Source organism: Haemorhous mexicanus, chromosome Z (assembly GCF_027477595.1).
Source record: "Haemorhous mexicanus isolate bHaeMex1 chromosome Z, bHaeMex1.pri, whole genome shotgun sequence".
Classification (NCBI taxonomy): Eukaryota; Metazoa; Chordata; class Aves; order Passeriformes; family Fringillidae; genus Haemorhous; species Haemorhous mexicanus.
In genome coordinates, this window is record NC_082381.1 from 15,575,636 (window position 1) to 15,718,696 (window position 143,061).

Below are 143,061 nucleotides of genomic sequence, written 5' to 3' on the forward strand. Positions count from 1 at the left end.
AAATCCGGACAAGATACCCAGCACCTTTGTAATTCCAGACCTTCAATAATGTCACGCCCAGGATCTCCTCCCTGCCTTTACCTGGCCTCTGCCAGCTGCTCTGAAAGGCCTCGTAGGTCCCGCTCCGTGGCTGCCAGTCGGGCTTCCAGGGCAGCGTTCTCTTGCGCCAGCACCGCCTTCTCTCTGCACACCTGGGACAGCGTGTGCCCTTGGCGAGAGAATTCCTGGAGCAGCTTCTCCAGACCCCTGCGGGCTGGCCGCTGTCGGCGGCAAACCTGGAAGGGGGGAGGCACCATTTTCCAAAAGGAATCACAACAACAGCAGCAGAGTCTTGGTCTTAGCTTGCTGCCAGAAGCAGCATTTGGGGGGGGTCTTGCTAGGACAAATCCCTCTCCCACAAGTGCTGCCTAGGAACAAGGTGAGCATACCTTTGGCACTGCCAGAGGAAGCTCTTCCTTCAGCAGATCCCTCTGAGGCTGCCATACCTCCTCTGTCTGTGCCGCCACTGCAGACGCCCTCTCTAGGGAGGAGTGGTGCTTTCTCTCAAATGCAGCCAACTCCTTCCATCTACGACAAGCAGACACACAAACAAGCCTTTAATGGCAACACGGTCTCCTTGCAAAACCAGGACTATATATACCATGTCCCACATAAGGCAGTCTCAGGGGCTTCCCACAGCCCTCTACTTCCACCTCAAGAGAATTCTGCAATTCCCTCCCTAGGCCAGTATCTCTCTTTGTTGTTCATGCAGGTGAAAGAGTCACCACTGAGAAATTCAAACAAGCCTCCAGAACCCACAGAACGTTTTCAGAAAGCTCAGGGGCTCTCAGCATCAGAGCTTCCTACCTGCTGATTACAGAGCTTCCTGCCTGCTCCTTTCTGATTACAGTGGATACCTGACTTGCAAAAGTTTTCCTTGGTTAAGATGAGCTTGGGAAGTCCAGATGAGTACTCCCATCCTTCTTTCATTCAGTGGTGAAAGAGCCTGCAAGCTATAGCTTGGGGAGGAGGTGGGTAAGATTTTCAAATTCCATTATCAAAGAATGGTTTAGGTTGGCAGAGACTCCAGGAAGCCTCTAGCCCAGTCTTCAGTTCCAAGCACTTGGGGTCAGCATCTGGACAGGCTGCTCAAGGCTCTATCCACCTGGGGCTTCTGAATTTCCAGAGGTGGAAACTGCAGGATATCTCTGAGGCGCTTCTTTCTGCCTGATTGCCTTTGCAGTTCAATGCTTTGCTGTCCTTAAGCCCAGCCTGAACCTCCCTTGCTTTTACTCTGGTCTAGTTTGGAATGCTTTTTGTCAAGGTTGAAGAAGAGAGTCCCAGGAGGCAGCTATGCTCTAGGTGGCTGGGCAGCCAGACCTGCCCTGGGCTGCCTTCCCCTGTCAGTGCTGAGCAAGTCAAAGGATGAGAAAGCCAAATCTGTTCTTTGACACGGGGCCTCCTAAAGCCCAGCAAGGCCCACCCCTGCTCAGAGAAAGTGAGAAAGCATAACACACACCTGAACTCCTGGATGCCGCGCACTCTATCCATGCTCTCCTGCTGCTGAGCCTTTCCATCCTGGGCCAAGGAGTCCTGAGTGGCAAGAACCTCTCCTAGCGGGACCTGCAAGGAATGGGCAGGGAAAAAGCACAAACAAGCAATAAGGACCTGGGAAGTGTCCTCCTGAGAACTGGCAGAAGCAGCAAGCAGAGATACAGCTGACCTGAAGGCAAAAGCTGGTGTGCGGGGCTGTTCATGTGGTATGTATGTGGTGTTTATGTCCTAACTAAGCCTGCAGTTGTTCTTGAAGTGTCTGAGTTAAAGCAGGGAACATTTCTCTGCTCAGCTCTGGTCAAGTGGATTCCCCTCAGGATTTCAGGCCTCAGAGAGCAGCCAACAGGAACTGCATTCCAGCCCTTCACAGACAGACCTTGTCTCTGCCATGCAGAGCTGCTCAGGAGTCTTCTCAACAAACTTGGCTCAGGTCAAAGTGAAGGGTGCAGTCCAAGCAGTGACTGTAGCTACCTAGGTAGGGCGTGGAGGGGGGCAGGTCCCTGCAGGCAACAGTGGCTCCTCCACACCCCACAAGGCTGTGAACTGCGCCATGGGACTTCTCTCTCTGCTGACAGCAGGGAGCCTGCACAGACTCAGTGCACAGAGGGGCTGACTTTCATACCAGTACCACTAAAGGACATCATGCTACCGCTTATCTGACACCAAGGGAAGTTCACAGTCCTGTGAGAATGCCAGGACAATGATGCCTGCATGTGAAAGTTCAGATGCCAGTCCCCACGGGTGTGCAGTGCCTGGGCTGAAGAGCTAGGTCATGGCAGGACTCCAGCCCACGGCATTTTCAGCCACAAAGGGCAAGTGCTGCCTGCTCCGAAACTTGCAGCCCTGCACTGCACCAGAGCTTTGAACTGAACCAACCAAAGCTGCCACTGATTGGTGCAGGATACTCAGGCCCTGGACTGACAACACCTGGAGGTTTGTTGTCCTTTGCCTCCCCTTTAGCCTCTGGAGAAAGAGAGGGAGCCAGAGCAGGTTCTGCTGCTGCTGTTATGCCCTGCAGGCAGGTAGCAGTGTGAGGGACAGGGAGTAACCTGTCATTGGGTACCTGATTTCTCCTGAGCTCTATCCCCAACTGTCCTGAGCAGAAGTCATGAATTTAGATAAAATTTGGATACTCAGTGATTAAAACTCAATTCAAGTGGGCTAATAAGACTAATGTTTAGACAGGACTGCACATGCTTTTGAAGGAGATATTTCAGCCTGGCTACAATCAGCATGCAGCCTCCTGTCTGCAAAGCTTGACCTTCATTAGTTAAAAGCTCTTCAGTGGAAAAGGAAGAAACTGATGGAATCCTTTTGAGGCTGTTTATGCAGATGTTGGCGTGGACTTTGTGTCGGCCTGCCAGGCTGGCACTCTAGTGCAACAGGCCAAGCCCACAGCTTGCTGCACAATCCTCAGACACCAACAATGTCAAGGGTGCCCGTCCCACTCACCGAACCGTGCACTTGATTCCTTCCACGTCTAAGGCGATCTGCCAGGGGCAAGGGAAAATGAACAGGTACTATTAGAAAACTGTTGGTGCTGAGGAATCTCACAGAACAAGCCCAACCAAGCAGAGAGCATTTTCCTTTCACAACATCCCTCCAGGAGCAACACTTCTTTAGCACAACAAGCAGGACTGCAGGCCAATAACCGAGGCTGTGTCTGCCTTTTGCTTGGCTTTGCCACTAAGGAACTAGAAACTAGGTTGTGCCTATGCAAATTGTTTCTCAGAGGTCAGTGCATACATGGGAGCTCATTGTCCAGCTAAAGCAGCTTTTTTCTCCTCTCTTTCCTGGTCTTGCTTTTGCTATTTGTAAGTTGCACGCATCATGTCCTATGGGGTTGCTGTACACAATGCCCCACAAAAGCTTCCAGCAAACCCCTCTTAGCACCTGCAGATTTTTTGGGACACAGCACAGGCCCAGCTCCGGGCTTCAGGAGCACACACAAACTGCTCGGCAGTTTGCCCCTCAGCGCAAAGCCAATGGCTCTTGTAGCACACAGAAGGGGTCCTCTTAGACAGGCACATCCTTTAAGGATGGAATGCAGGAAAAGATGCTTTTCCTCCGTTCTGCAGAGGAGCGCACAGTTTTTTGAAGGACGCCTGCAAAGCTCCCCCAGTCTGCATTTTGGAAGTTCCTACACCATGCTGGGCAAGAGACACCCCCTTTTCAGCTGAAGCTGTTGACAGGATCTTTACCAAACATATGGCACCTTTATGCCATTTTTGTTCCCACACGTTGCCCCAAGGAAAAACCTTCTATTTACCAGTCAAACGACGAAAAGCTTTCCGAGAAGCCGCCAATGAAAAGGCGCTGCTGAATGCTCTACGGACTCGCTCCATCGTTTGAGCAGTGCTGCTCGAGTCCGTAGGCCGGGAAACAAAAATGGAAAAAACCCCCTCTTGCACAAGTCTAGAGACGGTGCAAGGAAAAAGGGAAAAAACAGGACACTTGCACGAGGACACGGACTGTGCAAGAAAAGACAGAAACAGAAGGACACCCGCTGTAAACTGAGAACAGCTCAGTCGAGGGGATCCTCCTGCATCGAGCACGCCAAGAGCTGCTCTGGATGCTGAGGCCTTGCGGGCACCAGGAAAACCTCCTGCTGACAAGGCTGTGACGTGGCAGCCCTCTGCTGACATCACAATAGCAGCTGCTCTGGGTTGGTCTGTGAACTCATGCATAGCAACCAAACCTTCTCCACAGCCAACACAAAAGAAAAGCCCAGAAAGTTCTCCTCTGTCACAAAGCAGAACAAAAGCCCCTTGCAGTCCGTAACCCACAGCTGAAAGGATCCAAGAGTAACACAAAACAGGCACCAAGCCCATGCACCCTGTATGCCAAGCTGAACACTGAGAAAGAGCCAGGACGTGAGGAAAGCAAAGGCAAAGTGCCCTTTTGGCCAGCAGCGCCTCTGACTAAAACCAAGAACACTTGCTTAAATTCTGTGGATGAAATCGTGCTTTGCTAATATCCCAGAAAGTTCCCTCCATTGGAATGCCAGCCATTCCCAGCGATGTGCTGCATGGCTAACATCATCCGGCAAATTGTAGGGCTCTCTGGAGGAAGAATGACACCTAAGTGGGGAGAAAAAGCCAAGTAACCAACCTGCTGCACACACAGCACACTGCTACTGCTCAGTTACCGCACCTCCAAGAAGCCTTTTGGGGGCTGTGCCTCACTTCTGGCAGCTTCCCTGGAGTGTGCATCTGGAAGTCACAGGGATCTGACTCTAATGGACCCACAGAAAGAAGGAAAAGAACGTTAAACCCCAATGTGGGACAACATCGAAGCTGGTGGGGAGAGGAAACCAGTGCACCAAAAGTGGCAAGTCCCACCTAAAAGAGAGTTATGAGGCAGAGACAAAAGAGCTCAGCTGGTGGGCAGAGCTTAGGAAGGCAGGCTCAGGAAAACAGAGTAACCACAAGCCTTTCAAAGTTCAAAAGCTTCCTTCCCCCTACTCTCCTCTGCCCTTAAAACCAGGTTTTTTTCTCTCGTCTAAAAATACTTTCTTGAGCATTCACAGCAAGTGCCTGGAAAACCACCGGTGATCTTCTTTCTCAGTTAAGAACTAAAAAGAATGGAGAAGGATCTGGGCTTTTGCTGTTTGCCTGCTCTTGCAGCCACATTAGCGTTTTGGAAGGGCTCTCCACAAGTCCAGGTGTTTGCCAGCCCCAGGACCACCACTTGCATGAGCCCAGCAAGTGTAGTGGAGAGAGCAGCTGGTCAGACTCCACGTGTGACATGTGGGAGGCTGGGTATTCTCCTGATGCAAATTCCCTCTGTGTGTCAAACTGAAAGTCAGGACAATTCTCAAGAAATGTCTGATTGGATGAGGACCTTGGATCTACAGACAGCACATTTGTGCCTTCCTGGTGTCATAATCCCGAAGCTTTATTGTGTCTGGGTGACCCCAATTTCTTCTAGACTAGAAATCAGAGAGGAGTTTCAAACAGTCACTTCTTACAAATCAGTCCAGTGAAGCATGCATATCTTTTTTTGCCCACGACTCACAAAACACTGCTGTTTTCTCAAAGGAAAGCAACGGAAAGTTCTAGCAGACTGTCCCTACCCTAAGAATTTACAATCATTTCTTTTTTCTCTACTTTCTTCATCCTATATCTTAGTAAAAGTCTTTTCTGCCACCACAGTGGAGACAGACTGTGGTGTTACATTTTAGTTCAATGGTATGCTCTGTCTCACCCCTCGAAAATGTCCAGCTTTTTGCAAGCCTGTGATCCTCCCCTGAAGTATGATGTATCTGTAATGCCCTTGGCCCAAGTCTTATTCCCCTCCCACTTTGAATCACCCTGTTAAACTCTGTGAGGGAAAGGAGACATGCTCTTGGTCCTTTTTCTCCCTCGGCTCTCTGTGTCTCGCCCCCACTTCTCCCTTTGAAACCATGGTGCCCTCGGAGGTGGGACCCCCAACAAACCCTTCTCTAATTAGCACCCTCAGAAGCCGTGTGAGTCTCCTTGCCTGCCTGCTGCTGCTACCAGCGAACATACAGCTTAGGGTGCCCCAGGGACTGTGCAGGGATCCTCAAAGGAACTGCAACAGCCGGCCAAGCTGCCTGCTCTTGTCTTGCTGCTGAAACCCTGAACTGCACTGCTCTTGGGAACAACACTTGGGCCTAAATCCCACTGGAATCAGCATTTCTTAGAGGGATTGGCATTTGCTGAGGAAGGGCTTCCACTGCTCAACCTCTTGGCAGCTAACCCGGGCCATGTGTTAGAAAGGAGGAAGCTAAGTGAGTCTCTGGAGTTTCCTGGCAGGAACAAAGCTCTGTGACAGCAAGCAGCATTCTCAGGCTGTTCTCAAGGGAAAATCCCAACAAGCTGGAGACACCTGGGTGAAGGGGTGAATACGATGGTGACCTACGCTGGCCTGCAACAGCAAGGTCCTGGACATGAAGGTAAAGGGCACAGAGTGTCCTCGTGTCCTGTTTCTGCACCTTTCTGGGAACCAGAGGAATCCTCCTCCGCCTGTGAGGAATTCAGCCTGAGAACTAATAGTTCCTTTCTCCTTTGGCTTTTGTCTTTTTTTTCTTTTACGACAGCAGCGCTTTGTAACATCAGCTGAGCCTGCCCTCTGCCTGCCTGACTGGACCCCGTCAGCAAAGGGAGTGCAGGAAGCCTGGAGAGGAGGCACCTGTGCTTGAGGAGGCTTTGTGCCCTGCCAGCTCAGCGCAGGACTGGCAATCAAAAGACGGAAATGCTGCACTCCATGGGAAGGTTCCCTTGCCGCTCAGCCCGCGCCTAAGCTGTGCTTTGCCCTGGCGCTGTCCATGGCCCTGGCGCTGTGCCTTGCGGCCGCACAGTCCCGTCTGTGGCTTCGCGCGGCTCCGCAGCTGCCCGAGGCTCTCCCCCCTCACAGAGGGGCCCCGCCCCGCCCCGGGCGCCCCCTGGCGGCTGCCCCGCCCCGCCCTTCCCGCGCAGGGGCGCTCCCTTCCCATGGCGCCGCCCAGCGGCAGCCGCCCCTCACTGCAGGCACGGAGGAGGGCTCGGGCCCTGCTGCTCGGCCTGGCCCTTGGCTCCCTTCTTTTCCAAGAGACAAGAAGGCTTGAAAGGAAGCCTTTTCCAGCTGTGTCCCTCTGCTTTACTTTGTGGGCGCCGACATTCTACCCTGAAGGTGGCCGTAGTGCGCCTCCACAGTGCTGGCTCCAGAAAAGGCCCCTTCCTTCTCCCACCAGCTGTCATTACTGCCTCAAAAGCACAGTCCAGCTCTGGAAGGAGAAACAGCCCGCAGCACAGTGGTGCCATCCCTGCCCAGCCGGGGCTCTCTGGCAGAGCAGCAGCAGCAGCAGCAGCAGCAGCAGCAGGGCTTGCCTTGGCATCACCTGGGAAGCAGGAAGCCTCTGTAAATCAGCAGGTTCCCAGGCTGCACCAGCTCCTGATGCTGGGTGAATCCTGCTAGCTCTGACCATTTCCAAAAGGTTATAAAGGCAGCAGTGTAGACATACATGCAGATCAACCAGCATCCAATAAATGGGTATTACTATGAGGGTTTGTGTGGCATTATTAGGGCTGTCATGCTGATAGTGCCTCCTTGAGAGCTTGTGTGCAATGCCATTGCTGGGCCAGCTTCCTCCCCAAGCTGTCATCCCCAGCGTCATTCTCTGGCTGTGGTTACATCTGAAAGCACAGTTGCCCAAGTTCCTGAGTTCCAGCTCTCAGGCTGGAGCAGCAACCTGTGCTGTGTCACACGAATGAATGGTCTGTCTCCACTTCACTCTGCTGGCAGAAAGCACTTTTGCCAAGACACAGGACGTAGAAAGTAGAGGAAAAACTTGGTTGGAAACTCTTGGGGTGGGGGCAGTCTGCTAGAGCTTTCTGTTGCTTTTCTTTGAGGAAACAGCAGTGTTTTGTGAATGGTGGGCAGAAAACGGTATGTGTGGTTCTGGGGACTGATTTGTAAGCCGTGCATGTTTGAAACTCCTCCCTGATCTCTAGCCTAGAGGAAATTGGGGTCACCCAGTGTCAGCGTTAGTCTGGTCGTGACATACACACGTGACCAAGGTCCAGGAAGAAAAAAAAGTTTTTATTCTGCGTGTTCTCCAGTTTATATACTCTTAACAAAGTGTGATCTTAAGTCATTAACTGCATCACAATAACTTATTATACCCATTGGTGCAAAGCAATTAGCGTCAATATGATTGGCAAAAGTTTTACAGAAATTTAATAAGGAACGTATGCACATCTACTTAGGCATGTATTCTAGCTTACAAAAATTCACATGGATCTTTTCTAATCGGTTTTCATGCTGATGGCCTTGTCTTTTTCCTTGCTATGGATGCGCTCAAAAATCATCAATTGTTATTTCTTCTATTAACTCAGCTTTGCTTGCAGGCCAGCTGTCAAGCCCCTCCATACTTCCTCCTTTTTATATTTGAGCGACAAACACAGCTGACAAGGATTTTTGCAGGGCCCGATGGAAAAATCCAAGCAGAGAAGGGAGTCACAGATCAATAATTATAATCACCAACCAATTAACAATCCTGTCTTCAACAAGGCCTTAAGCCACCCAGTGATGCCCCAGCTCTTGAAAAACTGTTCAGCCATCCCCATCCGTCATCCACCTGTAAGTGATTGACTCTCTCCTTCAAGTTTGCAATGCTTTTGTAGATTGATTCACTGTGATCTGAGAAATTCATGCAACACATACCTTCAAAATCCTGGCATCCATGACTATGAGATAACAATAAGAAATCTATAGCTGCTCTGTTGATACATGACGTGAGGTGTAGTTACACCACAAGCTTGCATTCCTGTAAATGTCTGGTGTTGCATTTACATCCTGAGACTGCCCCCCTGTTGTCCTGTCTTTCCCTTTGTAACCAAACATTACACAAGCATCCATTTGCTATGATCCCAGCAATTCTAGCTCCTGTGGCTCAATGGAAACCTGAGGCAAGTATACATAGATATTATCCTAGAAATCTACATTGTGTACAGGATTCAGTGCTTTACAGTTAAAAGCTTGTGAGGGACAAGGCCAGATATCAAGAGGTACACCAACACGACACCTAGAGAATGGATTCTCAGGACTGGAAGCTGACAGGCACAGCATGTCCTGATGTGTAGCCAGGTTCTGGCTCTACTTGAATGGAACAATCGACAATCAGCCCAAAGGTTTTCTGCACCTCTGCGAAGATGGCAAAAGCTGAGGAAGAAGTCCTGCAAAATCCCATGACTGGTCACCCTTGATTCCAGCCTGTTAAGCCCCTGACATTGACTTTGGACTTTACAGTTTAAACAAGTTTAAGAAGATGTTTTGTGTTGTTCTTTACAAACCAGTTGGAGATAGTTATCATATTGCTTGTTCAAATTTGCTATGGTCATGGTGTATTGATCAGTTTCGGTACATTTTAACCAGTTATATATGTTGGCTCTGTTTGTTAGTTGTCGGTTTTAACCTTTACATTTTTCATGTTTTTAACTAATCATAAAGGAGGAGGGGAAATGTGGGAGATTGGTGTGTACAAAATATCACGATGTCACGGGCAGGCAGGGACCCTCCGCCTGAACAGTTACTTTGTACGCTGACCCCTGCTATAAAAGCCCCTCCCCAATGGTTAATGAAGGCCTTTTACCGTCGACCGTATTGGGGAACGCGAGTAACTGGACCGAGTAGCAAAGGGGTCGCTGCAGTGCCGTTCCTGACCCACGACACCACGCCTCAAGCGGGAGGCAACACTCTGTGCCCTTTACCTTCATGTCCAGGACCTTGCTGTTGCAGGCCAGCGTAGCTCACCATCGTATTCACCCCTTTACCCAGGTGTCTTCAGCTTGTTGGGATTTTCCCCTGAGAACAGCCTGAGAATGCTGCTTGCTGTCACAGGGCTTTGTTCCTGCCAGGAAACTCCAGAGACTCACTTAGCTTCCTCCTTTCTAACACATGGCCCGGGTTAGCTACCAAGAGGTTGAGCAGTGTAAGCCCTTCCTCAGCAAATGCCAGTCCCTCTAAGAAATGCTGATTCCAGTGGGATTTAGGCCCAAGTGTTGTTCCCAGGAGCAGTGCAGTTCAGGATTTCAGCAGCAAGACAAGAGCAGGCAGCTTGGCAAGCCTCCACCATCTGCCACACTCAGCTGCCTTGCAAATTCCTCTGCTTCCTATAGCCCCTAGGTGAACTCCTGTTCTTGACCTGCGGCCTTCTCCTGTTACCCGTCAGGCTGGCACCTGAGGCATGTTCTGAGGAGGTCTAGAACGAAATAACAGAGGAAATTCCCGGGAACCTGCACTTTGGATCCTTTCCCCCATTTGGTGCCTGCAACTGTCTGCAGTGGCTGTGGGATTGTGTTTCAGTGAGCTGTGCCGCCCAGAAAAGAAAAGCCTGAGTTAGCTGAGGAAAAGCAGGATCAATTTTCTCCATTTCTGCAGGCCAGAAGTGAGAGTGCAGCAAATGACTGAAAAATGCAGTACTGTGCAGCACATATCTAAAATGGGCATGACAGAGATTTAGAACCCACATCCAAGGAGGAGTCTGAACTTGCAGGTTTCCCAAAAGCTGAAGGGAGTGAGTTTTCGCAAAGGCACCAGGAGCTCAGTGCTGGACTGAGAACTTTTTCAGGAGAAGGGCTGACTTGGGAGCTGGTGGAAGTGGAGAGAACGGGTAAACGCACCCATGGCTGCACCCACACCGTGAGGGCTGCTCCAAGAGCACCCCCTGCCATGCACAGGACATGGGCACTGCCCCGTGCACAGGACGTGTCCCTGCCATATTGACAACACAAACGCTGCTCCAGTGTCATGCAAACACATATGGGTGGTTTGTTAGTTGTCATTTTTTCCTCACTAAAAAATCGTTCTTCTTTCAGTGAATCCTACGATGTGCTGGTTGATGTTAGCCATGTAGGGAATGGGCAGGAATGACAGGCATTGCAATTTAGGGAACTACTTTTAGTCAGAAGCCTTGGTGGCCAAAGTACAGGGTGTGTGGGCTTGGTGCCTGTTCTGTGTTACTCTTGGATCTTCTGAGCTCTTGGTTATGCACTGTAAGAGGGCTTAGCACTGCTTTGAGGAAGTGTGTGCCCTGCCAAAGGAGTCCTTTTTGTCACCTGATGTTGTAAAGTCGTTGGCCAAATGCAGGCATCCATTTTTTTTGCCTCTGCAATTGTAAGGTTTGCAGACATGTGCGGGTGTTTTTTATTTTTGCCTTCTTCCTATACAGTTGGCCAATTACTGCGGGTGTGCCCTTTTCCCCCTTTCCTTGCACAGTCAGGGGACTTGTGCAAGTGGGTTCTTGTTCTGTTTTTGTTTCCTGGCCTGCAGACTCAAGCACCACTGGTAAAATGATAAAGTGAAAGCATCGAGCAGTTGGCAGCGCTTATTTGTTGGTGTCATCCTGCAGAGTTGTTAATGGTTCGATGGGTATATAGAAGTTTTTTTGTTGGGGCAGCATATTGAAACAAAAATGGCATGGAGATGCCAAATGTTTGGTAAAGCTCCTGCCAACAGCTTCAGCTAAGAAGTGGATGTCTCCTGCCCAGCATGGTGTGTGTAGGCATCCTTTCTTTGTTCTCTGCAATTGTAGAGTCTGCAAACACATGCAGGTGTGCCTTTTACTCTTGTAGAGTCTGTAGATTTGTGCAGGTATCCCTTTATCCCCCCTGTTTTGCTGTACAATCTAAGAACTCATGAAAGTGTTTTTTCATTATCATTTTTTTGCATAGTCTGCAAACTCATGCAAGCGTCCTTATTTTTTTCATTTGAGTTTCATCTAAGTCTGGAATTTGTGCAAGGGTCCATTTTTTTCCTCTTTTCACTGCACGCTCTGGGCGTTCTTGCAAGTGGGTGATTTCTCCCTTTTTGTTTCATGATCTGCGGGCTGCTGCAGTATTGCTCAAATGATGAAGTGAGTCCATAGAGGAGTCGGCAGCGCTTTCCCCGGCCCGAGCTCCGCCGCTCCACAGAGCAGCCGCCCGCCCGAGCCGCAGGTGCCCCCTTCCAATGAGGATGCCCTGCCCGGGGCGCTTGGGGGGCTGGAGTGGGGAGGTCGGGGACCGTTCCCAGCCCTGGCCCGAATGTTGACAGCCGCATCTTGCCCGCAGGGAAAGCGCAGGAGGCCCTGCAAGAGCGATTCCTCTGGGTTCACTGCTGCTGCGCCGCGCCTTCGAATGGCAGCGTCTACTCGGGGACGTGGCGGCGGACGGGGCCCCGGTGGGAGGAGGGGTGTTGCGGTTGGTTCGAGGCTCCCTGCGGAGTCCCCGGGGCGCCCCCTAAGCTGTATGTTCGCTGGTAGCAGCAGGCAGGCAAGGAGATTCCACACGGCTTCTGAGCCTGCTTATGAGATGAACGTTTATTGGGGGTGCCACCCTCGGGAGCAGCATGGCTTCTGAGAGAGAAGGGGGGAAGGGGAAGGGAGGGGCGAGAGGGAGAGCCTAGGGAGAAAAAGGGCCAAGGCCGTGTCTCGCCTGCCTCGCAGATCTTAACAGGGAGATTCAAAGGGGGAACGGAATAAGACTTGGGCCAATGGGATTACAGCTGCATGATACTTCAAGGGAGGATCACAGACTTAGAATAAACCGTACATTTTCGAGGGGTGAGACAGAGTGTAACACTGAACTAAACTGTAACAGCACGGAGGGGCTGGCGGGGGAGCAGAGGAGGTGGAGGGCGGCAGAGCGGGAGGACGGGGCTTGGCAGGGTGAGATCTGCGCTCAGCCCTTCTCTCCCCTTGGCTCGCGGCTGGCCATCAAAAGTGTTCCACGGGATTGCATCCGCTATTAGGGGGAGCTGGTGAGTGACCAGGGCCAGTGGCAGAAACCGGCACGTGACGGGCAGGGTAAACTGAGGCCTGACAGAGTGGAAGCCGCCAGGATGCCTGGAGGGAGAGCAGGCGTGAGCAGAGTGGAGGGCTCGGAGCATCCTGGGCTGGGTGAGGGGTTCCAGACCCCTGGCACGGCATTAGCGCCACAGACGGCATTGTGGTCTTCTTGCGGCCCGACGGAACCCATGAACCCAGGGAGATGGAGGTGCTGGACAAGGTGTCCACTGGGTTCCATGGTGTTGTTCAGCTCTCGGATTGGTGGGAGCTCCTTAACAACTTCTTGTTAGTGATGGAGTGCCCTGAGTGGTCGCAGGACCTCTTTGATTTCATTCTGCCTTGGGGGCTCCGTGTCAGAGAAGGTGGTGCAGGGGCTGTTCCTCCAGGTGCTGAGGCCGTGCATCACTGCAGCAGCTGTGGGGTCCTGCACTAGGAGATCAAACCGGAGAACATCCTCCGTGACCTGGCCACCGGAGAGGGAAAACTGATGGATTTGCCTGTGGCACCTACCTCCAAGACACAGCCTGCCCACACTTTGCAGGTGAGCCCATCCAGGGCCAGGCTCCTGCTCGGTCCCTGCATCTCATGGCCCCCACCAGGCTATGGTGCCAAGGATTTCCCTGTTTGCTTCCAGTCAGGAGCACACCTGTGACCCACAGAGATCTGCCTATATGAGACAGAAGGAAAGATCAGAGGAATAATTCCATGTCTCTCACTGCTAAACCAGTTCTTCTCTTCCTCATAAAGACAACATGCAGTTTTTGTGTGGATCAATGGCAGCTTAAAGCACCTGCAGAGTGCAGAGGCTTTTTGCCCTGCTACTGTGCTACAGGCAGATTTACCAAAGAAGCAGCATTACCAAACATGGGGATTCACAGAGGGACCACAAGCAATTGACTTTGTGCCACTTAATCTCAAAGGTCACCGCTCTTAGCAGACACAGATAGAAGAGACTCACTCAGTCCCTGTTTGCTCTCTTGACTCAAACCTGGCAAGCACAGCTTTCCCTGATGGAGAATAACAACAAGGGACAGTTCCCTCACAGCCATGCAGCTCAGAGATCTTCAGGGTACCATCAGCACCCGGCTTCATAAGTGACCAGTTCTGCTGGGATGGAAACCAACCACCAAATCCTCGCTGACTTCAGCTGCAGCAGCAGTGCCAGCATCGGATCCCCAGGTCTGGGGCTGGGATGGACAAAGGACACACACGGCGCATTGCCTCTGAATAATGTGGCTTTGGAAACAAGCACCTGCCACTGTCTCCTCTTGTTTGTGCTGGGGTCACACCAGCCTGAGGCACCGGGCAGCCCTCAGTGCCACCTGGGACAGCACACGACAGGCCCTGGCCTCCGGGACCAAACATGGAGGGAATTTACTCTCCAGACGGAGCTTGCAGATTGAAAAGGCTGCTGTGAGCAGCCACCTCAAAGGGCAGACAAATGAAGCTCTCCTGCACTTTAGCTGTGCCACACAGCTACACAACCCTGGGCAAATACGGCGGAGCACAGGGGCAACACAAGGCACAGGAAGAGGGACAAAGCCACTCAAGCAGAGAGACTTTTCATGACTTATGGGCCCCAGACAACCCCAAGCGTGGTGTCACCCACCAGTCCTTATCTGATGAAAAAGAGCAGGTGCAGCAGGTGCTTTGCCTTGCTGGCCAGGGTCCTGCCAGGCGCTTTCCTCTCTGCTCTCCTGTACTGCCAGCAGACATGCCCACCTTCTTCGTTGCACTTGCAGAGCCTTGAACCTATTAGCCATGGCCCCCTGGGGGGGGGCAGTCACAGGGGAGATGTGCCAGCTACATGGAGCAGGAACCAAAAGCATCGATGTGCTCTGCTGAAAGCCTGCATCTGCACGGGATGTTTTGGCTGTGGCAAGATCCACTCATACAAGAGAGCAGTCATGATGGTTCTTTGTACTGATCTCAGAGTGCAAAACACAACACACTGGGGATTTCAGTATTAATCAAAACAAATGCACCTTTATTGAATGAACACAGCAAATGCGATAGACAGATTTAGGGAGAGGAAAAAGATAAAGGGGGAGAGAGATACAGAGAGGGGGTATAGCTAGCAAACATAGAAAGACAAAGTCCTCGTAGTCCAGCCAAAGGAGTTCGCCTAGTCACTCTGGGGAGTGTCTCTGTCGAGGCAGTCCCCACACAAAGCAGAGACCACAAGCAGTCTCAGATGACAACTCTTCATTAAGCAACATGGCTGACCTTTCATACACGTCCTACCTCTTTAGACTTCTTTTACCCTAACTATTGGCCACAATAAATCAACATAATACTATTCTTGAAAAGTTACAATGACTTCAACGTTCTAAAAATACTTTGTCCAGCTGCAAAGTTCTCTCCTTGTCTTTCTTCCATTCCTCACTTCTCCTGGTCTCCTTGCTTACAGCCTTGGAGAGAGATCCTTGCCAGTTTTTTCTTGCTTCTCAGCTTTCTTCTCCCTCCCTTAGCTAACAGGCCCACTTATAGCCCTTTCCCAAGGGGAGATCTCAAAGGTTCTGGTTATCTCAAGGTTCTAATAAAGTCCATTGCTGAAGGGGGGAAGAGATCGTGAAGTAAGTCTATTGAAATCGTTGAGGGGGAAAAAGAGACAATAAAGAAGAGATGTAACAGGTAGTCCATGTTCTGAGCAGTAGGCAAGGACCATTGTCTTCTTGCTCCAATGGCCACACTTGCAGGCAAATATGTCCCTTTTTTTTGGTCGGCTCCCCCACACACCTCCCCCGTGTTAGGGGTTTCAGTCTCAGTCCTTGGGAGGGGGGAGCTTCTCCGTATAGGGCTCTCATGTCTCAGTCCTTGAGAGAGAGGCTTCTTCCATCTCAGTCGGTCTGCCACGCTGGCTGAAAAGTAGATGCGGGTCTTCTTTGGACCACCAAAGGTGACCCCAGAAAAGTCCAACCAGGCCAAGAGGTGGCAAAATTCCTGGGCTATTGTCACCAAGCAGGTTCAAGCATATGGGGCGCCTCGCCCCCTGGCAGGCCCTGCTAGGAGCAGTCACAGTAGACACAGCTGCGAACAATCTCTTGGCAGGCCAGAGCTCTGCTCAGGGGCCTCAGGATGTTTGGCGTTCATCAACCACCGGCAGGCCAGAATTCCCATCAGGCTCCTCAGGGTCCCGATGCCTGTCCTTGAGACGGTTGAGAGGCAAATGAGAGGAACTTCAGACCGTCTCTCACAGGCTGCCCTGCTCTTCACTGGGTTTTCAATGGAAATGCAATTGCACTTTCTTCCTCATCCCCAAGTCCACGGCTGGGCAAAAACTGGCCAATGGGCAGCATTCCAAAGGCAGTGTATGTCGGAGCTGATAATGGATGGAGATGGTTCCCAATTCCAAACCAAACAAGGATGCCCTTTGGGTGGTGGACTTTCCATCTTTAAGAAAGAATGGCCAGTTCTCAAGGGAGTGTAGAGCCTTATGCCCTGGCTGACAAGGAAGGGAACCTTCCAACAGGCTTGAGCTTGTATAGGATTACTATTGTGAGTCCAGCTCCAAGCTGCCATTGCAAAAAGCAATCCTGAAGTGGTCCTGGTCATTTGTTTCCATTCCTTTGTTTTCATTTGAAAAGTCCTTAGAGTGGGGATTTAGACGGCAAGGGGCCAACGTGGTCTGGAGAAGGAATAAGAGAAGTACAGTCTTAGTAAACAACACCAGGATTAAACCAGCACAACAGCCAAGCAATTTCTCTAAAGTATTTTGTCTCCAATGACTGGTGACAAGTCAGGAGTCTGAAAGGAATCTAGGAAGCCAACTGTTCTCATCAGTTTGGCCAGACAAGCACACACACCATCACATTGGCTAGGTCACAGCCTTCTGCTACTCACAAAACAATCCCTGCTTTTGACTTTACTGCACAGGAAAGCTCAGGCAAAGCCCAGCCACACCCAGCCTTTGCCTCAAAGGCAAAAGGAACGCCCAAGTGCTCCCTGCCTGCATCCAAGCACCACAATGCTTCTGAAGGGACTCCAAAATGTCTCTCCCAACACCAAAGAGAGGAGATACACGTGCTACAGCTCATGCTGAGGCACACACACCATACACTACTCAATCCGACAAAGAACAATACACAGGACGTACTCAGCAGCTTCAGGCACCTCCTCAGCCAGCCCGCTCCCACAGCTCTAGCCTGGCTCTGCAGGGGGGTTCCTGTGGGACCTCCCTCCTTCTGAGACAAAGCTCTGGCTTCCCCATTCCATTTGGGCCTGAAACACCATCCCTGCCTTCCTCAAACCTGCACTCTGGTAGCCTCTCACCTGACCGGTGCTTTCCCGCCTCCTGGCACCAAGGTCTCTCCAGCACTGTTTCCCAAGGGCCAGCTAAGAGACAATGCCACCCTGACAGACAGTGTCCAGAGAAACAGTGCCCATAAGGAGGGCAGAGGAGTCCAAAACAACACACAAGCTCTCTTTTTACACCTTTTGCCTTTTGACTGGCTCTGCTTCATACCTCTTCTTGTACAGCTTGCATGCTGGCAACTTCCTGCTTCATCTCAAGCAGCCTCTTCTCCTGCTCCTTCTGTACCTCTGCAAGGAAGTTTGCCCCTTGTGCCAGCCGCTGCTGTGCCTCCAAACGCTGCCCTTCCGGCTCCTGGTGAGGGGAGGAAGGCACTTCCACATGAAGTCCCAGCCAAGCTGCCCCAAAAAATCAGTGGAAGCTTCATGCCTCACACCACCCACCTGAAAAGTGCACATCAGTAGTGACTTTGTGCTCTCCAGAAATGCTATCCTAAGCAGAAATTCAGATGGAGGATCAGCAGGTGGGAGAAAAGAAGATGCCTGCTTTCCTGCTCTGATGGCTGCCTGTTTCCTGGCCCCTCTCTCCTCAGGATTTCTACCTGCTCTCAGAGGCTCTGGTCTCCAAGTGCTGAAGTGGCCTTGTCATCACCTTTGCTTCCTGCATTACTTTGCTGCAGGGATGACAGCAATCAGCCGGTCAGAAGAGGCTTAAGAGAGGCTCCGCTGATTGGAGAAATGGATGCTGCCCAAAGGGAAAAAGAAACAAAACAACCCAAATTAAAAGAGACAAAGGAAAAAGGAACCATTCTTTTAAAATCTGAGTTCCTAACAGGGTCAAGCTGAATTCATCTAGCCCCCAGAAATACACAGACATCGGACTGAGAGCACCATCAGCCAATCTGCCTTCATGTCCAGGATGCTGCTATTGCAGGAAACACGGCCCAGAAGTGCACTAGTCCATTCCTCAAGGTGTCATCACTTCCTGGGATTTTGGTCCTGATATCACTGAGGGATTGCTGCTTGCTGTCCAAAGGTTTTGTTCCTTTCAGGAAAGTCTACAGACTTATTCTTTTACTCCTCTTTGATATTTGAGACATGGGCTATATGGGTGTCCAAGGGAGATGTGGAGCATAAGGCATTCCTCAAGAGACTCCCAAGAGCTCTGAAAAGTATTGATCCCACATGTTGTTCTCAGGATGCTGGACATGCAGGTTTACAGCAGCAAGCCAGGAGCAAGGACACAGGCAGCAGGGCGCAGATGTGCTCAGCTCGGGCTTGCAGGAAGAGCGGCGTCTGCCTCGGCATGCCCCCCCTCCTGTGCTGGCTGGCATCTTCCTTCACAGCAGGCACAGGCAAGGAAGCGGCCCGGTCACCAGCTCCTTGTTTGCCACAAAACCTGGCAGCAAAGCCACAGCCCTTCTCATCGTCTTGACCTGGCCAGGCAGCACGTGGGGCTGGCACAAATCCTGCACAGCTGTCCCCGTTTGGCTGGCAGAAACCTCTAAGAGCGGGCTGGGAGGGACAAGCTGGGTGCCCTCGGATGCCCCAAGTGAGCCCCCGCAAAGCCCCTGCCTTTTACAGATCAATCTAAAACCACTTGGCAGGGATTGCTTTCATTGTGTTCTTCAAGTTCCCTTTCCCTGGCATTGCAATACTTCAGTTCCTTTACTACCATGTAAACCTGAATGCTCCAGCCGAGAGCAAAAGAGGGCCACAGAAATGACCAGAAGGAGGGAGTTCTCCTCTGGGGAACAGCTGTGAGAGTTGGGCTTGTTTAGCCTGGAGAAGAGCAAACCCCAAAGAGACCTCTCAATAATTGTAGGGGCTTCTAAGAACAATGGGGACATATATCTTGTAGCAGGGCCAATTGCAAGAGGACAAGAGGGAACCCTTTTAAGCTAAAAGACGCTTGATTCAGATTGGCTCTAAGGAAGAAACTGTTCATGAGGAGAGTGCTGGAACACTGACACAAACAGCCCAGAGAGCTGGGAGGAACCCCAAGCCCAGCAACATTCAAGGTCCGCTTGGATGGGACTCTGAGCAACCTGATCTACTTGGAGATGTCCTTGCTGGTTGCTTGGGTGTTGGACTTGATGACCTTCACTGATCCCTTCTAACCTCAAGCACTCTTGGATCCTACTTGGTTCCCATTTGAAAACCAACTGGAGTGGAGGTTACTTCGTGGGGGGCCAATCTCATTCCCTGGAGTTTTGCTGAGGAGCAAACCCTGACAGCAACAGCTGTTTGTCCGGCAGCCCCTTTGCCTTGTACCTGCAGAAGTTCCTTGGCAGAGCCTCGCCTGTCCGCATCCATCTGCAGGCAGCAGCCCAGAAATTCACACAAGCCAGGGGGTAGCCTGAGCTTGTGCAGATTTGGCACCCCTCGCTTGGCTATCAGGTAATTAGCCTGAAGCAAAAGGAAACATGAGACTCTAGGTGATTCTTCCATATCCTTCAGGGCTCACCTAGACCCCATCTTTTCAGCTCTAGTCTGCAGTGGCAAGTTCTTGCCTTTGCAGACGGTTAGAGATGAGCCTTCTCTCCCAAAGGAAGAAAGTCCCAGTGCAGCCCCAGCTATTCCAAGCTGCACCAGGTCTTGCCTTGACAGCTGATGTGAGCCCCAGGAAAATTTTTAGAATTGGGCCCTGGTGGAGGCCACTTCAAGCTGTGGGAATGGGATTTTGTCTAATGGACAGGGACCAGACGGGCACAGCTATCTGAGCCTATTTGCACCTTACCCTGTCACTGGTTTCCCGAATATAAGGAGCCTCTCCTTTGGCCATTTCTATTCCCACGATGCCAAGGGACCAGGTGTCCACTTTGGGGCCGTATGGCTCTCCTCTCACCACCTCGGGTGCCATCCAGCAGGGGGTCCCGACCATCGACTTCCGTTTACTCTGCTCAGGGCTGAGCAGAGCACAGAGGCCAAAATCAGCTGAGGAGAAAAACAAACACTGCTTCAAGTAGGAAACCAAGGAAAAGGGTTCCTCACTCTCAGTCCCAGAATGCAGTGCTGAATGGAACTGGAAACGCAGCTGGGCTCTCTTTCCTCAGGGCTGCGGCCAAGGACATGGGCAATTGTCCATGTAAAAACCCCACCCACAATTTCCACAGTGGCTTCTCCTCATTGCACTGAATTTTTACACTGTAACTCCCTCCCTTTGGAAGGAACACACACAAACCAAAGTTACTCTTGACACCTTGTTGCTCTCTAGACCACTCAGCACCATACAGCTGCACCCTGGCATTGCAGAGTGCTCCCTGCCCTCTCACCAGCACCAACTGCTGCCACCCGGCAGCCACTCCCAAGCAGCCCCACACCACCTCCCTGGAGAGCTGCGCCTGACTGGGAATACCCACCCAACTTGACGGAGCCATCCCAGCCCAGAAGGATGTTGTCACTTTTGATGTCTCTGTGGATCACCTGGTTGGCATGAAGGAAAGCCAGGCCTTGCAGGCACTGCAAGAGAAAAAAGAAACGGGAGGCCAAAAGTTACCCTGATCTGATCACATCACTCGCAAAAGGAGGCTGCTCCTGAAGATTCCCAGATCTCAAAGGAGCAGTGAGTGCTGGCAAGAGGAAGAGCTTGCTGCTGCAACACTAGGAGAGCAGGATCTTTCCAAAGGAGGCACATAAGATTTTGAGGGGGAAACATCAGTCTCTCCTCAAGACTGTCCCCTGCAAAGCCGGTCTGAATGACCACTGCTGTAGTGGATGCGCTCTCCCCTCTAGAGGACGAAGAACGGTTTTCCAAAGGAGAAAAAGTCCCTGCACTGGGTACAAAGGGGATCACTCTTGGGTGGGAGACTGCAGGACAGGGCTTCTATGGCTGCCTTAACAGAAGACTTAGACGTAGCTCATTTGTCAGTGTTCAGCAACAAGCACCATGCCGTCTCTGGAGACCTGTGACAGATGAGTCTCTCTTTGGCTTTGCCACTGGTTTTATACTCACACACCAGCACCTTTGTGCTTACAGGCAAAGCAGGCAATGCAGAAAGGTTCTGGATAAAGGCTTGGAGAGCAACAGGGCAGAACAGAAAATTAAAATGAAAAAGAGACAGGGAGTTCAACAATGGTAGATAAGAGTAAAGAACAGACTACCGTAAGGGCAAGGACACCTAAAGGCAGTTCAGTGCAGATGCTCCTTCTTCTCTGAAGCATAAGAGCAACCCAGAAAGAAAACTCTGAACATGGAATCTCTGCCTTAGCCACGCTTTCCAAGGACGAGCCCGTCCAAGCCATCCCAAGCACAAGCGGGATGCCTTACCTCCCGACACACTGTTGCTATGTGTCCTACAGCCATCCTTCTCATGCAGACCACATCAGCTAAGGAGCCTCCATCCATATATTCCAACACCAGCAGGACAGCCTCATTGACAAGGTAGCTGCAAGATGAAAGCAACAGCATGGAGATGAATGTGCACGGCTAAATTGCCATATGGAAGAAAGACTACAGCTGAGTTTTGTTTCCAGGTCACTGCTAAATGAAGACAGAATCAAATGAATTCACACTCCAGCCAGGCTACCCTGTGCCTGCCAACTGTGCCGCCTCAATGAGCAAGGCAAATCCACGGAAAAGGAGACAGCTTAGGTGGCAAGCAGGGGGAAAAGGCAGTTTTGTGAGGGCAAAGATAAATCTGGAAGTGGACACATCCCAGCAGCTGCTTCCTCATCTTCATACACAAATTGCACCATGAACTCCAGCAGCAAGGAGACACAGATTTCACACCTTTTACTCAGGGCAGGTGGGTGTGCAGCACTGCCATCACCCTTTGGAAAACCTTGCAGGAAGAACAGTCAGAAACAGGAAAAACTATTGGCAACCTTGCAAGTGACTCCCATGCTAGTCTTTTGGCATGCAATGCAATGGAAAATAGTGGGAACAGCACAAGGGAAATCATCTCTGGGATGCTTTCTCAGCACTTCTCCTCTGACACTTGGAAAAAATCACGTCCCAAAAGAGCAAAACAACATGCAGCCAGTGAACATACAGGCTGCTGCCTTAGTAAGAGAGCCAGGTTTCTGAGATCAATCTTCAAGCTGTTTATGCCAGGAACCATTCCTGGCAACAAAATGCAATCTCCTCCCATGTCTAATACAGGAGTGGATTGATGTTCATTGAAAGATCCATTTTCTGCCAGAACTACTTACCTTTCAAAGTAGGTGACAATATTGGGGTTCTTATTTTCGCGCATGACCAGGATTTCCTTTAACACTTCCTCACAGCCCTGGTGCTGGAGATTAAGTTGCTTTACGGCCACCTACGATGACATTAAAGGCTCTTAGGGACAGACATCACCAGAGCCTCTTTCTCTGTGCACTCACAGGCCTGGATGCCTTGTCACCTTGGTCAAAAGGGACTCTAGACCACCAACCACAAAGCGCTAACAGCACTCTCTGCACCCCCAGACTTCTCAAATAGACTTTGTTTAGCACTACTACTATCATTTGCACACGTCTTGCAAGCCAAAAGTAATTTTGGTCCTGTGAAGACAAATTGAAACCACTGAAAATGCGGTAGCATTTCTAGGGGCTTTGAGCAGCGTTTCAGCGACAGCTGCCATTCCTATTGTGTGCCAAATAAACACGCACAAACACGATGGGGAAAATGCTGTCCAAAACAGAACTCCAAAGCGACTCAAAGTAAAGATACAATCTTAGCACATCCTAACTTCTGCAGTTTGGGTTTTATAACTCTGAAGGTCAATCTTGACCATGGCTTAGACTTGAAATTATTTCATGTGTTTAGCAATGAATAACCCTCTTTATGGTACACGATGGATGCATCCCAGCTTTTAAGTACAGGGCTTAGGGCTTTCGGACACCTCGTGGACCTCCCTCCAAGGGAAGTACCTGATCTCAGCACCACTGGTGGAGAAGGAACTACCTTATCTAATTCCTTACTAGTCAGGAAGATGGAATGTATTTCCTGAGAGCCAAAAACCAGAATTCTGAACTCTGAACTTTTAGCCTCAAAGAGCAGCGTGATTCTTTAAAACACCTCCATGTCCTTTCAGTACAAACAGCATTTCCATAGTGAAATGTCACCAACACAGGATCAACACAAGGTTGTATTACTTAAGGCTCTTCATCAACTTCTCATTTATCTGTTCGTGTTTGTGTTTGTGTGGCTGTCTGTGTATGTGAACTAGGTTCCCTAGGAGTAAAAGGCAAAACTGTGCTCGACACAAGATCTCTCCTTCTTTAGGTCTTGCATTATATTTTCAAACGGAACCACGTGATGGAAAACAATGGGAAATACTATCTGTCTCTGAACCTGGCCTTAAGAGGAATTGGGCCAGAATGACAGCTCTTGCCATCAGCTAATCTATGCATATTTATCCAGTAAGTCCAAGCTAGGGTGTCCTTTTACAGAAATACACCACTGCCATCTTCACATCCATTCAGGTAAGTAGAAAGGACAAAGTCTCTCCAAAATGCATTCTGCAGCCAGCCTCTATACAGGATGCTCCTGCGGGACAGCCTTTGCAGCAAAGACAGGCGGCCCAAAACTCTGGCCACAAATCACATGCCAAGGGAAAGCACTCAAGAGCTGCAAAATCTGCACGGGCACTTACCGCTTGTCCTGTGGCAGCGTTGAAGGCCTTATAAACAGTGCCAAAACCCCTAGAAACAGAGCAGTGGCAAGAACAGAGAAGTTGTTCAGTGCTGAGAAGCAAAAGGCAGCCCAGGCAGGAGCTCTCTGCTGCCTGCAGTGCCTCTAAAACACCGGGGTTTGTCTGCTCTTCAGCCAATGGCCCAGCAGCCCAGTAGCCCTCTGCCCTGCAGAGTGTCCAAGAGAAAAGCTGGGTCCAACAGGAAGAAAAAGGGCTGCTACAAATCTCAAATGTACACACTGGATGATGCATGCGGGGCTGTTCTTTGCCTTTTCCTTCCTGTGTCGGTGCCTGTGGTGTGCCTTTCCAGGCAATGAGACACACAGTCCTGCTGGGCCTTCTCATCGCTCTCTTTTGATCCTACCTGCCAAACTCAGGCAATGCCACACAGCCTTTCTTATTTTCCTGGCCACCGAATATGGTTTCCAGCACAATACAGCTAAGAAATTCTACTGAGAGCTGTTATCTGACAGCTCTCAGGTGGGAAGCTGCTCTCTCAGGTTTTTTTCATTCATGAGTCTGGCCATATGGCTTTGAATCATACAAAACCATGTATCCTTGGAAAACAGGCAAACTGGTGTTACATCTTGGAGGGACAGGAGGGCTTCCAGGTCCTGCTCCTTCAGGCAGCCAAGACATTGTCAGCATTCAGTTATCTTTGATGATGCCTTGTACTGCCACAGCACAGAGACAGGGACAATCTGGAGCTAAGGTCTGAAGATGCTTGCAGCTTGCCTAACTTTACATGTGATGTTGCACCACCAAAATTCCTGGCCTGTGGTTCTGCAGAAGTCAGCGTGGCTGCACTCACCCACTGCCAATACGTTTCCACCTGGCGTACTTCTTCTCCGGATCTCCCACACTCACCACATGCCCTGAAAGAAACAAAATGCAAGAAGCAAACTTCAAAACAGAGATCCTGACTTCCAGGAGATCTGAAACCCAGCTCCACTCTCTGGGGCTTTGAGCAATTTATGGTCGCTTGGCTAACAATACCATCAACGAGAACAGCAGCAACAGCAGCCTCAGCAAGACAGGCAGCTCTGGCCTGTACAGAGTCTGATTCTCCCATACTCCTTTGAAGGGCTGCCTTGAGGGGAATGTCCCAACTTTCCCAGCTTTCTCCTCTCCCTGTTTCCTCATTGGTTGTGTGGCCCCTGGTGGATGGCCCTTTCCTCCCTGAGAGCCAATTCCCTTTGCCCTGCCCTTTGGTACCGCCACTGCACCCGGCCTTACTTAAACATTGCGCAGAGGACATGGCTCATCTTTTGTCTCTAGTTCCCCTTTGGCGTGCTCAAATAAACCTTGCTGGAGCTGACCTTCTAAAAGGCCTCTTGGCCTTGGTGCACTGAGCTTGCAGTGGTGAGTGTGGTGTGTGTGGACTTGACTGCCTTCCTGAATGCTTACCCAAGTGGCTTTTCCACAGGAAATGCCTTTTGGGAAATAGGTAGCAGCAACCACCATCCAAACCCCCTCGCTGCTACAGTTGACCCCACTCAAGACAGAACATGATTGTCTTTGAATTCAGACCCACAGAGGAGTCGATCAATCCACCTTTTGTCCCAACAGCTGATGGCAGACACTGAGTCAACTGGGCCCTGTTCTGAATAACCTGACCCCATACTCTCTGACAGCACTGCACTGGCAGCTCTTCCTAGTTGTAAGAAGCAATTCAGTTCTACTGAAGAGTCATTAAGGCCTTGGTGTGATTTCCTGGAGTGCAGGAATCTGTGCAGGGATTGAGGCCAATGCTCAGTATTCCAAGAATGTTTACCAGCTGGGCACAAGCAGTGACAAAGTGCCTGGTACTGGAGGAACATGCAGCAGAGAGGCTGCAGGCTTCCTTCTGAGAATTGCCTCAGAGCACTTTTATCTGACCATGCCACACAGATGTGTGTCTCTGATGCATCTTCCTAAGCACAGAACTAAAATATTAAACAGGGATTGTAACAAATGTGTCCTGGTTTTCCTTTTTTGGGGCTTTTTGAAAACAACTCTTCCTCTCTGATAAATTGGGATTGTTCTAAGAATGTAACTTTTTAACTTGTAGGGTGTACTGAAAAAGATCTCTTCCTCTCTTCTTTGTGCTATTGCCTGATGTTCTCTTCAAAGAGTTCAGGCTAACCAAAATGTCAAATTCTTATCAAACCACAGTGTAGAAAGAATAGTAGAAGTATTGACAGTCATGAAAACAACACCATTATTAAACCAGCCACACAGCCAATCAATTTCTTCAAAGTATTTTGTCTCCAGTGACTGGTGACAAGTCAGGAGTCTAAAGGGAATCTAGGAAGCCAAATGTTCTGATCAGTTTGGCCAGACTAGCACACACACCTTCCCTGAGTCATTGGCTAGGTCACAGCCTACTGCTGTTCTGAACACAATCCCTGCTTTTGTCTTTACTGCACAGGGAAGCTCAGGCAAAGTCCTCCCACTCTCAGCTTTTTCCTCAAAGGCAAGAGAAACGCCCCAAGTGCTCCCTGGCTGCCCCCAAGAACAACCCTGGCTTCTGTAGGGAGTCCAAAATGTCTGTCTGACACCAGAGTGAGGAGGAACTTGTGCTACAGCTCATGCTGAGGCACACACACTATAATACACTGCTCGATTGCACAAGAAATCCCCAGGACGTACTCAGCAGCTTCAGGAACTGCTTCTCTCTCTCCTGGCTCCAGCGGGGCGAACTGCTCATGCTCCGGTTTTCAGGCTGCGGAGAGGAAGCTGCTTCCGAGGATGCAGCTGCAGCGGCAGCTTTGATGGCAGATCCTGCTTCCATCTGGGACAAGAAATTTGGTTGTGTCAGAGAGGTGCCTGGCAGAGATGCCCCAGACACAGCATTTCAAAGGCAAGCCCTTAGGAACAACACCGGTGTTAGGCTGCAAGCTGAGCTGTCAAGTCTTCCTCCTCAAGGACAACCCAAACAGCAGTCCGAGACTAGAGCTTGTCCCAGCCAGCCATAGTAGAGACTGGGAAAGGGAAAGAACAACTGCACATTTCACCCCTTTCTGAGGACTGCATTCACCATGGACAGGGACAAGTGCTTCAGAATCTGTGTGGGTCTCCATGCTCACCTGAACAAACCCCTCAAAACACAAAGCGAGCTCTAAGAGGCCAGCAGAAATACATGCACAGGATTGCTGGCCCAGCGGCCAAAGCACAAGCCCTGCTGCCTAGGGCAGCAGCTGAGATTCAGTGGCCCAGTAAGTGTCCTACTGACCAGCTGCCATGGAGACCTCAGAGCGTGGCAGTCAGACACGTTGCCCCCATCCACCTGCTGCTCTGCAGGGCAAAGGCAACAAGGGCAGAGACCACTCATGGAGTGACTGCAGTGCCTCCTGTTCTTTCACTCACCTGCTTTAGTTCAGCCAGCTTGTACTGCAGCAGGACCTTGCGCATCCTCTCCATGTTTTCTTGGTGGCTCTTCTCCATTGCCTTCATCTTCCTCTGAGCTTCCTGCAGTTCTGCCTGCAGCTTGATCTTGATATTCGGTCAAAAGAAATTTTACAGGCACATGCCATCACGCTCAGATTCCCTCTTTTCCAGGCTCAAAAGCACTTCTATTCCTCTACTCCCTTCTGCTTCTCTACCCAGATCTAACCTTTCCATGCTAGCTGTTCTTCCTGGTGCTCAATGCTGGAGCCTGCCAGGCTCTGTGCTTCCAGTGCCTGCAAGTAGTCCTTACCCCCCGTTGCCCTCTAGCAATGCTGTTCCTACCCAAAAGTTAGCAGGAGTGTCAGCAGGTGGCAGGAAGGAAATGCCACCTCCCTCCCCTGCTCTGATGGCTCCCTGTTCTCTGGCCCCTCTCTCCTCAGGATTTCTGCCTCTTCTCAGAGGCTCTGTTCTCCAAGTGCCCCTGCCATTTGATCATGGAAGAGCTACAGATGGACTGCGGGACGAGGACAAGGCCAGCACACCTCGATGACCCAGTCACAAGGCAGGCCACCAGCTGAAATACCAGAACCATGGGGCCTGTTGCATCGGCTTCAAGCTCTAAGGGAAGGCCTCTGTCCCCCATGGAAGGACAGAAAGCAAGGAGCCCGCTTGCTGGGACTGCTGTTAGAAGCAAGGTCAGCAGCAGTCTGCTGCATGGCACGAGGCTGTGGGGAAGATCCTGCCCCTTCGCTGCCATGCTTTGGGTGGTGACCACCCAGCCTCCTGGGGAACTTGGCTTATGCCCATCCTGAACCTGTGGCTGCATATACTGTCCCAGCATTGGCCTCTGGATCTTCCCAGGCTGTTGAGTATGTGCCCTTGAAGCCCCCTGCTGCCTGGCTCAGGAAGGTGTAGCCCACACCTGATGCTTGAGGCCATGTCACATACTCAGGCCGCTCTTCTGCTAAGCCAGCCTTACAAACTTGCCTGAAATCTTTAGTTGTGTATTGCTTCTTACCAGCTTTTGCACAAGCTGCCTTTTTTCTGCTTCCTGAGCAGATTGCCAGAGTCTCAGAGCCTTCCTGAACTGCTCCTCTGCCCAGCGGAGCTGTTGAGCCATGTCTTCACATTGCTGCTGGCTGAGAGATCTTACAGCTAGCAGCTCACGACGAAGGCCCCTCACATCCTCTGCAAACGTGACACACAGCCAGAATCAGAGACTACACAAGCAGAGGAATCTACTGACCTTAAGCCCTTTCAGTTTCAGGCAAGGAGGGCCCTGCCCTCAGCTGCTTCACTCCACAGAAGCCCTGCGGACAGAGCTGGCTTGGGAGCAACTGCACAGGGCAGGGCCACCAGCAGAAACAAAGCGCACGAGGCTCTCACCGAGTATCGCCTCCTTGGCCTGCGTGGCTGCGCGCACTTGGGCTTGCACACGGCTCCTGGCGATCTCCAGCTCCGATATGTGCTGCTGAGCCTCCAGCAGGCTGCTTTGCAGGCTCTCCTTCTCTGACCTACAAGTTGTGAACATGAAGAGCAATTGTTCCTGGCACACAGGGGCAGTTTCTCCAGAAAGATGTGCCTTAAGATCCCTACGCTTTAGTATGGAAAACACAATGCATGGAAACTCAGATAGAGCAGGACTATTTTACCACTTTACATAGCAAAGCAAGGTCCTCCAGGTGACTGGGCAGCCTTTCCTCATGACCTAGCCCAGCTGAGTTTGATCTCAGCAGCCAGAGCTCAAATTGCTGTTGCCCGACCTATCACACACGCGTACGCCCACCAAGTATCTGCAAAGGAGCAAAAGCCCAGCCTCTGCTCACTGCCCTGAGCTCATCAGCACTCCCAAGTCACTCTGCAGGGGACAGAACAGGGCACTCCTGGCTGACTCGTCCATGTTTCATGCCATTCTTAGTCTACGTATCGTTTCTTTGTTCGCCAGGCACTCTCTGAGTAAAAGGGACTAAGGGAATTCACCAAACGATACAGTGAATCCTCCAGATTCCAACAGCAGGAGTAGGAAAGCAGAAGTAGGTTTTTATCTGAAGAAGAACTGTCTCAGGGTGATGGACCATTTCCTGCCATTTAAATGACTGGAATTTGATGAACAAGACCACTCACTTCCTTTATTTTTGACTAACTAAACAAGCAGTGCCCAAATATCTTGGCACTCTTTAAAAAGGAAGAAGCAACAGCCAAAGGGACCTTGACTGGTTACAGAGGTGGGTGGACAGTGGGCAGGATTCGGTGCTTAGCAAGAGTCCCCAGACACTGTCAAGAAGTCACAAGACCTTTCCCTTCTGCTGCTGCTGCTGTTTCTAAGCAGATCTAGCTCCTGCACCATACTTCACAAGAGTAAGCTCTGAAGGGTCTCAAGATTTTCTGCATGACTCTCCAGCTTCCCCTGAAGCATCAGCACCATACCTACAACATTCACATGGAAGAGCCTTGAATTTTGAAAATCCCATGTCCAACTACTTGGCAAGGAAAGATTGATGGTCAGATGCACCCAAGGAGAAAGCAAAACAGAGGGAAACTTCTGGTTTCAGCAAACATCTGGACGCTTCCCCTGGTACTCAATTCAATGCCAAGTTGGCTTGCTTTGCACTTGTCACAGGAATGTGCAAGGGGTCCCGAGCATGTGACTACAAAAGAGCTTGGAGAGCTGGAGCTGGCAGAAAAAAAATATTCAGGCCAGAGGATCCTTTTCTTTTGACCGGTGTCTCTTTGCTTCTCAGTCCGAGAAACATCTTGGGAGCACAGAGCAGGAAGTAAATACGGACAAAATACCCAGCACCTTTGTAATTCCAGACCTTCAATAATGTCACGCCCAGGATCTCCTCCCTGCCTTTACCTGGCCTCTGCCAGCTGCTCTGAAAGGCCTCGTAGGTCCCGCTCCGTGGCTGCCAGTCGGGCTTCCAGGGCAGCGTTCTCTTGCGCCAGCACCGCCTTCTCTCTGCACACCTGGGACAGTGTGTGCCCTTGGCGAGAGAATTCCTGGAGCAGCTTCTCCAGACCCCTGCGGGCTGGCCGCTGTCGGCGGCAAACCTGGAAGGGGGGAGGCACCATTTTCCAAAAGGAATCACAACAACAGCAGCAGAGTCTCGGTCTTAGCTTGCTGCCAGAAGCAGCATTTGGGGGGGTCTTGCTAGGACAAATCTCTCTCCCACAAGTGCTGCCTAGGAACAAGGTGAGCATACCTTTGGCACTGCCAGAGGAAGCTCTTCCTTCAGCAGATCCCTCTGAGGCTGCCACACCTCCTCTGTCTGTGCCGCCACTGCAGACGCCCTCTCTAGGGAGGAGTGGTGCTTTCTCTCAAATGCAGCCAACTCCTTCCATCTACGACAAGCAGACACACAAACAAGCCTTTAATGGCAACACGGTCTCCTTGCAAAACCAGGACTATATATACCATGTCCCACATAAGGCACTCTCAGGGGCTTCCCACAGCCCTCTACTTCCACCTCAAGAGAATTCTGCAATTCCCTCCCTAGGCCAGTATCTCTCTTTGTTGTTCATGCAGGTGAAAGAGTCACCACTGAGAAATTCAAACAAGCCTCCAGAACCCACGGAACGTTTTCAGAAAGCTCAGGGGCTCTCAGCATCAGAGCTTCCTACCTGCTGATTACAGAGCTTCCTGCCTGCTCCTTTCTGATTACAGTGGATACCTGACTTGCAAAAGTTTTCCTTGGTTAAGATGAGCTTGGGAAGTCCAGATGAGTACTCCCATCCTTCTTTCATTCAGTGGTGAAAGAGCCTGCAAGCTATAGCTTGGGGAGGAGGTGGGTAAGATTTTCAAATTCCATTATCAAAGAATGGTTTAGGTTGGCAGAGACTCCAGGAAGCCTCTAGCCCAGTCTTCAGTTCCAAGCACTTGGGGTCAGCATCTGGACAGGCTGCTCAAGGCTCTATCCACCTGGGGCTTCTGAATTTCCAGAGGTGGAAACTGCAGGATATCTCTGAGGCGCTTCTTTCTGCCTGATTGCCTTTGCAGTTCAATGCTTTGCTGTCCTTAAGCCCAGCCTGAACCTCCCTTGCTTTTACTCTGGTCTAGTTTGGAATGCTTTTTGTCAAGGTTGAAGAAGAGAGTCCCAGGAGGCAGCTATGCTCTAGGTGGGTGGGCAGCCAGACCTGCCCTGGGCTGCCTTCCCCTGTCAGTGCTGAGCAAGTCAAAGGATGAGAAAGCCAAATCTGTTCTTTGACACGGGGCCTCCTAAAGCCCAGCAAGGCCCACCCCTGCTCAGAGAAAGTGAGAAAGCATAACACACACCTGAACTCCTGGATGCCGCGCACTCTATCCATGCTCTCCTGCTGCTGAGCCTTTCCATCCTGGGCCGAGGAGTCCTGAGTGGCAAGAACCTCTCCTAGCGGGACCTGCAAGGAATGGGCAGGGAAAAAGCACAAACAAGCAATAAGGACCTGGGAAGTGTCCTCCTGAGAACTGGCAGAAGCAGCAAGCAGAGATACAGCTGACCTGAAGGCAAAAGCTGTTGTGCGGGGCTGTTCATGTGGTATGTATGTGGTGTTTATGTTCTAACTAAGCCTGCAATTGTTCTTGAAGTGTCTGAGTAGAAGCAGGGAACATTTCTCTGCTCAGCTCTGGTCAAGTGGATTCCCCTCAGGATTTCAGGCCTTAGAGAGCAGCCAACAGGAACTGCATTCCAGCCCTTCACAGACAGACCTTGTCTCTGCCATGCAGAGCTGCTCAGGAGTCTTCTCAACAAACTTGGCTCAGGTCAAAGTGAAGGGTGCAGTCCAAGCAGTGACTGTAGCTACCTAGGTAGGGCGTGGAGGGGGGCAGGTCCCTGCAGGCAACAGTGGCTCCTCCACACCCCACAAGGCTGTGAACTGCGCCATGGGACTTCCCTCTCTGCTGACAGCAGGGAGCCCGCACAGACTCAGTGCACAGAGGGGCTGACTTTCATACCAGTACCACTAAATGACATCATGCTACCGCTTATCTGACACCAAGGGAAGTTCACAGTCCTGTGAGAATGCCAGGACAATGATGCCTGCATGTGAAAGTTCAGATGCCAGTCCCCATGGGTGTTCAGTGCCTGGGCTGAAGAGCTAGGTCATGGCAGGACTCCAGCCCACAGCATTTTCAGCCACAAAGGGCAAGTGCTGCCTGCTCTGAAACTTGCAGCCCTGCACTGCACCAGAGCTTTGAACTGAACCAACCAAAGCTGCCACTGATTGGTGCAGGATACCCAGGCCCTGGACTGACAACACCTGGAGGTTTGTTGTCCTTTGCCTCCCCTTTAGCCTCTGGAGAAAGAGAGGGAGCCAGAGCAGGTTCTGCTGCTGCTGTTATGCCCTGCAGGCAGGTAGCAGTGTGAGGGACAGGGAGTAACCTGTCATTTGGTACCTGATTTCTCCTGAGCTCTATCCCCAGCTGTCCTGAGCAGAAGTCATGAATTTAGATAAAATTTGGATACTCAGTGATTAAAACTCAATTCAAGTGGGCTAATAAGACTAATGTTTAGACAGGACTGCACATGCTTTTGAAGGAGATATTTCAGCCTGGCTACAATCAGCATGCAGCCTCCTGTCTGCAAAGCTTGACCTTCATTAGTTAAAAGCTCTTCAGTGGAAAAGGAGGAAACTGATGGAATCCTTTTGAGGCTGTTTATGCAGATGTTGGCGTGGACTTTGTTTCGGCCTGCCAGGCTGGCACTCTAGTGCAACAGGCCAAGCCCACAGCTTGCTGCACAATCCTCAGACACCAACAATGTCAAGGGTGCCCGTCCCACTCACCGAACCGTGCGCTTGATTCCTTCCACGTCTAAGGCGATCTGCCGGGGGCAAGGGAAAATGAACAGGTACTATTAGAAAACTGTAGGTGCTGAGGAATCTCACAGAACAAGCCCAACCAAGCAGAGAGCATTTTCCTTTCACAACATCCCTCCAGGAGCAACACTTCTTTAGCACAACAAGCAGGACTGCAGGCCAATAACCGAGGCTGTGTCTGCCTTTTGCTTGGCTTTGCCACTAAGGAACTAGAAACTAGGTTGTGCCTATGCAAATTGTTTCTCAGAGGTCAGTGCATACATGGGAGCTCATTGTCCAGCTAAAGCAGCTTTTTTCTCCTCTCTTTCCTGGTCTTGCTTTTGCTTTTTGTAAGTTGCACGCATCATGTCCTATGGGGTTGCTGTACACAATTCCCCACAAAAGCTTCCAGCAAGCCCCTCTTAGCACCTGCAGATTTTTTGGGACACAGCACAGGCCCAGCTCCGGGCTTCAGGAGCACACACAAACTGCTCGGCAGTTTGCCCCTCAGCGCAAAGCCAATGGCTCTTGTAGCACACAGAAGGGGTCCTCTTAGACAGGCACATCCTTTAAGGATGGAATGCAGGAAAAGATGCTTTTCCTCAGTTCTGCAGAGGAGCGCACAGTTTTTTGAAGGACGCCTGCAAAGCTCCCCCAGTCTGCATTTTGGAAGTTCCTACACCATGCTGGGCAAGAGACACCCCCTTTTCAGCTGAAGCTGTTGAGAGGATCTTTACCAAACATATGGCACCTTTATGCCATTTTTGTTCCCACACGTTGCCCCAAGGAAAAACCTTCTATTTACCAGTCAAACGACGAAAAGCTTTCCGAGAAGCCGCCAATGAAAAGGCGCTGCTGAATGCTCTACGGACTCGCTCCATCGTTTGAGCAGTGCTGCTCGAGTCCGTAGGCCGGGAAAAAAAAATGGAAAAAACCCCCTCTTGCACAAGTCTAGAGACGGTGCAAGGAAAAAGGGAAAAAACAGGACACTTGCACGAGGACACGGACTGTGCAAGAAAAGACAGAAACAGAAGGACACCCGCTGTAAACTGAGAACAGCTCAGTCGAGGGGATCCTCCTGCATCGAGCACGCCAAGAGCTGCTCTGGATGCTGAGGCCTTGCGGGCACCAGGAAAACCTCCTGCTGACAAGGCTGTGACGTGGCAGCCCTCTGCTGACATCACAATAGCAGCTGCTCTGGGCTGGTCTGTGAATTCATGCATAGCAACCAAACCTTCTCCACAGCCAACACAAAAGAAAAGCCCAGAAAGTTCTCCTCTGTCACAAAGCAGAACAAAAGCCCCTTGCAGTCCGTAACCCACAGCTGAAAGGATCCAAGAGTAACACAAAACAGGCACCAAGCCCATGCACCCTGTATGCCAAGCTGAACACTGAGAAAGGGCCAGGACGTGAGGAAAGCAAAGGCAACGTGCCCTTTTGGCCAGCAGCGCCTCTGACTAAAACCAAGAACACTTGCTTAAATTCTGTGGATGAAATCGTGCTTTGCTAATATCCCAGAAAGTTCCCTCAGTTGGAATGTCTGCCATTCCCAGCGATGTGCTGCATGGCTAACACCATCCGGCAAATTGTAGGCCTCCCTGGAGGAAGAATGACACCTAAGTGGGGAGAAAAAGCCAAGTAACCAACCTGCTGCACACACAGCACACTGCTACTGCTCAATTACCGCACCTCCAAGAAGCCTTCTGGGGGCTGTGCCTCACTTCTGGCAGCTTCCCTGGAGTGTGCATCTGGAAGTCACAGGGATCTGACTCTAATGGACCCACAGAAAGAAGGAAAAGAACGTTAAACCCCAATGTGGGTCAACGTAGAAGCTGGTGGGGAGAGGAAACCAGTGCACCAAAATGGGCAAGTCCCACCTAAAAGAGAGTTATGAGGCAGAGACAAAAGAGCTCAGCTGGTGGGCAGAGCTTAGGAAGGCAGGCTCAGGAAAACAGAGTAACCACAAGCCTTTCAAAGTTCAAAAGCTTCCTTCCCCCTACTCTCCTCTGCCCTTAAAACCAGGTTTTTTTCTCTCGTCTAAAAATACTTTCTTGAGCATTCACAGCAAGTGCCTGGAAAGCCACCGGTGATCTTCTTTCTCAGTTAAGAACTAAAAAGAATGGAGAAGGATCTGGGCTTTTGCTGTTTGCCTGCTCTTGCAGCCACATTAGCGTTTTGGAAGGGCTCTCCACAAGTCCAGGTGTTTCCCAGCCCCAGGACCACCACTTGCATGAGCCCAGCAAGTGTAGTGGAGAGAGCAGCTGGTCAGACTCCACGTGTGACATGTGGGAGGCTGGGTATTCTCCTGATGCAAATTCCCTCTGTGTGTCAAACTGAAAGTCAGGACAATTCTCAAGAAATGTCTGATTGGATGAGGACCTTGGATCTACAGACAGCACATTTGTGCCTTCCTGGTGTCATAATCCCGAAGCTTTATTGTGTCTGGGTGACCCCAATTTCTTCTAGACTAGAAATCAGAGAGGAGTTTCAAACAGTCACTGCTTACAAATCAGTCCAGTGAAGCATGCATATCTTTTTTTGCCCACAACTCACAAAACACTGCTGTTTTCTCAAAGGAAAGCAACGGAAAGTTCTAGCAGACTGTCCCTACCCTAAGAATTTACAATCATTTCTTTTTTCTCTACTTTCTTCATCCTATATCTTAGTAAAAGTCTTTTCTGCCACCACAGTGGAGACAGACTGTGGTGTTACATTTTAGTTCAATGGTATGCTCTGTCTCACCCCTCGAAAATGTCCAGCTTTTTGCAAGCCTGTGATCCTCCCCTGAAGTATGATGTATCTGTAATGCCCTTGGCCCAAGTCTTATTCCCCTCCCACTTTGAATCTCCCCGTTCAACTCTGTGAGGGAAAGGAGACATGCTCTTGGTCCTTTTTCTCCCTCGGCTCTCTGTGTCTCGCCCCCACTTCTCCCTTTGAAACCATGGTGCCCTCGGAGGTGGGACCCCCAACAAACCCTTCTCTAATTAGCACCCTCAGAAGCCGTGTGAGTCTCCTTGCCTGCCTGCTGCTGCTACCAGCGAACATACAGCTTAGGGTGCCCCAGGGACTGTGCAGGGATCCTCAAAGGAACTGCAACAGCCGGCCAAGCTGCCTGCTCTTGTCTTGCTGCTGAAACCCTGAACTGCACTGCTCTTGGGAACAACACTTGGGCCTAAATCCCACTGGAATCAGCATTTCTTAGAGGGATTGGCATTTGCTGAGGAAGGGCTTACACTGCTCAACCTCTTGGCAGCTAACCCGGGCCATGTGTTAGAAAGGAGGAAGCTAAGTGAGTCTCTGGAGTTTCCTGGCGGGAACAAAGCTCTGTGACAGCAAGCAGCATTCTCAGGCTGTTCTCACGGGAAAATCCCAACAAGCTGAAGACACCTGAGTAAAGGGGTGAATACGATGGTGAGCTACGCTGGCCTGCAAGAGCAAGGTCCTGGACATGAAGGTAAAGGGCACAGAGTGTCCTCGTGTCCTGTTTCTGCACCTTTCTGGGAACCAGAGGAATCCTCCTCCGCCTGTGAGGAATTCAGCCTGAGAACTAATAGTTCCTTTCTCCTTTGGCTTTTGTCTTTTTTTTCTTTTAGGACAGCAGCGCTTTGTAACATCAGCTGAGCCTGCCCTCTGCCTGCCTGACTGGACCCCGTCAGCAAAGGGAGTGCAGGAAGCCTGGAGAGGAGGCACCTGTGCTTGAGGAGGCTTTGTGCCCTGCCAGCTCAGCGCAGGACTGGCAATCAAAAGACGGAAATGCTGCACTCCATGGGAAGGTTCCCTTGCCGGTCAGCCCGCGCCTAAGCTGTGCTTTGCCCTGGCGCTGTCCATGGCCCTGGCGCTGTGCCTTGCGGCCGCACAGTCCCGTCTGTGGCTTCGCGCGGCTCCGCAGCTGCCCGAGGCTCTCCCCCCTCACAGAGGGGCCCCGCCCCGCCCCGGGCGCCCCCTGGCGGCTGCCCCGCCCCGCCCTTCCCGCGCAGGGGCGCTCCCTTCCCATGGCGCCGCCCAGCGGCAGCCGCCCCTCACTGCAGGCACGGAGGAGGGCTCGGGCCCTGCTGCTCGGCCTGGCCCTTGGCTCCCTTCTTTTCCAAGAGACAAGAAGGCTTGAAAGGAAGCCTTTTCCAGCTGTGCCCCTCTGCTTTACTTTGTGGGCGCCGACATTCTACCCTGAAGCAGGCCGTAGTGCGCCTCCACAGTGCTGGCTCCAGAAAAGGCCCCTTCCTTCTCCCACCAGCTGTCATTACTGCCTCAAAAGCACTGTCCAGCTCTGGAAAGAGAAACAGCCCGCAGCACAGTGGTGCCATCCCTGCCCAGCCGGGGCTCTCTGGCAGAGCAGCAGCAGCAGCAGCAGCAGCAGCAGCAGCAGTAGGGCTTGCCTTGGCATCACCTGGGAAGCCGGAATCCTCTGTAAATCAGCAGGTTCCCAGGCTGCACCAGCTCCTGATGCTGGGTGAATCCTGCTAGCTCTGACCATTTCCAAAAGGTTATAAAGGCAGCAGTGTAGACATACATGCAGATCAACCAGCATCCAATAAATGGGTATTACTATGAGGGTTTGTGTGGCATTATTAGGGCTGTCATGCTGATAGTGCCTCCTTGAGAGCTTGTGTGCAATGCCATTGCTGGGCCAGCTTCCTCCCCAAGCTGTCATCCCCAGCGTCATTCTCTGGCTGTGGTTGCATCTGAAAGCACAGTTGCCCAAGTTCCTGAGTTCCAGCTCTCAGGCTGGAGCAGCAACCTGTGCTGTGTCACACGAATGAATGGTCTGTCTCCACTTCACTCTGCTGGCAGAAAGCACTTTTGCCAAGACACAGGACGTAGAAAGTAGAGGAAAAACTTGGTTGGAAACTCTTGGGGTGGGGGCAGTCTGCTAGAGCTTTCTGTTGCTTTTCTTTGAGGAAACAGCAGTGTTTTGTGAATGGTGGGCAGAAAACGGTATGTGTGGTTCTGGGGACTGATTTGTAAGCCGTGCATGTTTGAAACTCCTCCCTGATCTCTAGCCTAGAGGAAATTGGGGTCACCCAGTGTCAGCGTTAGTCTGGTCGTGACATACACACGTGACCAAGGTCCAAGAAGAAAAAAAGTTTTTATTCTGCGTGTTCTCCAGTTGATATACTCTTAACAAAGTGTGATCTTAAGTCATTAACTGCATCACAATAACTTATTATATCCATTGGTGCAAAGCAATTAGCGTCAATATGATTGGCAAAAGTTTTACAGAAATTTAATAAGGAACGTATGCACATCTACTTAGGCATGTATTCTAGCTTACAAAAATTCACATGGATCTTTTCTAATCGCTTTTCATGCTGACGGCCTTGTCTTCTTCCTTGCTATGGATGCGCTCAAAAATCATCAATTGTTATTTCTTCTATTAACTCAGCTTTGCTTGCAGGCCAGCTGTCAAGCCCCTCCATACTTCCTCCTTTTTATATTTGAGCGACAAACACAGCTGACAAGGATTTTTGCAGGGCCCGATGGAAAAATCCAAGCAGAGAAGGGAGTCACAGATCAATAATTACAATCACCAACCAATTAACAATCCTGTCTTCAACAAGGCCTTAAGCCACCCAGTGATGCCCCAGCTCTTGAAAAACTGTTCAGCCATCCCCATCCGTCATCCACCTGTAAGTGATTGACTCTCTCCTTCAAGTTTGCAATGCTTTTGTAGATTGATTCACTGTGATCTGATAAATTCATGCAACACATACCTTCAAAATCCTGGCATCCATGACCATGAGATAACAATAAGAAATCTATAGCTGCTCTGTTGATACATGACGTGAGGTGTAGTTACACCACAAGCTTGCATTCCTGTAAATGTCTGGTGTTGCATTTACATCCTGAGACTGCCCCCCTGTTGTCCTGTCTTTCCCTTTGTAACCAAACATTACACAAGCATCCATTTGCTATGATCCCAGCAATTCTAGCTCCTGTGGCTCAATGGAAACCTGAGGCAAGTATACATAGATATTATCCTAGAAATCTACATTGTGTACAGGATTCAGTGCTTTACAGTTAAAAGCTTGTGAGGGACAAGGCCAGCTATCAAGAGGTACACCAACAAGACACCTAGAGAATGGATTCTCAGGACTGGAAGCTGACAGGCACAGCATGTCCTGATGTGTAGCCAGGTTCTGGCTCTACTTGAATGGAACAATCGACAATCAGCCCAAAGGTTTTCTGCACCTCTGCGAAGATGGCAAAAGCTGAGGAAGAAGTCCTGCAAAATCCCATGACTGGTCACCCTTGATTCCAGCCTGTTAAGCCCCTGACATTGACTTTGGACTTTACAGTTTAAACAAGTTTAAGAAGATGTTTTGTGTTTTTCTTTACAAACCAGTTGGAGATAGTTACCATTTTGCTTGTTCAAATTTGCTATGGTCATGGTGTATTGATCAGTTTCGGTACATTTTAACCAGTTATATATGTTGGCTCTGTTTGTTAGTTGTCGGTTTTAACCTTTACATTTTTCATGCTTTTAACTAATCATAAAGGAGGAGGGGAAATGTGGGAGATTGGTGTGTACAAAATATCACGATGTCACGGGCAGGCAGGGACCCTCCGCCTGAACAGTTACTTTGTACGCTGACCCCTGCTATAAAAGCCCCTCCCCAATGGTTAATGAAGGCCTTTTACCGTCGACCGTATTGGGGAACGCGAGTAACTGGACCGAGTAGCAAAGGGGTCGCTGCAGTGCCGTTCCTGACCCACGACACCGCGCCTCAAGCGGGAGGCAACACTCTGTGCCCTTTACCTTCATGTCCAGGACCTTGCTGTTGCAGGCCAGCGTAGCTCACCATCGTATTCACCCCTTTACCCAGGTGTCTTCAGCTTGTTGGGATTTTCCCCTGAGAACAGCCTGAGAATGCTGCTTGCTGTCACAGGGCTTTGTTCCTGCCAGGAAACTCCAGAGACTCACTTAGCTTCCTCCTTTCTAACACATGGCCCAGGTGAGCTGCCAAGAGGTTGAGCAGTGTAAGCCCTTCCTCAGGGCCAATCTCTCTAAGAAATGCTGATTCCAGTGGGATTTAGGCCCAAGTGTTGTTCCCAAGAGCAGTGCAGTTCAGGATTTCAGCAGCAAGACAAGAGCAGGCAGCTTGGCAAGCCTCCACCATCTGCCACACTCAGCTGCCTTGCAAATTCCTCTGCTTCCTATAGCCCCTAGGTGAACTCCTGTTCTTGACCTGCGGCCTTCTCCTGTTACCCGTCAGGCTGGCACCTGAGGCATGTTCTGAGGAGGTCTAGAACGAAAAAACAGAGGAAATTCCCGGGAACCTGCACTTTGGATCGTTTCCCCCATTTGGTGCCTGCAACTGTCTGCAGTGGCTGTGGGATTGTGTTTCAGTGAGCTGTGCCGCCCAGAAAAGAAAAGCCTGAGTTAGCTGAGGAAAACCAGGATCAATTTTCTCCATTTCTGCAGGCCAGAAGTGAGAGTGCAGCAAATGACTGAAAAATCCTGTACTGTGCAGCACATATCCAAAATGGGCATGACAGAGATTTAGAACCCACATCCAAGGAGGAATCTGAACTTGCAGGTTTCCCAAAAGCTGAAGGGAGTGAGTTTGCGCAAAGGCACCAGGAGCTCAGTGCTGGACTGAGAACTTTTTCAGGAGAAGGGTTGACTTGGGAGCTGGTGGAAGTGGAGAGAATGGGTAAACACACCCATGGCTGCACCCACACCGTGAGGGCTGCTCCAAGGGCACCCCCTGCCATGCACAGGACATGGGCACTGCCCCGTGCACAGGACGTGTCCCTGCCATATTGACAACACAAACGCTGCTCCAGTGTCATGCAAACACATATGGGTGGTTTGTTAGTTGTCATTTTTTCCTCACTAAAAAATCGTTCTTCTTTCGGTGAATCCTACGATGTGCTGGTTGATGTTAGCCATGTAGGGAATGGGCAGGAATGACAGGCATTGCAATTTAGGGAACTACTTTTAGTCAGAAGCCTTGGTGGCCAAAGTACAGGGTGTGTGGGCTTGGTGCCTGTTCTGTGTTACTCTTGGATCTTCTGAGCTATTGATTATGCACTGTAAGAGGGCTTAGCACTGCTTTGAGGAAGTGTGTGCCCTGCCAAAGGAGTCCTTTTTGTCACCTGATGTTGTAAAGTCGTTGGCCAAATGCAGGCATCCATTTTTTTTGCCTCTGCAATTGTAAGGTTTGCAGACATGTGCGGGTGTTTTTTATTTTTGCCTTCTTCCTATACAGTTGGCCAATTACTGCGGGTGTGCCCTTTTCCCCCTTTCCTTGCACAGTCAGGGGACTTGTGCAAGTGGGTTCTTGTTCTGTTTTTGTTTCCTGGCCTGCAGACTCAAGCACCACTGGTAAAATGATAAAGTGAAAGCATCGAGCAGTTGGCAGCGCTTATTTGTTGGTGTCATCCTGCAGAGTTGTTAATGGTTCGATGGGTATATAGAAGTTTTTTTGTTGGGGCAGCATATTGAAAGAAAAATGGCATGGAGATGCCAAATGTTTGGTAAAGCTCCTGCCAACAGCTTCAGCTAAAAAGTGGATGTCTCCTGCCCAGCATGGTGTGTGTAGGCATCCTTTCTTTGTTCTCTGCAATTGTAGAGTCTGCAAACACATGCAGGTGTGCCTTTTACTCTTGTAGAGTCTGTAGATTTTTTCAGGTATCCCTTTATCCCCCCTATTTTGCTGTACAATCTAAGAACTCATGAAAGTGTTTTTTCATTATCATTTTTTTGCATAGTCTGCAAACTCATGCAAGCGTCCTTATTTTTTCATTTGAGTTTCATCTAAGTCTGGAATTTGTGCAAGGGTCCATTTTTTTCCTCTTTTCACTGCACGCTCTGGGCGTTCTTGCAAGTGGGTGATTTCTCCCTTTTTGTTTCATGATCTGCGGGCTGCTGCAGTATTGCTCAAATGATGAAGTGAGTCCATAGAGGAGTCGGCAGCGCTTTCCCCGGCCCGAGCTCCGCCGCTCCACAGAGCAGCCGCCCGCCCGAGCCGCAGGTGCCCCCTTCCAATGAGGATGCCCTGCCCGGGGCGCTTGGGGGGCTGGAGTGGGGAGGTCGGGGACCGTTCCCGGCCCTGGCCCGAATGTTGACAGCCGCATCTTGCCCGCAGGGAAAGCGCAGGAGGCCCTGCAAGAGCGATTCCTCCGGGTTCACTGCTGCTGCGCCGCACCTTCGAATGGCAGCGTCTACTCGGGGACGTGGCGGCGGACGGGGCCCCAGTGGGAGGAGGGGTGTTGCGGTTGGTTCGAGGCTCCCTGCCGAGTCCCCGGGGCGCCCCCTAAGCTGTATGTTCGCTGGTAGCAGCAGGCAGGCAAGGAGATTCCACACGGCTTCTGAGCCTGCTTATGAGATGAGCGTTTATTGGGGGTGCCACCCCCGGGAGCAGCATGGTTTCTGAGAGAGAAGGGGCGAAGGGGAAGGGAGGGGAGAGAGGGAGAGCCTAGGGAGAAAAAGGGCCAAGGCCGTGTCTCGCCTGCCTCGCAGATCTTAACAGGGAGATTCAAAGGGGGAACGGAATAAGACTTGGGCCAATGGGATTACAGCTGCATGATACTTCAAGGGAGGATCACAGACTTAGAATAAACCGTACATTTTCGAGGGGTGAGACAGAGTGTAACACTGAACTAAAATGTAACAGCACGGAGGGGCTGGCAGGGGGGCAGAGGAGGTGGAGGGCGGCAGAGGGGGAGGACTGGGCTTGGCAGGGTGAGATCTGCGCTCAGCCCTTCTCTCCCCTTGGCTCGCGGCTGGCCATCAAAAGTGTTCCACGGGATTGCATCCGCTAGTAGGGGGAGCTGGTGAGTGACCAGGGCCAGTGGCAGAAACCGGCACGTGACGGGCAGGGTAAACTGAGGCCTGACAGAGTGGAAGCCGCCAGGATGCCTGGAGGGAGAGCAGGCGTGAGCAGAGTGGAGGGCTCGGAGCATCCTGGGTTGGGTGAGGGGTTCCAGACCCCTGGCACGGCATTAGCGCCACGGACGGCATTGTGGTCTTCTTGCGGCCCAACGGAACCCATGAACCCAGGGAGATGGAGGTGCTGGACAAGGTGTCCACTGGGTTCCATGGTGTTGTTCAGCTCTCGGATTGGTGTGAGCTCCTTAACAACTTCTTGTTAGTGATGGAGTGCCCTGAGTGGTCGCAGGACCTCTTTGATTTCATTCTGCCTTGGGGGCTCCGTGTCAGAGAAGGTGGTGCAGGGGCTGTTCCTCCAGGTGCTGAGGCCGTGCATCACTGCAGCAGCTGTGGGGTCCTGCACTAGGAGATCAAACCGGAGAACATCCTCCATGACCTGGCCACCGGAGAGGGAAAACTGATGGATTTGCCTGTGGCACCTACCTCCAAGACACAGCCTGCCCACACTTTGCAGGTGAGCCCATCCAGGGCCAGGCTCCTGCTCGGTCCCTGCATCTCATGGCCCCCACCAGGCTATGGTGCCAAGGATTTCCCCGTTTGCTTCCAGTCAGGAGCACACCTGTGACCCACAGAGATCTGCCTATATGAGACAGAAGGAAAGATCAGAGGAATAATTCCATGTCTCGCACTGCTAAACCAGTTCTTCTCTTCCTCATAAAGACAACATGCAGTTTTTGTGTGGATCAATGGCAGCTTATAGCACCTGCAGAGTGCAGAGGCTTTTTGCCCTGCTACTGTGCTACAGGCAGATTTACCAAAGAAGCAGCATTACCAAACATGGGGATTCACAGAGGGACCACAAGCAATTGACTTTGTGCCACTTAACCTCAAAGGTCACCGCTCTTAGCAGACACAGATAGAAGAGACTCACTCAGTCCCTGTTTGCTCTGTTGACTCAAACCTGGCAAGCACAGCTTTCCCTGATGGAGAATAACAACAAGGGACAGTTCCCTCACAGCCATGCAGCTCAGAGATCTTCAGGGTACCATCAGCACCCGGCTTCATAAGTGACCAGTTCTGCTGGGATGGAAACCAACCACCAAATCCTTGCTGACTTCAGCTGCAGCAGCAGTGCCAGCATCGGATCCCCAGGTCTGGGGCTGGCCAGGACAAAGGACACACACGGCGCATTGCCTCTGAATAATGTGGCTTTGGAAACAAGCACCTGCCACTGTCTCCTCTTGTTTGTGCTGGGGTCACACCAGCCTGAGGCACCGGGCAGCCCTCAGTGCCACCTGGGACAGCACACGACAGGCCCTGGCCTCCGCGACCAAAGATGGAGGGAATTTACTCTTCAGACGGAGCTTGCAGATTGAAAAGGCTGCTGTGAGCAGCCACCTCAAAGGGCAGACAAATGAAGCTCTCCTGCACTTTAGCTGTGCCACACAGCTACACAACCCTGGGCAAATACGGCGGAGCACAGGGGCAACACAAGGCACAGGAAGAGGGACAAAGCCACTCAAGCAGAGACACTTTTCATGACTTATGGGCCCCAGACAACCCCAAGCGTGGTGTCACCCACCAGTCCTTATCTGATGAAAAAGAGCAGGTGCAGCAGGTGCTTTGCCTTGCTGGCCAGGGTCCTGCCAGGCGCTTTCCTCTCTGCTCTCCTGTACTGCCAGCAGACATGCCCACCTTCATTGTTGCACTTGCAGAGCCTTGAACTTATTAGCCATGGCCCCCTGGGGGGGGGGGTAGTCACAGGGGAGATGTGCCAGCTACATGGAGCAGGAACCAAAAGCATCGATGTGCTCTGCTGAAAGCCTGCATCTGCACGGGATGTTTTGGCTGTGGCAAGATCCACTCATACAAGAGAGCAGTCATGATGGTTCTTTTTACTGATCTCAGAGTGCAAAACACAACACACTGGGGATTTCAGTATTAATCAAAACAAATGCACCTTTATTGAATGAACACAGCAAATGCGATAGACAGATTTAGGGAGAGGAAAAAGATAAAGGGGGAGAGAGATACAGAGAGGGGGTATAGCTAGCAAACATAGAAAGACAAAGTCCTCGGAGTCCAGCCAAAGGAGTTCGCCTAGTCACTCTGGGGAGTGTCTCTGTCGAGGCAGTCCCCACACAAAGCAGAGACCACAAGCAGTCTCAGATGACAACTCTTCATTAACCAACATGGCTGACCTTTCATACACGTCCTACCTCTTTAGACTTCTTTTACCCTAACTATTGGCCACAATAAATCAACATAATACTATTCTTGAAAAGTTACAATGACTTCAACGTTCTAAAAATACTTTTTCCAGCTGCAAAGTTCTCACCTTGTCTTTCTTCCATTCCTCACTTCTCCTGGTCTCCTTGCTTACAGCCTTGGAGAGAGCTCCTTGCCAGTTTTTTCTTGCTTCTCAGCTTTCTTCTCCCTCCCTTAGCTAACAGGCCCACTTATAGCCCTTTCCCAAGGGGAGATCTCAAAGGTTCTGGTTATCTCAAGGTTCTAATAAAGTCCATTGCTGAAGGGGGGAAGAGATCTTGAAGTAAGTCTATTGAAATCGTTGAGGGGGAAAAAGAGACAATAAAGAAGAGATGTAACAGGTAGTCCATGTTCTGAGCAGTAGGCAAGGACCATTGTCTTCTTGCTCCAATGGCCACACTTGCAGGCAAATATGTCCCTTTTTTTTGGTCGGCTCCCCCACACACCTCCCCCTTGTTAGGGGTTTCAGTCTCAGTCCTTGGGAGGGGGGAGCTTCTCCGTCTAGGGCTCTCATGTCTCAGTCCTTGAGAGAGAGGCTTCTTCCATCTCAGTCGGTCTGCCACGCTGGCTGAAAAGTAGATGCGGGTCTTCTTTGGACCACCAAAGGTGACCCCAGAAAAGTCCAACCAGGCCAAGAGGTGGCAAAATTCCTGGGCTATTGTCACCAAGCAGGTTCAAGCATATGGGGCGCCTCGCCCCCTGGCAGGCCCTGCTAGGAGCAGTCACAGTAGACACAGCTGCGAACAATCTCTTGGCAGGCCAGAGCTCTGCTCAGGGGCCTCAGGATGTTTGGCGTTCATCCACCACCGGCAGGCCAGAATTCCCATCAGGCTCCTCAGGGTCCCGATGCCTGTCCTTGAGACGGTTGTGAGGCAAATGAGAGGAACTTCAGACCGTCTCTCACAGGCTGCCCTGCTCTTCACTGGGTTTTCAATGGAAATGCAATTGCACTTTTTTCCTCATCCCCAAGTCCACGGCTGGGCAAAAACTGGCAATGGGCAGCATCCCAAAGGCAGTGTATGTCGGAGCTGATAATGGATGGAGATCGTTCCCAATTCCAAACCAAACAAGGATGCCCTTTGGGTGGTGGACTTTCCATCTTTAAGAAAGAATGGCCAGTTCTCAAGGGAGTGTAGAACCTTATGCCCTGGCTGACAAGGAAGGGAACCTTCCAACAGGCTTGAGCTTGTATAGGATTACTATTGTGAGTCCAGCTCCAAGCTGCCATTGCAAAAAGCAATCCTGAAGTGGTCCTGGACATTTGTTTCCATTCCTTTGTTTTCATTTGAAAAGTCCATAGAGTGGGGATTTAGACGGCAAGGGGCCAACGTGGTCTGGAGAAGGAATAAGAGAAGTACAGTCTTAGTAAACAACACCAGGATTAAACCAGCACAACAGCCAAGCAATTTCTCTGAAGTATTTTGTCTCCAATGACTGGTGACAAGTCAGGAGTCTGAAGGGAATCTAGGAAGCCAAATGTTCTGATCAGTTTGGCCAGACAAGCACACACACCATCACATTGGCTAGGTCACAGCCTTCTGCTACTCACAAAACAATCCCTGCTTTTGACTTTACTGCACAGGAAAGCTCAGGCAAAGCCCAGCCACACCCAGCCTTTGCCTCAAAGGCAAAAGGAACGCCCAAGTGCTCCCTGCCTGCATCCAAGCACCACAATCCTTCTGAAGGGACTCCAAAATGTCTCTCCCAACACCAAAGAGAGGACATACATGTGCTACAGCTCATGCTGAGGCACACACACCATACACTACTCAATCAGACAAAGAACAATACACAGGACGTACTCAGCAGCTTCAGGCACCTCCTCAGCCAGCCCGCTCCCACAGCTCTAGCCTGGCTCTGCAGGGGGGTTCCTGTGGGACCTCCCTCCTTCTGAGACAAAGCTCTGGCTTCCCCATTCCATTTGGGCCTGAAACACCATCCCTGCCTTCCTCAAACCTGCACTCTGGTAGCCTCTCACCTGACCGGTGCTTTCCCGTCTCCTGGCACCAAGGTCTCTCCAGCACTGTTTCCCAAGGGCCAGCTAAGAGACAATGCCACCCTGACAGACAGTGTCCAGAGAAACAGTGCCCATAAGGAGGGCAGAGGAGTCCAAAACAACACACAAGCTCTCTTTTTACACCTTTTGCCTTTTGACTGGCTCTGCTTCATACCTCTTCTTGTACAGCTTGCATGCTGGCAACTTCCTGCTTCATCTCAAGCAGCCTCTTCTCCTGCTCCTTCTGTACCTCTGCAAGGAAGTTTGCCCCTTGTGCCAGCCGCTGCTGTGCCTCCAAACGCTGCCCTTCCGGCTCCTGGTGAGGGGAGGAAGGCACTTCCACATGAAGTCCCAGCCAAGCTGCCCCAAAAAATCAGTGGAAGCTTCATGCCTCACACCACCCACCTGAAAAGTGCACATCAGTAGTGACTTTGTGCTCTCCAGAAATGCTATCCTAAGCAGAAATTCAGATGGAGGATCAGCAGGTGGGAGAAAAGAAGATGCCTGCTTTCCTGCTCTGATGGCTGCCTGTTTCCTGGCCCCTCTCTCCTCAGGATTTCTACCTGCTCTCAGAGGCTCTGGTCTCCAAGTGCTGAAGTGGCCTTGTCATCACCTTTGCTTCCTGCATTACTTTGCTGCAGGGATGACAGCAATCAGCCGGTCAGAAGAGGCTTAAGAGAGGCTCCGCTGATTGGAGAAATGGATGCTGCCCAAAGGGAAAAAGAAACAAAACAACCCAAATTAAAAGAGACAAAGGAAAAAGGAACCATTCTTTTAAAATCTGAGTTCCTAACAGGGTCAAGCTGAATTCATCTAGCCCCCAGAAATACACAGACATCGGACTGAGAGCACCATCAGCCAATCTGCCTTCATGTCCAGGATGCTGCTATTGCAGGAAACATGGCCCAGAAGTGCACTAGTCCATTCCTCAAGGTGTCATCACTTCCTGGGATTTTGGTCCTGATATCACTGAGGGATTGCTGCTTGCTGTCCAAAGGTTTTGTTCCTTTCAGGAAAGTCTACAGACTTATTCTTTTACTCCTCTTTGATATTTGAGACATGGGCTATATGGGTGTCCAAGGGAGATGTGGAGCATAAGGCATTCCTCAAGAGACTCCCAAGAGCTCTGAAAAGTATTGATCCCACATGTTGTTCTCAGGATGCTGGACATGCAGGTTTACAGCAGCAAGCCAGGAGCAAGGACACAAGCAGCAGGGCGCAGATGTGCTCAGCTCTGGCTTGCAGGAAGAGCGGTGTCTGCCTCGGCATGCCCCCCCTCCTGTGCTGGCTGGCATCTTCCTTCACAGCAGGCACAGGCAAGGAAGCGGCCCGGTCACCAGCTCCTTGTTTGCCACAAAACCTGGCAGCAAAGCCACAGCCCTTCTCATCGTCTTGACCTGGCCAGGCAGCACATGGGGCTGGCACAAATCCTGCACAGCTGTCCCCGTTTGGCTGGCAGAAACCTCTAAGAGTGGGCTGGGAGGGACAAGCTGGGTGCCCTTGGATGCCCCCAGTGAGCCCCCGCAAAGCCCCTGCCTTTTACAGATCAATCTAAAACCAGTTGGCAGGGATTGCTTTCATTGTGTTCTTCAAGTTCCCTTTCCCTGGCATTGCAATACTTCAGTTCCTTTACTACCCTGTAAACCTGAATGCACCAGCTGAGAGCAAAAGAGGGCCACAGAAATGACCAGAAGGAGGGAGTTCTCCTCTGGGGAACAGCTGTGAGAGTTGGGCTTGTTTAGCCTGGAGAAGAGCAAACCCCAAAGAGACCTCTCAATAATTGTAGGGGCTTCTAAGAACAATGGGGACATATCTTGGAGCAGGGCCAATTGCAAGAGGACAAGAGGGAACCCTTTTAAGCTAAAAGACGCTCGATTCAGATTGGCTCTAAGGAAGAAACTGTTCATGAGGAGAGTGCTGGAACACTGACACAAACAGCCCAGAGAGCTGGGAGGAGCCCCAAGCCCAGCAACATTCAAGGTCCGCTTGGATGGGACTCTGAGCAACCTGATCTACTTGGAGATGTCCTTGCTGGTTGCTTGGGTGTTGGACTTGATGACCTTCACTGATCCCTTCTAACCTCAAGCACTCTTGGCTCCTACTTGGTTCCCATTTGAAAACCAACTGGAGTGGAGGTTACTTCGTGGGGGGCCCATCTCATTCCCTGGAGTTTTGCTGAGGAGCAAACCCTGACAGCAACAGCTGTTTGTCCGGCAGCCCCTTTGCCTTGTACCTGCAGAAGTTCCTTGGCAGAGCCTCGCCTGTCCGCATCCATCTGCAGGCAGCAGCCCAGAAATTCACACAAGCCAGGGGGTAGCCTGAGCTTGTGCAGATTTGGCACCCCTCGCTTGGCTATCAGGTAATTAGCCTGAAGCAAAAGGAAACATGAGACTCTAGGTGATTCTTCCATATCCTTCAGGGCTCACCTAGACCCCATCTTTTCAGCTCTAGTCTGCAGTGGCAAGGTCTTGCCTTTGCAGACGGTTAGAGATGAGCCTTCTCTCCCAAAGGAAGAAAGTCCCAGTGCAGCCCCAGCTATTCCAAGCTGCACCAGGTCTTGCCTTGACAGCTGATGTGAGCCCCAGGAAAATTTTTAGAATTGGGCCCTGGTGGAAGCCACTTCAAGCTGTGGGAATGGGATTTTGTCTAATGGACAGGGACCAGACGGGCACAGCTATCTGAGCCTATTTGCACCTTACCCTGTCACTGGTTTCCCGAATATAAGGAGCCTCTCCTTTGGCCATTTCTATTCCCACAATGCCAAGGGACCAGGTGTCCACTTTGGGGCCATATGGCTCTCCTCTCACCACCTCGGGTGCCATCCAGCAGGGGGTCCCGACCATCGACTTCCGTTTACTCTGCTCAGGGCTGAGCAGAGCACAGAGGCCAAAATCAGCTGAGGAGAAAAACAAACACTGCTTCAAGTAGGAAACCAAGGAAAAGGGTTCCTCACTCTCAGTCCCAGAATGCAGTGCTGAATGGAACTGGAAACGCAGCTGGGCTCTCTTTCCTCAGGGCTGCGGCCAAGGACATGGGCAATTGTCCATGTAAAAACCCCACCCACCATTTCCACAGTGGCTTATCCTCATTGCACTGAATTTTTACACTGTAACTCCCTCCCTTTGGAAGGAACACACACAAACCAAAGTTACTCTTGACACCTTGTTGCTCTCTAGACCACTCAGCACCATACAGCTGCACCCTGGCATTGCAGAGTGCTCCCTGCCCTCTCACCAGCACCAACTGCTGGCACCCGGCAGCCACTCCCAAGCAGCCCCACACCACCTCCCTGGAGAGCTGCGCCTGACTGGGAATACCCACCCAACTTGACGGAGCCATCCCGGCCCAGAAGGATGTTGTCACTTTTGATGTCTCTGTGGATCACCTGGTTGGCATGAAGGAAAGCCAGGCCTTGCAGGCACTGCAAGAGAAAAAAGAAAAGGGAGGCCAAAAGTTACCCTGATCTGATCACATCACTCGCAAAAGGAGGCTGCTCCTGAAGATTCCCAGATCTTAAAGGAGCAGTGAGTGCTGGCAAGAGGAAGAGCTTGCTGCTGCAACACTAGGAGAGCAGGATCTTTCCAAAGGAGGCACATAAGATTTTGAGGGGGAAACATCAGTCTCTCCTCGAGACTGTCCCCTGCAAAGCCAGTCAGAATGACCACTGCTGTAGTGGATGCGCTCTCCCCTCTAGAGGACGAAGAACGGTTTTCCAAAGGAGAAAAAGTCCCTGCACTGGGTACAAAGGGGATCACTCTTGGGTGGGAGACTGCAGGACAGGGCTTCTATGGCTGCCTTAACAGAAGACTTAGACGTAGCTCATTTGTCAGTGTTCAGCAACAAGCACCATGCCGTCTCTGGAGACCTGTGACAGATGAGTCTCTCTTTGGCTTTGCCACTGGTTTTATACTCACACACCAGCACCTTTGTGCTTACAGGCAAAGCAGGCAATGCAGAAAGGTTCTGGATAAAGGCTTGGAGAGCAACAGGGCAGAACAGAAAATTAAAATGAAAAAGAGACAGGGAGTTCAACAATGGTAGATAAGAGTAAAGAACAGACTACCGTAAGGGCAAGGACACCTAAAGGCAGTTCAGTGCAGATGCTCCTTCTTCTCTGAAGCATAAGAGCAACCCAGAAAGAAAACTCTGAACATGGAATCTCTGCCTTAGCCACGCTTTCCAAGGACGAGCCCGTCCAAGCCATCCCAAGCACAAGCGGGATGCCTTACCTCCCGACACACTGTTGCTATGTGTCCTACAGCCATCCTTCTCATGCAGACCACATCAGCTAAGGAGCCTCCATCCATATATTCCAACACCAGCAGGACAGCCTCATTGACAAGGAAGCTGCAAGATGAAAGCAACAGCATGGAGATGAATGTGCACAGCTAAATTGCCGTATGGAAGAAAGACTACAGCTGACTTTTGTTTCCAGGTCACTGCTAAATGAAGACAGAATCAAATGAATTCACACTCCAGCCAGGCTACCCAGTGCCTGCCAACTGTGCCGCCTCAATGAGCAAGGCAAATCCACGGAAAAGGAGACGGCTTAGGTGGCAAGCAGGGGGAAAAGGCAGTTTTGTGAGGGCAAAGATAAATCTGGAAGTGGACACATCCCAGCAGCTGCTTCCTCATCTTCATACACAAATTGCACCATGAACTCCAGCAGCAAGGAGACACAGATTTCACACCTTTTACTCAGGGCAGGTGGGTGTGCAGCACTGCCATCACCCTTTGGAAAACCTTGCAGGAAGAACAGTCAGAAACAGGAAAAACTATTGGCAACCTTGCATGTGACTCCCATGCTAGTCTTTTGGCATGCAAGGCAATGGAAAATAGTGGGAACAGCGCAAGGGAAATAATTTCGCGGATGCTTTCTCAGCACTTCTCCTCTGACACTTGGAAAAAATCACGTCCCAAAAGAGCAAAACAACATGCAGCCAGTGAACATACAGGCTGCTGCCTTAGTAAGAGAGCCAGGTTTCTGAGATCAATCTTCAAGCTGTTTATGCCAGGAACCATTCCTGGCAACAAAATGCAATCTCCTCCCATGTCTAATACAGGAGTGGATTGATGTTCATTGAAAGATCCATTTTCTGCCAGAACTACTTACCTTTCAAAGTAGGTGACAATATTGGGGTTCTTATTTTCTCGCATGACCAGGATTTCCTTTAACACTTCCTCACAGCCCTGGTGCTGGAGATTAAGTTGCTTTACGGCCACCTACGATGACATTAAAGGCTCTTAGGGACAGACATCACCAGAGCCTCTTTCTCTGTGCACTCACAGGCCTGGATGCCTTGTCACCTTGGTCAAAAGGGACTCTAGACCACCAACCACAAAGCGCTAACAGCACTCTCTGCACCCCCAGACTTCTCAAATAGACTTTGTTTAGCACTACTACTATCATTTGCACACGTCTTGCAAGCCAAAAGTAATTTTGGTCCTGTGAAGACAAATTGAAACCACTGAAAATGCGGTAGCATTTCTAGGGGCTTTGAGCAGCGTTTCAGCGACAGCTGCCATTCCTATTGTGTGCCAAATAAACACGCACAAACACGATGGGGAAAATGCTGTCCAAAACAGAACTCCAAAGCGACTCAAAGTAAAGATACAATCTTAGCACATCCTAACTTCTGCAGTTTGGGTTTTATAACTCTGAAGGTCAATCTTGACCATGGCTTAGACTTGAAATTATTTCATGTGTTTAGCAATGAATAACCCTCTTTATGGTACACGATGGATGCATCCCAGCTTTTAAGTACAGGGCTTAGGGCTTTCGGACACCTCGTGGACCTCCCTCCAAGGGAAGTACCTGATCTCAGCACCACTGGTGGAGAAGGAACTACCTTATCTAATTCCTTACTAGTCAGGAAGATGGAATGTATTTCCTGAGAGCCAGAAACCGGAATTCTGAACTCTGAACTTTTAGCCTCAAAGAGCAGCGTGATTCTTTAAAACACCTCCATGTCCTTTCAGTACAAACAGCATTTCCATAGTGAAATGTCACCAACACAGGATCAACACAAGGTTGTATTACTTAAGGCTCTTCATCAACTTCTCATTTATCTGTTCGTGTTTGTGTTTGTGTGGCTGTCTGTGTATGTGAACTAGGTTCCCTAGGAGTAAATGGCAAAACTGTGCTCGACACAAGATCTCTCCTTCTTTAGGTCTTGCATTATATTTTCAAATGGAACCACGTGATGGAAAACAATGGGAAATACTATCTGTCTCTGAACCTGGCCTTAAGAGGAATTGGGCCAGAATGACAGCTCTTGCCATCAGCTAATCTATGCATATTTATCCAGTAAGTCCAAGCTAGGGTGTCCTTTTACGGAAATACACCACTGCCATCTTCACATCCATTCAGGTAAGTAGAAAGGACAAAGTCTCTCCAAAATGCATTCTGCAGCCAGCCTCTATACAGGATGCTCCTGCGGGACAGCCTTTGCAGCAAAGACAGGCGGCCCAAAACTCTGGCCACAAATCACATGCCAAGGGAAAGCACTCAAGAGCTGCAAAATCTGCACGGGCACTTACCGCTTGTCCTGTGGCAGCGTTGAAGGCCTTATAAACAGTGCCAAAACCCCTAGAAACAGAGCAGTGGCAAGAACAGAGAAGTTGTTCAGTGCTGAGAAGCAAAAGGCAGCCCAGGCAGGAGCTCTCTGCTGCCTGCAGTGCCTCTAAAACACCGGGGTTTGTCTGCTCTTCAGCCAATGGCCCAGCAGCCCAGTAGCCCTCTGCCCTGCAGAGTGTCCAAGAGAAAAGCTGGGTCCAACAGGAAGAAAAAGGGCTGCTACAAATCTCAAATGTACACACTAGATGATGCATGCGGGGCTCTTCTTTGCCTTTTCCTTCCTGTGTCTGTGCCTCTGGTGTGCCTTTCCAGGCAATGAGACACACAGTCCTGCTGGGCCTTCTCACCGCTCTCTTTTGATCCTACCTGCCAAACTCAGGCAATGCCACACAGCCTTTCTTATTTTCCTGGCCACCGAATATGGTTTCCAGCACAATACAGCTAAGAAATTCTACTGAGAGCTGTTATCTGACAGCTCTCAGGTGGGAAGCTGCTCTCTCAGGTTTTTTTCATTCATGAGTCTGGCCATATGGCTTTGAATCATACAAAACCATGTATCCTTGGAAAACAGGCAAACTGGTGTTACATCTTGGAGGGACAGGAGGGCTTCCAGGTCCTGCTCCTTCAGGCAGCCAAGACATTGTCAGCATTCAGTTATCTTTGATGATGCCTTGTACTGCCACAGCACAGAGACAGGGACAATCTGGAGCTAAGGTCTGAAGATGCTTGCAGCTTGCCTAACTTTACATGTGATGTTGCACCACCAAAATTCCTGGCCTGTGGTTCTGCAGAAGTCAGCGTGGCTGCACTCACCCACTGCCAATACGTTTCCACCTGGCGTACTTCTTCTCCGGATCTCCCACACTCACCACATGCCCTGAAAGAAACAAAATGCAAGAAGCAAACTTCAAAACAGAGATCCTGACTTCCAGGAGATCTGAAACCCAGCTCCACTCTCTGGGGCTTTGAGCAATTTATGGTCGCTTGGCTAACAATACCATCAACGAGAACAGCAGCAACAGCAGCCTCAGCAAGACAGGCAGCTCTGGCCTGTACAGAGTCTGATTCTCCCATACTCCTTTGAAGGGCTGCCTTGAGGGGAATGTCCCAACTTTCCCAGCTTTCTCCTTTCCCTGTTTCCTCATTGGTTGTGTGGCCCCTGGTGGATGGCCCTTTCCTCCCTGAGAGCCAATTCCCTTTGCCCTGCCCTTTGGTACCGCCACTGCACCAGGCCTTACTTAAACATTGTGCAGAGGACATGGCTCATCTTTTGTCTCTAGTTCCCCTTTGGCGTGCTCAAATAAACCTTGCTGGAGCTGACCTTCTAAAAGGCCTCTTGGCCTTGGTGCACTGAGCTTGCAGTGGTGAGTGTGGTGTGTGTGGACTTGACTGCCTTCCTGAATGCTTACCCAAGTGGCTTTTCCACAGGAAATGCCTTTTGGGAAATAGGTAGCAGCAACCACCATCTAAACCCCCTCACTGCTACAGTTGACCCCACTCCAGACAGAACATGATTGTCTTTGAATTCAGACCCACAGAGGAGTCGATCCATCCACCTTTTGTCCCAACAGCTGATGGCAGACACTGAGTCAACTGGGCCCTGTTCTGAATAACCTGACCCCATATTCTCTGACAGCACTGCACTGGCAGCTCTTCCTAGTTGTAAGAAGCAATTCAGTTCTACTGAAGATCATTAAGGCCTTGGTGTGATTTCCTGGAGTGCAGGAATCTGTGCAGGGATTGAGGCCAATGCTCAGTATTCCAAGAATATTTACCAGGTGGGCACAAGCAGTGACAAAGTGCCTGGTACTGGAGGAACATGCAGCAGAGAGGCTGCAGGCTCCCTTCTGAGAATTGCCTCAGAGCACTTTTATCTGACCATGCCACACAGATGTGTGTCTCGGATGTATCTTCCTAAGCACAGAACTAAAATATTAAACAGGGATTGTAACAAATGTGTCCTGGTTTTCCTTTTTTGGGGCTTTTTGAAAACAACTCTTCCTCTCTGATAAATTGGGATTGTTCTAAGAATGTAACTTTTTAACTTGTAGGGTGTACTGGAAAAGATCTCTTCCTCTCTTCTTTGTGCTATTGCCTGATGTTCTCTTCAAAGAGTTCAGGCTAACCAAAATGTCAAATTCTTATCAAACCACAGTGTAGAAAGAATAGTAGAAGTATTGACAGTCATGAAAACAACACCATTATTAAACCAGCCACACAGCCAATCAATTTCTTCAAAGTATTTTGTCTCCAGTGACTGGTGACAAGTCAGGAGTCTAAAGGGAATCTAGGAAGCCAAATGTTCTGATCAGTTTGGCCAGACTAGCACACACACCTTCCCTGAGTCATTGGCTAGGTCACAGCCTACTGCTGTTCTGGACACAATCCCTGCTTTTGTCTTTACTGCACAGGGAAGCTCAGGCAAAGTCCTCCCACTCTCAGCTTTTTCCTCAAAGGCAAGAGAAACGCCCCAAGTGCTCCCTGGCTGCCCCCAAGAACAACCCTGGCTTTTGTAGGGAGTCCAAAATGTCTGTCTGACACCAGAGTGAGGAGGAACATGTGCTACAGCTCATGCTGAGGCACACACACTATAATACACTGCTCGATTGCACAAGAAATCCCCAGGACGTACTCAGCAGCTTCAGGAACTGCTTCTCTCTCTCCTGGCTCCAGCGGGGCGAACTGCTCATGCTCCGGTTTTCAGGCTGCGGAGAGGAGGCTGCTTCCGAGGATGCAGCTGCAGCGGCAGCTTTGATGGCAGATCCTGCTTCCATCTGGGACAAGAAATTTGCTTGTGTCAGAGAGGTGCCTGGCAGAGATGCCCCAGACACAGCATTTCAAAGGCAAGCCCTTAGGAACAACACTGGTGTTAGGCTGCAAGCTGAGCTGTCAAGTCTTCCTCCTCAAGGACAACCCAAACAGCAGTCCGAGACTAGAGCTTGTCACAGCCAGCCATAGTAGAGACTGGGAAAGGGAAAGAACAACTGCACATTTCACCCCTTTCTGAGGACTGCATTCACCATGGACAGGGACAAGTGCTTCAGAATCTGTGTGGGTCTCCATGCTCACCTGAACAAACCCCTCAAAACACAAAGCGAGCTCTAAGAGGCCAGCAGAAATACATTCACAGGATTGCTGGCCCAGCGGCCAAAGCACAAGCCCTGCTGCCTAGGGCAGCAGCTGAGATTCAGTGGCCCAGTAAGTGTCCTTCTGACCAGCTGCCATGGAGACCTCAGAGCGTGGCAGTCAGACACGTTGCCCCCATCCACCTGCTGCTCTGCAGGGCAAAGGCAACAAGGGCAGAGACCACTCATGGAGTGACTGCAGTGCCTCCTGTTCTTTCACTCACCTGCTTTAGTTCAGCCAGCTTGTACTGCAGCAGGACCTTGCGCATCCTCTCCATGTTTTCTTGGTGGCTCTTCTCCATTGCCTTCATGTTCCTCTGAGCTTCCTGCAGTTCTGCCTGCAGCTTGTCCTTGATATTTGGTCAAAAGAAATTTTACAGGCACATGCCATCACGCTCAGATTCCCTCTTTTCCAGGCTCAAAAGCACTTCTATTCCTCTACTCCCTTCTGCTTCTCTACCCAGATCTAACCTTTCCATGCTAGCTGTTCTTCCTGGTGCTCAATGCTGGAGCCTGCCAGGCTCTGTGCTTCCAGTGCCTGCAAGTAGTCCTTACCCCCCGTTGCCCTCTAGCAATGCTGTTCCTCCCCAAAAGTTAGCAGGAGTGTCAGCAGGTGGCAGGAAGGAAATGCCACCTCCCTCCCCTGCTCCGATGGCTCCCTGTTCTCTGGCCCCTCTCTCCTCAGGATTTCTGCCTCTTCTCAGAGGCTCTGTTCTCCAAGTGCCCCTGCCATCTGATCATGGAAGAGCTACAGATGGACTGCGGGACGAGGACAAGGCCAGCACACCTCGATGACCCAGTCACAAGGCAGGCCACCAGCTGAAATACCAGAACCATGGGGCCTGTTGCATCGGCTTCAAGCTCTAAGGGAAGGCCTCTGTCCCCCATGGAAGGACAGAAAGCAAGGAGCCCACTTGCTGGGACTGCTGTTAGAAGCAAGGTCAGCAGCAGTCTGCTGCATGGCACGAGGCTGTGGGGAAGATCCTGCCCCTTCGCTGCCATGCTTTGGGTGGTGACCACCCAGCCTCCTGGGGAACTTGGCTTATGCCCATCCTGAACCTGTGGCTGCATATACTGTCCCAGCATTGGCCTCTGGATCTTCCCAGGCTGTTGAGTATGTGCCCTTGAAGCCCCCTGCTGCCTGGCTCAGGAAGGTGTAGCCCACACCTGATGCTTGAGGCCATGTCACATACTCAGGCCGCTCTTCTGCTAAGCCAGCCTTACAAACTTGCCTGAAATCTTTAGTTGTGTATTGCTTCTTACCAGGTTTTGCACAAGCTGCCTTTTTTCTGCTTCCTGAGCAGATTGCCAGAGTCTCAGAGCCTTCCTGCACTGCTCCTCTGCCCAGCGGAGCTGTTGAGCCATGTCTTCACATTGCTGCTGGCTGAGAGATCTTACAGCTAGCAGCTCACGACGAAGGCCCCTCACATCCTCTGCAAACATGACACACAGCCAGAATCAGAGACTACACAAGCAGAGGAATCTACTGACCTTAAGCCCTTTCAGTTTCAGGCAAGGAGGGCCCTGCCCTCAGCTGCTTCACTCCACAGAAGCCCTGCAGACAGAGCTGGCTTGGGAGCAACTGCACAGGGCAGGGCCACCAGCAGAAACAAAGCGCACGAGGCTCTCACCGAGTATCGCCTCCTTGGCCTGCGTGGCTGCGCGCACTTGGGCTTGCACACGGCTCCTGGCGATCTCCAGCTCCGATATGTGCTGCTGAGCCTCCAGCAGGCTGCTCTGCAGGCTCTCCTTCTCTGACCTACAAGTTGTGAACATGAAGAGCAATTGCTCCTGGCACACAGGGGCAGTTTCTCCAGAAAGATGTGCCTTAAGATCCCTACGCTTTAGTATGGAAAATGGCATGCATGGAAACTCAGATAGAGCAGGACTATTTTACCACTTTACATAGCGAAGCAAGGTCCTCCAGGTGACTGGGCAGCCTTTCCTCATGACCTAGCCCAGCTGAGTTTGATCTCAGCAGCCAGAGCTCAAATTGCTGTTGCCCGACCTATCACACACGCGTACGCCCACCAAGTATCTGCAAAGGAGCAAAAGCCCAGCCTCTGCTCACTGCCCTGAGCTCATCAGCACTCCCAAGTCACTCTGCAGGGGACAGAACAGGGCACTCCGGGCTGACTCGTCCATGTTTCATGCCATTCTTAGTGTACGTATCGTTTCTTTGTTCGCCAGGCACTCTCTGAGTAAAAGGGACTAAGGGAATTCACCAAACGATACAGTGAATCCTCCAGATTCCAACAGCAGGAGTAGGAAAGCAGAAGTAGGTTTTTCTCTGAAGAAGAACTGTCTCAGGGTGATGGACCATTTCCTGCCATTTAAATGACTGGAATTTGATGAACAAGACCACTCACTTCCTTTATTTTTGACTAACTAAACAAGCAGTGCCCAAATATCTTGGCACTCTTTAAAAAGGAAGAAGCAACAGCCAAAGGGACCTTGACTGGTTACAGAGGTGGGTGGACAGTGGGCAGGATTCAGTGCTTAGCAAGAGTCCCCAGACACTGTCAAGAAGTCACAAGACCTTTCCCTTCTGCTGCTGCTGCTGTTTCTAAGCAGATCTAGCTCCTGCACCATACTTCACAAGAGTAAGCTCTGAAGGGTCTCAAGATTTTCAGCATGACTCTCCAGCTTCCCCTGAAGCATCAGCACCATACCTACAACATTCACATGGAAGAGCCTTGAATTTTGAAAATCCCATGTCCAACTACTTGGCAAGGAAAGATTGATGGTCAGATGCACCCAAGGAGAAAGCAAAACAGAGGGAAACTTCTGGTTTCAGCAAACATCTGTACGCTTTCCCTGGTACTCAATTCAATGCCAAGTTGGCTTGCTTTGCACTTGTCACAGGAATGTGCAAGGGGTCCCGAGCATGTGACTACAAAAGAGCTTGGAGAGCTTGAGCTGGCAGAAAAAAAATATTCAGGCCAGAGGATCCTTTTCTTTTGACCGGTGTCTCTTTGCTTCTCAGTCCGAGAAACATCTTGGGAGCACAGAGCAGGAAGTAAATCCGGACAAGATACCCAGCACCTTTGTAATTCCAGACCTTCAATAATGTCACGCCCAGGATCTCCTCCCTGCCTTTACCTGGCATCTGCCAGCTGCTCTGAAAGGCCTCGTAGGTCCCGCTCCGTGGCTGCCAGTCGGGCTTCCAGGGCAGCGTTCTCTTGCGCCAGCACCGCCTTCTCTCTGCACACCTGGGACAGTGTGTGCCCTTGGCGAGAGAATTCCTGGAGCAGCTTCTCCAGACCCCTGCGGGCTGGCCGCTGTCGGCGGCAAACCTGGAAGGGGGGAGGCACCATTTTCCAAAAGGAATCACAACAACAGCAGCAGAGTCTCGGTCTTAGCTTGCTGCCAGAAGCAGCATTTGGGGGGGTCTTGCTAGGACAAATCCCTCTCCCACAAGTGCTGCCTAGGAACAAGGTGAGCATACCTTTGGCACTGCCAGAGGAAGCTCTTTCTTCAGCAGATCCTTCTGAGGCTGCCATACCTCCTCTGTCTGTGCCGCCACTGCAGACGCCCTCTCTAGGGAGGAGTGGTGCTTTCTCTCAAATGCAGCCAACTCCTTCCATCTACGACAAGCAGACACACAAACAAGCCTTTAATGGCAACACGGTCTCCTTGCAAAACCAGGACTATATATACCATGTCCCACATAAGGCAGTCTCAGGGGCTTCCCACAGCCCTCTACTTCCACCTCAAGAGAATTCTGCAATTCCCTCCCTAGGCCAGTATCTCTCTTTGTTGTTCATGCAGGTGAAAGAGTCACCACTGAGAAATTCAAACAAGCCTCCAGAACCCACGGAACGTTTTCAGAAAGCTCAGGGGCTCTCAGCATCAGAGCTTCCTACCTGCTGATTACAGAGCTTCCTGCCTGCTCCTTTCTGATTACAGTGGATACCTGACTTGCAAAAGTTTTCCTTGGTTAAGATGAGCTTGGGAAGTCCAGATGAGTACTCCCATCCTTCTTTCATTCAGTGGTGAAAGAGCCTGCAAGCTATAGCTTGGGGAGGAGGTGGGTAAGATTTTCAAATTCCATTATCAAAGAATGGTTTAGGTTGGCAGAGACTCCAGGAAGCCTCTAGCCCAGTCTTCAGTTCCAAGCACTTGGGGTCAGCATCTGGACAGGCTGCTCAAGGCTCTATCCACCTGGGGCTTCTGAATTTCCAGAGGTGGAAACTGCAGGATATCTCTGAGGTGCTTCTTTCTGCCTGATTGCCTTTGCAGTTCAATGCTTTGCTGTCCTTAAGCCCAGCCTGAACCTCCCTTGCTTTTACTCTGGTCTAGTTTGGAATGCTTTTTGTCAAGGTTGAAGAAGAGAGTCCCAGGAGGCAGCTATGCTCTAGGTGGGTGGGCAGCCAGACCTGCCCTGGGCTGCCTTCCCCTGTCAGTGCTGAGCAAGTCAAAGGATGAGAAAGCCAAATCTGTTCTTTGACACGGGGCCTCCTAAAGCCCAGCAAGGCCCACCCCTGCTCAGAGAAAGTGAGAAAGCATAACACACACCTGAACTCCGGGATGCCGCGCACTCTATCCATGCTCTCCTGCTGCTGAGCCTTTCCATCCTGGGCCGAGGAGTCCTGAGTGGCAAGAACCTCTCCTAGCGGGACCTGCAAGGAATGGGCAGGGAAAAAGCACAAACAAGCAATAAGGACCTGGGAAGTGTCCTCCTGAGAACTGGCAGAAGCAGCAAGCAGAGATACAGCTGACCTGAAGGCAAAAGCTGTTGTGCGGGGCTGTTCATGTGGTATCTATGTGGTGTTTATGTCCTAACTAAGCCTGCAGTTGTTCTTGAAGTGTCTGAGTAGAAGCAGGGAACATTTCTCTGCTCAGCTCTGGTCAAGTGGATTCCCCTCAGGATTTCAGGCCTCAGAGAGCAGCCAACAGGAACTGCATTCCAGCCCTTCACAGACAGACCTTGTCTCTGCCATGCAGAGCTGCTCAGGAGTCTTCTCAACAAACTTGGCTCAGGTCAAAGTGAAGGGTGCAGTCCAAGCAGTGACTGTAGCTACCTAGGTAGGGCGTGGAGGGGGGCAGGTCCCTGCAGGCAACAGTGGCTCCTCCACACCCCACAAGTCTGTGAACTGCGCCATGGGACTTCTCTCTCTGCTGACAGCAGGGAGCCTGCACAGACTCAGTGCACAGAGGGGCTGACTTTCATACCAGTACCACTAAAGGACATCATGCTACCGCTTATCTGACACCAAGGGAAGTTCACAGTCCTGTGAGAATGCCAGGACAATGATGCCTGCATGTGAAAGTTCAGATGCCAGTCCCCACGGGTGTGCAGTGCCTGGGCTGACGAGCTAGGTCATGGCAGGACTCCAGCCCATGGCATTTTCAGCCACAAAGGGCAAGTGCTGCCTGCTCCGAAACTTGCAGCCCTGCACTGCACCAGAGCTTTGAACTGAACCAACCAAAGCTGCCACTGATTGGTGCAGGATACTCAGGCCCTGGACTGACAACACCTGGAGGTTTGTTGTCCTTTGCCTCCCCTTTAGCCTCTGGAGAAAGAGAGGGAGCCAGAGCAGGTTCTGCTGCTGCTGTTATGCCCTGCAGGCAGGTAGCAGTGTGAGGGACAGGGAGTAACCTGTCATTGGGTACCTGATTTCTCCTGAGCTCTATCCCCAACTGTCCTGAGCAGAAGTCATGAATTTAGATAAAATTTGGATACTCAGTGATTAAAACTCAATTCAAGTGGGCTAATAAGACTAATGTTTAGACAGGACTGCACATGCTTTTGAAGGAGATATTTCAGCCTGGCTACAATCAGCATGCAGCCTCCTGTCTGCAAAGCTTGACCTTCATTAGTTAAAAGCTCTTCAGTGGAAAAGGAGGAAACTGATGGAATCCTTTTGAGGCTGTTTATGCAGATGTTGGCGTGGACTTTGTGTCGGCCTGCCAGGCCGGCACTCTAGTGCAACAGGCCAAGCCCACAGCTTGCTGCACAATCCTCAGACACCAACAATGTCAAGGGTGCCCGTCCCACTCACCGAACCGTGCACTTGATTCCTTCCGCGTCTAAGGCGATCTGCCAGGGGCAAGGGAAAATGAACAGGTACTATTAGAAAACTGTTGGTGCTGAGGAATCTCACAGAACAAGCCCAACCAAGCAGAGAGCATTTTCCTTTCACAACATCCCTCCAGGAGCAACACTTCTTTAGCACAACAAGCAGGACTGCAGGCCAATAACCGAGGCTGTGTCTGCCTTTTGCTTGGCTTTGCCACTAAGGAACTAGAAACTAGGTTGTGCCTATGCAAATTGTTTCTCAGAGGTCAGTGCATACATGGGAGCTCATTGTCCAGCTAAAGCAGCTTTTTTCTCCTCTCTTTCCTGGTCTTGCTTTTGCTTTTTGTAAGTTGCACGCATCATGTCCTATGGGGTTGCTGTACACAATGCCCCACAAAAGCTTCCAGCAAACCCCTCTTAGCACCTGCAGATTTTTTGGGACACAGCACAGGCCCAGCTCCGGGCTTCAGGAGCACACACAAACTGCTCGGCAGTTTGCCCCTCAGCGCAAAGCCAATGGCTCTTGTAGCACACAGAAGGGGTCCTCTTAGACAGGCACATCCTTTAAGGACGGAATGCAGGAAAAGATGATTTTCCTCAGTTCTGCAGAGGAGCGCACAGTTTTTTGAAGGACGCCTGCAAAGCTCCCCCAGTCTGCATTTTGCAAGTTCCTACACCATGCTGGGCAAGAGACACCCCCTTTTCAGCTGAAGCTGTTGACAGGATCTTTACCAAACATATGGCACCTTTATGCCATTTTTGTTCCCACACGTTGCCCCAAGGAAAAACCTTCTATTTACCAGTCAAACGACGAAAAGCTTTCCGAGAAGCCGCCAATGAAAAGGCGCTGCTGAATGCTCTACGGACTCGCTCCATCCTTTGAGCAGTGCTGCTCGAGTCCGTAGGCCGGGAAACAAAAATGGAAAAAACCCCCTCTTGCACAAGTCTAGAGACGGTGCAAGGAAAAAGGGAAAAAACAGGACACTTGCACGAGGACACGGACTGTGCAAGAAAAGACAGAAACAGAAGGACACCCGCTGTAAACTGAGAACAGCTCAGTCGAGGGGATCCTCCTGCATCGAGCACGCCAAGAGCTGCTCTGGATGCTGAGGCCTTGCGGGCACCAGGAAAACCTCCTGCTGACAAGGCTGTGACGTGGCAGCCCTCTGCTGACATCACAATAGCAGCTGCTCTGGGTTGGTCTGTGAATTCATGCATAGCAACCAAACCTTCTCCACAGCCAACACAAAAGAAAAGCCCAGAAAGTTCTCCTCTGTCACAAAGCAGAACAAAAGCCCCTTGCAGTCCGTAACCCACAGCTGAAAGGATCCAAGAGTAACACAAAACAGGCACCAAGCCCATGCACCCTGTATGCCAAGCTGAACACTGAGAAAGAGCCAGGACGTGAGGAAAGCAAAGGCAACGTGCCCTTTTGGCCAGCAGCGCCTCTGACTAAAACCAAGAACACTTGCTTAAATTCTGTGGATGAAATCGTGCTTTGCTAATATCCCAGAAAGTTCCCTCCATTGGAATGCCAGCCATTCCCAGCGATGTGCAGCATGGCTAACATCATCCGGCAAATTGTAGGGCTCTCTGGAGGAAGAATGACACCTAAGTGGGGAGAAAAAGCCAAGTAACCAACCTGCTGCACACACAGCACACTGCTACTGCTCAATTACCGCACCTCCAAGAAGCCTTCTGGGGGCTGTGCCTCACTTCTGGCAGCTTCCCTGGAGTGTGCATCTGGAAGTCACAGGGATCTGACTCTAATGGACCCACAGAAAGAAGGAAAAGAACGTTAAACCCCAGTGTGGGACAACGTCGAAGCTGGTGGGGAGAGGAAACCAGTGCACCAAAAGTGGCAAGTCCCACCTAAAAGAGAGTTATGAGGCAGAGACAAAAGAGCTCAGCTGGTGGGCAGAGCTTAGGAAGGCAGGCTCAGGAAAACAGAGTAACCACAAGCCTTTCAAAGTTCAAAAGCTTCCTTCCCCCTACTCTCCTCTGCCCTTAAAACCAGGTTTTTTTCTCTCGTCTAAAAATACTTTCTTGAGCATTCACAGCAAGTGCCTGGAAAACCACCGGTGATCTTCTTTCTCAGTTAAGAACTAAAAAGAATGGAGAAGGACCTGGGCTTTTGCTGTTTGCCTGCTCTTGCAGCCACATTAGCGTTTTGGAAGGGCTCTACACAAGTCCAGGTGTTTCCCAGCCCCAGGACCACCACTTGCATGAGCCCAGCAAGTGTAGTGGAGAGAGCAGCTGGTCAGACTCCACGTGTGACATGTGGGAGGCTGGGTATTCTCCTGATGCAAATTCCCTCTGTGTGTCAAACTGAAAGTCAGGACAATTCTCAAGAAATGTCTGATTGGATGAGGACCTTGGATCTACAGACAGCACATTTGTGCCTTCCTGGTGTCATAATCCCGAAGCTTTATTGTGTCTGGGTGACCCCAATTTCTTCTAGACTAGAAATCAGAGAGGAGTTTCAAACTGCTTACAAATCAGTCCAGTGAAGCATGCATATCTTTTTTTGCCCACGACTCACAAAACACTGCTGTTTTCTCAAAGGAAAGCAACGGAAAGTTCTAGCAGACTGTCCCTACCCTAAGAATTTACAATCATTTCTTTTTTCTCTACTTTCTTCATCCTATATCTTAGTAAAAGTCGTTTCTGCCACCACAGTGGAGACAGACTGTGGTGTTACATTTTAGTTCAATGGTATGCTCTGTCTCACCCCTCGAAAATGTCCAGCTTTTTGCAAGCCTGTGATCCTCCCCTGAAGTATGATGTATCTGTAATGCCCTTGGCCCAAGTCTTATTCCCCTCCCACTTTGAATCTCCCCGTTCAACTCTGTGAGGGAAAGGAGACATGCTCTTGGTCCTTTTTCTCCCTCGGCTCTCTGTGTCTCGCCCCCACTTCTCCCTTTGAAACCATGGTGCCCTCGGAGGTGGGACCCCCAACAAACCCTTCTCTAATTAGCACCCTCAGAAGCCGTGTGAGTCTCCTTGCCTGCCTGCTGCTGCTACCAGCGAACATACAGCTTAGGGTGCCCCAGGGACTGTGCAGGGATCCTCAAAGGAACTGCAACAGCCGGCCAAGCTGCCTGCTCTTGTCTTGCTGCTGAAACCCTGAACTGCACTGCTCTTGGGAACAACACTTGGGCCTAAATCCCACTGGAATCAGCATTTCTTAGAGGGATTGGCATTTGCTGAGGAAGGGCTTACACTGCTCAACCTCTTGGCAGCTAACCCGGGCCATGTGTTAGAAAGGAGGAAGCTAAGTGAGTCTCTGGAGTTTCCTGGCAGGAACAAAGCTCTGTGACAGCAAGCAGCATTCTCAGGCTGTTCTCAAGGGAAAATCCCAACAAGCTGAAGACACCTGGGTAAAGGGGTGAATACGATGGTGAGCTACGCTGGCCTGCAACAGCAAGGTCCTGGACATGAAGGTAAAGGGCACAGAGTGTCCTCGTGTCCTGTTTCTGCACCTTTCTGGGAACCAGAGGAATCCTCCTCCACCTGTGAGGAATTCAGCCTGAGAACTAATAGTTCCTTTCTCCTTTGGCTTTTGTCTTTTTTTTCTTTTAGGACAGCAGCGCTTTGTAACATCAGCTGAGCCTGCCCTCTGCCTGCCTGACTGGACCCCGTCAGCAAAGGCAGTGCAGGAAGCCTGGAGAGGAGGCACCTGTGCTTGAGGAGGCTTTGTGCCCTGCCAGCTCAGCGCAGGACTGGCAATCAAAAGACGGAAATGCTGCACTCCATGGGAAGGTTCCCTTGCCGGTCAGCCCGCGCCTAAGCTGTGCTTTGCCCTGGCGCTGTCCATGGCCCTGGCGCTGTGCCTTGCGGCCGCACAGTCCCGTCTGTGGCTTCGCGCGGCTCCGCAGCTGCCCGAGGCTCTCCCCCCTCACAGAGGGGCCCCGCCCCGCCCCGGGCGCCCCCTGGCGGCTGCCCCGCCCCGCCCTTCCCGCGCAGGGGCGCTCCCTTCCCATGGCGCCGCCCAGCGGCAGCCGCCCCTCACTGCAGGCACGGAGGAGGGCTCGGGCCCTGCTGCTCGGCCTGGCCCTTGGCTCCCTTCTTTTCCAAGAGACAAGAAGGCTTGAAAGGAAGCCTTTTCCAGCTGTGTCCCTCTGCTTTACTTTGTGGGCGCCAACATTCTACCCTGAAGGTGGCCATAGTGCGCCTCCACAGTGCTGGCTCCAGAAAAGGCCCCTTCCTTCTCCCACCAGCTGTCATTACTGCCTCAAAAGCACAGTCCAGCTCTGGAAGGAGAAACAGCCCGCAGCACAGTGGTGCCATCCCTGCCCAGCCGGGGCTCTCTGGCAGAGCAGCAGCAGCAGCAGCAGCAGCAGCAGCAGGGCTTGCCTTGGCATCACCTGGGAAGCAGGAAGCCTCTGTAAATCAGCAGGTTCCCAGGCTGCACCAGCTCCTGATGCTGGGTGAATCCTGCTAGCTCTGACCATTTCCAAAAGGTTATAAAGGCAGCAGTGTAGACATACATGCAGATCAACCAGCATCCAATAAATGGGTATTACTATGAGGGTTTGTGTGGCATTATTAGGGCTGTCATGCTGATAGTGCCTCCTTGAGAGCTTGTGTGCAATGCCATTGCTGGGCCAGCTTCCTCCCCAAGCTGTCATCCCCAGCGTCATTCTCTGGCTGTGGTTACATCTGAAAGCACAGTTGCCCAAGTTCCTGAGTTCCAGCTCTCAGGCTGGAGCAGCAACCTGTGCTGTGTCACACGAATGAATGGTCTGTCTCCACTTCACTCTGCTGGCAGAAAGCACTTTTGCCAAGACACAGGACGTAGAAAGTAGAGGAAAAACTTGGTTGGAAACTCTTGGGGTGGGGGCAGTCGGCTAGAGCTTTCTGTTGCTTTTCTTTGAGGAAACAGCAGTGTTTTGTGAATGGTGGGCAGAAAACGGTATGTGTGGTTCTGGGGACTGATTTGTAAGCCGTGCATGTTTGAAACTCCTCCCTGATCTCTAGCCTAGAGGAAATTGGGGTCACCCAGTGTCAGCGTTAGTCTGGTCGTGACATACACACGTGACCAAGGTCCAAGAAGAAAAAAAGTTTTTATTCTGCGTGTTCTCCAGTTGATATACTCTTAACAAAGTGTGATCTTAAGTCATTAACTGCATCACAATAACTTATTATAGCCATTGGTGCAAAGCAATTAGCGTCAATATGATTGGCAAAAGTTTTACAGAAATTTAATAAGGAACGTATGCACATCTACTTAGGCATGTATTCTAGCTTACAAAAATTCACATGGATCTTTTCTAATCGGTTTTCATGCTGACGGCCTTGTCTTCTTCCTTGCTATGGATGCGCTCAAAAATCATCAATTGTTATTTCTTCTATTAACTCAGCTTTGCTTGCAGGCCAGCTGTCAAGCCCCTCCATACTTCCTCCTTTTTATATTTGAGCGACAAACACAGCTGACAAGGATTTTTGCAGGGCCCGATGGAAAAATCCAAGCAGAGAAGGGAGTCACAGATCAATAATTACAATCACCAACCAATTAACAATCCTGTCTTCAACAAGGCCTTAAGCCACCCAGTGATGCCCCAGCTCTTGAAAAACTGCTCAGCCATCCCCATCTGTCATCCACCTGTAAGTGATTGATACTCTCCTTCAAGTTTGCAATGCTTTTGTAGATTGATTCACTGTGATCTGATAAATTCATGCAACACATACCTTCAAAATCCTGGCATCCATGACCATGAGATAACAATAAGAAATCTATAGCTGCTCTGTTGATACATGACATGAGGTGTAGTTACATCACAAGCTTGCATTCCTGTAAATGTCTGGTGTTGCATTTACATCCTGAGACTGCCCCCTGTTGTCCTGTCTTTCCCTTTGTAACCGAACATTACACAAGCATCCATTTGCTACGATCCCAGCAATTCTAGCTCCTGTGGCTCAATGGAAACCTGAGGCAAGTATACATAGATATTATCCTAGAAATCTACATTGTGTACAGGATTCAGTGCTTTACAGTTAAAAGCTTGTGAGGGACAAGGCCAGATATCAAGAGGTACACCAACAAGACACCTAGAGAATGGATTCTCAGGACTGGAAGCTGACAGGCACAGCATGTCCTGATGTGTAGCCAGGTTCTGGCTCTATTTGAATGGAACAATCGACGATCAGCCCAAAGGTTTTCTGCACCTCTGCGAAGATGGCAAAAGCTGAGGAAGAAGTCCTGCAAAATCCCATGACTGGTCACCCTTGATTCCAGCCTGTTAAGCCCCTGACATTGACTTTGGACTTTACAGTTTAAACAAGTTTAAGAAGATGTTTTGTGTTGTTCTTTACAAACCAGTTGGAGATAGTTACCATTTTGCTTGTTCAAATTTGCTATGGTCATGGTGTATTGATCAGTTTCGGTACATTTTAACCAGTTATATATGTTGGCTATGTTTGTTACTTGTCGGTTTTAACCTTTACATTTTTCATGTTTCTAACTAATCATAAAGGAGGAGGGGAAATGTGGGAGATTGGTGTGTACAAAATATCACGATGTCACGGGCAGGCAGGGACCCTCCGCCTGAACAGTTACTTTGTACCTTGACCCCTGCTATAAAAGCCCCTCCCCAATGGTTAATGAAGGCCTTTTACCGTCGACCGTATTGGTGAACGCGAGTAACTGGACCGAGTAGCAAAGGGGTCGCTGCAGTGCCGTTCCTGACCCACGACACCACGCCTCAAGCGGGAGGCAACACTCTGTGCCCTTTACCTTCATGTCCAGGACCTTGCTGTTGCAGGCCAGCGTAGCTCACCATCGTATTCACCCCTTTACCCAGGTGTCTTCAGCTTGTTGGGATTTTCCCCTGAGAACAGCCTGAGAATGCTGCTTGCTGTCACAGGGCTTTGTTCCTGCCAGGAAACTCCAGAGACTCACTTAGCTTCCTCCTTTCTAACACATGGCCCGGGTTAGCTACCAAGAGGTTGAGCAGTGTAAGCCCTTCCTCAGCAAATGCCAGTCCCTCTAAGAAATGCTGATTCCAGTGGGATTTAGGCCCAAGTGTTGTTCCCAGGAGCAGTGCAGTTCAGGATTTCAGCAGCAAGACAAGAGCAGGCAGCTTGGCAAGCCTCCACCATCTGCCACACTCAGCTGCCTTGCAAATTCCTCTGCTTCCTATAGCCCCTAGGTGAACTCCTGTTCTTGACCTGCGGCCTTCTCCTGTTACCCGTCAGGCTGGCACCTGAGGCATGTTCTGAGGAGGTCTAGAACGAAATAACAGAGGAAATTCCCGGGAACCTGCACTTTGGATCGTTTCCCCCATTTGGTGCCTGCAACTGTCTGCAGTGGCTGTGGGATTGTGTTTCAGTGAGCTGTGCCGCCCAGAAAAGAAAAGCCTGAGTTAGCTGAGGAAAACCAGGATCAATTTTCTCCATTTCTGCAGGCCAGAAGTGAGAGTGCAGCAAATGACTGAAAAATGCAGTACTGTGCAGCACATATCCAAAATGGGCATGACAGAGATTTAGAACCCACATCCAAGGAGGAATCTGAACTTGCAGGTTTCCCAAAAGCTGAAGGGAGTGAGTTTTCGCAAAGGCACCAGGAGCTCAGTGCTGGACTGAGAACTTTTTCAGGAGAAGGGCTGACTTGGGAGCTGGTGGAAGTGGAGAGAATGGGTAAACGCACCCATGGCTGCACCCACACCGTGAGGGCTGCTCCAAGAGCACCCCCTGCCATGCACAGGACATGGGCACTGCCCCGTGCACAGGACGTGTCCCTGCCATCTTGACAACACAAACGCTGCTCCAGTGTCATGCAAACACATATGGGTGGTTTGTTAGTTGTCATTTTTTCCTCACTGAAAAATCGTTCTTCTTTCGGTGAATCCTACGATGTGCTGGTTGATGTTAGCCATGTAGGGAATGGGCAGGAATGACAGGCATTGCAATTTAGGGAACTAGTTTTAGTCAGAAGCCTTGGTGGCCAAAGTACAGGGTGTGTGGGCTTGGTGCCTGTTCTGTGTTACTCTTGGATCTTCTGAGATGTTGGTTATGCACTTTAAGAGGGCTTAGCACTGCTTTGAGGAAGTGTGTGCCCTGCCAAAGGAGTCCTTTTTGTCACCTGATGTTGTAAAGTCGTTGGCCAAATGCAGGCATCCATTTTTTTTGCCTCTGCAATTGTAAGGTTTGCAGACATGTGCGGGTGTTTTTTATTTTTGCCTTCTTCCTATACAGTTGGCCAATTACTGCGGGTGTACCCTTTTCCCCCTTTCCTTGCACAGTCAGGGGACTTGTGCAAGTGGGTTCTTGTTCTGTTTTTGTTTCCTGGCCTGCAGACTCAAGCACCACTGGTAAAATGATAAAGTGAAAGCATCGAGCAGTTGGCAGCGCTTATTTGTTGGTGTCATCCTGCAGAGTTGTTAATGGTTCGATGGGTATATAGAAGTTTTTTTGTTGGGGCAGCATATTGAAACAAAAATGGCATGGAGATGCCAAATGTTTGGTAAAGCTCCTGCCAACAGCTTCAGCTAAAAAGTGGATGTCTCCTGCCCAGCATGGTGTGTGTAGGCATCCTTTCTTTGTTCTCTGCAATTGTAGAGTCTGTAAACACATGCAGGTGTGCCTTTTACTCTTGTAGAGTCTGTAGATTTGTGCAGGTATCCCTTTATCCCCCCTATTTTGCTGTACAATCTAAGAACTCATGAAAGTGTTTTTTCATTATCATTTTTTTGCATAGTCTGCAAACTCATGCAAGCGTCCTTATTTTTTCATTTGAGTTTCATCTAAGTCTGGAATTTGTGCAAGGGTCCATTTTTTTCCTCTTTTCACTGCACGCTCTGGGCGTTCTTGCAAGTGGGTGATTTCTCCCTTTTTGTTTCATGATTTGCGGGCTGCTGCAGTATTGCTCAAATGATGAAGTGAGTCCATAGAGGAGTCGGCAGCGCTTTCCCCGGCCCGAGCTCCGCCGCTCCACAGAGCAGCCGCCCGCCCGAGCCGCAGGTGCCCCCTTCCAATGGGGATGCCCTGCCCGGGGCGCTTGGGGGGCTGGAGTGGGGAGGTCGGGGACCGTTCCCGGCCCTGGCCCGAATGTTGACAGCCGCATCTTGCCCGCAGGGAAAGCGCAGGAGGCCCTGCAAGAGCGATTCCTCTGGGTTCACTGCTGCTGCGCCGCGCCTTCGAATGGCAGCGTCTACTCGGGGACGTGGCGGCCGACGGGGCCCCGGTGGGAGGAGGGGTGTTGCGGTTGGTTCGAGGCTCCCTGCGGAGTCCCCGGGGCGCCCCCTAAGCTGTATGTTCGCTGGTAGCAGCAGGCAGGCAGGGAGATTCCACACGGCTTCTGAGCCTGCTTATGAGATGAGCGTTTTTTGGGGGTGCCACCCCCGGGAGCAGCATGGTTTCTGAGAGAGAAGGGGGGAAGGGGAAGGGAGGGGAGAGAGGGAGAGCCTAGGGAGAAAAAGGGCCAAGGCCGTGTCTCGCCTGCCTCGCAGATCTTCACAGGGAGATTCAAAGGGGGAACGGAATAAGACTTGGGCCAATGGGATTACAGATGCATGATACTTCAAGGGAGGATCACAGACTTAGAATAAACCGTACATTTTCGAGGGGTGAGACAGAGTGTAACACTGAACTAAACTGTAACAGCACGGAGGGGCTGGCAGGGGGGCAGAGGAGGTGGAGGGCGGCAGAGGGGGAGGACGGGGCTTGGCAGGGTGAGATCTGCGTTCAGCCCTTCTCTCCCCTTGGCTCGCGGCTGGCCATCAAAAGTGTTCCACGGGATTGCATCCGCTATTAGGGGGAGCTGGTGCGTGACCAGGGCCAGTGGCAGAAACCGGCACGTGACGGGCAGGGTAAACTGAGGCCTGACAGAGTGGAAGCCGCCAGGATGCCTGGAGGGAGTGCAGGCGTGAGCAGAGTGGAGGGCTCGGAGCATCCTGGGCTGGGTGAGGGGTTCCAGACCCCTGGCACGGCATTAGCGCCACGGACGGCATTGTGGTCTTCTTGCGGCCCGACGGAACCCATGAACCCAGGGAGATGGAGGTGCTGGACAAGGTGTCCACTGGGTTCCATGGTGTTGTTCAGCTCTCGGATTGGTGTGAGCTCCTTAACAACTTCTTGTTAGTGATGGAGTGCCCTGAGTGGTCGCAGGACCTCTTTGATTTCATTCTGCCTTGGGGGCTCCGTGTCAGAGAAGGTGGTGCAGGGGCTGTTCCTCCAGGTGCTGAGGCCGTGCATCACTGCAGCAGCTGTGGGGTCCTGCACTAGGAGATCAAACCGGAGAACATCCTCCGTGACCTGGCCACCGGAGAGGGAAAACTGATGGATTTGCCTGTGGCACCTACCTCCAAGACACAGCCTGCCCACACTTTGCAGGTGAGCCCATCCAGGGCCAGGCTCCTGCTCGGTCCCTGCATCTCATGGCCCCCACCAGGCTATGGTGCCAAGGATTTCCCCGTTTGCTTCCAGTCAGGAGCACACCTGTGACCCACAGAGATCTGCCTATATGAGACAGAAGGAAAGATCAGAGGAATAATTCCATGTCTCTCACTGCTAAACCAGTTCTTCTCTTCCTCATAAAGACAACATGCAGTTTTTGTGTGGATCAATGGCAGCTTATAGCACCTGCAGAGTGCAGAGCCTTTTTGCCCTGCTACTGTGCTACAGGCAGATTTACCAAAGAAGCAGCATTACTAAACATGGGGATTCACAGAGGGACCACAAGCAATTGACTTTGTGCCACTTAATCTCAAAGGTCACCGCTCTTAGCAGACACAGATAGAAGAGACTCACTCAGTCCCTGTTTGCTCTGTTGACTCAAACCTGGCAAGGACAGCTTTCCCTGATGGAGAATAACAACAAGGGACAGTTCCCTCACAGCCATGCAGCTCAGAGATCTTCAGGGTACCATCAGCACCCGGCTTCATAAGTGACCAGTTCTGCTGGGATGGAAACCAACCACCAAATCCTCGCTGACTTCAGCTGCAGCAGCAGTGCCAGCATCGGATCCCCAGGTCTGGGGCTGGGATGGACAAAGGACACACACGGCGCATTGCCTCTGAATAATGTGGCTTTGGAAACAAGCACCTGCCACTGTCTCCTCTTGTTTGTGCTGGGGTCTCACCAGCCTGAGGCACCGGGCAGCCCTCAGTGCCACCTGGGACAGCACATGACAGGCCCTGGCCTCTGGGACCAAACATGGAGGGAATTTACTCTCCAGACGGAGCTTGCAGATTGAAAAGGCTGCTGTGAGCAGCCACCTCAAAGGGCAGACAAATGAAGCTCTCCTGCACTTTAGCTGTGCCACACAGCTACACAACCCTGGGCAAATACGGCGGAGCACAGGGGCAACACAAGGCACAGGAAGAGGGACAAAGCCACTCAAGCAGAGACACTTTTCATGACTTATGGGCCCCAGACAACCCCAAGCGTGGTGTAACCCACCAGTCCTTATCTGATGAAAAAGAGCAGGTGCAGCAGGTGCTTTGCCTTGCTGGCCAGGGTCCTGCCAGGCGCTTTCCTCTCTGCTCTCCTGTACTGCCAGCAGACATGCCCACCTTCTTCGTTGCACTTGCAGAGCCTTGAACCTATTAGCCATGGCCCCCTGGGGGGGGGGCAGTCACAGGGGAGATGTGCCAGCTACATGGAGCAGGAACCAAAAGCATCGATGTGCTCTGCTGAAAGCCTGCATCTGCACGGGATGTTTTGGCTGTGGCAAGATCCACTCATACAAGAGAGCAGTCATGATGGTTCTTTTTACTGATCTCAGAGTGCAAAACACAACACACTGGGGATTTCAGTATTAATCAAAACAAATGCACCTTTATTGAATGAACGCAGCAAATGTGATAGACAGATTTAGGGAAAGGAAAAAGATAAAGGGGGAGAGAGATACAGAGAGGGGGTATAGCTAGCAAACATAGAAAGACAAAGTCCTCGGAGTCCAGCCAAAGGAGTTCGCCTAGTCGCTCTGGGCAGTGTCTCTGTCGAGGCAGTCCCCACACAAAGCAGAGACCACAAGCAGTCTCAGATGACAACTCTTCATTAACCAACATGGCTGACCTTTCATACACGTCCTACCTCTTTAGACTTCTTTTACCCTAACTATTGGCCACAATAAATCAACATAATACTATTCTTGAAAAGTTACAATGACTTCAACTTTCTAAAAATACTTTGTCCAGCTGCAAAGTTCTCTCCTTGTCTTTCTTCCATTCCTCACTTCTCCTGGTCTCCTTGCTTACAGCTTTGGAGAGAGATCCTTGCCAGTTTTTTCTTGCTTCTCAGCTTTCTTCTCCCTCCCTTAGCTAACAGGCCCACTTATAGCCCTTTCCCAAGGGGAGATCTCAAAGGTTCTGGTTATCTCAAGGTTCTAATAAAGTCCATTGCTGAAGGGGGGAAGAGATCTTGAAGTAAGTCTATTGAAATCGTTGAGGGGGAAAAAGAGACAATAAAGAAGAGATGTAACAGGTAGTCCATGTTCTGAGCAGTAGGCAAGGACCATTGTCTTCTTGCTCCAATGGCCACACTTGCAGGCAAATATGTCCCTTTTTTTTGGTCGGCTCCCCCACACACCTCCCCCGTGTTAGGGGTTTCAGTCTCAGTCCTTGGGAGGGGGGAGCTTCTCCGTCTAGGGCTCTCATGTCTCAGTCCTTGAGAGAGAGGCTTCTTCCATCTCAGTCGGTTTGCCACGCTGGCTGAAAAGTAGATGCGGGTCTTCTTTGGGACCACGAAAGGTGACCCCAGAAAAGTCCAACCAGGCCAAGAGGTGGCAAAATTCCTGGGCTATTGTCACCAAGCAGGTTCAAGCATATGGGGCGCCTCGCCCCCTGGCAGGCCCTGCTAGGAGCAGTCACAGTGGACACAGCTGCGAACAATCTCTTGGCAGGCCAGAGCTCTGCTCAGGGGCCTCAGGATGTTTGGCGTTCATCCACCACCGGCAGGCCAGAATTCCCATCAGGCTCCTCAGGGTCCCGATGCCTGTCCTTGAGACGGTTGTGAGGCAAATGAGAGGAACTTCAGACCGTCTCTCACAGGCTGCCCTGCTCTTCACTGGGTTTTCAATGGAAATGCAATTGCACTTTTTCCTCATCCCCAAGTCCACGGCTGGGCAAAAACTGGCCAATGGGCAGCATTCCAAAGGCAGTGTATGTCGGAGCTGATAATGGATGGAGATCGTTCCCAATTCCAAACCAAACAAGGATGCCCTTTGGGTGGTGGACTTTCCATCTTTAAGAAAGAATGGCCAGTTCTCAAGGGAGTGTAGAGCCTTATGCCCTGGCTGACAAGGAAGGGAACCTTGCAACAGGCTTGAGCTTGTATAGGATTACTATTGTGAGTCCAGCTCCAAGCTGCCATTGCAAAAAGCAATCCTGAAGTGGTCCTGGTCATTTGTTTCCATTCCTTTGTTTTCATTTGAAAAGTCCTTAGAGTGGGGATTTAGACGGCAAGGGGCCAACGTGGTCTGGAGAAGGAATAAGAGAAGTACAGTCTTAGTAAACAACACCAGGATTAAACCAGCACAACAGCCAAGCAATTTCTCTCAAGTATTTTGTCTCCAATGACTGGTGACAAGTCAGGAGTCTGAAGGGAATCTAGGAAGCCAACTGTTCTCATCAGTTTGGCCAGACAAGCACACACACCATCACATTGGCTAGGTCACAGCCTTCTGCTACTCACAAAACAATCCCTGCTTTTGACTTTACTGCACAGGAAAGCTCAGGCAAAGCCCAGCCACACCCAGCCTTTGCCTCAAAGGCAAAAGGAACGCCCAAGTGCTCCCTGCCTGCATCCAAGCACCACAATGCTTCTGAAGGGACTCTCTCCCAACACCAAAGAGAGGAGATACATGTGCTACAGCTCATGCTGAGGCACACACACCATACACTACTCAATCAGACAAAGAACAATACACAGGACGTACTCAGCAGCTTCAGGCACCTCCTCAGCCAGCCCGCTCCCACAGCTCTAGCCTGGCTCTGCAGGGGGGTTCCTGTGGGACCTCCCTCCTTCTGAGACAAAGCTCTGGCTTCCCCATTCCATTTGGGCCTGAAACACCATCCCTGCCTTCCTCAAACCTGCACTCTGGTAGCCTCTCACCTGACCGGTGCTTTCCCGCCTCCTGGCACCAAGGTCTCTCCAGCACTGTTTCCCAAGGGCCAGCTAAGAGACAATGCCACCCTGACAGACAGTGTCCAGAGAAACAGTGCCCATAAGGAGGGCAGAGGAGTCCAAAACAACACACACGCTCTCTTTTTACACCTTTTGCCTTTTGACTGGCTCTGCTTCATACCTCCTCTTGTACAGCTTGCATGCTGGCAACTTCCTGCTTCATCTCAAGCAGCCTCTTCTCCTGCTCCTTCTGTACCTCTGCAAGGAAGTTTGCCCCTTGTGCCAGCCGCTGCTGTGCCTCCAAACGCTGCCCTTCCGGCTCCTGGTGAGGGGAGGAAGGCACTTCCACATGAAGTCCCAGCCAAGCTGCCCCAAAAAATCAGTGGAAGCTTCATGCCTCACCCCACCCACCTGAAAAGTGCACATCAGTAGTGACTTTGTGCTCTCCAGAAATGCTATCCTAAGCAGAAATTCAGATGGAGGATCAGCAGGTGGGAGAAAAGAAGATGCCTGCTTTCCTGCTCTGATGGCTGCCTGTTTCCTGGCCCCTCTCTCCTCAGGATTTCTACCTGCTCTCAGAGGCTCTGGTCTCCAAGTGCTGAAGTGGCCTTGTCATCACCTTTGCTTCCTGCATTACTTTGCTGCAGGGATGACAGCAATCAGCCTGTCAGAAGAGGCTTAAGAGAGGCTCCGCTGATTGGAGAAATGGATGCTGCCCAAAGGGAAAAAGAAACAAAACAACCCAAATTAAAAGAGACAAAGGAAAAAGGAACCATTCTTTTAAAATCTGAGTTCCTAACAGGGTCAAGCTGAATTCATCTAGCCCCCAGAAATACACAGACATCGGACTGAGAGCACCATCAGCCAATCTGCCTTCATGTCCAGGATGCTGCTATTGCAGGAAACATGGCCCAGAAGTGCACTAGTCCATTCCTCAAGGTGTCATCACTTCCTGGGATTTTGGTCCTGATATCACTGAGGGATTGCTGCTTGCTGTCCAAAGGTTTTGTTCCTTTCAGGAAAGTCTACAGACTTATTCTTTTACACCTCTTTGATATTTGAGACATGGGCTATATGGGTGTCCAAGGGAGATGTGGAGCATAAGGCATTCCTCAAAAGACTCCCAAGAGCTCTGAAAACTATTGATCCCACATGTTGTTCTCAGGATGCTGGACATGCAGGTTTACAGCAGCAAGCCAGGAGCAAGGACACAAGCAGCAGGGCGCAGATGTGCTCAGCTCGGGCTTGCAGGAAGAGCGGCGTCTGCCTCGGCATGCCCCCACTCCTGTGCTGGCTGGCATCTTCCTTCACGGCAGGCACAGGCAAGGAAGCGGCCCGGTCACCAGCTCCTTGTTTGCCACAAAACCTGGCAGCAAAGCCACAGCCCTTCTCATCGTCTTGACCTGGCCAGGCAGCACATGGGGCTGGCACAAATCCTGCACAGCTGTCCCCGTTTGGCTGGCAGAAACCTCTAAGAGTGGGCTGGGAGGGACAAGCTGGGTGCCCTCGGATGCCCCCAGTGAGCCCCCGCAAAGCCCCTGCCTTTTACAGATCAATCTAAAACCACTTGGCAGGGATTGCTTTCATTGTGTTCTTCAAGTTCCCTTTCCCTGGCATTGCAATACTTCAGTCCCTTTACTACCATGTAAACCTGAATGCACCAGCCGAGAGCAAAAGAGGGCCACAGAAATGACCAGAAGGTGGGAGTTCTCCTCTGAGGAACAGCTGTGAGAGTTGGGCTTGTTTAGCCTGGAGAAGAGCAAACCCCAAAGAGACCTCTCAATAACTGTAGGGGCTTCTAAGAACAATGGGGACATATCTTGGAGCAGGGCCAATTGCAAGAGGACAAGAGGGAACCCTTTTAAGCTAAAAGACGCTCGATTCAGATTGGCTCTAAGGAAGAAACTGTTCATGAGGAGAGTGCTGGAACACTGACACAAACAGCCCAGAGAGCTGGGAGGAGCCCCAAGCCCAGCAACATTCAAGGTCCGCTTGGATGGGACTCTGAGCAACCTGATCTACTTGGAGATGTCCTTGCTGGTTGCTTGGGTGTTGGACTTGATGACCTTCACTGATCCCTTCTAACCTCAAGCACTCTTGGATCCTACTTGGTTCCCATTTGAAAACCAACTGGAGTGGAGGTTACTTCGTGGGGGGCCCATCTCATTCCCTGGTGTTTTGCTGAGGAGCAAACCCTGACAGCAACAGCTGTTTGTCCGGCAGCCCCTTTGCCTTGTACCTGCAGAAGTTCCTTGGCAGAGCCTCGCCTGTCCGCATCCATCTGCAGGCAGCAGCCCAGAAATTCACACAAGCCAGGGGGTAGCCTGAGCTTGTGCAGATTTGGCACCCCTCGCTTGGCTATCAGGTAATTAGCCTGAAGCAAAAGGAAACATGAAACTCTACGTGACTCTTCCATATCCTTCAGGGCTCACCTAGACCCCATCTTTTCAGCTCTAGTCTGCAGTGGCAAGTTCTTGCCTTTGCAGACGGTTAGAGATGAGCCTTCTCTCCCAAAGGAAGAAAGTCCCAGTGCAGCCCCAGCTATTCCAAGCTGCACCAGGTCTTGCCTTGACAGCTGATGTGAGCCCCAGGAAAATTTTTAGAATTGGGCCCTGGTGGAAGCCACTTCAAGCTGTGGGAATGGGATTTTGTCTAATGGACAGGGACCAGACGGGCACAGCTATCTGAGCCTATTTGCACCTTACCCTGTCACTGGTTTCCCGAATATAAGGAGCCTCTCCTTTGACCATTTCTATTCCCACAATGCCAAGGGACCAGGTGTCCACTTTGGGGCCGTATGGCTCTCCTCTCACCACCTCGGGTGCCATCCAGCAGGGGGTCCCGACCATCGACTTCCGTTTACTCTGCTCAGGGCTGAGCAGAGCACAGAGGCCAAAATCAGCTGAGGAGAAAAACAAACACTGCTTCAAGTAGGAAACCAAGGAAAAGGGTTCCTCACTCTCAGTCCCAGAATGCAGTGCTGAATGGAACTGCAAACGCAGCTGGGCTCTCTTTCCTCAGGGCTGCGGCCAAGGACATGGGCAATTGTCCATGTAAAAACCTCATCCACAATTTCCACAGTGGCTTATCCTCATTGCACTGAATTTTTACACTGTAACTCCCTCCCTTTGGAAGGAACACACACAAACCAAAGTTACTCTTGACACCTTGTTGCTCTCTAGACCACTCAGCACCATACAGCTGCACCCTGGCATTGCAGAGTGCTCCCTGCCCTCTCACCAGCACCAACTGCTGGCACCCGGCAGCCACTCCCAAGCAGCCCCACACCACCTCCCTGGAGAGCTGCGCCTGACTGGGAATACCCACCCAACTTGACGGAGCCATCCCGGCCCAGAAGGATGTTGTCACTTTTGATGTCTCTGTGGATCACCTGGTTGGCATGAAGGAAAGCCAGGCCTTGCAGGCACTGCAAGAGAAAAAAGAAAAGGGAGGCCAAAAGTTACCCTGATCTGATCACATCACTCGCAAAAGGAGGCTGCTCCTGAAGATTCCCAGATCTCAAAGGAGCAGTGAGTGCTGGCAAGAGGAAGAGCTTGCTGCTGCAACACTAGGAGAGCAGGATCTTTCCAAAGGAGGCACATAAGATTTTGAGGGGGAAACATCAGTCTCTCCTCGAGACTGTCCCCTGCAAAGCCAGTCAGAATGACCACTGCTGTAGTGGATGCGCTCTCCCCTCTAGAGGACGAAGAACGGTTTTCCAAAGGAGAAAAAGTCCCTGCACTGGGTACAAAGGGGATCACTCTTGGGTGGGAGACTGCAGGACAGGGCTTCTATAGCTGCCTTAACAGAAGACTTAGACGTAGCTCATTTGTCAGTGTTCAGCAACAAGCACCATGCCGTCTCTGGAGACCTGTGACAGATGAGTCTCTCTTTGGCTTTGCCACTGGTTTTATACTCACACACCAGTACCTTTGTGCTTACAGGCAAAGCAGGCAATGCAGAAAGGTTCTGGATAAAGGCTTGGAGAGCAACAGGGCAGAACAGAAAATTAAAATGAAAAAGAGACAGGGAGTTCAACAATGGTAGATAAGAGTAAAGAACAGACTACCGTAAGGGCAAGGACACCTAAAGGCACTTCAGTGCAGATGCTCCTTCTTCTCTGAAGCATAAGAGCAACCCAGAAAGAAAACTCTGAACATGGAATCTCTGCCTTAGCCACGCTTTCCAAGGACGAGCCCGTCCAAGGCATCCCAAGCACAAGCGGGATCCCTTACCTCCCGACACACTGTTGCTATGTGTCCTACAGCCATCCTCCTCATGCAGACCACATCAGCTAAGGAGCCTCCATCCATATATTCCAACACCAGCAGGACAGCCTCATTGACAAGGTAGCTGCAAGATGAAAGCAACAGCATGGAGATGAATGTGCACAGCTAAATTGCCGTATGGAAGAAAGACTACAGCTGAGTTTTGTTTCCAGGTCACTGCTAAATGAAGACAGAATCAAATGAATTCACACTCCAGCCAGGCTACCCAGTGCCTGCCAACTGTGCCGCCTCAATGAGCAAGGCAAATCCACGGAAAAGGAGACGGTTTAGGTGGCAAGCAGGGGGAAAAGGCAGTTTTGTGAGGGCAAAGATAAATCTGGAAGTGGACACATCCCAGCAGCTGCTTCCTCATCTTCATACACAAATTGCACCATGAACTCCAGCAGCAAGGAGACACAGATTTCACACCTTTTACTCAGGGCAGGTGGGTGTGCAGCACTGCCATCACCCTTTGGAAAACCTTGCAGGAAGAACAGTCAGAAACAGGAAAAACTATTGGCAACCTTGCAAGTGACTCCCACGCTAGTCTTTTGGCATGCAAGGCAATGGAAAATAGTGGGAACAGCGCAAGGGAAATAATTTTGCGGATGCTTTCTCAGCACTTCTCCTCTGACACTTGGAAAAAATCACGTCCCAAAAGAGCAAAACAACATGCAGCCAGTGAACATACAGGCTGCTGCCTTAGTAAGAGAGCCAGGTTTCTGAGATCAATCTTCAAGCTGTTTATGCCAGGAACCATTCCTGGCAACAAAATGCAACCTCCTCCCATGTCTAATACAGGAGTGGATTGATGTTCATTGAAAGATCCATTTTCTGCCAGAACTACTTACCTTTCAAAGTAGGTGACAATATTGGGGTTCTTATTTTTTCGCATGACCAGGATTTCCTTTAACACTTCCTCACAGCCCTGGTGCTGGAGATTAAGTTGCTTTACGGCCACCTACGATGACATTAAAGGCTCTTAGGGACAGACATCACCAGAGCCTCTTTCTCTGTGCACTCACAGGCCTGGATGCCTTGTCACCTTGGTCAAAAGGGACTCTAGACCACCAACCACAAAGCGCTAACAGCACTCTCTGCACCCCCAGACTTCTCAAATAGACTTTGTTTAGCACTACTACTATCATTTGCACACGTCTTGCAAGCCAAAAGTAATTTTGGTCCTGTGAAGACAAATTGAAACCACTGAAAATGCGGTAGCATTTCTAGGGGCTTTGAGCAGCGTTTCAGCGACAGCTGCCATTCCTATGGTGTGCCAAATAAACACGCACAAACATGATGGGGAAAATGCTGTCCAAAACAGAACTCCAAAGCGACTCAAAGTAAAGATATAATCTTAGCACATCCTAACTTCTGCAGTATGGGTTTTATAACTCTGAAGGTCAATCTTGACCATGGCTTAGACTTGAAATTATTTCATGTGTTTAGCAATGAATAACCCTCTTTATGGTACACGATGGATGCATCCCAGCTTTTAAGTACAGGGCTTAGGGCTTTTGGACACCTCGTGGACCTCCCTCCAAGGGAAGTACCTGATCTCAGCACCACTGGTGGAGAAGGAGCTACCTTATCTAATTCCTTACTAGTCAGGAAGATGGAATGTATTTCCTGAGAGTCAAAAACCAGAATTCTGAACTCTGAACTTTTAGCCTCAAAGAGCAGCGTGATTCTTTAAAACACCTCCATGTCCTTTCAGTACAAACAGCATTTCCATAGTGAAATGTCACCAACACAGGATCAACACAAGGTTGTATTACTTAAGGCTCTTCATCAACTTCTCATTTATCTGTTTCTGTTTGTGTTTGTGTGGGTGTCTGTGTATGTGAACTAGGTTCCCTAGGAGTAAAAGGCAAAACTGTGCTCGACACAAGATCTCTCCTTCTTTAGGTCTTGCATTATATTTTCAAACGGAACCATGTGATGGAAAACAATGGGAAATACTATCTGTCTCTGAACCTGGCCTTAAGAGGAATTGGGCCAGAATGACAGCTCTTGCCATCAGCTAATCTATGCATAATTATCCAGTAAGTCCAAACTAGGGTGTCCTTTTACGGAAATACACCACTGCCATCTTCACATCCATTCAGGTAAGTAGAAAGGACAAAGTCTCTCCAAAATGCATTCTGCAGCCAGCCTCTATACAGGATGCTCCTGCGGGACAGCCTTTGCAGCAAAGACAGGCGGCCCAAAACTCTGGCCACAAATCACATGCCAAGGGAAAGCACTCAAGAGCTGCAAAATCTGCATGGGCACTTACCGCTTGTCCTGTGGCAGCGTTGAAGGCCTTATAAACAGTGCCAAAACCCCTAGAAACAGAGCAGTGGCAAGAACAGAGAAGTTGTTCAGTGCTGAGAAGCAAAAGGCAGCCCAGGCAGGAGCTCTCTGCTGCCTGCAGTGCCTCTAAAACACCGGGGTTTGTCTGCTCTTCAGCCAATGGCCCAGCAGCCCAGTAGCCCTCTGCCCTGCAGAGTGTCCAAGAGAAAAGCTGGGTCCAACAGGAAGAAAAAGGGCTGCTACAAATCTCAAATGTACACACTAGATGATGCATGCGGGGCTGCTCTTTGCCTTTTCCTTCCTGTGTCGGTGCCTGTGGTGTGCCTTTCCAGGCAATGAGACACACAGTCCTGCTGGGCCTTCTCACCGCTCTCTTTTGATCCTACCTGCCAAACTCAGGCAATGCCACACAGCCTTTCTTATTTTCCTGGCCACCGAATATGGTTTCCAGCACAATACAGCTAAGAAATTCTACTGAGAGCTGTTATCTGACAGCTCTCAGGTGGGAAGCTGCTCTCTCAGGTTTTTTTCATTCATGAGTCTGGCCATATGGCTTTGAATCATCCAAAACCATGTATCCTTGGAAAACAGGCAAACTGGTGTTACATCTTGGAGGGACAGGAGGGCTTCCAGGTCCTGCTCCTTCAGGCAGCCAAGACATTGTCAGCATTCAGTTATCTTTGATGATGCCTTGTACTGCCACAGCACAGAGACAGGGACAATCTGGAGCTAAGGTCTGAAGATGCTTGCAGCTTGCCTAACTTTACATGTGATGTTGCACCACCAAAATTCCTGGCCTGTGGTTCTGCAGAAGTCAGCGTGGCTGCACTCACCCACTGCCAATACGTTTCCACCTGGCGTACTTCTTCTCCGGATCTCCCACACTCACCACATGCCCTGAAAGAAACAAAATGCAAGAAGCAAACTTCAAAACATAGATCCTGACTTCCAGGAGATCTGAAACCCACCTCCACTCTCTGGGGCTTTGAGCAATTTATGGTCGCTTGGCTAACAATACCATCAACGAGAACAGCAGCAACAGCAGCCTCAGCAAGACAGGCAGCTCTGGCCTGTACAGAGTCTGATTCTCCCATACTCCTTTGAAGGGCTGCCTTGAGGGGAATGTCCCAACTTTCCCAGCTTTCTCCTTTCCCTGTTTCCTCATTGGTTGTGTGGCCCCTGGTGGATGGCCCTTTCCTCCCTGAGAGCCAATTCCCTTTGCCCTGCCCTTTGGTACCGCCACTGCACCCGGCCTTACTTAAACATTGTGCAGAGGACATGGCTCATCTTTTGTCTCTAGTTCCCCTTTGGCGTGCTCAAATAAACCTTGCTGGAGCTGACCTTCTAAAAGGCCTCTTGGCCTTGGTGCACTGAGCTTGCAGTGGTGAGTGTGGTGTGTGTGGACTTGACTGCCTTCCTGAATGCTTACCCAAGTGGCTTTTCCACAGGAAATGCCTTTTGGGAAATAGGTAGCAGCAACCACCATCCAAACCCCCTCGCTGCTACAGCTGACCCCACTCAAGACAGAACATGGTTGTCTTTGAATTCAGACCCACAGAGGAGTCGATCAATCCACCTTTTGTCCCAACAGCTGATGGCAGACACTGAGTCAACTGGGCCCTGTTCTGAATAACCTGACCCCATATTCTCTGACAGCACTGCACTGGCAGCTCTTCCTAGTTGTAAGAAGCAATTCAGTTCTACTGAAGAGTCATTAAGGCCTTGGTGTGATTTCCTGGAGTGCAGGAATCTGTGCAGGGATTGAGGCCAATGCTCAGTATTCCAAGAATATTTACCAGGTGGGCACAAGCAGTGACAAAGTGCCTGGTACTGGAGGAACATGCAGCAGAGAGGCTGCAGGCTTCCTTCTGAGAATTGCCTCAGAGCACTTTTATCTGACCATGCCACACAGATGTGTGTCTCTGATGCATCTTCCTAAGCACAGAACTAAAATAGTAAACAGGGATTGTAACAAATGTTTCCTGGTTTTCCTTTTTTGGGGCTTTTTGAAAACAACTCTTCCTCTCTGATAAATTGGGATTGTTCTAAGAATGTAACTTTTTAACTTGTAGAGTGTACTGGAAAAGATCTCTTCCTCTCTTCTTTGTGCTATTGCCTGATGTTCTCTTCAAAGAGTTCAGGCTAACCAAAATGTCAAATTCTTATCAAACCACAGTGTAGAAAGAATAGTAGAAGTACTGACAGTCATGAAAACAACACCATTATTAAACCAGCCACACAGCCAATCAATTTCTTCAAAGTATTTTGTCTCCAGTGACTGGTGACAAGTCAGGAGTCGAAAGGGAATCTAGGAAGCCAAATGTTCTGATCAGTTTGGCCAGACTAGCACACACACCTTCCCTGAGTCATTGGCTAGGTCACAGCCTACTGCTGTTCTGGACACAATCCCTGCTTTTGTCTTTACTGCACAGGGAAGCTCAGGCAAAGTCCTCCCACTCTCAGCTTTTTCCTCAAAGGCAAGAGAAACGCCCCAAGTGCTCCCTGGCTGCCCCCAAGAACAACCCTGGCTTTTGTAGGGAGTCCAAAATGTCTGTCTGACACCAGAGTGAGGAGGAACATGTGCTACAGCTCATGCTGAGGCACACACACTATAATATACTGCTCGATTGCACAAGAAATCCCCAGGACGTACTCAGCAGCTTCAGGAACTGCTTCTCTCTCTCCTGGCTCGAGCGGGGCGAACTGCTCATGCTCCGGTTTTCAGGCTGCGGAGAGGAGGCTGCTTCCGAGGATGCAGCTGCAGCGGCAGCTTTGATGGCAGATCCTGCTTCCATCTGGGACAAGAAATTTGGTTGTGTCAGAGAGGTGCCTGGCAGAGATGCCCCAGACACAGCATTTCAAAGGCAAGCCCTTAGGAACAACACTGGTGTTAGGCTGCAAGCTGAGCTGTCAAGTTTTCCTCCTCAAGGACAACCCAAACAGCAGTCCGAGACTAGAGCTTGTCACAGCCAGCCATAGTAGAGACTGGGAAAGGGAAAGAACAACTGCACATTTCACCCCTTTCTGAGGACTGCATTCACCATGGACAGGGACAAGTGCTTCAGAATCTGTGTGGGTCTCCATGCTCACCTGAACAAACCCCTCAAAACACAAAGCGAGCTCTAAGAGGCCAGCAGAAATACATTCACAGGATTGCTGGCCCAGCGGCCAAAGCACAAGCCCTGCTGCCTAGGGCAGCAGCTGAGATTCAGTGGCCCAGTAAGTGTCCTACTGACCAGCTGCCATGGAGACCTCAGAGCGTGGCAGTCGGACACGTTGCCCCCATCCACCTGCTGCTCTGCAGGGCAAAGGCAACAAGGGCAGAGACCACTCATGGAGTGACTGCAGTGCCTCCTGTTCTTTCACTCACCTGCTTTAGTTCAGCCAGCTTGTACTGCAGCAGGACCTTGCGCATCCTCTCCATGTTTTCTTGGTGGCTCTTCTCCATTGCCTTCATCTTCCTCTGAGCTTCCTGCAGTTCTGCCTGCAGCTTGTCCTTGATATTTGGTCAAAAGAAATTTTACAGGCACATGCCATCACGCTCAGATTCCCTCTTTTCCAGGCTCAAAAGCACTTCTATTCCTCTACTCCCTTCTGCTTCTCTACCCAGATCTAACCTTTCCATGCTAGCTGTTCTTCCTGGTGCTCAATGCTGGAGCCTGCCAGGCTCTGTGCTTCCAGTGCCTGCAAGTAGTCCTTACCCCCCGTTGCCCTCTAGCAATGCTGTTCCTCCCCAAAAGTTAGCAGGAGTGTCAGCAGGTGGCAGGAAGGAAATGCCACCTCCCTCCCCTGCTCCGATGGCTCCCTGTTCTCTGGCCCCTCTCTCCTCAGGATTTCTGCCTCTTCTCAGAGGCTCTGTTCTCCAAGTGCCCCTGCCATCTGATCATGGAAGAGCTACAGATGGACTGCGGGACGAGGACAAGGCCAGCACACCTCGATGACCCAGTCACAAGGCAGGCCACCAGCTGAAATACCAGAACCATGGGGCCTGTTGCATCGGCTTCAAGCTCAAAGGGAAGGCCTCTGTCCCCCATGGAAGGACAGAAAGCAAGGAGCCCACTTGCTGGGACTGCTGTTAGAAGCAAGGTCAGCAGCAGTCTGCTGCATGGCACGAGGCTGTGGGGAAGATCCTGCCCCTTCGCTGCCATGCTTTGGGTGGTGACCACCCAGCCTCCTGGGGAACTTGGCTTATGCCCATCCTGAACCTGTGGCTGCATATACTGTCCCAGCATTGGCCTCTGGATCTTCCCAGGCTGTTGAGTATGTGCCCTTGAAGCCCCCTGCTGCCTGGCTCAGGAAGGTGTAGCCCACACCTGATGCTTGAGGCCATGTCACATACTCAGGCCGCTCTTCTGCTAAGCCAGCCTTACAAACTTGCCTGAAATCTTATTTGTGTATTGCTTCTTACCAGGTTTTGCACAAGCTGCCTTTTTTCTGCTTCCTGAGCAGATTGCCAGAGTCTCAGAGCCTTCCTGCACTGCTCCTCTGCCCAGCGGAGCTGTTGAGCCGTGTCTTCACATTGCTGCTGGCTGAGAGATCTTACAGCTAGCAGCTCACGACGAAGGCCCCTCACATCCTCTGCAAACATGACACACAGCCAGAATCAGAGACTACACAAGCAGAGGAATCTACTGACTTTAAGCCCTTTCAGTTTCAGGCAAGGAGGACCCTGCCCTCAGCTGCTTCACTCCACAGAAGCCCTGCGGACAGAGCTGGCTTGGGAGCAACTGCACAGGGCAGGGCCACCAGCAGAAACAAAGCGCACGAGGCTCTCACCGAGTATCGCCTCCTTGGCCTGCGTGGCTGCGCGCACTTGGGCTTGCACACGGCTCCTGGCGATCTCCAGCTCCGATATGTGCTGCTGAGCCTCCAGCAGGCTGCTCTGCAGGCTCTCCTTCTCTGACCTACAAGTTGTGAACATGAAGAGCAATTGTTCCTGGCACACAGGGGCAGTTTCTCCAGAAAGATGTGCCTTAAGATCCCTACGCTTTAGTATGGAAAATGGCATGCGTGGAAACTCAGATAGAGCAGGACTATTTTACCACTTTACATAGCAAAGCAAGGTCCTCCAGGTGACTGGGCAGCCTTTCCTCATGACCTAGCCCAGCTGAGTTTGATCTCAGCAGCCAGAGCTCAAATTGCTGTTGCCCGACCTATCACACACGCGTACGCCCACCAAGTATCTGCAAAGGAGCAAAAGCCCAGCCTCTGCTCACTGCCCTGAGCTCATCAGCACTCCCAAGTCACTCTGCATGGGACAGAACAGGGCACTCCTGGCTGACTCGTCCATGTTTCATGCCATTCTTAGTGTACCTATCGTTTCTTTGTTCGCCAGGCACTCTCTGAGTAAAAGGGACTAAGGGAATTCACCAAACGATACAGTGAATCCTCCAGATTCCAACAGCAGGAGTAGGAAAGCAGAAGTAGGTTTTTATCTGAAGAAGAACTGTCTCAGGGTGATGGACCATTTCCTGCCATTTAAATGACTGGAATTTGATGAACAAGACCACTCACTTCCTTTATTTTTGACTAACTAAACAAGCAGTGCTCAAATATCTTGGCACTCTTTAAAAAGGAAGAAGCAACAGCCAAAGGGACCTTGACTGGTTACAGAGGTGGGTGGACAGTGGGCAGGATTCAGTGCTTAGCAAGAGTCCCCAGACACTGTCAAGAAGTCACAAGACCTTTCCCTTCTGCTGCTGCTGCTGTTTCTAAGCAGATCTAGCTCCTGCACCATACTTCACAAGAGTAAGCTCTGAAGGGTCTCAAGATTTTCTGCATGACTCTCCAGCTTCCCCTGAAGCATCAGCACCATACCTACAACATTCACATGGAAGAGCCTAGAATTTTGAAAATCCCATGTCCAACTACTTGGCAAGGAAAGATTGATGGTCAGATGCACCCAAGGAGAAAGCAAAACAGAGGGAAACTTCTGGTTTCAGCAAACATCTGGACGCTTTCCCTGGTACTCAATTCAATGCCAAGTTGGCTTGCTTTGCACTTGTCACAGGAATGTGCAAGGGGTCCCGAGCATGTGACTACAAAAGAGCTTGGAGAGCTTGAGCTGGCAGAAAAAAAATATTCAGGCCAGAGGATCCTTTTCTTTTGACCGGTGTCTCTTTGCTTCTCAGTCCAAGAAACATCTTGGGAGCACAGAGCAGGAAGTAAATCTGGACAAGATACCCAGCACCTTTGTAATTCCAGACCTTCAATAATGTCACGCCCAGGATCTCCTCCCTGCCTTTACCTGGCCTCTGCCAGCTGCTCTGAAAGGCCTCGTAGGTCCCGCTCCGTGGCTGCCAGTCGGGCTTCCAGGGCAGCGTTCTCTTGCGCCAGCACCGCCTTCTCTCTGCACACCTGGGACAGTGTGTGCCCTTGGCGAGAGAATTCCTGGAGCAGCTTCTCCAGACCCCTGCGGGCTGGCCGCTGTCGGCGGCAAACCTGGAAGGGGGGAGGCACCATTTTCCAAAAGGAATCACAACAACAGCGGCAGAGTCTTGGTCTTAGCTTGCTGCCAGAAGCAGCATTTGGGGGGGGTCTTGCTAGGACAAATCCCTCTCCCACAAGTGCTGCCTAGGAACAAGGTGAGCATACCTTTGGCACTGCCAGAGGAAGCTCTTCCTTCAGCAGATCCCTCTGAGGCTGCCATACCTCCTCTGTCTGTGCCGCCACTGCAGACGCCCTCTCTAGGGAGGAGTGGTGCTTTCTCTCAAATGCAGCCAACTCCTTCCATCTACGACAAGCAGACACACAAACAAGCCTTTAATGGCAACACGGTCTCCTTGCAAAACCAGGACTATATATACCATGTCCCACAGAAGGCACTCTCAGGGGCTTCCCACAGCCCTCTACTTCCACCTCAAGAGAATTCTGCAATTCCCTCCCTAGGCCAGTATCTCTCATTGTTGTTCATGCAGGTGAAAGAGTCACCACTGAGAAATTCAAACAAGCCTCCAGAACCCACAGAATGTTTTCAGAAAGCTCAGGTACTCTCAGCATCAGAGCTTCCTAGCTGCTGATTACAGAGCTTCCTGCCTGCTCCTTTCTGATTACAGTGGATACCTGACTTGCAAAAGTTTTCCTTGGTTAAGATGAGCTTGGGAAGTCCAGATGAGTACTCCCATCCTTCTTTCATTCAGTGGTGAAAGAGCCTGCAAGCTATAGCTTGGGGAGGAGGTGGGTAAGATTTTCAAATTCCATTATCAAAGAATGCTTTAGGTTGGCAGAGACTCCAGGAAGCCTCTAGCCCAGTCTTCAGTTCCAAGCACTTGGGGTCAGCATCTGGACAGGCTGCTCAAGGCTCTATCCACCTGGGGCTTCTGAATTTCTAGAGGTGGAAACTGCAGGAAATTCTCTGAGGCGCTTCTTTCTGCCTGATTGCCTTTGCAGTTCAATGCTTTGCTGTCCTTAAGCCCAGCCTGAACCTCCCTTGCTTTTACTCTGGTCTAGTTTGGAATGCTTTTTGTCAAGGTTGAAGAAGAGAGTCCCAGGAGGCAGCTATGCTCTAGGTGGCTGGGCAGCCAGACCTGCCCTGGGCTGCCTTCCCCTGTCAGTGCTGAGCAAGTCAAAGGATGAGAAAGCCAAATCTGTTCTTTGACACGGGGCCTCCTAAAGCCCAGCAAGGCCCACCCCTGCTCAGAGAAAGTGAGAAAGCATAACACACACCGGAACTCCTGGATGCTGCGCACTCTATCCATGCTCTCCTGCTGCTGAGCCTTTCCATCCTGGGCCAAGGAGTCCTGAGTGGCAAGAACCTCTCCTAGCGGGACCTGCAAGGAATGGGCAGGGAAAAAGCACAAACAAGCAATAAGGACCTGGGAAGTGTCCTCCTGAGAACTGGCAGAAGCAGCAAGCAGAGATACAGCTGACCTGAAGGCAAAAGCTGTTGTGCGGGGCTGTTCATGTGGTATGTATGTGGTGTTTATGTTCTAACTAAGCCTGCAATTGTTCTTGAAGTGTCTGAGTAGAAGCAGGGAACATTTCTCTGCTCAGCTCTGGTCAAGTGGATTCCCCTCAGGATTTCAGGCCTTAGAGAGCAGCCAACAGGAACTGCATTCCAGCCCTTCACAGACAGACCTTGTCTCTGCCATGCAGAGCTGCTCAGGAGTCTTCTCAACAAACTTGGCTCAGGTCAAAGTGAAGGGTGCAGTCCAAGCAGTGACTGTAGCTACCTAGGTAGGGCGTGGAGGGGGGCAGGTCCCTGCAGGCAACAGTGGCTCCTCCACACCCCACAAGGCTGTGAACTGCGCCATGGGACTTCTCTCTCTGCTGACAGCAGGGAGCCTGCACAGACTCAGTGCACAGAGGGGCTGACTTTCATACCAGTACCACTAAAGGACATCATGCTACCGCTTATCTGACACCAAGGGAAGTTCACAGTCCTGTGAGAATGCCAGGACAATGATGCCTGCATGTGAAAGTTCAGATGCCAGTCCCCACGGGTGTTCAGTGCCTGGGCTGAAGAGCTAGGTCATGGCAGGACTCCAGCCCACGGCATTTTCAGCCACAAAGGGCAAGTGCTGCCTGCTCTGAAACTTGCAGCCCTGCACTGCACCAGAGCTTTGAACTGAACCAACCAAAGCTGCCACTGATTGGTGCAGGATACTCAGGCCCTGGACTGACAACACCTGGAGGTTTGTTGTCCTTTGCCTCCCCTTTAGCCTCTGGAGAAAGAGAGGGAGCCAGAGCAGGTTCTGCTGCTGCTGTTATGCCCTGCAGGCAGGTAGCAGTGTGAGGGACAGGGAGTAACCTGTCATTTGGTACCTGATTTCTCCTGAGCTCTATCCCCAGCTGTCCTGAGCAGAAGTCATGAATTTAGACAAAATTTGGATACTCAGTGATTAAAACTCAATTCAAGTGGGCTAATAAGACTAATGTTTAGACAGGACTGCACATGCTTTTGAAGGAGATATTTCAGCCTGGCTACAATCAGCATGCAGCCTCCTGTCTGCAAAGCTTGACCTTCATTAGTTAAAAGCTCTTCAGTGGAAAAGGAGGAAACTGATGGAATCCTTTTGAGGCTGTTTATGCAGATGTTGGCGTGGACTTTGTTTCGGCCTGCCAGGCTGGCACTCTAGTGCAACAGGCCAAGCCCACAGCTTGCTGCACAATCCTCAGACACCAACAATGTCAAGGGTGCCCGTCCCACTCACCGAACCGTGCACTTGATTCCTTCCACGTCTAAGGCGATCTGCCGGGGGCAAGGGAAAATGAACAGGTACTATTAGAAAACTGTTGGTGCTGAGGAATCTCACAGAACAAGCCCAACCAAGCAGAGAGCATTTTCCTTTCACAACATCCCTCCAGGAGCAACACTTCTTTAGCACAACAAGCAGGACTGCAGGCCAATAACCGAGGCTGTGTCTGCCTTTTGCTTGGCTTTGCCACTAAGGAACTAGAAACTAGGTTGTGCCTATGCAAATTGTTTCTCAGAGGTCAGTGCATACATGGGAGCTCATTGTCCAGCTAAAGCAGCTTTTTTCTCCTCTCTTTCCTGGTCTTGCTTTTGCTTTTTGTAAGTTGCACGCATCATGTCCTATGGGGTTGCTGTACACAATTCCCCACAAAAGCTTCCAGCAAACCCCTCTTAGCACCTGCAGATTTTTTGGGACACAGCACAGGCCCAGCTCCGGGCTTCAGGAGCACACACAAACTGCTCGGCAGTTTGCCCCTCAGCGCAAAGCCAATGGCTCTTGTAGCACACAGAAGGGGTCCTCTTAGACAGGCACATCCTTTAAGGATGGAATGCAGGAAAAGATGCTTTTCCTCAGTTCTGCAGAGGAGCGCACAGTTTTTTGAAGGACGCCTGCAAAGCTCCCCCAGTCTGCATTTTGCAAGTTCCTACACCATGCTGGGCAAGAGACACCCCCTTTTCAGCTGAAGCTGTTGACAGGATCTTTACCAAACATATGGCACCTTTATGCCATTTTTGTTCCCACACGTTGCCCCAAGGAAAAACCTTCTATTTACCAGTCAAACGACGAAAAGCTTTCCGAGAAGCCGCCAATGAAAAGGCGCTGCTGAATGCTCTACGGACTCGCTCCATCGTTTGAGCAGTGCTGCTCGAGTCCGTAGGCCGGGAAAAAAAAATGGAAAAAACCCCCTCTTGCACAAGTCTAGAGACGGTGCAAGGAAAAAGGGAAAAAACAGGACACTTGCACGAGGACACGGACTGTGCAAGAAAAGACAGAAACAGAAGGACACCCGCTGTAAACTGAGAACAGCTCAGTCGAGGGGATCCTCCTGCATCGAGCACGCCAAGAGCTGCTCTGGATGCTGAGGCCTTGCGGGCACCAGGAAAACCTCCTGCTGACAAGGCTGTGACGTGGCAGCCCTCTGCTGACATCACAATAGCAGCTGCTCTGGGTTGGTCTGTGAATTCATACATAGCAACCAAACCTTCTCCACAGCCAACACAAAAGAAAAGCCCAGAAAGTTCTCCTCTGTCCCAAAGCAGAACAAAAGCCCCTTGCAGTCCGTAACCCACAGCTGAAAGGATCCAAGAGTAACACAAAACAGGCACCAAGCCCATGCACCCTGTATGCCAAGCTGAACACTGAGAAAGGGCCAGGACGTGAGGAAAGCAAAGGCAACGTGCCCTTTTGGCCAGCAGCGCCTCTGACTAAAACCAAGAACACTTGCTTAAATTCTGTGGATGAAATCGTGCTTTGCTAATATCCCAGGAAGTTCCCTCCATTGGAATGCCAGCCATTCCCAGCGATGTGCTGCATGGCTAACATCATCCGGCAAATTGTAGGGCTCTCTGGAGGAAGAATGACACCTAAGTGGGGAGAAAAAGCCAAGTAACCAACCTGCTGCACACACAGCACACTGCTACTGCTCAATTACCGCACCTCCAAGAAGCCTTTTGGGGGCTGGGCCTCACTTCTGGCAGCTTCCCTGGAGTGTGCATCTGGAAGTCACAGGGATCTGACTCTAATGGACCCACAGAAAGAAGGAAAAGAACGTTAAACCCCAATGTGGGACAATGTAGAAGCTGGTGGGGAGAGGAAACCAGTGCACCAAAATGGGCAAGTCCCACCTAAAAGAGAGTTAGGAGGCAGAGACAAAAGAGCTCAGCTGGTGGGCAGAGCTTAGGAAGGCAGGCTCAGGAAAACAGAGTAACCACAAGCCTTTCAAAGTTCAAAAGCTTCCTTCCCCCTACTCTCCTCTGCCCTTAAAACCAGGTTTTTTTCTCTCGTCTAAAAATACTTTCTTGAGCATTCACAGCAAGTGCCTGGAAAACCACCGGTGATCTTCTTTCTCAGTTAAGAACTAAAAAGAATGGAGAAGGATCTGGGCTTTTGCCATTTGCCTGCTCTTGCAGCCACATTAGCGTTTTGGAAGGGCTCTACACAAGTCCAGGTGTTTGCCAGCCCCAGGACCACCACTTGCATGAGCCCAGCAAGTGTAGTGGAGAGAGCAGCTGGTCAGACTCCACGTGTGACCTGTGGGAGGCTGGGTATTCTCCTGATGCAAATTCCCTCTGTGTGTCAAACTGAAAGTCAGGACAATTCTCAAGAAATGTCTGATTGGATGAGGACCTTGGATCTACAGACAGCACATTTGTGCCTTCCTGGTGTCATAATCCCAAAGCTTTATTGTGTCTGGGTGACCCCAATTTCTTCTAGACTAGAAATCAGAGAGGACTTTCAAACTGCTTACAAATCAGTCCAGTGAACCATGCATATCTTTTTTTGCCCACGACTCACAAAACACTGCTGTTTTCTCAAAGGAAAGCAACGGAAAGTTCTAGCAGACTGTCCCTACCCTAAGAATTTACAATCATTTCTTTTTTCTCTACTTTCTTCATCCTATATCTTAGTAAAAGTCGTTTCTGCTACCACAGTGGAGACAGACTGTGGTGTTACATTTTAGTTCAATGGTATGCTCTGTCTCACCCCTCGAAAATGTCCAGCTTTTTGCAAGCCTGTGATCCTCCCCTGAAGTATGATGTATCTGTAATGCCCTTGGCCCAAGTCTTATTCCCCTCCCACTTTGAATCTCCCCGTTCAACTCTGTGAGGGAAAGGAGACATGCTCTTGGTCCTTTTTCTCCCTCGGCTCTCTGTGTCTCGCCCCCACTTCTCACTTTGAAACCATGGTGCCCTCGGAGGTGGGACCCCCAATAAACCCTTCTCTAATTAGCACCCTCAGAAGCCGTGTGAGTCTCCTTGCCTGCCTGCTGCTGCTACCAGCGAACATACAGCTTAGGGTGCCCCAGGGACTGTGCAGGGATCCTCAAAGGAACTGCAACAGCCGGCCAAGCTGCCTGCTCTTGTCTTGCTGCTGAAACCCTGAACTGCACTGCTCTTGGGAGCAACGCTTGGGCCTAAATCCCACTGGAATCAGCATTTCTTAGAGGGATTGGCATTTGCTGAGGAAGGGCTTACACTGCTCAACCTCTTGGCAGCTAACCCGGGCCATGTGTTAGAAAGGAGGAAGCTAAGTGAGTCTCTGGAGTTTCCTGGCAGGAACAAAGCTCTGTGACAGCAAGCAGCATTCTCAGGCTGTTCTCAAAGGAAAATCCCAACAAGCTGAAGACACCTGGGTAAAGGGGTGAATACGATGGTGAGCTATGCTGGCCTGCAACAGCAAGGTCCTGGACATGAAGGTAAAGGGCACAGAGTGTCCTCGTGTCCTGTTTCTGCACCTTTCTGGGAACCAGAGGAATCCTTCTCCGCCTGTGAGGAATTCAGCCTGAGAACTAATAGTTCCTTTCTCCTTTGGCTTTTGTCTTTTTTTTCTTTTAGGACAGCAGCGCTTTGTAACACCAGCTGAGCCTGCCCTCTGCCTGCCTGACTGGACCCCGTCAGCAAAGGCAGTGCAGGAAGCATGGAGAGGAGGCACCTGTGCTTGAGGAGGCTTTGTGCCCTGCCAGCTCAGCGCAGGACTGGCAATCAAAACACGGAAATGCTGCACTCCATGGGAAGGCTCCCTTACCGGTCAGCCCGCGCCTAAGCTGTGCTTTGCCCTGGCGCTGTCCATGGCCCTGGCGCTGTGCCTTGCGGCCGCACAGTCCCGTCTGTGGCTTCGCGCGGCTCCGCAGCTGCCCGAGGCTCTCCCCCCTCACAGAGGGGCCCCGCCCCGCCCCGGGCGCCCCCTGGCGGCTGCCCCGCCCCGCCCTTCCCGCGCAGGGGCGCTCCCTTCCCATGGCGCCGCCCAGCGGCAGCCGCCCCTCACTGCAGGCACGGAGGAGGGCTCGGGCCCTGCTGCTCGGCCTGGCCCTTGGCTCCCTTCTTTTCCAAGAGACAAGAAGGCTTGAAAGGAAGCCTTTTCCAGCTGTGTCCCTCTGCTTTACTTTGTGGGCGCCGACATTCTACCCTGAAGGTGGCCATAGTGCGCCTCCACAGTGCTGGCTCCAGAAAAGGCCCCTTCCTTCTCCCACCAGCTGTCATTACTGCCTCAAAAGCACTGTCCAGCTCTGGAAGGAGAAACAGCCCGCAGCACAGTGGTGCCATCCCTGCCCAGCCGGGGCTCTCTGGCAGAGCAGCAGCAGCAGCAGCAGCAGCAGCAGCAGCAGCAGCAGCAGCAGCAGCAGCAGCAGTAGGGCTTGCCTTGGCATCACCTGGGAAGCAGGAAGCCTCTGTAAATCAGCAGGTTCCCAGGCTGCACCAGCTCCTGATGCTGGGTGAATCCTGCTAGCTCTGACCATTTCCAAAATGTTATAAAGGCAGCAGTGTAGACATACATGCAGATCAACCAGCATCCAATAAATGGGTATTACTATGAGGGTTTGTGTGGCATTATTAGGGCTGTCATGCTGATAGTGCCTCCTTGAGAGCTTGTGTGCAATGCCATTGCTGGGCCAGCTTCCTCCCCAACCTGTCATCCCCAGCGTCATTCTCTGGCTGTGGTTGCATCTGAAAGCACAGTTGCCCAAGTTCCTGAGTTCCAGCTCTCAGGCTGGAGCAGCAACCTGTGCTGTGTCACACGAATGAATGGTCTGTCTCCACTTCACTCTGCTGGCAGAAAGCACTTTTGCCCAGACACAGGAAGTAGAAAGTAGAGGAAAAACTTGGTTGGAAACTCTTGGGGTGGGGGCAGTCGGCTAGAGCTTTCTGTTGCTTTTCTTTGAGGAAACAGCAGTGTTTTGTGAATGGTGGGCAGAAAACGGTATGTGTGGTTCTGGGGACTGATTTGTAAGCCGTGCATGTTTGAAACTCCTCCCTGATCTCTAGCCTAGAGGAAATTGGGGTCACCCAGTGTCAGCGTTAGTCTGGTCGTGACATACACACGGGACCAAGGTCCAAGAAGAAAAAAAGTTTTTATTCTGCGTGTTCTCCAGTTTATATACTCTTAACAAAGTGTGATCTTAAGTCATTAACTGCATCACAATAACTTATTATATCCATTGGTGCAAAGCAATTAGCGTCAATATGATTGGCAAAAGTTTTACAGAAATTTAATAAGGAACGTATGCACATCTACTTAGGCATGTATTCTAGCTTACAAAAATTCACATGGATCTTTTCTAATCGGTTTTCATGCTGACGGCCTTGTCTTCTTCCTTGCTATGGATGCACTCAAAAATCATCAATTGTTATTTCTTCTATTAACTCAGCTTTGCTTGCAGGCCAGCTGTCAAGCCCCTCCATACTTACTCTTTTTTATATCTGAGCGACAAACACAGCTGACAAGGATTTTTGCAGGGCCCAATGGAAAAATCCAAGCAGAGAAGGGAGTCATAGAGCAATAATTACAATCACCAACCAATTAACAATCCTGTCTTCAACAAGGCCTTAAGCCACCCAGTGATGCCCCAGCTCTTGAAAAACTGTTCAGCCATCCCCATCTGTCATCCACCTGTAAGTGATTGACTCTCTCCTTCAAGTTTGCAATGCTTTTGTAGATTGATTCACTGTGATCTGATAAATTCATGCAACACATACCTTCAAAATCCTGGCATCCATGACCATGAGATAACAATAAGAAATCTATAGCTGCTCTGTTGATACATGACATGAGGTGTAGTTACACCACAAGCTTGCATTCCTGTAAATGTCTGGTGTTGCATTTACATCCTGAGACTGCCCCCCTGTTGTCCTGTCTTTCCCTTTGTAACCGAACATTACACAAGCATCCATTTGCTATGATCCCAGCAATTCTAGCTCCTGTGGCTCAATGGAAACCTGAGGCAAGTATACATAGACACTATCCCAGAAATCTACGTTGTGTACAGGATTCAGTGCTTTACAGTTAAAAGCTTGTGAGGGACAAGGCCAGCTATCAAGAGGTACACCAACAAGACACGTAGAGAATGGATTCTCAGGACTGGAAGCTGACAGGCACAGCATGTCCTGATGTGTAGCCAGGTTCTGGCTCTACTTGAATGGAACAATCGACAATCAGCCCAAAGGTTTTCTGCACCTCTGCGAAGATGGCAAAAGCTGAGGAAGAAGTCCTGCAAAATCCCATGACTGGTCACCCTTGATTCCAGCCTGTTAAGCCCCTGACATTGACTTTGGACTTTACAGTTTAAACAAGTTTAAGAAGATGTTTTGTGTTGTTCTTTACAAACCAGTTGGAGATAGTTATCTTTTTGCTTGTTCAAATTTGCTATGGTCATGGTGTATTGATCAGTTTCGGTACATTTTAACCAGTTCTATATGTTGGCTATGTTTGTTAGTTGTCGGTTTTAACCTTTACATTTTTCATGTTTTTAACTAATCATAAAGGAGGAGGGGAAATGTGGGAGATTGGTGTGTACAAAATATCACGATGTCACGGGCAGGCAGGGACCCTCCGCCTGAACAGTTACTTTGTACGCTGACCCCTGCTATAAAAGCCCCTACCCAATGGTTAATGAAGGCCTTTTACCGTCGACCGTATTGGTGAACGCGAGTAACTGGACAGAGTAGCAAAGGGGTCGCTGCAGTGCCGTTCCTGACCCACGACACCACGCCTCAAGCGGGAGGCAACACTCTGTGCCCTTTACCTTCATGTCCAGGACCTTGCTGTTGCAGGCCAGCGTAGCTCACCATCGTATTCACCCCTTTACTCAGGTGTCTTCAGCTTGTTGGGATTTTCCCTTGAGAACAGCCTGAGAATGCTGCTTGCTGTCACAGAGCTTTGTTCCTGCCAGGAAACTCCAGAGATCACTTAGCTTCCTCCTTTCTAACACATGGCCCAGGTGAGCTGCCAAAAGGTTGAGCAGTGTAAGCCCTTCCTCAGGGCCAATCTCTCTAAGAAATGCTGATTCCAGTGGGATTTAGGCCCAAGTGTTGTTCCCAAGAGCAGTGCAGTTCAGGATTTCAGCAGCAAGACAAGAGCAGGCAGCTTGGCAAGCCTCCACCATCCGCCACACTCAGCTGCCTTGCAAATTCCTCTGCTTCCTATAGCCCCTAGGTGAACTCCTGTTCTTGACCTGCGGCCTTCTCCTGTTACCCGTCAGGCTGGCACCTGAGGCATGTTCTGAGGAGGTCTAGAACGAAATAACAGAGGAAATTCCCGGGAACCTGCACTTTGGATCGTTTCCCCCATTTGGTGCCTGCAACTGTCTGCAGTGGCTGTGGGATTGTGTTTCAGTGAGCTGTGCCGCCCAGAAAAGAAAAGCCTGAGTTAGCTGAGGAAAACCAGGATCAATTTTCTCCATTTCTGCAGGCCAGAAGTGAGAGTGCAGCAAATGACTGAAAAATGCAGTACTGTGCAGCACATATCCAAAATGGGCATGACAGAGATTTAGAACCCACATCCAAGGAGGAATCTGAACTTGCAGGTTTCCCAAAAGCTGAAGGGAGTGAGTTTTCGCAAAGGCACCAGGAGCTCAGTGCTGGACTGAGAACTTTTTCAGGAGAAGGGCTGACTTGGGAGCTGGTGGAAGTGGAGAGAACGGGTAAACGCACCCATGGCTGCACCCACACCGTGAGGGCTGCTCCAAGGGCACCCCCTGCCATGCACAGGACATGGGCACTGCCCCGTGCACAGGACGTGTCCCTGCCATCTTGACAACACAAACGCTGCTCCAGTGTCATGCAAACACATATGGGTGGTTTGTTAGTTGTCATTTTTTCCTCACTAAAAAATCGTTCTTCTTTCGGTGAATCCTACGATGTGCTGGTTGATGTTAGCCATGTAGGGAATGGGCAGGAATGACAGGCATTGCAATTTAGGGAACTAGTTTTAGTCAGAAGCCTTGGTGGCCAAAGTACAGGGTGTGTGGGCTTGGTGCCTGTTCTGTGTTACTCTTGGATCTTCTGAGCTATTGGTTATGCACTGTAAGAGGGCTTAGCACTGCTTTGAGGAAGTGTGTGCCCTGCCAAAGGAGTCCTTTTTGTCACCTGATGTTGTAAAGTCGTTGGCCAAATGCAGGCATCCATTTTTTTTGCCTCTGCAATTGTAAGGTTTGCAGACATGTGCGGGTGTTTTTTATTTTTGCCTTCTTCCTATACAGTTGGCCAATTACTGTGGGTGTGCCCTTTTCCCCCTTTCCTTGCACAGTCAGGGGACTTGTGCAAGTGGGTTCTTGTTCTGTTTTTGTTTCCTGGCCTGCAGACTCAAGCACTCTGGGGTCGGCTGTCTGTCTCTTCCCCCAGACACGCTCAGGATGGTTTTTACACGCTGGGCTTCAAAGGATGAGACTGGACGCCAGGTTTTTTCGGTCTTCAGTATTGTTTATTATCTCTTATCTAAAAAGTCCTTTTCCCTGCCTGAAGGATCTGACCAGCACGGCAGCCAAAGGCACTCTGTCCACCCCTATGGCGGCCGCATCTTTTATAACAAAAACTACGTATATCATATTTACATTTTGTTCCCAATACCTATCATCTTCGTCACTAAGTACACCCTCATCCCAGACCAATCCGCAACTGCCAACACCACCCCAGAAGATGGAAGACAGGAAGAAGAAGGAAAAGCCTGGTGGCACACCCTGATTCCTCCATCTTGTCTCTACCACTCCCCTGTACCGAAACCCCAAAATTTGTGATTCACCCTATAATAATATCTTCCCTTCACCATTTACACCCGAGTGATTCTCGCAGGTTCCATTTCCTCATACATCGGTGGCACATCTCTAGATGGATCAAAATCAAGCCACCAAGTGCTTTTGGCAACATTCCAGGACTCCCGAGCCCCCCAAGGGTTCTCTCGGTAGCTCTGGACATCAGGAGTGATGTGCTGAGCTCCCACAAAGCACCACTGGTAAAATGATAAAGTGAAAGCATCGAGCAGTTGGCAGCGCTTATTTGTTGGTGTCATCCTGCAGAGTTGTTAATGGTTCGATGGGTATATAGAAGTTTTTTTGTTGGGGCAGCATATTGAAAGAAAAATGGCATGGAGATGCCAAATGTTTGGTAAAGCTCCTGCCAACAGCTTCAGCTAAAAAGTGGATGTCTCCTGCCCAGCATGGTGTGTGTAGGCATCCTTTCTTTGTTCTCTGCAATTGTAGAGTCTGCAAACACATGCAGGTGTGCCTTTTACTCTTGTAGAGTCTGTAGATTTGTGCAGGTATCCCTTTTATCCCCTCTATTTTGCTGTACAATCTAAGAACTCATGAAAGTGTTTTTTCATTATCATTTTTTTGCATAGTCTGCAAACTCATGCAAGCGTCCTTATTTTTTCATTTGAGTTTCATCTAAGTCTGGAATTTGTGCAAGGGTCCATTTTTTTCCTCTTTTCACTGCAGGCTCTGGGCGTTCTTGCAAGTGGGTGATTTCTCCCTTTTTGTTTCATGATCTGCGGGCTGCTGCAGTATTGCTCAAATGATGAAGTGAGTCCATAGAGGAGTCGGCAGCGCTTTCCCCGGCCCGAGCTCCGCCGCTCCACAGAGCAGCCGCCCGCCCGAGCCGCAGGTGCCCCCTTCCAATGGGGATGCCCTGCCCGGGGCGCTTGGGGGGCTGGAGTGGGGAGGTCGGGGACCGTTCCCGGCCCTGGCCCGAATGTTGACAGCCGCATCTTGCCCGCAGGGAAAGCGCAGGAGGCCCTGCAAGAGCGATTCCTCTGGGTTCACTGCTGCTGCGCCGCGCCTTCGAATGGCAGCGTCTACTCGGGGACGTGGCGGCGGACGGGGCCCCGGTGGGAGGAGGGGTGTTGCGGTTGGTTCGAGGCTCCCTGCGGAGTCCCCGGGGCGCCCCCTAAGCTGTATGTTCGCTGGTAGCAGCAGGCAGGCAAGGAGATTCCACACGGCTTCTGAGCCTGCTTATGAGATGAGCGTTTATTGGGGGTGCCACCCCCGGGAGCAGCATGGTTTCTGAGAGAGAAGGGGGGAAGGGGAAGGGAGGGGAGAGAGGGAGAGCCTAGGGAGAAAAAAGGGCCAAGGCCGTGTCTCGCCTGCCTCGCAGATCTTAACAGGGAGATTCAAAGGGGGAACGGAATAGGACTTGGGCCAATGGGATTACAGATGCATGATACTTCAAGGGAGGATCACAGACTTAGAATAAACCGTACATTTTCGAGGGGTGAGACAGAGTGTAACACTGAACTAAAATGTAACAGCACGGAGGGGCTGGCAGGGGGGCAGAGGAGGTGGAGGGCGGCAGAGGGGGAGGACGGGGCTTGGCAGGGTGAGATCTGTGTTCAGCCCTTCTCTCCCCTCGGCTCGCAGCTGGCCATCAAAAGTGTTCCACGGGATTGCATCCGCTATTAGGGGGAGCTGGTGAGTGACCAGGGCCAGTGGCAGAAACCGGCACGTGACGGACAGGGTAAACTGAGGCCTGACAGAGTGGAAGCCGCCAGGATGCCTGGAGGGAGAGCAGGCGTGAGCAGAGTGGAGGGCTCGGAGCATCCTGGGCTGGGTGAGGGGTTCCAGACCCCTGGCACGGCATTAGCGCCACGGACGGCATTGTGGTCTTCTTGCGGCCCGACGGAACCCATGAACCCAGGGAGATGGAGGGGCTGGACAAGGTGTCCACTGGGTTCCATGGTGTTGTTCAGCTCTCGGATTGGTGTGAGCTCCTTAACAACTTCTTGTTAGTGATGGAGTGCCCTGAGTGGTTGCAGGACCTCTTTGATTTCATTCTGCCTTGGGGGCTCCGTGTCAGAGAAGGTGGTGCAGGGGCTGTTCCTCCAGGTGCTGAGGCCGTGCATCGCTGCATCAGCTGTGGGGTCCTGCACTAGGAGATCAAACCGGAGAACATCCTCCGTGACCTGGCCACCGGAGAGGGAAACCTGATGGATTTGCCTGTGGCACCTACCTCCAAGACACAGCCTGCCCACACTTTGCAGGTGAGCCCATCCAGGGCCAGGCTCCTGCTCGGTCCCTGCATCTCATGGCCCCCACCAGGCTATGGTGCCAAGGATTTTCCCGTTTGCTTCCAGTCAGGAGCACACCTGTGACCCACAGAGATCTGCCTATATGAGACAGAAGGAAAGATCAGAGGAATAATTCCATGTCTCTCGCTGCTAAACCAGTTCTTCTCTTCCTCATAAAGACAACATGCAGTTTTTTTGTGGATCAATGGCAGCTTAAAGCACCTGCAGAGTGCAGAGGCTTTTTGCCCTGCTACTGTGCTACAGGCAGATTTACCAAAGAAGCAGCATTACCAAACATGGGGATTCACAGAGGGACCACAAGCAATTGACTTTGTGCCACTTAATCTCAAAGGTCACCGCTCTTAGCAGACACAGATAGAAGAGACTCACTCAGTCCCTGTTTGCTCTCTTGACTCAAACCTGGCAAGCACAGCTTTCCCTGATGGAGAATAACAACAAGGGACAGTTCCCTCACAGCCATGCAGCTCAGAGATCTTCAGGGTACCATCAGCACCCGGCTTCATAAGTGACCAGTTCTGCTGGGATGGAAACCAACCACCAAATCCTCGCTGACTTCAGCTGCAGCAGCAGTGCCAGCATCGGATCCCCAGGTCTGGGGCTGGGATGGACAAAGGACACACACGGCGCATTGCCTCTGAATAATGTGGCTTTGGAAACAAGCACCTGACACTGTCTCCTCTTGTTTGTGCTGGGGTCACACCAGCCTGAGGCACCGGGCAGCCCTCAGTGCCACCTGGGACAGCACACGACAGGCCCTGGCCTCCGGGACCAAACATGGAGGGAATTTACTCTCCAGACGGAGCTTGCAGATTGAAAAGGCTGCTGTGAGCAGCCACCTCAAAGGGCAGACAAATGAAGCTCTCCTGCACTTTAGCTGTGCCACACAGCTACACAACCCTGGGCAAATACGGCGGAGCACAGGGGCAACACAAGGCACAGGAAGAGGGACAAAGCCACGCAAGCAGAGAGACTTTTCATGACTTATGGGCCCCAGACAACCCCAAGCGTGGTGTCACCCACCAGTCCTTATCTGATGAAAAAGAGCAGGTGCAGCAGGTGCTTTGCCTTGCTGGCCAGGGTCCTGCCAGGCGCTTTCCTCTCTGCTCTCCTGTACTGCCAGCAGACATGCCCACCTTCTTCGTTGCACTTGCAGAGCCTTGAACCTATTAGCCATGGCCCCCTGGGGGGGGGGCAGTCACAGGGGAGATGTGCCAGCTACATGGAGCAGGAACCAAAAGCATCGATGTGCTCTGCTGAAAGCCTGCATCTGCACGGGATGTTTTGGCTGTGGCAAGATCCACTCATACAAGAGAGCAGTCATGATGGTTCTTTTTACTGATCTCAGAGTGCAAAACACAACACACTGGGGATTTCAGTATTAATCAAAACAAATGCACCTTTATTGAATGAACGCAGCAAATGCGATAGACAGATTTAGGGAGAGGAAAAAGATAAAGGGGGAGAGAGATACAGAGAGGGGGTATAGCTAGCAAACATAGAAAGACAAAGTCATCGTAGTCCAGCCAAAGGAGTTCGCCTAGTCACGCTGGGGAGTGTCTCTGTCGAGGCAGTCCCCACACAAAGCAGAGACCACAAGCAGTCTCAGATGACAACTCTTCATTAACCAACATGGCTGACCTTTCATACACGTCCTACCTCTTTAGACTTCTTTTCCCCTAACTATTGGCCACAATAAATCAACATAACACTATTCTTGAAAAGTTACAATGACTTCAACTTTCTAAAAATACTTTGTCCAGCTGCAAAGTTCTCTCCTTGTCTTTCTTCCATTCCTCACTTCTCCTGGTCTCCTTGCTTACAGCCTTGGAGAGAGCTCCTTGCCAGTTTTTTCTTGCTTCTCAGCTTTCTTCTCCCTCCCTTAGCTAACAGGCCCACTTATAGCCCTTTCCCAAGGGGAGATCTCAAAGGTTCTGGTTATCTCAAGGTTCTAATAAAGTCCATTGCTGAAGGGGGGAAGAGATCTTGAAGTAAGTCTATTGAAATCGTTGAGGGGGAAAAAGAGACAATAAAGAAGAGATGTAACAGGTAGTCCATGTTCTGAGCAGTAGGCAAGGACCATTGTCTTCTTGCTCCAATGGCCACACTTGCAGGCAAATATGTCCCTTTTTTTTGGTCGGCTCCCCCACACACCTCCCCCTTGTTAGGCGTTCCAGTCTCAGTCCTTGGGAGGGGGGAGCTTCTCCGTATAGGGCTCTCATGTCTCAGTCCTTGAGAGAGAGGCTTCTTCCATCTCAGTCGGTCTGCCACGCTGGCTGAAAAGTAGATGCGGGTCTTCTTTGGACCACCAAAGGTGACCCCAGAAAAGTCCAACCAGGCCAAGAGGTGGCAAAATTCCTGGGCTATTGTCACCAAGCAGCTTCAAGCATATGGGGCGCCTCGCCCCCTGGCAGGCCCTGCTAGGAGCAGTCACAGTAGACACAGCTGCGAACAATCTCTTGGCAGGCCAGAGCTCTGCTCAGGGGCCTCAGGATGTTTGGCGTTCATCCAACACCGGCAGGCCAGAATTCCCATCAGGCTCCTCAGGGTCCCGATGCCTGTCCTTGAGATGGTTGTGAGGCAAATGAGAGGAACTTCAGACCGTCTCTCACAGGCTGCCCTGCTCTTCACTGGGTTTTCAATGGAAATGCAATTGCACTTTTTTCCTCATCCCCAAGTCCACGGCTGGGCAAAAACTGGCCAATGGGCAGCATTCCAAAGGCAGTGTATGTCGGAGCTGATAATGGATGGAGATGGTTCCCAATTCCAAACCAAACAAGGATGCCCTTTGGGTGGTGGACTTTCCATCTTTAAGAAAGAATGGCCAGTTCTCAAGGGAGTGTAGAGCCTTATGCCCTGGCTGACAAGGAAGGGAACCTTCCAACAGGCTTGAGCTTGTATAGGATTACTATTGTGAGTCCAGCTCCAAGCTGCCATTGCAAAAAGCAATCCTGAAGTGGTCCTGGTCATTTGTTTCCATTCCTTTGTTTTCATTTGAAAAGTCCTTAGAGTGGGGATTTAGACGGCAAGGGGCCAACGTGGTCTGGAGAAGGAATAAGAGAAGTAGAGTCTTAGTAAACAACACCAGGATCAAACCAGCACAACAGCCAAGCAATTTCTCTGAAGTATTTTGTCTCCAATGACTGGTGACAAGTCAGGAGTCTGAAGGGAATCTAGGAAGTCTAGATTCCCTTCAGGAGTCTGAAGGGAATCTAGGAAGCCAAATGTTCTGATCAGTTTGGCCAGACTAGCACACACACCATCACATTGGCTAGGTCACAGCCTTCTGCTACTCACAAAACAATCCCTGCTTTTGACTTTACTGCACAGGAAAGCTCAGGCAAAGCCCAGCCACACCCAGCCTTTGCCTCAAAGGCAAAAGGAACGCCCAAGTGCTCCCTGCCTGCATCCAAGCACCACAATGCTTCTGAAGGGACTCCAAAATGTCTCTCCCAACACCAAAGAGAGGAGATACATGTGCTACAGCTCATGCTGAGGCACACACACCATACACTACTCAGTCAGACAAAGAACAATACACAGGACGTACTCAGCAGCTTCAGGCACCTCCTCAGCCAGCCCGCTCCCACAGCTCTAGCCTGGCTCTGCAGGGGGGTTCCTGTGGGACCTCCCTCCTTCTGAGACAAAGCTCTGGCTTCCCCATTCCATTTGGGCCTGAAACACCATCCCTGCCTTCCTCAAACCTGCACTCTGGTAGCCTCTCACCTGACCGGTGCTTTCCCGCCTCCTGGCACCAAGGTCTCTCCAGCACTGTTTCCCAAGGGCCAGCTAAGAGACAATGCCACCCTGACAGACAGTGTCCAGAGAAACAGTGCCCATAAGGAGGGCAGAGGAGTCCAAAACAACACACAAGCTCTCTTTTTACACCTTTTGCCTTTTGAATGGCTCTGCTTCATACCTCTTCCTGTACAGCTTGCATGCTGGCAACTTCCTGCTTCATCTCAAGCAGCCTCTTCTCCTGCTCCTTATGTACCTCTGCAAGGAAGTTTGCCCCTTGTGCCAGCCGCTGCTGTGCCTCCAAACGCTGCCCTTCCGGCTCCTGGTGAGGGGAGGAAGGCACTTCCACATGAAGTCCCAGCCAAGCTGCCCCAAAAAATCAGTGGAAGCTTCATGCCTCACCCCACCCACCTGAAAAGTGCACATCAGTAGTGACTTTGTGCTCTCCAGAAATGCTATCCTAAGCAGAAATTCAGATGGAGGATCAGCAGGTGGGAGAAAAGAAGATGCCTGCTTTCCTGCTCTGATGGCTGCCTGTTTCCTGGCCCCTCTCTCCTCAGGATTTCTACCTGCTCTCAGAGGCTCTGGTCTCCAAGTGCTGAAGTGGCCTTGTCATCACCTTTGCTTCCTGCATTACTTTGCTGCTGGGATGACAGCAATCAGCCTGTCAGAAGAGGCTTAAGAGAGGCTCCGCTGATTGGAGAAATGGATGCTGCCCAAAGGGAAAAAGAAACAAAACAACCCAAATTAAAAGAGACAAAGGAAAAAGGAACCATTCTTTTAAAATCTGAGTTCCTAACAGGGTCAAGCTGAATTCATCTAGCCCCCAGAAATACACAGACATCGGACTGAGAGCACCATCAGCCAATCTGCCTTCATGTCCAGGATGCTGCTATTGCAGGAAACATGGCCCAGAAGTGCACTAGTCCATTCCTCAAGGTGTCATCACTTCCTGGGATTTTGGTCCTGATATCACTGAGGGATTGCTGCTTGCTGTCCAAAGGTTTTGTTCCTTTCAGGAAAGTCTACAGACTTATTCTTTTACTCCTCTTTGATATTTGAGACATGGGTTATATGGGTGTCCAAGGGAGATGTGGAGCCTAAGGCATTCCTCAAGAGACTCCCAAGAGCTCGGAAAAGTATTGATCCCACATGTTGTTCTCAGGATGCTGGACATGCAGGTTTACAGCAGCAAGCCAGGAGCAAGGACACAAGCAGCAGGGCGCAGATGTGCTCAGCTCTGGCTTGTGCTGGCTGGCATCTTCCTTCACAGCAGGCACAGGCAAGGAAGCGGCCCGGTCACCAGCTCCTTGTTTGCCACAAAACCTGGCAGCAAAGCCACAGCCCTTCTCATCGTCTTGACCTGGCCAGGCAGCACGTGGGGCTGGCACAAATCCTGCACAGCTGTCCCCGTTTGGCTGGCAGAAACCTCCAAGAGTGGGCTGGGAGGGACAAGCTGGGTGCCCTCGGATGCCCCCAGTGAGCCCCCGCAAAGCCCCTGCCTTTTACAGATCAATCTAAAACCACTTGGCAGGGATTGCTTTCATTGTGTTCTTCAAGTTCCCTTTCCCTGGCATTGCAATACTTCAGTTCCTTTACTACCATGTAAACCTGAATGCTCCAGCCGAGAGCAAAAGAGGGCCACAGAAATGACCAGAAGGTGGGAGTTCTCCTCTGAGGAACAGCTGTGAGAGTTGGGCTTGTTTAGCCTGGAGAAGAGCAAACCCCAAAGAGACCTCTCAATAATTGTAGGGGCTTCTAAGAACAATGGGGGCATATCTTGGAGCAGGGCCAATTGCAAGAGGACAAGAGGGAACCCTTTTAAGCTAAAAGACGCTCGATTCAGATTGGCTCTAAGGAAGAAACTGTTCATGAGGAGAGTGCTGGAACACTGACACAAACAGCCCAGAGAGCTGGGAGGAGCCCCAAGCCCAGCAACATTCAAGGTCCGCTTGGATGGGACTCTGAGCAACCTGATCTACTTGGAGATGTCCTTGCTGGTTGCTTGGGTGTTGGACTTGATGACCTTCACTGATCCCTTCTAACCTCAAGCACTCTTGGATCCTACTTGGTTCCCATTTGAAAACCAACTGGAGTGGAGGTTACTTCGTGGGGGGCCCATCTCATTCCCTGGAGTTTTGCTGAGGAGCAAACCCTGACAGCAACAGCTGTTTGTCCGGCAGCCCCTTTGCCTTGTACCTGCAGAAGTTCCTTGGCAGAGCCTCGCCTGTCCGCATCCATCTGCAGGCAGCAGCCCAGAAATTCACACAAGCCAGGGGGTAGCCTGAGCTTGTGCAGATTTGGCACCCCTCGCTTGGCTATCAGGTAATTAGCCTGAAGCAAAAGGAAACATGAGACTCTAGGTGATTCTTCCATATCCTTCAGGGCTCACCTAGACCCCATCTTTTCAGCTCTAGTCTGCAATGGCAAGTCCTTGCCTTTGCAGACGGTTAGAGATGAGCCTTCTCTCCCAAAGGAAGAAAGTCCCAGTGCAGCCCCAGCTATTCCAAGCTGCACCAGGTCTTGCCTTGACAGCTGATGTGAGCCCCAGGAAAATTTTTAGAATTGGGCCCTGGTGGAAGCCACTTCAAGCTGTGGGAATGGGATTTTGTCTAATGGACAGGGACCAGACGGGCACAGCTATCTGAGCCTATTTGCACCTTACCCTGTCACTGGTTTCCCGAATATAAGGAGCCTCTCCTTTGACCATTTCTATTCCCACAATGCCAAGGGACCAGGTGTCCACTTTGGGGCCGTATGGCTCTCCTCTCACCACCTCGGGTGCCATCCAGCAGGGGGTCCCGACCATCGACTTCCGTTTACTCTGCTCAGGGCTGAGCAGAGCACAGAGGCCAAAATCAGCTGAGGAGAAAAACAAACACTGCTTCAAGTAGGAAACCAAGGAAAAGGGTTCCTCACTCTCAGTCCCAGAATGCAGTGCTGAATGGAACTGGAAACGCAGCTGGGCTCTCTTTCCTCAGGGCTGCGGCCAAGGACATGGGCAATTGTCCATGTAAAAACCTCACCCACCATTTCCACAGTGGCTTATCCTCATTGCACTGAATTTTTACACTGTAACTCCCTCCCTTTGGAAGGAACACACACAAACCAAAGTTACTCTTGACACCTTGTTGCTCTCTAGACCACTCAGCACCATACAGCTGCACCCTGGCATTGCAGAGTGCTCCCTGCCCTCTCACCAGCACCAACTGCTGGCACCCAGCAGCCACTCCCAAGCAGCCCCACACCACCTCCCTGGAGAGCTGCGCCTGACTGGGAATACCCACCCAACTTGACGGAGCCATCCCGGCCCAGAAGGATGTTGTCACTCTTGATGTCTCTGTGGATCACCTGGTTGGCATGAAGGAAAGCCAGGCCTTGCAGGCACTGCAAGAGAAAAAAGAAACGGGAGGCCAAAAGTTACCCTGATCTGATCACATCACTCGCAAAAGGAGGCTGCTCCTGAAGATTCCCAGATCTCAAAGGAGCAGTGAGTGCTGGCAAGAGGAAGAGCTTGCTGCTGCAACACTAGGAGAGCAGGATCTTTCCAAAGGAGGCACATAAGATTTGGAGGGGGAAACATCAGTCTCTCCTCGAGACTGTCCCCTGCAAAGCCAGTCAGAATGACCACTGCTGTAGTGGATGCGCTCTCCTCTCTAGAGGACGAAGAACGGTTTTCCAAAGGAGAAAAAGTCCCTGCACTGGGTACAAAGGGGATCACTCTTGGGTGGGAGACTGCAGGACAGGGCTTCTATGGCTGCCTTAACAGAAGACTTAGACGTAGCTCATTTGTCAGTGTTCAGCAACAAGCACCATGCCGTCTCTGGAGACCTGTGACAGATGAGTCTCTCTTTGGCTTTGCCACTGGTTTTATACTCACACACCAGCACCTTTGTGCTTACAGGCAAAGCAGGCAATGCAGAAAGGTTCTGGATAAAGGCTTGGAGAGCAACAGGGCAGAACAGAAAATTAAAATGAAAAAGAGACAGGGAGTTCAACAATGGTAGATAAGAGTAAAGAACAGACTACCGTTAGGGCAAGGACACCTAAAGGCAGTTCAGTGCAGATGCTCCTTCTTCTCTGAAGCATAAGAGCAACCCAGAAAGAAAACTCTGAACATGGAATCTCTGCCTTAGCCACGCTTTCCAAGGACGAGCCCGTGCAAGCCATCCCAAGCACAAGCGGGATCCCTTACCTCCCGACACACTGTTGCTATGTGTCCTACAGCCATCCTCCTCATGCAGACCACATCAGCTAAGGAGCCTCCATCCATATATTCCAACACCAGCAGGACAGCCTCATTGACAAGGTAGCTGCAAGATGAAAGCAACAGCATGGAGATGAATGTGCACAGCTAAATTGCCGTATGGAAGAAAGACTACAGCTGAGTTTTGTTTCCAGGTCACTGCTAAATGAAGACAGAATCAAATGAATTCACACTCCAGCCAGGCTACCCAGTGCCTGCCAACTGTGCCGCCTCAATGAGCAAGGCAAATCCACGGAAAAGGAGACGGCTTAGGTGGCAAGCAGGGGGAAAAGGCAGTTTTGTGAGGGCAAAGATAAATCTGGAAGTGGACACATCCCAGCAGCTGCTTCCTCATCTTCATACACAAATTGCACCATGAACTCCAGCAGCAAGGAGACACAGATTTCACACCTTTTACTCAGGGCAGGTGGGTGTGCAGCACTGCCATCACCCTTTGGAAAACCTTGCAGGAAGAACAGTCAGAAACAGGAAAAACTATTGGCAACCTTGCAAGGGACTCCCATGCTAGTCTTTTGGCATGCAAGGCAATGGAAAATAGTGGGAACCGCGCAAGGGAAATAATTTTGCGGATGCTTTCTCAGCACTTCTCCTCTGACACTTGGAAAAAATCACGTCCCAAAAGAGCAAAACAACATGCAGCCAGTGAACATACAGGCTGCTGCCTTAGTAAGAGAGCCAGGTTTCTGAGATCAGTCTTCAAGCTGTTTATGCCAGGAACCATTCCTGGCAACAAAATGCAATCTCCTCCCATGTCTAATACAGGAGTGGATTGATGTTCATTGAAAGATCCATTTTCTGCCAGAACTACTTACCTTTCAAAGTAGGTGACAATATTGGGGTTCTTATTTTTTCGCATGACCAGGATTTCCTTTAACACTTCCTCACAGCCCTGGTGCTGGAGATTAAGTTGCTTTACGGCCACCTACGATGACATTAAAGGCTCTTAGGGACAGACATCACCAGAGCCTCTTTCTCTGTGCACTCACAGGCCTGGATGCCTTGTCACCTTGGTCAAAAGGGACTCTAGACCACCAACCACAAAGCGCTAACAGCACTCTCTGCACCCCCAGACTTCTCAAATAGACTTTGTTTAGCACTACTACTATCATTTGCACACGTCTTGCAAGCCAAAAGTAATTTTGGTCCTGTGAAGACAAATTGAAACCACTGAAAATGCGGTAGCATTTCTAGGGGCTTTGAGCAGCGTTTCAGCGACAGCTGCCATTCCTATTGTGTGCCAAATAAACACGCACAAACATGATGGGGAAAATGCTGTCCAAAACAGAACTCCAAAGCGACTCAAAGTAAAGATACAATCTTAGCACATCCTAACTTCTGCAGTTTGGGTTTTATAACTCTGAAGGTCAATCTTGACCATGGCTTAGACTTGAAATTATTTCATGTGTTTAGCAATGAATAACCCTCTTTATGGTACACGATGGATGCATCCCAGCTTTTAAGTACAGGGCTTTGGGCTTTTGGACGCCTCGTGGACCTCCCTCCAAGGGAAGTACCTGATCTCAGCACCACTGGTGGAGAAGGAACTACCTTATCTAATTCCTTACTAGTCAGGAAGATGGAATGTATTTCCTGAGAGCCAAAAACCAGAATTCTGAACTCTGAACTTTTAGCCTCAAAGAGCTGCGTGATTCTTTAAAACACCTCCATGTCCTTTCAGTACAAACAGCATTTCCATAGTGAAATGTCACCAACACAGGATCAACACAAGGTTGTATTACTTAAGGCTCTTCATCAACTTCTCATTTATCTGTTCGTGTTTGTGTTTGTGTGGGTGTCTGTGTACGTGAACTAGGTTCCCTAGGAGTAAAAGGCAAAACTGTGCTCGACACAAGATCTCTCCTTCTTTAGGTCTTGCATTATATTTTCAAACAGAACCATGTGATGGAAAACAATGGGAAATACTATCTGTCTCTGAACCTGGCCTTAAGAGGAATTGGGCCAGAATGACAGCTCTTGCCATCAGCTAATCTATGCATATTTATCCAGTAAGTCCAAGCTAGGGTGTCCTTTTACGGAAATATACCACTGCCATCTTCACATCCTTTCAGGTAAGTAGAAAGGACAAAGTCTCTCCAAAATGCATTCTGCAGCCAGCCTCTATACAGGATGCTCCTGTGGGACAGCCTTTGCAGCAAAGACAGGCGGCCCAAAACTCTGGCCACAAATCACATGCCAAGGGAAAGCACTCAAGAGCTGCAAAATCTGCACGGGCACTTACCGCCTGTCCTGTGGCAGCGTTGAAGGCCTTATAAACAGTGCCAAAACCCCTAGAAACAGAGCAGTGGCAAGAACAGAGAAGTTGTTCAGTGCTGAGAAGCAAAAGGCAGCCCAGGCAGGAGCTCTCTGCTGCCTGCAGTGCCTCTAAAACACCGGGGTTTGTCTGCTCTTCAGCCAATGGCCCAGCAGCCCAGTAGCCCTCTGCCCTGCAGAGTGTCCAAGAGAAAAGCTGGGTCCAACAGGAAGAAAAAGGGCTGCTACAAATCTCAAATGTACACACTAGATGATGCATGCGGGGCTGTTCTTTGCCTTTTCCTTCCTGTGTCGGTGCCTGTGGTGTGCCTTTCCAGGCAATGAGACACACAGTCCTGCTGGGCCTTCTCACCGCTCTCTTTTGATCCTACCTGCCAAACTCAGGCAATGCCACACAGCCTTTCTTATTTTCCTGGCCACCGAATATGGTTTCCAGCACAATACAGCTGAGAAATTCTACTGAGAGCTGTTATCTGACAGCTCTCAGGTGGGAAGCTGCTCTCTCAGGTTTTTTTCATTCATGAGTCTGGCCATATGGCTTTGAATCATACAAAACCATGTATCCTTGGAAAACAGGCAAACTGGTGTTACATCTTGGAGGGACAGGAGGGCTTCCAGGTCCTGCTCCTTCAGGCAGCCAAGACATTGTCAGCATTCAGTTATCTTTGATGATGCCTTGTACTGCCACAGTACAGAGACAGGGACAATCTGGAGCCAAGGTCTGAAGATGCTTGAAGCTTGCCTAACTTTACATGTGATGTTGCCCCACCAAAATTCCTGGCCTGTGGTTCTGCAGAAGTCAGCATGGCTGCACTCACCCACTGCCAATACGTTTCCACCTGGCGTACTTCTTCTCCGGATCTCCCACACTCACCACATGCCCTGAAAGAAACAAAATGCAAGAAGCAAACTTCAAAACATAGATCCTGACTTCCAGGAGATCTGAATCCCAGCTCCACTCTCTGGGGCTTTGAGCAATTTATGGTCGCTTGGCTAACAATACCATCAACGAGAACAGCAGCAACAGCAGCCTCAGCAAGACAGGCAGCTCTGGCCTGTACAGAGTCTGATTCTCCCATACTCCTTTGAAGGGCTGCCTTGAGGGGAATGTCCCAACTTTCCCAGCTTTCTCCTTTCCCTGTTTCCTCATTGGTTGTGTGGCCCCTGGTGGATGGCCCTTTCCTCCCTGAGAGCCAATTCCCTTTGCCCTGCCTTTTGGTACCGCCACTGCACCAGGCCTTACTTAAACATTGTGCAGAGGACATGGCTCATCTTTTGTCTCTAGTTCCCCTTTGGCGTGCTCAAATAAACCTTGCTGGAGCTGACCTTCTAAAAGGCCTCTTGGCCTTGGTGCACTGAGCTTGCAGTGGTGAGTGTGGTGTGTGTGGACTTGACTGCCTTCCTGAATGCTTACCCAAGTGGCTTTTCCACAGGAAATGCCTTTTGGGAAATAGGTAGCAGCAACCACCATCCAAACCCCCTCGCTGCTACAGTTGACCCCACTCAAGACAGAACATGATTGTCTTTGAATTCAGACCCACGGAGGAGTCGATCAATCCACCTTTTGTCCCAACAGCTGATGGCAGACACTGAGTCAACTGGGCCCTGTTCTGAATAACCTGACCCCATATTCTCTGACAGCACTGCACTGGCAGCTCTTCCTAGTTGTAAGAAGCAATTCAGTTCTACTGAAGAGTCATTAAGGCCTTGGTGTGATTTCCTTGAGTGCAGGAATCTGTGCAGGGATTGAGGCCAATGCTCAGTATTCCAAGAATATTTACCAGGTGGGCACAAGCAGTGACAAAGTGCCTGGTACTGGAGGAACATGCAGCAGAGAGGCTGCAGGCTTCCTTCTGAGAATTGCCTCAGAGCACTTTTATCTGACCATGCCACACAGATGTGTGTCTCTGATGCATCTTCCTAAGCACAGAACTAAAATATTAAACAGGGATTGTAACAAATGTGTCCTGGTTTTCCTTTTTTGGGGCTTTTTGAAAACAACTCTTCCTCTCTGATAAATTGGGATTGTTCTAAGAACGTAACTTTTTAACTTGTAGGGTGTACTGGAAAAGATCTCTTCCTCTCTTCTTTGTGCTATTGCCTGATGTTCTCTTCAAAGAGTTCAGGCTAACCAAAATGTCAAATTCTTATCAAACCACAGTGTAGAAAGAATAGTAGAAGTATTGACAGTCATGAAAACAACACCATTATTAAACCAGCCACACAGCCAATCAATTTCTTCAAAGTATTTTGTCTCCAGTGACTGGTGACAAGTCAGGAGTCTAAAGGGAATCTAGGAAGCCAAATGTTCTGATCAGTTTGGCCAGACTAGCACACACACCTTCCCTGAGTCATTGGCTAGGTCACAGCTTACTGCTGTTCTGGACACAATCCCTGCTTTTGTCTTTACTGCACAGGGAAGCTCAGGCAAAGTCCTCCCACTCTCAGCTTTTTCCTCAAAGGCAAGAGAAAGGCCCCAAGTGCTCCCTGGCTGCCCCCAAGAACAACCCTGGCTTCTGTAGGGAGTCCAAAATGTCTGTCTGACACCGGAGTGAGGAGGAACATGTGCTACAGCTCATGCTGAGGCACACACACTATAATACACTGCTCGATTGCACAAGAAATCCCCAGGACGTACTCAGCAGCTTCAGGAACTGCTTCTCTCTCTCCTGGCTCCAGCGGGGCGAACTGCTCATGCTCCGGTTTTCAGGCTGCGGAGAGGAGGCTGCTTCCGAGGATGCAGCTGCAGCGGCAGCTTTGATGGCAGATCCTGCTTCCATCTGGGACAAGAAATTTGGTTGTGTCAGAGAGGTGCCTGGCAGAGATGCCCCAGACACAGCATTTCAAAGGCCAGCCCTTAGGAACAACACTGGTGTTAGGCTGCAAGCTGAGCTGTCAAGTCTTCCTCCTCAAGGACAACCCAAACAGCAGTCCGAGACTAGAGCTTGTCACAGCCAGCCATAGTAGAGACTGGGAAAGGGAAAGAACAACTGCACATTTCACCCCTTTCTGAGGACTGCATTCACCATGGACAGGGACAAGTGCTTCAGAATCTGTGTGGATCTCCATGCTCACCTGAACAAACCCCTCAAAACACAAAGCGAGCTCTAAGAGGCCAGCAGAAATACATTCACAGGATTGCTGGCCCAGCGGCCAAAGCACAAGCCCTGCTGCCTAGGGCAGCAGCTGAGATTCAGTGGCCCAGTAAGTGTCCTTCTGACCAGCTGCCATGGAGACCTCAGAGCGTGGCAGTCAGACACGTTGCCCCCATCCACCTGCTGCTCTGCAGGGCAAAGGCAACAAGGGCAGAGACCACTCATGGAGTGACTGCAGTGCCTCCTGTTCTTTCACTCACCTGCTTCAGTTCAGCCAGCTTGTACTGCAGCAGGACCTTGCGCATCCTCTCCATGTTTTCTTGGTGGCTCTTCTCCATTGCCTTCATCTTCCTCTGAGCTTCCTGCAGTTCTGCCTGCAGCTTGTCCTTGATATTTGGTCAAAAGAAATTTTACAGGCACATGCCATCACGCTCAGATTCCCTCTTTTCCAGGCTCAAAAGCACTTCTATTCCTCTACTCCCTTCTGCTTCTCTACCCAGATCTAACCTTTCCATGCTAGCTGTTCTTCCTGGTGCTCAATGCTGGAGCCTGCCAGGCTCTGTGCTTCCAGTGCCTGCAAGTAGTCCTTACCCCCCATTGCCCTCTAGCAATGCTGCTCCTACCCAGAAGTTAGCAGGAGTGTCAGCAGGTGGCAGGAAGGAAATGCCACCTCCCTCCCCTGCTCTGATGGCTCCCTGTTCTCTGGCCCCTCTCTCCTCAGGATTTCTGCCTCTTCTCAGAGGCTCTGCTCTCCAAGTGCCCCTGCCATTTGATCGTGGAAGAGCTACAGATGGACTGCGGGACGAGGACAAGGCCAGCACACCTCAATGACCCAGTCACAAGGCAGGCCACCAGCTGAAATACCAGAACCATGGGGCCTGTTGCATCGGCTTCAAGCTCTAAGGGAAGGCCTCTGTCCCCCATGGAAGGACAGAAAGCAAGGAGCCCACTTGCTGGGACTGCTGTTAGAAGCAAGGTCAGCAGCTGTCTGCTGCATGGCACGAGGCTGTGGGGAAGATCCTGCCCCTTTCGCTGCCATGCTTTGGGTGGTGACCACCCAGCCTCCTGGGGAACTTGGCTTATGCCCATCCTGAACCTGTGGCTGCATATATTGTCCCAGCATTGGCCTCTGGATCTTCCCAGGCTGTTGAGTATGTGCCCTTGAAGCCCCCTGCTGCCTGGCTCAGGAAGGTGTAGCCCACACCTGATGCTTGAGGCCATGTCACATACTCAGGCCACTCTTCTGCTAAGCCAGCCTTACAAACTTGCCTGAAATCTTTAGCTGTGTATTGCTTCTTACCAGGTTTTGCACAAGCTGCCTTTTTTCTGCTTCCTGAGCAGATTGCCAGAGTCTCAGAGCCTTCCTGCACTGCTCCTCTGCCCAGCGGAGCTGTTGAGCCATGTCTTCCCATTGCTGCTGGCTGAGAGATCTTACAGCTAGCAGCTCACGACGAAGGCCCCTCACATCCTCTGCAAACATGACACACAGCCAGAATCAGAGACTACACAAGCAGAGGAATCTACTGACCTTAAGCCCTTTCAGTTTCAGGCAAGGAGGGCCCTGCCCTCAGCTGCTTCACTCCACAGAAGCCCTGCGGACAGAGCTGGCTTGGGAGCAACTGCACAGGGCAGGGCCACCAGCAGAAACCAAGCGCACGAGGCTCTCACCGAGTATCGCCTCCTTGGCCTGCGTGGCTGCGCGCACTTGGGCTTGCACACGGCTCCTGGCGATCTCCAGCTCCGATATGTGCTGCTGAGCCTCCAGCAGGCTGCTTTGCAGGCTCTCCTTCTCTGACCTACAAGTTGTGAACATGAAGAGCAATTGTTCCTGGCACACAGGGGCAGTTTCTCCAGAAAGATGTGCCTTAAGATCCCTACGCTTTAGTATGGAAAATGGCATGCATGGAAACTCAGATAGAGCAGGACTATTTTACCACTTTACATAGCAAAGCAAGGTCCTCCAGGTGACTGGGCAGCCTTTCCTCATGACCTAGCCCAGCTGAGTTTGATCTCAGCAGCCAGAGCTCAAATTGCTGTTGCCCGACCTATCACACACGCGTACGCCCACCAAGTATCTGCAAAGGAGCAAAAGCCCAGCCTCTGCTCACTGCCCTGAGCTCATCAGCACTCCCAAGTCACTCTGCAGGGGACAGAACAGGGCACTCCTGGCTGACTCGTCCATGTTTCATGCCATTCTTAGTGTACGTATCGTTTCTTTGTTCGCCAGGCACTCTCTGAGTAAAAGGGACTAAGGGAATTCACCAAACGATACAGTGAATCCTCCAGATTCCAACAGCAGGAGTAGGAAAGCAGAAGTAGGTTTTTATCTGAAGAAGAACTGTCTCAGGGTGATGGACCATTTCCTGCCATTTAAATGACTGGAATTTGATGAACAAGACCACTCACTTCCTTTATTTTTGACTAACTAAACAAGCAGTGCCCTTGACTGGTTACAGAGGCAGGTGGACAATGGGCAGGATTCGGTGCTTAGCAAGAGTCCCCAGACACTGTCAAGAAGTCACAAGACCTTTCCCTTCTGCTGCTGCTGCTGTTTCTAAGCAGATCTAGGTCCTGCACCATACTTCACAAGAGTGAGCTCTGAAGGGTCTCAAGATTTTCAGCATGACTCTCCAGCTTCCCCTGAAGCATCAGCACCATACCTACAGCATTCACATGGAAGAGCCTTGAATTTTGAAAATCCCATGTCCAACTACTTGGCAAGGAAAGATTGATGGTCAGATGCACCCAAGGAGAAAGCAAAACAGAGGGAAACTTCTGGTTTCAGCAAACATCTGTACGCTTTCCCTGGTACTCAATTCAATGCCAAGTTGGCTTGCTTTGCACTTGTCACAGGAATGTGCAAGGGGTCCCGAGCATGTGACTACAAAAGAGCTTGGAGAGCTTGAGCTGGCAGAAAAAAAATATTCAGGCCAGAGGATCCTTTTCTTTTGACCGGTGTCTCTTTGCTTCTCAGTCCGAGAAACATCTTGGGAGCACAGAGCAGGAAGTAAATCCGGACCAGATACCCAGCACCTTTGTAATTCCAGACCTTCAATAATGTCACGCCCAGGATCTCCTCCCTGCCTTTACCTGGCCTCTGCCAGCTGCTCTGAAAGGCCTCGTAGGTCCCGCTCCGTGGCTGCCAGTCGGGCTTCCAGGGCAGCGTTCTCTTGCGCCAGCACCGCCTTCTCTCTGCACACCTGGGACAGTGTGTGCCCTTGGCGAGAGAATTCCTGGAGCAGCTTCTCCAGACCCCTGCGGGCTGGCCGCTGTCGGCGGCAAACCTGGAAGGGGGGAGGCACCATTTTCCAAAAGGAATCACAACAACAGCAGCAGAGTCTTGGTCTTAGCTTGCTGCCAGAAGCAGCATTTGGGCGGGTCTTGCTAGGACAAATCCCTCTCCCACAAGTGCTGCCTAGGAACAAGGTGAGCATACCTTTGGCACTGCCAGAGGAAGCTCTTCCTTCAGCAGATCCCTCTGAGGCTGCCATACCTCCTCTGTCTGTGCCGCCACTGCAGACGCCCTCTCTAGGGAGGAGTGGTGCTTTCTCTCAAATGCAGCCAACTCCTTCCATCTACGACAAGCAGACACACAAACAAGCCTTTAATGGCAACACGGTCTCCTTGCAAAACCAGGACTATATATACCATGTCCCACATAAGGCACTCTCAGGGGCTTCCCACAGCCCTCTACTTCCACCTCAAGAGAATTCTGCAATTCCCTCCCTAGGCCAGTATCTCTCTTTGTTGTTCATGCAGGTGAAAGAGTCACCACTGAGAAATTCAAACAAGCCTCCAGAACCCACAGAATGTTTTCAGAAAGCTCAGGTACTCTCAGCATCAGAGCTTCCTGCCTGCTGATTACAGAGCTTCCTGCCTGCTCCTTTCTGATTACAGTGGATACCTGACTTGCAAAAGTTTTCCTTGGTTAAGATGAGCTTGGGAAGTCCAGATGAGTACTCCCATCCTTCTTTCACTCAGTGGTGAAAGAGCCTGCAAGCTATAGCTTGGGGAGGAGGTGGGTAAGATTTTCAAATTCCATTCTCAAAGAATGGTTTAGGTTGGCAGAGACTCCAGGAAGCCTCTAGCCCAGTCTTCAGTTCCAAGCACTTGAGGTCAGCATCTGGACGGGCTGCTCAAGGCTCTATCCACCTGGGGCTTCTGAATTTCCAGAGGTGGAAACTGCAGGAAATTCTCTGAGGCGCTTCTTTCTGCCTGATTGCCTTTGCAGTTCAATGCTTTGCTGTCCTTAAGCCCAGCCTGAACCTCCCTTGCTTTTACTCTGGTCTAGTTTGGAATGCTTTTTGTCAAGGTTGAAGAAGAGAGTCCCAGGAGGCAGCTATGCTCTAGGTGGCTGGGCAGCCAGACCTGCCCTGGGCTGCCTTCCCCTGTCAGTGCTGAGCAAGTCAAAGGATGAGAAAGCCAAATCTGTTCTTTGACACGGGGCCTCCTAAAGCCCAGCAAGGCCCACCCCTGCTCAGAGAAAGTGAGAAAGCATAACACACACCTGAACTCCTGGATGCCGCGCACTCTATCCATGCTCTCCTGCTGCTGAGCCTTTCCATCCTGGGCCAAGGAGTCCTGAGTGGCAAGAACCTCTCCTAGCGGGACCTGCAAGGAATGGGCAGGGAAAAAGCACAAACAAGCAATAAGGACCTGGGAAGTGTCCTCCTGAGAACTGGCAGAAGCAGCAAGCAGAGATACAGCTGACCTGAAGGCAAAAGCTGTTGTGCGGGGCTGTTCATGTGGTATGTATGTGGTGTTTATGTCCTAACTAAGCCTGCAATTGTTCTTGAAGTGTCTGAGTAGAAGCAGGGAACATTTCTCTGCTCAGCTCTGGTCAAGTGGATTCCCCTCAGGATTTCAGGCCTTAGAGAGCAGCCAACAGGAACTGCATTCCAGCCCTTCACAGACAGACCTTGTCTCTGCAGAGCTGCTCAGCAGTCTTCTCAACAAACTTGGCTCAGGTCAAAGTGAAGGGTGCAGTCCAAGCAGTGACTGTAGCTACCTAGGTAGGGCGTGGAGGGTGGCAGGTCCCTGCAGGCAACAGTGGCTCCTCCACACCCCACAAGGCTGTGAACTGCGCCATGGGACTTCTCTCTCTGCTGACAGCAGGGAGCCTGCACAGACTCAGTGCACAGAGGGGCTGACTTTCATACCAGTACCACTAAAGGACACCATGCTACCGCTTATCTGACACCAAGGGAAGTTCACAGTCCTGTGAGAATGCCAGGACAATGATGCCTGCATGTGAAAGTTCAGATGCCAGTCCCCACGGGTGTTCGGTGCCTGGGCTGAAGAGCTAGGTCATGGCAGAACTCCAGCCCACGGCATTTTCAGCCACAAAGGGCAAGTGCTGCCTGCTCTGAAACTTGCAGCCCTGCACTGCACCAAAGCTTTGAACTGAACCAACCAAAGCTGCCACTGATTGGTGCAGGATACTCAGGCCCTGGACTGACAATGCCTGGAGGTTTGTTGTCCTTTGCCTCCCCTTTAGCCTCTGGAGAAAGAGAGGGAGCCAGAGCAGGTTCTGCTGCTGCTGTTATGCCCTGCAGGCAGGTAGCAGTGTGAGGGACAGGGAGTAACCTGTCATTTGGTACCTGATTTCTCCTGAGCTCTATCCCCAGCTGTCCTGAGCAGAAGTCATGAATTTAGATAAAATTTGGATACTCAGTGATTAAAACTCAATTCAAGTGGGCTAATAGGACTAATGTTTAGACAGGACTGCACATGCTTTTGAAGGAGATATTTCAGCCTGGCTACAATCAGCATGCAGCCTCCTGTCTGCAAAGCTTGACCTTCATTAGTTAAAAGCTCTTCAGTGGAAAAGGAGGAAACTGATGGAATCCTTTTGAGGCTGTTTATGCAGATGTTGGCGTGGACTTTGTTTCGGCCTGCCAGGCTGGCACTCTAGTGCAACAGGCCAAGCCCACAGCTTGCTGCACAATCCTCAGACACCAACAATGTCAAAGGTGCCCGTCCCACTCACCGAACCGTGCACTTGATTCCTTCCACGTCTAAGGCGATCTGCCGGGGGCAAGGGAAAATGAACAGGTACTATTAGAAAACTGTTGGTGCTGAGGAATCTCACAGAACAAGCCCAACCAAGCAGAGAGCATTTTCCTTTCACAACATCCCTCCAGGAGCCACACTTCTTTAGCACAACAAGCAGGACTGCAGGCCAAGAACCAAGGCTGTGTCTGCCTTTTGCTTGGCTTTGCCACTAAGGAACTAGAAACTAGGTTGTGCCTATGCAAATTGTTTCTCAGAGGTCAGTGCATACATGGGAGCTCATTGTCCAGCTAAAGCAGCTTTTTTCTCCTCTCTTTCCTGGTCTTGCTTTTGCTTTTTGTAAGTTGCACGCATCATGTCCTATGGGGTTGCTGTACACAATTCCCCACAAAAGCTTCCAGCAAACCCCTCTTAGCACCTGCAGATTTTTTGGGACACAGCACAGGCCCAGCTCCGGGCTTCAGGAGCACACACAAACTGCTCGGCAGTTTACCCCTCAGCGCAAAGCCAATGGCTCTTGTAGCACACAGAAGGGGTCCTCTTAGACAGGCACATCCTTTAAGGACGGAATGCAGGAAAAGATGCTTTTCCTCAGTTCTACAGAGGAGCGCACAGTTTTTTGAAGGACTTCTGCAAAGCACCCCCAGTCTGCATTTTGGAAGCTCCTACACCATGCTGGGCAAGAGACACCCCCTTTTCAGCTGAAGCTGTTGACAGGATCTTTACCAAACACATGGCACCTTTATGCCATTTTTGTTCCCACACGTTGCCCCAAGGAAAAACCTTCTATTTACCAGTCAAACGACGAAAAGCTTTCCGAGAAGCCGCCAATGAAAAGGCGCTGCTGAATGCTCTACGGACTCGCTCCATCGTTTGAGCAGTGCTGCTCGAGTCCGTAGGCCGGGAAACAAAAATGGAAAAAACCCCCTCTTGCACAAGTCTAGAGACGGTGCAAGGAAAACAGGACACTTGCACGAGGACACGGACTGTGCAAGAAAAGACAGAAACAGAAGGACACCCGCTGTAAACTGAGAACAGCTCAGTCGAGGGGATCCTCCTGCATCGAGCACGCCAAGAGCTGCTCTGGATGCTGAGGCCTTGCGGGCACCAGGAAAACCTCCTGCTGACAAGGCTGTGACGTGGCAGCCCTCTGCTGACATCACAATAGCAGCTGCTCTGGGTTGGTCTGTGAATTCATGCATAGCAACCAAACCTTCTCCATAGCCAACACAAAAGAAAAGCCCAGAAAGTTCTCCTCTGTCACAAAGCAGAACAAAAGCCCCTTGCAGTCCGTAACCCACAGCTGAAAGGATCCAAGAGTAACACAAAACAGGCACCAAGCCCATGCACCCTGTATGCCAAGCTGAACACTGAGAAAGGGCCAGGACGTGAGGAAAGCAAAGGCAACGTGCCCTTTTGGCCAGCAGCGCCTCTGACTAAAACCAAGAACACTTGCTTAAATTCTGTGGATGAAATCGTGCTTTGCTAATATCCCAGAAAGTTCCCTCCATTGGAACGCCAGCCATTCCCAGCGATGTGCTGCATGGCTAACATCATCCGGCAAATTGTAGGCCTCCCTGGAGGAAGAATGTCACCTAAGTGGGGAGAAAAAGCCAAGTAACCAACCTGCTGCACACACAGCACACTGCTGCTGCTCAATTACCGCACCTCCAAGAAGCCTTCTGGGGGCTGTGCCTCACTTCTGGCAGCTTCCCTGGAGTGTGCATCTGGAAGTCACAGGGATCTGACTCTAATGGACCCACAGAAAGAAGGAAAAGAACGTTTAACCCTCAACGTGGGACAACGTAGAAGCTGGTGGGGAGAGGAAACCAGTGCACCAAAATGGGCAAGTCCCACCTAAAAGAGAGTTATGAGGCAGAGACAAAAGAGCTCAGCTGGTGGGCAGAGCTTAGGAAGGCAGGCTCAGGAAAACAGAGTAACCACAAGCCTTTCAAAGTTCAAAAGCTTCCTTCCCCCTACTCTCCTCTGCCCTTAAAACCAGGTTTTTTTCTCTCGTCTAAAAATACTTTCTTGAGCATTCACAGCAAGTGCCTGGAAAACCACCGGTGATCTTCTTTCTCAGTTAAGAACTAAAAAGAATGGAGAAGGATCTGGGCTTTTGCCATTTGCCTGCTCTTGCAGCCACATTAGCGTTTTGGAAGGGCTCTACACAAGTCCAGGTGTTTGCCAGCCCCAGGACCACCACTTGCATGAGCCCAGCAAGTGTAGTGGAGAGAGCAGCTGGTCAGACTCCACGTGTGACATGTGGGAGGCTGGGTATTCTCCTGATGCAAATACCCTCTGTGTGTCAAACTGAAAGTCAGGACAATTCTCAAGAAATGTCTGATGGGATGAGGACCTTGGATCTACAGACAGCACATTTGTGCCTTCCTGGTGTCATAATCCCGAAGCTTTATTGTGTCTGGGTGACCCCAATTTCTTCTAGACTAGAAATCAGAGAGGAGTTTCAAACAGTCACTGCTTACAAATCAGTCCAGTGAACCATGCATATCTTTTTTTGCCCACGACTCACAAAACACTGCTGTTTTCTCAAAGGAAAGCAACGGAAAGTTCTAGCAGACTGTCCCTACCCTAAGAATTTACAATCATTTCTTTTTTCTCTACTTTCTTCATCCTATATCTTAGTAAAAGTCGTTTCTGCCACCACAGTGGAGACAGACTGTGGTGTTACATTTTAGTTCAATGGTATGCTCTGTCTCACCCCTCGAAAATGTCCAGCTTTTTGCAAGCCTGTGATCCTCCCCTGAAGTATGATGTATCTGTAATGCCCTTGGCCCAAGTCTTATTCCCCTCCCACTTTGAATCTCCCCGTTCAACTCTGTGAGGGAAAGGAGACATGCTCTTGGTCCTTTTTCTCCCTCGGCTCTCTGTGTCTCGCCCCCACTTCTCCCTTTGAAACCATGGTGCCCTCGGAGGTGGGACCCCCAACAAAGCCTTCTCTAATTAGCACCCTCAGAAGCCGTGTGAGTCTCCTTGCCTGCCTGCTGCTGCTACCAGCGAACATACAGCTTAGGGTGCCCCAGGGACTGTGCAGGGATCCTCAAAGGAACTGCAACAGCCGGCCAAGCTGCCTGCTCTTGTCTTGCTGCTGAAACCCTGAACTGCACTGCTCTTGGGAACAACACTTGGGCCTAAATCCCACTGGAATCAGCATTTCTTAGAGGGATTGGCATTTGCTGAGGAAGGGCTTCCACTGCTCAACCTCTTGGCAGCTAACCCGGGCCATGTGTTAGAAAGGAGGAAGCTAAGTGAGTCTCTGGAGTTTCCTGGCAGGAACAAAGCTCTGTGACAGCAAGCAGCATTCTCAGGCTGTTCTCAAGGGAAAATCCCAACAAGCTGAAGACACCTGGGTAAAGGGGTGAATACGATGGTGAGCTACGCTGGCCTGCAACAGCAAGGTCCTGGACATGAAGGTAAAGGGCACAGAGTGTCCTCGTGTCCTGTTTCTCCACCTTTCTGGGAACCAGAGGAATCCTCCTCCGCCTGTGAGGAATTCAGCCTGAGAACTAATAGTTCCTTTCTCCTTTGGCTTTTGTCTTTTTTTTCTTTTAGGACAGCAGCGCTTTGTAACATCAGCTGAGCCTGCCCTCTGCCTGCCTGACTGGACCCCGTCAGCAAAGGGAGTGCAGGAAGCCTGGAGAGGAGGCCCCTGTGCTTGAGGAGGCTTTGTGCCCTGCCAGCTCAGCGCAGGACTGGCAATCAAAACACGGAAATGCTGCACTCCATGGGAAGGTTCCCTTGCCGGTCAGCCCGCGCCTAAGCTGTGCTTTGCCCTGGCGCTGTCCATGGCCCTGGCGCTGTGCCTTGCGGCCGCACAGTCCCGTCTGTGGCTTCGCGCGGCTCCGCAGCTGCCCGAGGCTCTCCCCCCTCACAGAGGGGCCCCGCCCCGCCCCGGGCGCCCCCTGGCGGCTGCCCCGCCCCGCCCTTCCCGCGCAGGGGCGCTCCCTTCCCATGGCGCCGCCCAGCGGCAGCCGCCCCTCACTGCAGGCACGGAGCAGGGCTCGGGCCCTGCTGCTCGGCCTGGCCCTTGGCTCCCTTCTTTTCCAAGAGACAAGAAGGCTTGAAAGGAAGCCTTTTCCAGCTGAGTCCCTCTGCTTTACTTTGTGGGCGCCGACATTCTACCCTGAAGCAGGCCGTAGTGCGCCTCCACAGTGCTGGCTCCAGAAAAGGCCCCTTCCTTCTCCCACCAGCTGTCATTACTGCCTCAAAAGCACTGTCCAGCTCTGGAAGGAGAAACAGCCCGCAGCACAGTGGTGCCATCCCTGCCCAGCCGGGGCTCTCTGGCAGAGCAGCAGCAGCAGCAGCAGCAGCAGCAGCAGCAGCAGTAGGGCTTGCCTTGGCATCACCTGGGAAGCAGAAAGCCTCTGTAAATCAGCAGGTTCCCAGGCTGCACCAGCTCCTGATGCTGGGTGAATCCTGCTAGCTCTGACCATTTCCAAAAGGTTATAAAGGCAGCAGTGTAGGCATACATGCAGATCAACCAGCATCCAATAAATGGGTATTACTATGAGGGTTTGTGTGGCATTATTAGAGCTGTCATGCTGATAGTGCCTCCTTGAGAGCTTGTGTGCAATGCCATTGCTGGGCCAGCTTCCTCCCCAAGCTGTCATCCCCAGCGTCATTCTCTGGCTGTGGTTGCATCTGAAAGCACAGTTGCCCAAGTTCCTGAGTTCCAGCTCTCAGGCTGGAGCAGCAACCTGTGCTGTGTCACACGAATGAATGGTCCGTCTCCACTTCACTCTGCTGGCAGAAAGCACTTTTGCCAAGACATAGGACGTAGAAAGTAGAGGAAAAACTTGGTTGGAAACTCTTGGGGTGGGGGCAGTCTGCTAGAGCTTTCTGTTGCTTTTCTTTGAGGAAACAGCAGTGTTTTGTGAATGGTGGGCAGAAAACGGTATGTGTGGTTCTGGGGACTGATTTGTAAGCCGTGCATGTTTGAAACTCCTCCCTGATCTCTAGCCTAGAGGAAATTGGGGTCACCCAGTGTCAGCGTTAGTCTGGTCGTGACATACACACGTGACCAAGGTCCAAGAAGAAAAAAAGTTTTTATTCTGCGTGTTCTCCAGTTTATATACTCTTAACAAAGTGTGATCTTAAGTCATTAACTGCACCACAATAACTTATTATATCCATTGGTGCAAAGCAATTAGCGTCAATATGATTGGCAAAAGTTTTACAGAAATTTAATAAGGAACATATGCACATCTACTTAGGCATGTAGTCTAGCTTACAAAAATTCATATGGATCTTTTCTAATCGGTTTTCATGCTGAAGGCCTTGTCTTTTTCCTTGCTATGGATGCACTCAAAAATCATCAATTGTTATTTCTTCTATTAACTCAGTTTTGCTTGCAGGCCAGCTGTCAAGCCCCTCCATACTTCCTCCTTTTTATATTTGAGCGACAAACACAGCTGACAAGGATTTTTGCAGGGCCCGATGGAAAAATCCAAGCAGAGAAGGGAGTCACAGATCAATAATTACAATCACCAACCAATTAACAATCCTGTCTTCAACAAGGCCTTAAGCCACCCAGTGATGCCCCAGCTCTTGAAAAACTGTTCAGCCATCCCCATGTGTCATCCACCTGTAAGTGATTGACTCTCTCCTTCAAGTTTGCAATGCTTTTGTAGATTGATTCACTGTGATCTGATAAATTCATGCAACACATACCTTCAAAATCCTGGCATCCATGACCATGAGATAACAATAAGAAATCTATAGCTGCTCTGTTGATACATGACGTGAGGTGTAGTTACACCACAAGCTTGCATTCCTGTAAATGTCTGGTGTTGCATTTACATCCTGAGACTGCCCCCCTGTTGCCCTGTCTTTCCCTTTGTAACCAAACATTACACAAGCATCCATTTGCTATGATCCCAGCAATTCTAGCTCCTGTGGCTCAATGGAAACCTGAGGCAAGTATACATAGACACTATCCCAGAAATCTACGTTGTGTACAGGATTCAGTGCTTTACAGTTAAAAGCTTGTGAGGGACAAGGCCAGATATCAAGAGGTACACCAACAAGACACGTAGAGAATGGATTCTCAGGACTGGAAGCTGACAGGCACAGCATGTCCTGATGTGTAGCCAGGTTCTGGCTCTACTTGAATGGAACAATCGACGATCAGCCCAAAGGTTTTCTGCACCTCTGCGAAGATGGCAAAAGCTGAGGAAGAAGTCCTGCAAAATCCCATGACTGGTCACCCTTGATTCCAGCCTGTTAAGCCCCTGACATTGACTTTGGACTTTACAGTTTAAACAAGTTTAAGAAGATGTTTTGTGTTGTTCTATACAAACCAGTTGGAGATAGTTACCATTTTGCTTGTTCAAATTTGCTATGGTCATGGTGTATTGATCAGTTTCGGTACATTTTAACCAGTTATATATGTTGGCTCTGTTTGTTAGTTGTCGGTTTGAACCTTTACATTTTTCATGTTTTTAACTAATCATAAAGGAGGAGGGGAAATGTGGGAGATTGGTGTGTACAAAATATCACGATGTCACGGGCAGGCAGGGACCCTCCGCCTGAACCGTTACTTTGTACGCTGACCCCTGCTATAAAAGCCCCTACCCAATGGTTAATGAAGGCCTTTTACCGTCGACCGTATTGGTGAACGCGAGTAACTGGACCAAGTAGCAAAGGGGTCGCTGCAGTGCCGTTCCTGACCCACGACACCACGCCTCAAGCGGGAGGCAACACTCTGTGCCCTTTACCTTCATATCCAGGACCTTGCTGTTGCAGGCCAGCGTAGCTCACCATCGTATTCACCCCTTTACCCAGGTGCCTTCAGCTTGTTGGGATTTTCCCCTGAGAACAGCCTGAGAATGCTGCTTGCTGTCACAGGGCTTTGCTCCTGCCAGGAAACTCCAGAGACTCACTTAGCTTCCTCCTTTCTAACACATGGCCCAGGTGAGCTGCCAAAAGGTTGAGCAGTGTAAGCCCTTCCTCAGGGCCAATCTCTCTAAGAAATGCTGATTCCAGTGGGATTTAGGCCCAAGTGTTGTTCCCAAGAGCAGTGCAGTTCAGGGTTTCAGCAGCAAGACAAGAGCAGGCAGCTTGGCAAGCCTCCACCATCTGCCACACTCAGCTGCCTTGCAAATTCCTCTGCTTCCTATAGCCCCTAGGTGAACTCCTGTTCTTGACCTGCGGCCTTCTCCTGTTACCCGTCAGGCTGGCACCTGAGGCATGTTCTGAGGAGGTCTAGAACGAAATAACAGAGGAAATTCCCGGGAACCTGCACTTTGGATCGTTTCCCCCATTTGGTGCCTGCAACTGTCTGCAGTGGCTGTGGGATTGTGTTTCAGTGAGCTGTGCCGCCCAGAAAAGAAAAGCCTGAGTTAGCTGAGGAAAACCAGGATCAATTTTCTCCATTTCTGCAGGCCAGAAGTGAGAGTGCAGCAAATGACTGAAAAATGCAGTACTGTGCAGCACATATCCAAAATGGGCATGACAGAGATTTAGAACCCACATCCAAGGAGGAGTCTGAACTTGCAGGTTTCCCAAAAGCTGAAGGGAGTGAGTTTTCGCAAAGGCACCAGGAGCTCAGTGCTGGACTGAGAACTTTTTCAGGAGAAGGGCTGACTTGGGAGCTGGTGGAAGTGGAGAGAACGGGTAAACGCACCCATGGCTGCACCCACACCGTCAGGGCTGCTCCAAGGGCACCCCCTGCCATGCACAGGACATGGGCACTGCCCCGTGCACAGGACGTGTTCCTGCCATATTGACAACACAAACGCTGCTCCAGTGTCATGCAAACACATATGGGTGCTTTGTTAGTTGTCATTTTTTCCTCACTGAAAAATCGTTCTTCTTTCGGTGAATCCTACGATGTGCTGGTTGATGTTAGCCATGTAGGGAATGGGCAGGAATGACAGGCATTGCAATTTAGGGAACTAGTTTTAGTCAGAAGCCTTGGTGGCCAAAGTACAGGGTGTGTGGGCTTGGTGCCTGTTCTGTGTTACTCTTGGATCTTCTGAGATGTTGGTTATGCACTTTAAGAGGGCTTAGCACTGCTTTGAGGAAGTGTGTGCCCTGCCAAAGGAGTCCTTTTTGTCACCTGATGTTGTAAAGTCGTTGGCCAAATGCAGGCATCCATTTTTTTTGCCTCTGCAATTGTAAGGTTTGCAGACATGTGCGGGTGTTTTTTATTTTTGCCTTCTTCCTATACAGTTGGCCAATTACTGCGGGTGTAGCCTTTTCCCCCTTTCCTTGCACAGTCAGGGGACTTGTGCAAGTGGGTTCTTGTTCTGTTTTTGTTTCCTGGCCTGCAGACTCAAGCACCACTGGTAAAATGATAAAGTGAAAGCATCGAGCAGTTGGCAGCGCTTATTTGTTGGTGTCATCCTGCAGAGTTGTTAATGGTTCGATGGGTATATAGAAGTTTTTTTGTTGGGGCAGCATATTGAAACAAAAATGGCATGGAGATGCCAAATGTTTGGTAAAGCTCCTGCCAACAGCTTCAGCTAAAAAGTGGATGTCTCCTGCCCAGCATGGTGTGTGTAGGCATCCTTTCTTTGTTCTCTGCAATTGTAGAGTCTGCAAACACATGCAGGTGTGCCTTTTACTCTTGTAGAGTCTGTAGATTTGTGCAGGTACCCCTTTATCCCCCCTATTTTGCTGTACAATCTAAGAACTCATGAAAGTGTTTTTTCATTGTCATTTTTTGCATAGTCTGCAAACTCATGCAAGCCTCCTTATTTTTTCATTTGAGTTTCATCTAAGTCTGGAATTTGTGCAAGGGTCCATTTTTTTCCTCTTTTCACTGCACGCTCTGGGCGTTCTTGCAAGTGGGTGATTTCTCCCTTTTTGTTTCATGATCTGCGGGCTGCTGCAGTATTGCTCAAATGATGAAGTGAGTCCATAGAGGAGTCGGCAGCGCTTTCCCCGGCCCGAGCTCCGCCGCTCCACAGAGCAGCCGCCCGCCCGAGCCGCAGGTGCCCCCTTCCAATGGGGATGCCCTGCCCGGGGCGCTTGGGGGGCTGGAGTGGGGAGGTCGGGGACCGTTCCCCGCCCTGGCCCGAATGTTGACAGCCGCATCTTGCCCGCAGGGAAAGCGCAGGAGGCCCTGCAAGAGCGATTCCTCCGGGTTCACTGCTGCTGCGCCGCGCCTTCGAATGGCAGCGTCTACTCGGGGACGTGGCGGCGGACGGGGCCCCGGTGGGAGGAGGGGTGTTGCGGTTGGTTCGAGGCTCCCTGCGGAGTCCCCGGGGCGCCCCCTAAGCTGTATGTTCGCTGGTAGCAGCAGGCAGGCAAGGAGATTCCACACGGCTTCTGAGCCTGCTTATGAGATGAGCGTTTATTGGGGGTGCCACCCCCGGGAGCAGCATGGTTTCTGAGAGAGAAGGGGGGAAGGGGAAGGGAGGGGAGAGAGGGAGAGCCTAGGGAGAAAAAGGGCCAAGGCCGTGTCTCGCCTGCCTCGCAGATCTTAACAGGGAGATTCAAAGGGGGAACGGAATAAGACTTGGGCCGATGGGATTACAGATGCATGATACTTCAAGGGAGGATCACAGACTTAGAATAAACCGTACATTTTCGAGGGGTGAGACAGAGTGTAACACTGAACTAAAATGTAACAGCACGGAGGGGCTGGCAGGGGGGCAGAGGAGGTGGAGGGCGGCAGAGGGGGAGGACGGGGCTTGGCAGGGTGAGATCTGCGTTCAGCCCTTCTCTCCCCTTGGCTCACGGCTGGCCATCAAAAGTGTTCCACGGGATTCCATCCACTATTAGGGGGAGCTGGTGAGTGACCAGGGCCAGTGGCAGAAACCGGCACGTGACGGGCAGGGTAAACTGAGGCCTGACAGAGTGGAAGCCGCCAGGATGCCTGGAGGGAGAGCAGGCGTGAGCAGAGTGGAGGGCTCGGAGCATCCTGGGCTGGGTGAGGGGTTCCAGACCCCTGGCACGGCATTAGCGCCACGGACGGCATTGTGGTCTTCTTGCGGCCCGACGGAACCCATGAACCCAGGGAGATGGAGGGGCTGGACAAGGTGTCCACTGGGTTCCATGGTGTTGTTCAGCTCTCGGATTGGTGTGAGCTCCTTAACAACTTCTTGTTAGTGATGGAGTGCCCTGAGTGGTCGCAGGACCTCTTTGATTTCATTCTGCCTTGGGGGCTCCGTGTCAGAGAAGGTGGTGCAGGGGCTGTTCCTCCAGGTGCTGAGGCCGTGCATCACTGCAGCAGCTGTGGGGTCCTGCACTAGGAGATCAAACCGGAGAACATCCTCCGTGACCTGGCCACCGGAGAGGGAAAACTGATGGATTTGCCTGTGGCACCTACCTCCAAGACACAGCCTGCCCACACTTTGCAGGTGAGCCCATCCAGGGCCAGGCTCCTGCTCGGTCCCTGCATCTCATGGCCCCCACCAGGCTATGGTGCCAAGGATTTCCCCGTTTGCTTCCAGTCAGGAGCACACCTGTGACCCACAGAGATCTGCCTATATGAGACAGAAGGAAAGATCAGAGGAATAATTCCATGTCTCTCACTGCTAAACCAGTTCTTCTCTTCCTCATAAAGACAACATGCAGTTTTTGTGTGGATCAATGGCAGCTTAAAGCACCTGCAGAGTGCAGAGGCTTTTTGCCCTGCTACTGTGCTACAGGCAGATTTACCAAAGAAGCAGCATTACCAAACATGGAGATTCACAGAGGGACCACAAGCAATTGACTTTGTGCCACTTAACCTCAAAGGTCACCGCTCTTAGCAGACACAGATAGAAGAGACTCACTCAGTCCCTGTTTGCTCTGTTGACTCAAACCTGGCAAGCACAGCTTTCCCTGATGGAGAATAACAACAAGGGACAGTTCCCTCACAGCCATGCAGCTCAGAGATCTTCAGGGTACCATCAGCACCCAGCTTCATAAGTGACCAGTTCTGCTGGGATGGAAACCAACCACCAAATCCTCGCTGACTTCAGCTGCAGCAGCAGTGCCAGCATGGGATCCCCAGGTCTGGGGCTGGGATGGACAAAGGACACACACGGCGCATTGCCTCTGAATAATGTGGCTTTGGAAACAAGCACCTGCCACTGTCTCCTCTTGTTTGTGCTGGGGTCACACCAGCCTGAGGCACCGGGCAGCCCTCAGTGCCACCTGGGACAGCACACGACAGGCCCTGGCCTCCGGGACCAAACATGGAGGGAATTTACTCTCCAGACGGAGCTTGCAGATTGAAAAGGCTGCTGTGAGCAGCCACCTCAAAGGGCAGACAAATGAAGCTCTCCTGCACTTTAGCTGTGCCACACAGCTACACAACCCTGGGCAAATACGGCGGAGCACAGGGGCAACACAAGGCACAGGAAGAGGGACAAAGCCACTCAAGCAGAGAGACTTTTCATGACTTATGGGCCCCAGACAACCCCAAGCGTGGTGTCACCCACCAGTCCTTATCTGATGAAAAAGAGCAGGTGCAGCAGGTGCTTTGCCTTGCTGGCCAGGGTCCTGCCAGGCACTTTCCTCTCTGCTCTCCTGTACTGCCAGCAGACATGCCCACCTTCTTCGTTGCACTTGCAGAGCCTTGAACCTATTAGCCATGGCCCCCTGGGGGGGGGCAGTCACAAGGGAGATGTGCCAGCTACATGGAGCAGGAACCAAAAGCATCGATGTGCTCTGCTGAAAGCCTGCATCTGCACGGGATGTTTTGGCTGTGGCAAGATCCACTCATACAAGAGAGCAGTCATGATGGTTCTTTTTACTGATCTCAGAGTGCAAAACACAACACACTGGGGATTTCAGTATTAATCAAAACAAATGCACCTTTATTGAATGAACACAGCAAATGCGATAGACAGATTTAGGGAGAGGAAAAAGATAAAGGGGGAGAGAGATACAGAGAGGGGGTATAGCTAGCAAACATAGAAAGACAAAGTCCTCGTAGTCCAGCCAAAGGAGTTCGCCTAGTCACTCTGGGGAGTGTCTCTGTCGAGGCAGTCCCCACACAAAGCAGAGACCACAAGCAGTCTCAGATGACAACTCTTCATTAACCAACATGGCTGACCTTTCATACACGTCCTACCTCTTTAGACTTCTTTTACCCTAACTATTGGCCACAATAAATCAACATAACACTATTCTTGAAAAGTTACAATGACTTCAACTTTCTAAAAATAGTTTGTCCAGCTGCAAAGTTCTCTCCTTGTCTTTCTTCCATTCCTCACTTCTCCTGGTCTCCTTGCTTACAGCCTTGGAGAGAGATCCTTGCCAGTTTTTTCTTGCTTCTCAGCTTTCTTCTCCCTCCCTTAGCTAACAGGCCCACTTATAGCCCTTTCCCAAGGGGAGATCTCAAAGGTTCTGGTTATCTCAAGGTTCTAATAAAGTCCATTGCTGAAGGGGGGAAGAGATCTTGAAGTAAGTCTATTGAAATCGTTGAGGGGGAAAAAGAGACAATAAAGAAGAGATGTAACAGGTAGTCCACGTTCTGAGCAGTAGGCAAGGACCATTGTCTTCTTGCTCCAATGGCCACACTTGCAGGCAAATATGTCCCTTTTTTTTGGTCGGTTCCCCCCCACACCTCCCCCTTGTTAGGGGTTTCAGTCTCAGTCCTTGGGAGGGCGGAGCTTCTCCGTATAGGGCTCTCATGTCTCAGTCCTTGAGAGAGAGGCTTCTTCCATCTCAGTCGGTCTGCCACGCTGGCTGAAAAGTAGATGCGGGTCTTCTTTGGACCACCAAAGGTGACCCCAGAAAAGTCCAACCAGGCCAAGAGGTGGCAAAATTCCTGGGCTATTGTCACCAAGCAGCTTCAAGCATATGGGGCGCCTCGCCCCCTGGCAGGCCCTGCTAGGAGCAGTCACAGTAGACACAGCTGCGAACAATCTCTTGGCAGGCCAGAGCTCTGCTCAGGGGCCTCAGGATGTTTGGCGTTCATCCACCACCGGCAGGCCAGAATTCCCATCAGGCTCCTCAGGGTCCCGATGCCTGTCCTTGAGACGGTTGAGAGGCAAATGAGAGGAACTTCAGACCGTCTCTCACAGGCTGCCCTGCTCTTCACTGGGTTTTCAATGGAAATGCAATTGCACTTTTTTCCTCATCCCCAAGTCCACGGCTGGGCAAAAACTGCATTCCAAAGGCAGTGTATGTCGGAGCTGATAATGGATGGAGATCGTTCCCAATTCCAAACCAAACAAGGATGCCCTTTGGGTGGAGGACTTTCCATCTTTAAGAAAGAATGGCCAGTTCTCAAGGGAATGTAGAGCCTTATGCCCTGGCTGACAAGGAAGGGAACCTTGCAACAGGCTTGAGCTTGTATAGGATTACTATTGTGAGTCCAGCTCCAAGCTGCCATTGCAAAAAGCAATCCTGAAGTGGTCCTGGTCATTTGTTTCCATTCCTTTGTTTTCATTTGAAAAGTCCTTAGAGTGGGGATTTAGACGGCAAGGGGCCAACGTGGTCTGGAGAAGGAATAAGAGAAGTACAGTCTTAGTAAACAACACCAGGATTAAACCAGCACAACAGCCAAGCAATTTCTCTCAAGTATTTTGTCTCCAATGACTGGTGACAAGTCAGGAGTCTGAAGGGAATCTAGGAAGCCAACTGTTCTCATCAGTTTGGCCAGACAAGCACACACACCATCACATTGGCTAGGTCACAGCCTTCTGCTACTCACAAAACAATCCCTGCTTTTGACTTTACTGCACAGGAAAGCTCAGGCAAAGCCCAGCCACACCCAGCCTTTGCCTCAAAGGCAAAAGGAACGCCCAAGTGCTCCCTGCCTGCATCCAAGCACCACAATGCTTCTGAAGGGACTCCAAAATGTCTCTCCCAACACCAAAGAGAGGACATACATGTGCTACAGCTCATGCTGAGGCACACACACCATACACTACTCAATCAGACAAAGAACAATACACAGGACGTACTCAGCAGCTTCAGGCACCTCCTCAGCCAGCCCGCTCCCACAGCTCTAGCCTGGCTCTGCAGGGGGGTTCCTGTGGGACCTCCCTCCTTCTGAGACAAAGCTCTGGCTTCCCCATTCCATTTGGGCCTGAAACACCATCCCTGCCTTCCTCAAACCTGCACTCTGGTAGCCTCTCACCTGACCGGTGCTTTCCCTCCTGGCACCAAGGTCTCTCCAGCACTGTTTCCCAAGGGCCAGCTAAGAGACAATGCCACCCTGACAGACAGTGTCCAGAGAAACAGTGCCCATAAGGAGGGCAGAGGAGTCCAAAACAACACACAAGCTCTCTTTTTACACCTTTTGCCTTTTGACTGGCTCTGCTTCATACCTCTTCCTGTACAGCTTGCATGCTGGCAACTTCCTGCTTCATCTCAAGCAGCCTCTTCTCCTGCTCCTTATGTACCTCTGCAAGGAAGTTTGCCCCTTGTGCCAGCCGCTGTTGTGCCTCCAAACGCTGCCCTTCCGGCTCCTGGTGAGGGGAGGAAGGCACTTCCACATGAAGTCCCAGCCAAGCTGCCCCAAAAAATCAGTGGAAGCTTCATGCCTCACACCACCCACCTGAAAAGTGCACATCAGTAGTGACTTTGTGCTCTCCAGAAATGCTATCCAGAGCAGAAATTCAGATGGAGGATCAGCAGGTGGGAGAAAAGAAGATGCCTGCTTTCCTGCTCTGATGGCTGCCTGTTTCCTGGCCCCTCTCTCCTCAGGATTTCTACCTGCTCTCAGAGGCTCTGGTCTCCAAGTGCTGAAGTGGCCTTGTCATCACCTTTACTTCCTGCATTACTTTGCTGCAGGGATGACAGCAATCAGCCTGTCAGAAGAGGCTTAAGAGAGGCTCCGCTGATTGGAGAAATGGATGCTGCCCAAAGGGAAAAAGAAACAAAACAACCCAAATTAAAAGAGACAAAGGAAAAAGGAACCATTCTTTTAAAATCTGAGTTCCTAACAGGGTCAAGCTGAATTCATCTAGCCCCCAGAAATACACAGACATCGGACGGAGAGCACCATCAGCCAATCTGCCTTCATGTCCAGGATGCTGCTTTTGCAGGAAACATGGCCCAGAAGTGCACTAGTCCATTCCTCAAGGTGTCATCACTTCCTGGGATTTTGGTCCTGATATCACTGAGGGATTGCTGCTTGCTGTCCAAAGGTTTTGTTCCTTTCAGGAAAGTCTACAGACTTATTCTTTTACTCCTCTTTGATATTTGAGACATGGGCTATATGGGTGTCCAAGGGAGATGTGGAGCATAAGGCATTCCTCAAGAGACTCCCAAGAGCTCTGAAAAGTATTGATCCCACATGTTGTTCTCAGGATGCTGGACATGCAGGTTTACAGCAGCAAGCCAGGAGCAAGGACACAAGCAGCAGGGCGCAGATGTGCTCAGCTCTGGCTTGCAGGAAGAGCGGCGTCTGCCTCGGCATGCCCCCCTCCTGTGCTGGCTGGCATCTTCCTTCACAGCAGGCACAGGCAAGGAAGCGGCCCGGTCACCAGCTCCTTGTTTGCCACAAAACCTGGCAGCAAAGCCACAGCCCTTCTCATCGTCTTGACCTGGCCAGGCAGCACATGGGGCTGGCACAAATCCTGCACAGCTGTCCCCGTTTGGCTGGCAGAAACCTCTAAGAGCGGGCTGGGAGGGACAAGCTGGGTGCCCTCGGATGCCCCCACTGAGCCCCCGCAAAGCCCCTGCCTTTTACAGATCAATCTAAAACCACTTGGCAGGGATTGCTTTCATTGTGTTCTTCAAGTTCCCTTTCCCTGGCATTGCAATACTTCAGTTCCTTTACTACCATGTAAACCTGAATGCACCAGCCGAGAGCAAAAGAGGGCCACAGAAATGACCAGAAGGTGGGAGTTCTCCTCTGGGGAACAGCTGTGAGAGTTGGGCTTGTTTAGCCTGGAGAAGAGCAAACCCCAAAGAGACCTCTCAATAATTGTAGGGGCTTCTAAGAACAATGGGGACATATCTTGTAGCAGGGCCAATTGCAAGAGGACAAGAGGGAACCCTTTTAAGCTAAAAGACGCTCGATTCAGATTGGCTCTAAGGAAGAAACTGTTCATGAGGAGAGTGCTGGAACACTGACACATACAGCCCAGAGAGCTGGGAGGAACCCCAAGCCCAGCAACATTCAAGGTCCGCTTGGATGGGACTCTGAGCAACCTGATCTACTTGGAGATGTCCTTGCTGGTTGCTTGGGTGTTGGACTTGATGACCTTCACTGATCCCTTCTAACCTCAAGCACTCTTGGATCCTACTTGGTTCCCATTTGAAAACCAACTGGAGTGGAGGTTACTTCATGGGGGGCCCATCTCATTCCCTGGAGTTTTGCTGAGGAGCAAACCCTGACAGCAACAGCTGTTTGTCCGGCACCCTTTTTGCCTTGTACCTGCAGAAGTTCCTTGGCAGAGCCTCGCCTGTCCGCATCCATCTGCAGGCAGCAGCCCAGAAATTCACACAAGCCAGGGGGTAGCCTGAGCTTGTGCAGATTTGGCACCCCTCGCTTGGCTATCAGGTAATTAGCCTGAAGCAAAAGGAAACATGAGACTCTAGGTGACTCTTCCATATCCTTCAGGGCTCACCTAGACCCCATCTTTTCAGCTCTAGTCTGCAGTGGCAAGTTCTTGCCTTTGCAGACGGTTAGAGATGAGCCTTCTCTCCCAAAGGAAGAAAGTCCCAGTGCAGCCCCAGCTATTCCAGGCTGCACCAGGTCTTGCCTTGACAGCTGATGTGAGCCCCAGGAAAATTTTTAGAATTGGGCCCTGGTGGAAGCCACTTCAAGCTGTGGGAATGGGATTTTGTCTAATGGACAGGGACCAGACGGGCACAGCTATCTGAGCCTATTTGCACCTTACCCTGTCACTGGTTTCCCGAATATAAGGAGCCTCTCCTTTGGCCATTTCTATTCCCACGATGCCAAGGGACCAGGTGTCCACTTTGGGGCCGTATGGCTCTCCTCTCACCACCTCGGGTGCCATCCAGCAGGGGGTCCCGACCATCGACTTCCGTTTACTCTGCTCAGGGCTGAGCAGAGCACAGAGGCCAAAATCAGCTGAGGAGAAAAACAAACACTGCTTCAAGTAGGAAACCAAGGAAAAGGGTTCCTCACTCTCAGTCCCAGAATGCAGTGCTGAATGGAACTGGAAACGCAGCTGGGCTCTCTTTCCTCAGGGCTGCGGCCAAGGACATGGGCAATTGTCCATGTAAAAACCCCACCCACCATTTCCACAGTGGCTTATCCTCATTGCACTGAATTTTTACACTGTAACTCCCTCCCTTTGGAAGGAACACACACAAACCCAAAGTTACTCTTGACACCTTGTTGCTCTCTAGACCACTCAGCACCATACAGCTGCACCCTGGCATTGCAGAGTGCTCCCTGCCCTCTCACCAGCACCAACTGCTGGCACCCGGCAGACACTCCCAAGCAGCCCCACACCACCTCCCTGGAGAGCTGCGCCTGACTGGGAATACCCACCCAACTTGACGGAGCCATCCCGGCCCAGAAGGATGTTGTCACTCTTGATGTCTCTGTGGATCACCTGGTTGGCATGAAGGAAAGCCAGGCCTTGCAGGCACTGCAAGAGAAAAAAGAAACGGGAGGCCAAAAGTTACCCTGATCTGATCACATCACTCGCAAAAGGAGGCTGCTCCTGAAGATTCCCAGATCTCCAGGGGGCAGTGAGTGCTGGCAAGAGGAAGAGCTTGCTGCTGCAACACTAGGAGAGCAGGATCTTTCCAAAGGAGGCACATAAGATTTTGAGGGGGAAACATCAGTCTCTCCTCGAGACTGTCCCCTGCAAAGCCAGTCAGAATGACCACTGCTGTAGTGGATGCGCTCTCCCCTCTAGAGAACGAAGAACGGTTTTCCAAAGGAGAAAAAGTCCCTGCACTGGGTACAAAGGGGATCACTCTTGGGTGGGAGACTGCAGGACAGGGCTTCTATGGCTGCCTTAACAGAAGACTTAGACGTAGCTCATTTGTCAGTGTTCAGCAACAAGCACCATGCCATCTCTGGAGACCTGTGACAGATGAGTCTCTCTTTGGCTTTGCCACTGGTTTTATACTCACACACCAGCACCTTTGTGCTTACAGGCAAAGCAGGCAATGCAGAAAGGTTCTGGATAAAGGCTTGGAGAGCAACAGGGCAGAACAGAAAATTAAAATGAAAAAGAGACAGGGAGTTCAACAATGGTAGATAAGAGTAAAGAACAGACTACCGTTAGGGCAAGGACACCTAAAGGCAGTTCAGTGCAGATGCTCCTTCTTCTCTGAAGCATAAGAGCAACCCAGAAAGAAAACTCTGAACATGGAATCTCTGCCTTAGCCACGCTTTCCAAGGACGAGCCCGTGCAAGCCATCCCAAGCACAAGCGGGATCCCTTACCTCCCGACACACTGTTGCTATGTGTCCTACAGCCATCCTTCTCCTGCAGACCACATCAGCTAAGGAGCCTCCATCCATATATTCCAACACCAGCAGGACAGCCTCATTGACAAGGTAGCTGCAAGATGAAAGCAACAGCATGGAGATGAATGTGCACAGCTAAATTGCCGTATGGAAGAAAGACTACAGTTGAGCTTTGTTTCCAGGTCACTGCTAAATGAAGACAGAATCAAATGAATTCACACTCCAGCCAGGCTACCCAGTGCCTGCCAACTGTGCCGCCTCAATGAGCAAGGCAAATCCACGGAAAAGGAGACGGCTTAGGTGGCAAGCAGGGGGAAAAGGCAGTTTTGTGAGGGCAAAGATAAATCTGGAAGTGGACACATCCCAGCAGCTGCTTCCTCATCTTCATACACAAATTGCACCATGAACTCCAGCAGCAAGGAGACACAGATTTCACACCTTTTACTCAGGGCAGGTGGGTGTGCAGCACTGCCATCACCCTTTGGAAAACCTTGCAGGAAGAACAGTCAGAAACAGGAAAAACTATTGGCAACCTTGCAAGGGACTCCCATGCTAGTCTTTTGGCATGCAAGGCAATGGAAAATAGTGGGAACCGCGCAAGGGAAATAATTTCGCGGATGCTTTCTCAGCACTTCTCCTCTGACACTTGGAAAAAATCACGTCCCAAAAGAGCAAAACAACATGCAGCCAGTGAACATACAGGCTGCTGCCTTAGTAAGAGAGCCAGGTTTCTGCGATCAATCTTCAAGCTGTTTATTCCAGGAACCATTCCTGGCAAAAAATTCAATCTCCTCCCATGTCTAATACAGGAGTGGATTGATGTTCATTGAAAGATCCATTTTCTGCCAGAAATACTTACCTTTCAAAGTAGGTGACAATATTGGGGTTCTTATTTTTTCGCATGACCAGGATTTCCTTTAAGACTTCCTCACAGCCCTGGTGCTGGAGATTAAGTTGCTTTACGGCCACCTACGATGACATTAAAGGCTCTTAGGGACAGACATCACCAGAGCCTCTTTCTCTGTGCACTCACAGGCCTGGATGCCTTGTCACCTTGGTCAAAAAGGGACTCTAGACCACCAACCACAAAGCGCTAACAGCACTCTCTGCACCCCCAGACTTCTCAAATAGACTTTGTTTAGCACTACTACTATCATTTGCACACGTCTTGCAAGCCAAAAGTAATTTTGGTCCTGTGAAGACAAATTGAAACCACTGAAAATGCGGTAGCATTTCTAGGGGCTTTGAGCAGCGTTTCAGCGACAGCTGCCATTCCTATTGTGTGCCAAATAAACACGCACAAACATGATGGGGAAAATGCTGTCCAAAACAGAACTCCAAAGCGACTCAAAGTAAAGATACAATCTTAGCACATCCTAAGTTTGGGTTTTATAACTCTGAAGGTCAATCTTGACCATGGCTTAGACTTGAAATTATTTCATGTGTTTAGCAATGAATAACCCTCTTTATGGTACACGATGGATGCATCCCAGCTTTTAAGTACAGGGCTTAGGGCTTTCGGACACCTCGTGGACCTCCCTCCAAGGGAAGTACCTGATCTCAGCACCACTGGTGGAGAAGGAACTACCTTATCTAATTCCTTACTAGTCAGGAAGATGGAATGTATTTCCTGAGAGCCAAAAACCAGAATTCTGAACTCTGAACTTTTAGCCTCAAAGAGCAGCGTGATTCTTTAAAACACCTCCATGTCCTTTCAGTGCAAACAGCATTTCCACAGTGAAATGTCACCAACACAGGATCAACACAAGGTTGTATTACTTAAGGCTCTTCATCAACTTCTCATTTATCTGTTCGTGTTTGTGTTTGTGTGGGTGTCTGTGTATGTGAACTAGGTTCCCTAGGAGTAAAAGGCAAAACTGTGCTCGACACAA